The sequence below is a fragment of the Ascidia mentula genome, chromosome 4 (assembly GCF_947561715.1).
Source record: "Ascidia mentula chromosome 4, kaAscMent1.1, whole genome shotgun sequence".
NCBI lineage: Eukaryota > Metazoa > Chordata > Ascidiacea > Phlebobranchia > Ascidiidae > Ascidia > Ascidia mentula.
The window spans coordinates 14,680,626-14,800,849 of record NC_138569.1 but is presented as its reverse complement, the minus strand read 5'-3'; the positions used below and the strand labels follow the sequence as shown (position 1 = coordinate 14,800,849).

Genomic DNA, 120,224 nt, shown 5'->3' with positions numbered 1-120,224 from the left:
TACACCAGTGGAACCGTATTACATCATTTATACGTTACTTCATGTGGCGTAGCCATATTATTGGCTTCAACAAGTTGCATGACACTAGAGATATACATGGTGTATTTTTGCCAAACGATCAATTTACAAACGTTTGCAAAAACAGACATTTACCACTCCTCGGAAATTTAACGGTCAGTGGCTTAGCCAGCTTAAAATGCCATCTTACGACCCTCCCTGGCTACGCCAGTGGTTACAATAGGCTCCTTGTTTCCCATATGTTTAACATCGGCACGAATTCAGGAAGGGTCGTTACATAACGCACTCTCAACATGTTTAGTTTTTCGACTTCCTTTCGTGGTCGAAAAAATATCACTGTTTATGCGTTGTTTCATGCAAACTTTAAAGCAGAAACCAAACGGTAAATAATGCGGACACTACTAGAATCCGCGAATTCCAATTTTCGCCCGGGGTTTGATATAGTTTGACTTGATACCTGTAACCGGCATTTTGTAGCATCATAAATACAATAGATATTTAGGCTTAAAATAAACTTTACCAGGCACGAAGAAGATGCAAAAAAAATAGTTTGTGGTAAATATACAACATTCCTTGGTTTACAGAGACCATGCATTGTGTTGTAATTATCTGTTACCACAATTCCAACCGACTAATTGCATTTTATCTTCGACCATCCAAAACTTGATGTACGAAAAGTGTTGAGAATCACGTCTGCTACCTCGAAGAGGAAAATTTATGAGACAAATTCGTTTTGTGATAAAAACCATAGTAAACTTTTCTCCGCACCAAGAAGAGTCAAGATACCTGCAAACAATATGCAGCACATTTGTAAAGGTCGTGTTACGTATGACTGATGTCATAACTCACATGATTGACAATTGGGCTCTAATTAGGGGTTAAAGGCTGAATACGTCTAATTGAAGCTCCGACTGTAATTTAGGGATTGGCAGTTCAATTTTGGAATGTTTTCATCTCAAATTTTCCGTTAATTTTTAGTGTAATTACGCCTTCGTATCAGACAACGTTTTTCGTTCTCAGACAACGTTAAGTATTAATCGTCCACAGCGTGTCACGCTAATCACGCTGTCTATACAAACTGCCGCTGGCAATGAGACGGCCTGGCAGAAGCAAACTGGCTTAGCAAAGCAGCTGAATCGTTTTGTGACAATTGCTCGTATATGAACTATAGCTCTTTGTCTCGTAAAGCTAATTCCGCATTTATTCTTTATTAATTGATCTCGATTTATAATGTCATTTTAACGTTAAAACTCACGTTTATCGAAGTAACCTTTGAGGCTCTTGTAAATACATTTTGATGGTGTAGCAATACGTTGTAAAAAGAATAGTTTGTTAACAGTTTAAGGTAGTTTAGTTTGTGTAAAAGGCAGTTTTAGAATTATTCTTAGTTGGCCAAAAGTAAGCGAATAACGAACTCACGAAAAGCGTGTTTAAAACGCGTAACAGGTCGCAAGACCCAATAATATAACTTTAAAAATAGTCTATTTGTGACAGACTACGGTTTTCCTTTAAATGTCTTTCTTCTAAAAACAGAAGCAATTTTAGCCATACTAACAAAACTCACACATTACGCAATGATTCCGTCACAATTTCATTACTTCAGTATAGTCATTTTTTCAAGGCGACCGCGTAGAAAAAATGCATTGTTTAGATAGGAGAAGGCGCCTTATGTTGCAGATATCGAATAGTTTTAAACATAGGAGAATCCACAGATTGCGTTACCCCAAAAGTCAGGACAAGGTTTTACATCACACAAAAATATGTCACTGTGACGTCACAAACCAAAGGATTATTTGTCCCTAATTATCGGAAGACCAAAGGGTAGCAGCAACGCCATTGCTCTGTACTTCGATAAGACGGGGATGGTGCGTTTCTTTGCTCAGTGACATTACATGACGTCATTTTGGGTGTGATGTCATAACTTTAACCTTACTTTTGTGTTGACTTTAATTTGTTGATTCCAACATTTTTAGTTACAAACTATATTGCAAAAAATACATTAGTGGTTGATTGTGGCGAATTAAATAAATAATTTATGACGCGAACTGAAAAAGTTGTACTGTGATAGAATAACAGTGTTGTGTTGCATAATCAGCTAATTTGTTCGGCCTTTCTTGGCGGTCTTGTTCAGCCTCAAAATTCAATTAACCTGCTTTTATCTTTTTGCAGCTTAAATTAACATCAAAATCCGTTTGTTGTACTTGTTTACTTGTTGTCCCCTGTTTAATGCAAAACTATACTAAACCAGTTTTACAATGTTTTCCATTCCCACGCATAAGGCTTGCTGCCAGCACTCGCACGACCAAAGCGCCTTCTATGACGTCACGTAACAATAATCTTGCCTTTACATGATTTTGTTCGCAACTGTTAAAATGCGACTTTCATCCGCTTTATCTCAGAAACCAGTCACCACATCCAGCTACTTTTTTCGCAAAAAATGTTTTAAAGTTATGAACATCTCTTAGTTTAATTATTAATATGTTTTATTTTTCCGTGTCACATGCACTTTAACTAAAAACTTGTTAAAAGTGGTAATGTAGTGATTCGTTTTAAAACAATTCGAATTTATTTGCAAGTATCCGAATATATCCACATTGCGAAAGTTGTATTTGATCTCATGGAAATAATGAGTGACTAAGATTCTCCAAGAGAATAAAAACCAAAGAAAAGGGGAGCAGTTGCACTACCATAAGAATAAGAATTTTATCATTATTCCAATTTCGTCGGGAAAAATGCTACACATAAAATGCTGGACACGCTTTTTGAGCTAATATGAGCTTAACATTATAAATTAACTTTTTCCAGAAGGGTTTGGCTGTTGATATATATTGTTCCGCTTTATAAACAGGGTCACTCGTGTGCGCTACAACGAAACGATTTATCTCATACGAGAGGGAATTCCCAGTGACAAACGTGTATGTTTTGATTTTCATCATTTCGAGGGTGTTTCTAAAATGCACAATGCCGCTAATGCCGCTAATGCCCGCTTATGTAGCTAATGTCGCTTATGTCGCTTATGTCGCTTATGCCGCTTATGCCGCTAATGTAGCTAATGTCGCTAATGCCGCTAATGGAGCTAATGTCGCTGATGCCGCTGATGCCCGCTTATGTAGCTAATGTCGCTTATGTCGCTTATGTCGCTTATGCCGCTTATGCCGCTAATGCCCGCTTATGTAGCCAATGGCGCTAATGCCGCTAATGTAGCTAATGTCGCGGGCATTAGCGGGCATTAGCGACATTAGCGGCATTAGCCACATAAGCGGGCATTAGCAGCATCAGTCACAAAATGGGGCATTAGCGGCATTAGCGGCATTAGCGGCATTGTGCATTTTAGAAACACCGTCATTTCGATGGCTGTGCGTTTGTTTTGCAGTAATGTTAATTTCCTTTACCTTCTAGCCGAATTAATGTTGACTTTTGAAGCAATTTACGTGTGCCAAATACTTGAGAATATTGTTTGCAGTGTTAGGGCTGAATGTCTGTTAATCAAAGGCAAACAAACTCTACAAAAAAATGGACAAATTAAAAGTTGATGTAGTTGATATACTGGAGGAGAAGCACTAAGAATTGTCGTGTTTGGTTATCCTGAAATTGTTGGAGAAACTATTTTAAACAAGATGGATTATGTAAAGAAAAATTTTGACCATTTGAGAAAGTATGCTTGCCAGTTGCAACTTAATGTTATTCAAAATTGTTACTCATTTTCACTTTAGATTTTTAATGTATGAACCTCGTGGACATTTTGACATGTTTGGGGTTATTCCTGTAAAACCAGATGTGGATGATGCAGATGTTGGGTATATATTTATGCACAATGAGGGCTATGGCACTATGTGTGGGCATGCTGTGATTTCATTAGGAAGGTTGGTACTTAAACACCCAGCAAGTTTGCTGCAACTAAGTAACATTACTTTTGTCTAGGTACTGTGTTGATAATGGAATTGTTCAATACAAGGAACCAGAGGCCACAGTCAATATTCAATGTCCATGTGGTCTGGTAAAAGTGTTTGTTACTTGCAAAAATGGCTACACAGATAGTGTCAGGTTTCTGAGTGTGCCTTCATTCGTTGTAAAGGTAAAAGATAGTGCTCACATGTTCTATTTTTGAACTCTGCCCAAATAGCAAAGCATTTCATGAAACTAGGTATATCCATGTGAAGTTCCTTTCTGGTGGAAAATTATTACAATGAGATTATGAAAGATTCTCACATTAAAAAGCTGACTTCCTCTTAATGGTAACCTGTGTGGCCATTATTCCCCACAGGGCCAATAATTTTAGGAACACCAATTTTCAGAAGAAATAAACTCTATTTTTATGACACGGATTACTGGCTGTTGAGCATATGACCTATATTACCAAAAAGGAACTTTTTTAAAACTTATATACAATATATACATGTACTTGACAGACTGATGTTAACCTGCACTTGGAAGAATTTGGAAATTTTAAGGTGGATGTAAGTTATGGTGGTGTATTCTATGCATTTGTTGATATTGACAAGTTGGGAATTGATTTTTCTGATATAGGAGTTATCAGAAATGCTTCTGCCAAAATTAAATCTGCTGTCAGTAAAGAGGTATTACAAGAGCAGATATTTTATATGATATGGTTAGTTTTGTTGTTTAGCATGAACATAACATTTTTTTAGGTGAAGTTTTCACATCCAGATGACCCAAGGCTTAGCTATGTTTATGGGGTTATTTTTACAAAGTATCGCAAGGGAACTCCTGAAGAACCAATAGCAGAACTTTGTGCTTTTGCTGACTGTCAGGTAGACTACATCTTCCCGGAGATTTTTTATGAAATGTTTACTTTTGTTGCCTTTTGTAGATTGATAGAAGTCCATGTGGCTCTGGTACTACAGCCCAGATGGTATTAATGTATCACAAAGGACTAGTTTCAACACAAGAAGTCAAAGTTATTGAAAATCCTATTACCCATTCAAAGTGAGTGATAAATTAAACATGAACATGGTTACTATGAAAACTTTCGAAATTTTTATAGATTTGAGGCACAAGTAGTTGAGGCAACAACTTGTGGCGAACATAAGGCTGTTGTGGTTGAGGTAAAGGGCAATGGATACTACACAGGACAATCAACTTTCACTCATGAAGAAAGAGATATGCAGAAATATGGTTTTCTGATAAAATAATGTCTTGTGTACCAAGAAGCTATATTTCGTACAGTATTTCCAAATGGTTTCTTTTATTAATTTTCGGCTTGTTTTTGGTGTTGGTCCATAAACTATCTAAAGTTTGTTCCAAAGATAACAATTTACTGACAATCCGAGTACAAAGTAATGTCTTTTTATTATGATGTATTTCAATAGTTTGTTGTTCCAGCGCTACCAAACCTGTTTGATGAATTGTGTGCAATATTCTATTTGAATAAGTTTTGGTAAATGGAGAAACTGATGATGCCGTTTTAGGCGAAATATATTTTTCTCTAAATAAATCGATCTGAGCTGTCTGAAGATCGCTGTGTTTGGATTTTAATACATTATTATTGATACGGTGTGCGATCGACAGCCTGCCAGGGGCCTTTGGTTTTTTTGATCCAGATTTGATTTACTAATCACAATATTGTTGCTTTAACAAATTTGATATAGCATCCTGCATCCTGTTAATTTTGAAAATTTTGAAAAATGAGGGTTTATTTTATCATGTCCAAGTAGTGTAATTTTCATCAGTGTTTTATACTCACCCATCCTACCTATTCTATTGCTCTAGCCTCAATGTTTTTATGTGTATTAGAAAATACAAAAGCACACACTTTTTTACGACTACCTGGCATCGGTATGGTGCAAAAATGTACATCCTTCAAAATTTCGTTTCTGAAGCTTTGGGATTGTAACATACGTCACAGAAACCAGTGTTTGTATTGCGTAATGTTTTGCGTGTGTAACATACGTCACAGAGGCCAGCGCTTGCACAATCCCATACTGCGGCCCATATGATAAATTCATCGAATGCTCTCGAGTAAAATAATACAAGGAGGATCAACTCCTTCAGCTAGTGTGCAACAGAATGTGTGAACAAGCGACTGCTAGTACAGCACGCGTGAATCATCTATATCCGCTCCCACAGATAATCTTGATGTGTACTGTATTTTATGTTCCTGCAATATATTACTCATGATATCACGTGACATTATTGACCAATCAGCTCTCATAATGGAGAGCGTTAAAGAGCCCAGTTTAAACCGGTAAATTCATTCTATTTGATTCTACTTGATTCTATCGTATTACTGTTACACTGCTAATATTACTGAGACTCTACAAGCTATTCGCCGGCTTGGGATTTATTCCCATAGCCTGATAATAAACTGTTTATTTGGAATCAGCGGTTTGCTGGTGAGAACGAGGCAGAAGCAGATTTAACAATCGAAGAGACTCAATTCGCGCTCAAGCCATCGAGACAGGATCACATAACGCGACTGCGTTACTTACACCTTTGTGTTTAATTCAGTTTACTTGACCGCTCATTGCTATATCTTGGCACTTATTGGAACAGTTCAATTACACGTACTCCTTGCTTCAAAAGTTGTGACAAGACGTAATTTGATTTACGGCAACTGACAGTGCAAATACATAGAGTTTAGGATATTGAATGCCAAGTTAGCAATACCAACTTTGACACAGAAAATAATTTCTTCAAAAACAACGTTATTTTATTCAAATATGTTCAAAAAACGAAAGCTCACATAGGGAGATGTTACGTCACACACGCAAAATGATAAAAATGCACGGAAATTGCACAACATTAATTTGGCGGAAAAAAGTACTTGTTGACTAAATTTCACGCCAACCGTTTGCATTGGAGCTTACTCTGGTCCGCTCGGGCACTTCCAGTAGTGGATTCTACATTCTTTCCTCCCCGTGCTGGCAACGGTTGGCGAGTTTCGCATGCATACACACCAATAGCTCATTTGCAGCTTTCCGTCCATGTTCGGAGTCATGCGATTAAAAAGCGACCCGGTGTATCCTGCGTCGGCCGAACACGTCGCACCAGTAACTGTGTATCCCTGAGGGTACATGATCAAGCAAGTTAAATACAAACATAGGTTCATTGCAACTTTACGTTAGAAAAAGGGTTTTGAAAGTCTGTCAATAAACAGGCATGCATTGTCTTGCTGTTTTTTTGCCAATAGGCGGTGTTCAATCTAACACCCTTCATGTTATACTTTTGAAACAAATCTTGCCTGTTCAACATTGTATTCTCCACTTTCGATGCTTTCTTGCGAAGAAGAGCCTCCAATTCCAAAACTATTGTGTACACAATTGGAAGAGAAGAAACCTGAAACAAATGAAACATTTGAAATAATTATCAGGAAAGAAAATACAGTTTTGGTTTCGCATACTTGCAAGACTGCCGAAAACTTTGTCGAATTGGGACGAATTTAAAGCTTGGATATATCGCCGAACTTCGACTGGGACCGAAGGCTGATCGCTGATGCTCATGTTGATGCGGGTTATTAACTCTGAAACCTGCATACAAAGTAATGGAATGGAAAACCTAAAAAGTGCTTGTGTAGTAATTGGTGTCAGTTTAGGATGACGATTCCTTATACCAAACAAGACTTTAATAGATATGTGGAAAAGTGTATGAATCTTAGTAATCTCAACATTTATCATGGGTCAGGGTAGCGGCAACTTGTGTGGGGATTAGGGATTTTCTACCTTCAGACTTTGTTGCATGAGATTATCGGTTTCCCGCTGATACGTCGTTACTTGCGACTGAAGTTGCTTCAATTCCAACTTCAGAGAGGTGACCTCGTTTCGGAGCTCTGTTGCTCCTGCAACATTCATTGTATTGGAAGGATTAATTTGTTATTAACTGATTTCAAAGTACAAGGTTTAACGTATGGTCTTATGCGAAGTGTTGAATTTTGATCCTAATTAGGGTTGGGCAAACTTTTTGACTCGCGCCAGAAATTTTCAAAAAATCAACATGTGGCCCAATGATATATAGGAATATAAAGTGGACAAAGTGTGTTTACACTACATCGGTGCAGTATGAGCAGCGATTTTAATCGCCTTCAATTTATACCAACTTCTGGTGGGCCAGGTTGGCCTGTAGGTCGGTATTTGCCCTTTCTGATTAAATAAAATATTACTTTTATTCATACAATAAAAGAAAAAAGGAAACATAAGACAGCAAAGATATATATTGGGTTTCACATTCCTGTTTAACAAGTTTAAAGCCTGTTTTTGTGTGCATTTATATATTGCGCGCACAAAAAACGCATAAAAATCTCACCTTGTGACGTCACAGGAGAAATTAAACCAACCAAGACAAGGGCGATAAGAATCAAGGAGAGCAAACTAATGATAATTGCGACCGTGAACCCAATGACAAGAACACACGCACATTTTTCGGAAATGATCGCTCTCTTGTCAATGTCATTGGCACTTGTTTCAACAACGCTCGGGTAAGGACTAACCGCTCGAATTCCGGAATACATCGGGTTTTGACGTTCCCTGTGAAGTAAAACCGACGGTCAAGTTATTGGACGGTGGTTTGAGATGTTAAAATTTGAAAACAGGGGATATAGATACACGAATTCATTTACATGTAGTTACCTGAAGGATTGGTTTTCGCTACATTAAAGAACACTCTGTTTCGGTCAAAACAGGACGTAGTTATTTGACAAACAACTTCAATTAGCATTTCTAAATTTACTTATTTTTACATACAATTCAAAAAATAATGTGGCGCCGTCAAACTTTTAGCAACGAAACGAGTCAACATCATTTAATTGTTTTTATCCTGTTAATTTAATGCAAAACTCTTGCTTTACAGACTTAACGTTAATCTTTATTCCGCAATACGGAGAAGTAATGTGGTAGTTTTGCAAATAATCAATATTTTATGACGTACAAACTTAGCTACTTACTTTGGAAAATCGTTTTGTCCATTTGACGGTTTGTGTCCCTGAGCACAGCTGACTTGATTCCCCGACACCGACATATTTTGGCAATTCAATCGGTTTTCTAACGAAACCTTTCTCTCAAGCTGAATAATAATGTGACAATAAACATTAGGTTTACCCAAGCCACTGACAAAAGATGTGTGATGTATATTGTGAATTGGCTGATGCAGTCAGTTTCTTGCAAGTCAAAGAAAAAAGGGAGTGATTGTAAGACGCCACCAACAGCTTAATCCACTTTCATGTTACTGGCTGTCACGCGCATTTGCTCTGTACTGCCTTTTGGGTTGCATTGATAAGATTTTTCTTTTGAACATTGTACCACCCAGAAACTCTCTTATATTGAGTAAAAAACTTCATGAAATTTTTTCGTTCCTTTACGAAAACTTAATTTGGTCGACTGAAATATGTCACGAACTACTACTGGTTCTCAGTTGGGGAAAAGTTTTGTTAGAGGGTATGTAGAAACTTCTGAATACGTAGGTTAAGTTTAACAAATAACGATTATGAAAGTGTATGTTTCGCACTGTGCAACAAGCACGTAAACATGTTAATTACCACAGCGCGTTGAAGTATTGTTACGCACCAAAAACCCCGTTGTGACGTAATACTCCTAGAGGGTGCAGATTTTATTCAAAATACTTACACGTTATCAAAACAGGTTTCGCCTGGACTAAAAGGTTGAGAATCACTAGTTCAAAGAATGCATTGGCATTCATGTTGTATGATGTAAAATTTAAACATTCTATTCTCAAAATGTATGGAGGTTATTGTTTTGAGCTTGTGATCTCACTTACGGTTTTGTATCGTTCTGGCAACTCTTCATAGTCGTGTAATGGTTGTATCATCGCGCCCTGGCAAAATCTCTGGCTGGCCGCATCTTCAAAATTTGAAAATTGATAAAATGAGTAATATTTCAAACTAAATGAAAGCAACGTTGGTGCGCAAATTGTTTGTTTACCTTGGTTGCTGTTTGGCGGCAACAGAGGTTGTGTCATGAAGCTGGTTTGGTCGAAATGCGTCGAACTAGTCCTGTGCACACTTGGCTCAGACAAACCAATATTTATTCGATCGCTAGTATAACCTTGTAGCAAATCGCCGCACGATGCGCTCTGCTGGTTCTCATTGTTTGGCGTTAGCCTGTTTGCTACGGTTCCTCTCAAAGGTGCTGTCTTGGCTGGTAAGGGAACTGAAGGCAAAGGCGAATTTGTATCTCTTCCGAATGATTGCCTTTCCGTTGCACTTCTGTTTGGTCTTTGCGTTAATTGTGTGCTCATTTTATACACTTCTGTTGACCCAATTGGACAGCACTGATTACAGTCGACAAACCCTTGCACCAACTGGTTATCACAAAAATCGCCAGAAAATGTAGCCCAATTGTTTACATCATGTGTAAATATTACACAGACATCGTTCCAGTTGGCTAATGTACACTCCCAAACACTTATCGGTAGTACTTGACCGTGAAACCACAAGTTAATACAGTTGTAAACAGATTAATCCGTATCAAACGCTATATTTTCCAAGGTATATTGTATGGTAGAGTACATTCGATCCTCGCCTGCTTAGAAACAACACGTGAAGTTAAACTGTTACCAAACGCGGTTTTAAATCGCTTCACCTGCAACCAGTATTAGGCGACAAGCTGCTGAAAAGTTGAGAACACAACATAAGTGCCCAGGGGGTAATACCGCAGTTCACGGTTGAGCGCACACACATTTTTTAGTTTCAGTGAACAGGTGAAGCTCGCGTTGTGACCTCGATTTCGCAACTTGCTACACACGGTGCATCGCAATTGTTAACATATGAGAATACCACAAAACTTGCCGTAAGTGCATGACATTTTCAAAAAAGCAAATCCGTAGTGTTGGCAATAAACTATTACTTTTGTGCAATTACTTTTCACCAGCAGTATTGGTTATTGGTTTTAATGTATTTTGTCCACTGCGTGGACTAAAGTAACAGCATTGTTCTGATTTCAAAATTATGAACTACATGGGAATCAATCCATGAATTTTTTTTCAAAGTTAGTTAAACCTACAACTTGGAATTTTTGTATGACGTTATTCGCCCTTCTACCACATGCAAGACGTGCAAAACTTGTCATTGGGCATTTTTTGACAGCTCAACGTCAGTGCGCACCATCACGCACTATTTTCCTGCAATGGAATATTTCCTGACGTCATGGATAAAACACAAACACGGTAAACCGTTGCTGTCAGACCATACGGCATAAATAAGGTAGCCTGCTATATGTAGTATACATGTAATATAACTTTTTTTGTCGGTACGACATGCGTGTAATACTGTAAAACATAAAGGCCAAATTTTGTATTTAAATAAACAATATACATGCAACAACACTGTTTCAAAATAACCTTCCTGCTAAGGTGATTTTGTTGAGCGCTTTCTTCTCTGTGATTTACATACACACAGTTTCTTAATAAATGCGACCAAAGTAAAACAAACCAACAACAGGTAGGTCTACATTACGCTTGATAGCCCACACAGAAAGGGTAATAGGTGCAATTTTCAACGTAATTGTGATATACTTTAACCAACAGTCGTTACACAAAACATTGAAAGGATGCAATTAAGTGTAGTAAATGAGTAAATGAAGAGATTTTACGACTGAGCTGATCGTCGTCAATGGAGTACGTAAAAATTTTGATTTGAAGATAATATACTGGCGATTAAATCGTTCTTGATGCAGTGATGTGCACTTTGCATAATATTTAACGGGTCTGTGTAGTGGCGTGTGCAAAGTGTTGCCTGCATGGAAAGTTCGTAAGAGCTTTTATCTAAGCATATGATTTATTTTTAGTAAAGCTTAATTTGATCTGCAAAAATATTTGGCTTTCCGGGAGATGTGACTCATGATGTCACCAAAATAACCTCGTAAAATACCCACTTCAAAAACACAAAATTCAATATTTTAGCGTAAAGATCTTCAAGCTGTCAAACTATTTCGTTTTCGCGTTGTCCATTAGTGTTAATGTCAAAAACTGCTGCTGAGTGCATTCGTTCTTCCGGTGAAAAATAGGAAAAATATATATATCTTACCAGTGAAAATAAGGACCTTATTTTTACTCAAATTGTTTCTCTTTCAATGAAAAACAATGAGACAACATATGTTTCGACCTAAAGAACAAGAATACATTAGTAATTTATCATATTTTTCGGTGGTATAGGCTATAAAATAAAATCGTTTCAGCCAAGAAGTTTTGTTCACTTACTTTACTTAGTTATGTGATTAAGTATATGTAAGTACCTTACATATATCCTGCAAAGTAGGCTATTGTTAGTTGCACAAAGGATTAATGGACATGTTTTCTGTTTCGTGTCACTCTTCAAACATAAAATTCTTTCTATAAGCATACGTCCTGTTCTTAAGATTAAATTTTGAGAAATATCTGATTACCTATACGGTCCACGAGAGGGGGTGCAACCGGCGCGGCGCACCAGGGTCATACCGCAGTCCATGGGTGTCGTGAATAGCAAAAGAGGGCCCCCGGTCTCCATTATATGCCTTGAAACTAAGATTTCTATTGTAAAGGTCGGATCCCACGTATAATTTTATGTTATCTCCTGAAATTAGGTCCTCCGTCCTCGCACCGGCAAATGTTTATGTTTTTCTCCACATTGCCCTGTAAATCAAGAATAGTCAAACCACAATCAAGAATAGTCTAACCACAAGTTAATTTAGTAACTTTTGTGCAATAAATTTCACGACCAAAGTTTTCAGGCAAGACGTGTTCAAATTACAATCAGGGACTATCCCTTGCAAAACTACCCGGTCATTGCATCGTCATAAATGGTCAAAGTGTTCAATGACCTCGCGTTGTATTTGCATATATACAAGTTGTAATTTCAAATCGAGGTTAGTCCGCGGAGAGAAATACCTTAATTTAATTTGTAGGGTTGCATTAAAAATTCCAGAATTGAGAAAATTTGGTGTTTTGTTGATGTTTGTCATTCACATTCAGTAGGCTAAATGAGAAGTAATTTACAGAAATAATTGATTGTGCTCAACTGCAGTTTCGTTTATAGCTCTGACAGGTTTATAACATTTTACAAGACGGGATTTCAGATAGTACAATGTTTGATAATGATAGCAACGAGTGTGCAGATGTCGAGAAGGGAGAAAAGATACCTAGAAACACCAGAAGAAGGTCGTCTGTTCATATAAATAAGAGAGCGGTTGTATTGGAATCACAACCAATTCGAAGGTTGGGTAAAAGTTTATTGAGTATATTACAGATAAAGGTCTTAAGTGGAATACATAAAAAAGAAGATTTTGTCAGTTAGTTATTAGTTTTGTCATTGGATTTTTGTACCTAATCATTTTTTGTTACCACAATCCACAATGGTCCAAATGAACAGTGACAACCTTGAATGTATTGTAGTAACATAGTTTGAGTGATTTTAGAAAAAGATCCTGCATCGATAGAAGCATTAAGTGGTACTTAACTTTATTGTATAGCGTAGAGTTTATTCATGAACCTTAGTTTCAAGGTTTATACAAATAGAACGTTCAAGCACCAAACTTGCAAATACAGGCAACCCAGAGCAGAGTAAACAGTTTACGCCATAACAATAGTCATTTAACAGTTCACTTGGTAGAACAGGAATGGTTTAACACAAACATGCATTAAACATATTGCACTCAGCTCAGGTTGCCTTTGTGGTGATGACATACCAATAATTTGGCTTGGTAACTATAACTTCATTGTGATCTTGATTGGTTCAAAACTAAATACTTTAACCTGATGTATTCAAAAAATTTAAGTAGTATAGGAAAGTATTTGAAGCAAAGACTGGCAATTTGGTATATTGGCAATGCCTCATTATTACAAGAAAACTATTCGGAGAACTATCCCGGTTTCTCCTGGGTACTCAACCAATGATAGTAGAACGGGTGGATATGGAAGGTTTAGTAGTGGTGGGGGTGGTGCTCCAACCAGAACAAATGGGTATAAGACAGATAAAAAAAAACCTGCCAATCAATTAAAAAGGTAAGGTTTGAAATTACTGACACAACAAAAATTAACATCAGTTAAATGCTGAATGTAACATTGATTCACATATATGTACATATATATTTCAATATTTTTCAAATTAAAATTTCTTTTTACATGTGTAAATATCATAAATTTTTCATAAAAATACTTTTAATACTTAAACAGCTACTATATTTGTTTCCCACTAAATATTTACGCATACTTAGGTATGAATGCTCCATCAAGAACAGGTCTGCACCCATTGATGTCACCAATAAATCTTTTGAAGAGATTCATGAGGAATGTTTACAAAAGAAGATTTTGTTTGAAGATCCAGAGTTTCCAGCTGATGACAATGCTTTGTTCTTCAGCCAAAGACCACGCATGAACTTTCAGTGGAAACGGCCACATGTAAGACACAATGTTTTTTTGTTTCTAATAAGAATATAGTTGCATGATAGCATTGCACATAAAAATATACTTGTCTTGTTACTTTGTCCATAAGCTTTTAACCACTTACCTGCTTTGGAATTACTATAGACCTGATTTAAGTAAACTGGAGTCATTTATGTGAAGAGTTTTAGAAATACAATATGGACAAATTGTCACTACTTGAGAACTCCAATGATGTACTATTTTAACTTTTTCAACTGAGGTGTGTGGTTATTGTGAGCAATGTTTCATTTCAATTACAGGAGATTGCAGATAATCCCCAACTTTTTGTTGGCGGAGCAAGCAGATTTGACATAATGCAAGGGGAGCTAGGTAATTGCATGTTCTAACATTGAAATTATTTTTTTTTTGACGTATGGTCTTGTGGTTAATAAGGTGACTGTTGGCTTCTTGCTGCCATTGCCTCCCTCTCTCTTAATAAGGATCTCCTCTACCGTATTATTCCACCTGAGCAGAGTTTTGCAAAGGGACAATACAGCGGAGTGTTTCACTTTCAATTTTGGCAGGTACACTTTGGCATTATACTTTTTTTGCTTTTATTCAAACTGACACACTTAACATGTATCGATAAACTAGTAGTAGATCAACAAACAACATGTATTTAATGTGTAGTATGGGGAGTGGATGGATGTTGTGGTTGATGATCTTCTGCCAACATACAATGGAAGATTAATCTATCTCCACTCTGCAGACAAAAATGAGTTCTGGAGTGCCCTACTGGAAAAGGCCTACGCTAAGTATAAACTGTTCTGTTTTGTACATTTATTCTATAGATTTACACCAATATTGATCCGTTAATTTAATTGTTTTGCAGATTAAATGGATCTTATGAGGCACTGAAGGGTGGAAGCACAACTGAAGCTATGGAAGATTTTACTGGTGGTGTGACAGAAACTATATTATTAAATGAAGCACCGAAAAATCTATTTTGTGTAATGGTAAAATCTTTGAAAAGAGGAGCATTGATGGGCTGTGCAGTTGAAGTAAGTGTGTGTTTGGCACAAAAGATGGTGCACAATATCTGTTGTAATCACATAATTGGGCTAGTAGTGGTAAACCAGCACAAATACCTGAAACGCCTCAGGCAACTTGGCTAATACAAGGGTGTTTGTTTTCATGTTCTTAAAGCTGTTGGTCAATGCAGAAATGTGCACAGCAAACTGTATTAGCTGTTGAAGCACTTAATTTTTCCTTCCATTCAAGTCTAAATGTGGCAACACACAAATTCCCCAAGGGCTGAGGGACAACTGTTCCATTAGGCAGGACCTCCATGCGCTCTTGGGATCAATTTCATTAATTTCTGTGTTGTGTTTGTTTATCTTAGTTGTAGGTTAAACTTTGGGCCCCAAGCCAAAATTTGAAAACACCAATGCATCTTTTTAGGCAAGCACTACTGAGTGGTGAAGTAAATATGGTGTGTCATACTGTTTGAATTAAAGGTTGGTTTGGGCAGGTGTCTCAAAGCAATGTATTTGAATATTTATTATTTATGCATTGTAATATCTTCATTCGTTTTTTCTTTTGCAGACAAAAAATGCATCTCAGAGAGAAGCAAAACTTCCAAATGGATTGTTGATGGGTCATGCCTACAGCGTCACCGGGGTTGATACAGTAAGTTGATGTTGTCACGCTACCTCTGTCAAGTGTGCTAGTTTACTTATGATAAATCATTCGACATCTTAAGCTGTCAAAATGTTTACATGCAGATATCTGACCTCATAAAATAACTCTATGCAACACAATAAAGCAATTTACATTTTCTCTCTACCAAAACTTGACACTTATGAATATTAGTTGCGCTTGTAATTTTAGTTGAAAACTGGAGTGAAACTGGTTCGTGTGAGAAACCCATGGGGACAAGTGGAGTGGAATGGCCCATGGAGTGACAGGTGACTTGAACAGTTGTACTGTTATTAAACCATACCTGTTTTGTACTATTTTGTGGAAACTATGTAAACACATCCAAATTTACCTGTCAGTTGTAGAGAGCAGAAAAGCGCACAGTGTATTAAAACTATGTGTAGTAGTTTAACCGAATTTACATTTCAAGGTGTGTGTTTGTTTAGTTCCTCGATGTGGAACACTGTTCCAGATGAGAAGCAAAGGCTTGCCGTTGAATTTGATGAAGATGGTGAATTCTGGTAATGCCAACCTAAACAACTTACACATTGAAATTCTATTTATAGTTTATAAACAAACTGTAATATCATCCTGGGAATTTGTGGACAGGATGCAGCTAAGATTGTATGACCCATTCATAGTTCTGCAATTGTGACTTTCTGACATTTCAACTTAAGCTTTGCTGTTTCTTGTGCAATAATAATATTAAAAATGCCAATTTAAAAAGTCCAATACCTTTTTTAGTAGTTTTGGTCTGAAACACTTTTCAATGCTTAAAAAAGTGTGTTATTTCACTCGTGTATGTTAAAATGCAGCAAATTGATTGAGTTTGCCATTAATTCCAAAATTGTTTGTTTTTGACTGCATTATTTAACAATAGTTACAATACCAGCCAATGTGTGTGGTGTTATAGCTAAAATTCACAGCAAACCAAATGAGAATGTGAAGTTTTCATTGTCAAGTTAATGTAGCACAAGAAATCAGTGAGCAACTATTGCTTGTTTAGGATGTCGTACAATGACTTTTGTAAGAACTTTACAAAGTTGGAAATATGCAACTTGGGTCCAGATGCACTTGAAGATGATGACGTCAGTTCCCAGTGGGTGACATCATTGCACGAGGGGAGATGGGTAAGGGGTTGCACTGCAGGGGGATGCAGAAATTTTCCAGGTAAAATATGGTTGATATAGTTTTGGTGCGACATAAAAAATACACGAAGAAAAAAATTGACTGTGAGAAAAAATATATATAAAGTTCCACTTTTTATAAATGTTTTATGATGCAAACAAGATTTTAAATTTTAAAAAATTAGTGCATTTGAAATGTGACAGATGTATTTTTACCTAAGACACTTTCTGGGTAAACCCTCAGTTCCGCCTGAAGTTGGAAGAAGAAGATGACGATCCAGATGACAATGAAATAGGGTGCAGTTTTATCATCTCACTTATGCAGAAAAACAGAAGGAAACAAAAAGCAAAAGGACAAGGCCTTCTCACCATAGGCTTTGCCTTGTACAAGGTGAGGTTGACGAGTCTGACAATATGCCTTACTTTTTAAAAGCTCACACTTTCTACATAATTCATTTGAAGTGTCTTTCCTCTCGCCAACAAACCTTTCCTTTTGCTGTTGAGAGAAAATAAAGTGTTTTTTTTTGTGAAACTGCTTCACAGTTAAAAGCCAGTGCTGCTAGTGAGAGCACACTTAAGAAAGATTTCTTTCTGTACAACCAATCCACCGCACGCTCAAAAAACTACATCAACCTGAGGGAAAACTCTCAGCGCTTCAAACTGGAAGCTGGTGAATATGTCATTGTTCCTTCCACGTTTCAACCAAATGAAGAAGCAGACTTTGTTTTGCGAATTTACACTGAAAAGAGAGCAATGACAAAGTAAGGAATTTCTCACAGCCAGCATAATATTTAGATGTAAATGAAGTAGACCATTAAGCAAAGCCTTCATAAGGATCCAACATATGCCGACAAATAAGTAAACCTTTCGGTCATAGCTGTGGTCATTTTTGTATGCTGAAATTTACCACGGTATTTAAACTCACGCACACAAAAACTAATGAACAAATTCTCAGTGAATTGGATGAAGAGACCGAGCGCAGTGATACTGTTCCACCAGAACCAGCAGAAGATGTAAGTAACATTCATTTATACAATACACGCACATGCCTCAAATATGCACATGCAATACATAACATACTCTCGCTGCAAAAACAGCTTGGCCACACCACCTCGACCATGGACTATCACTTCATCTAATAACCTTTCATGCATGTAAATCATTTAGATCATCTGTGCTTTAAAACACTTCATAGCTTAGTTTCAGTTTTGGTTCAATTTCCTATGAAGGCAAGCAAAGGGTTTGAAATGCTCAACAATTTATGCAATTAAAAAAATGAAGTATGGGTAAAATTGTAATTTAAAAACCCAGGAACATTAATTATTTGCTCAACTGTAGTTGCTAAAATTTCTTGTTAGTTACATGTTAATAGTTTGTGATTATATCACGGAATGCCAGACTTAAGAAAAGTGGCCCAATAATGTCATAAAAATATTACAAAAAGAGTAATTAATCCCTCTGCACAACCTTTTTTTGTGATTTGACAGTAATTTCACCAAAAACAATTTTGCCCATCGCCTGTGCAGCTTTATAGCAAGTGTAGTTTTAACTTTTGCTTTCAATGTCTTTACATTTGTTGTATTCCATGACTTGCAGAAAAGAAGGGAAAAACCACATGTAAAGGTACCAAGGAATCTTAACAAAACAATTTTGATTTTATTACAACCTTAAATAACTTTGCATGATTGCTGTTGCATGCCATCTGCGTTTGTGCTTTTTCTATATTTTATATCAGTTTGCTGAGTATAAATAGACTGGCCTTATATCAGTTTAATTTTGACTCTTGACATTGGCCGTTAATTACATTTCATTTGTGTGACCATTTATCTGAAAAAGTAAGAGTGTAAATAAAGATCTAGTGTCATTTCACAGAGTAAAGTAATCCACCGCGTTTTAGAGCATTAACTTCCAAGCCAATAATATGTTTCAAAACGGGGTTAGTAGTATAATCCTGTTTGCATAATTATTAACATATCTTGAAATAACGTTTTTCCTATGACAACATCTTTCATAGAGGGCAAATTAAGTCGTCACAAAGTAGTTTGTTTTGTGGTAGAATAAAGGAGTGTTTTTAATTTATCATCCTTCGAAACGCAGTCGTGCGTGGCAGTTAAATAACTGATGGTTTCTTGCTGTTTTGAAGGACGAATCGACCGATAACGACCGAAGATTCAAGAAACTCTTCGATCAACTCACCGGAGAGGTAAGTTCACTGCCTTCCAAGATTGACTCTTTTGCTTAAAACTCTTGGAAATAACTCAATTGTGGAAACAGGATGGCGAGATCGACGCCTTCGAGTTGCAGGATATCATCAACTCGGTTATGGAGAAAAGTAAAGCTGGTGTTATATTTGCATCTCGTGAACGTGGTTAAACATTAAGCTGTTTGTCCACAGACGCAAAGACCAAGAAGTTCAAGGGTTTCGGTCAGGAGGCTTGCAGAAGCATGGTCGCTCTTATGGATGTATCCTTTTCTGTTAAACCACAATGCCTTGGGCATAATCGTTTTCTTTATTTAGCGGCGTAAATTGCCTAATTATGCACCAACAGCCTTGTGATTAAAAGATAGAACCAAAATACACATATGTATTGACAAGGCGTGTTTTAGTATCAAAACCGCATATAACGCTTCAATGGTCCAATATGTGGTTCAATTATCTTTTCTATACCCGCCGTTACACGATTTGAAGGTTACAAACTCAGGCAAATTAGACTACAACGAGTTCAAGGTGCTCTGGGTCCGGGTGCGAAAATGGATCGTAAGTTTTGACATTTCAAATAGTATCAAGCGATAGAAGCAATAACAATAACGACTGCTTCCTCTCTGCAGAACGTTTTCAAGCAATTTGACAAGGACAACAGCGGCACATTCGATTGCTACGAATTGCGTGAAGCCTTGAGCGATGCCGGTTAGTTAGATTCGCGATTGTGGTTTTGGCTTTGACACGAATTGGACAAACCGGTGTTTGCCCATAAACGCTTACGCGGCGCACTCTGTGTGGATGAGCTTGTCGGCAAACGCACATCGGTCACACTCTCCCTACTGGTTGTGGTTGTTACATTCGACAGTCACCTTTGGTGGTCTGTTGTTGTGGAATTTGTCTAACCTTACCTTACATTTCTTTGGTTTCAACATCTGTGTGCTGATTGGATGTCTTTGTGTTGCTTTTTGTCAAATTTGTAAAAAAACGTTGATATTTTTTAATATTCTCGGCCCTCATTGTCATTGATTAGGTTTTAATCGCACACAGTTGATTTGGCTGATCGATGTTATATAAATGGTGAAAATGTCAGTTGGAATTTGAACCTCAAAAAGGGCGTGTGGCGTCACAATTTTTTCCTGTAAACCCGTTTAGCATAAAAGCAACCTTTCACCTGAGCAGTCAGCCTTGAACACAATTACTCATTCGTTCATCTGTTGTTACAGGTTACCGCTTGAGCAGCCGCCTTTACCAAATGCTCTGTTTGCGCTACGCCAGCAAAGATCTCACCATCAACTTGGACGACTTCATTCTACTTTCTGTGAGGGTGGAAGGAATGTTCAGTAAGTAAATTTGCTTTAACCCCGTCTGTGAACAAAGCTTGATACGCGGTGATGGTTTATTCGAAGTTATTCAACTTTGTATGTGTAACTCAATTTCTAAATACCACGAGAACAATTAAATGTATAAATGTTTATTTTTGTGGTTTAGGATCTAAAATGCTGACGACTACAGTTGTAGTCATTTTATGCACAAGCAATATTGACAAAAAAAAACATCTTTTACGCGTTTCCAAAATACGACTGTATCATCTTTTGCAAAAACGGGCGCTTATGGCGCAGTATACATGAATAGAAAACCTGAAGATGTTGACAAAAGTCTAAAATTAGCAGTAAGGGTAAAACACAATATTTTTAGTCAACAGACGTAGTAACCAGTTGTGTACTATAGCCCTACGGCACATGTAGTTGTCGTTCCACTTGTACATGTAACGAAACATTGCCAAGGCTTCAATAAATAATTTATCGGGCAAATGATATGGTTTCATGTCACAGCTTGTTAACAACTTATACAGCGAATCACGCCATGACCGCGTGGGCTGTGGAGGGTGCACCCCATGTTATTGTGCGATGAAAGCATTTTTTCATTTCTCCCAACGTTTACGTCCTTGTCCCGCGAACGTGGCACGGTTCGTTCTCCCAAACGACACAGACAAATATACCACAGTGGTTAAAGTTTTGCAGGATCAGTATGCGTCACAAAAGCATGGCACCAGAACTACACCGGGAGTTACTACAACCTGATCTAAACCGGTTTGATACGCGCTTCGCAAACAGCTTAAAGGTGTTTTCGAGCTCTCATCGGTCACTACAAAGCAGTTAATCCTATTGGGGTGAAAAGGTGACTGTGTCCACTCCTCTCTAACCCACTTGTTTCGCTTTTACAGACGCCTTCCAGAAGTACAAGAGCTCCAGCAAGAGCGCTACTATTTCTCTCGAAGACGTAAGTTTTTTTTCGGATTATTGCTGCCAACGTTGCTATAACAATTTCACACCTAAAATAAGGTTCAAAAAACCTTTAAAATCACGTATGGTATAAATGCGTCGGTATAACCATAGGTAGCAAAGTCGGCATGTCTGCTTGTCTGGTCTCCCTGCTGTGTATTTTTCAGAAAAATAAAGATGCATTTCTGCTATGGTTTTCATCTTTAACCTCATGTTAAACACAATGTTTCTTTACCATTTTCTGAGTGCCTCTGCCTACAGAACAGAAGATACGTCCCCAGTCAAACATTTTCACTCGTTAGAAACACAATATTGCACTTAATTGTTCGCCAGATGACGCCATTGAGTCGATAATTGGTTACATGTAGCTGATCAAGCCATTTTTTCTTGAAGTTTGGTTTTGCACATAAACAGAAGTAAATTAATGTGATTTTATGAAATTTACTGCCTTTCCTTCTGAAAGAATTTAGTATCGAATAAATTCTAATGTCATCAAACAACTATAGTGAAAATTTTGCAATAAATACTCGCGCGGTTCTTAACTTTTACAAACACAATTCTGTATCGTTTACCAAAGTAAAAATCCGTGCATTTTATTGCTACAAACGTTTCGCTTTGGTTCATAACATCTTTTCACTATTTCAGTGGCTCATCACCACGATGTACTCCTAAGTTGATCAATCAACAAAAAACGTCTTTCATTCAATCCGCACAGCGCTCGTCAGAATTTCACGGGATTTCATTAGTGTGTAACTGCACTGTAGCAACTATGATCCTGTTCCACTTACGTAGGCTCACGTCACATTTGTATTTTGTAGGTGATCTGTTCTTTGTCCTAAAAGATGTACATGGCCCATAATGGTAATTTTAGACGTTGCACTTGGTAACTATTTTATAACACACTGAAAACTGTAGTTACTCAGACATAAAACGCATGCTAGCAGTTTAATTCATCGTCAGGCAGTTTTATAATCGATATTCTGTACATGTTTACTTATTCATAACCTCTGTAAAATATTCAAAAAATCCTGTTTCTGATTTGCTACTACGGCTAAAGCCGCCAAAATATAGTATGTTTGGATGTTTTTCTGTTCCTTCTTTGGTGCGTTTTTTTGTGCCTTCGGACATGTTTGTCATATCCTTTAGATAACATCACAGTATGGCTTTTGAGTGCTTATCTTCTAAAAAAAATTGTTTGCTGTGTCTTTCAAAGAGCAATGTATCTATTCGTAACAACGTGTAAAGTGAAAATCGCGAGTACAGTTGCAGCCTCTTGCATTCAAGACGCGTTTATTTTGCAGTAAAATACAGTAATCTTAAAAAATATAGCCATACGGTTGACCTTGGACACTCAAGTCACTGATTTTGTGACGCAAAATTCGAGCCCTGTATTTCGTCGCTTACCTGTTGTGATTTTGTGTTCCTTGCTTTATAGCTTTTATAAATTGTTCCTGTAATCGCACCGAGATGCGAGTGTATCGCATGCTGCTGTGTTTTGCATATTGTTTGGTGTTCGCCCGTTCTTCTGCCCAATTAAATTTTAGAGGTTTTCAAAAAGTCCCAGCGGTCATGGAATTAGTGCTCCATGCTTTTTTCTATGCGCCGTGAGCTGCCGGTAGTCTTAATTGGACAATGTTTGTCGCAGTATGATTGCATGCTTTTTTCTACTAGGGCATGTTGCAAATTATCTCTCCACCTCTTTTAGATGTTTGTATACCCTTATACACTCCCAGCGTGAATTTGTGTTTGGTATGTGGAGTTTATTTGGTTTTACTGCATGTACTTTAAAATACAATTGCATTACAAGCGAATCTGCCGTTGCAAGGTAAAATCCACAATTGATTCAAGTACAAAGTGTTTTGAAATATAAACTAGTGTATGGAGTTTGTTATGGATGCCAATGCAATTCAGTTCAAAACATTGCGAAACCACGTTTTTCGGCTGCTATTATGTTTGCAATGTAATCCGATTTTACGAAAAGGATACGGAGTAAAATTGTTACTGCAAAACGCTTGAAAATCAATTTTAAAGCTTCAGTACTCCAAAATGGTTTTGCTAAAACCGCTACCTACCTTAAACAATGCTACCTATTTCGACTGTACTTTATCATTACGACTTCCTTGTGGACTTAGCCTGTGACCTTTGCGGCAAATGATATATTTTACATCTGCAAACAGTCTGACAGGTAAACTGAACGTTTTGTAGTCTGATGTCAAGAGGCGACGATGCACTTTTTCATGCGCGTCCATGTTTCCGGATTTCATTACTAGACAATTAACTGATTTATTGCACTTTGATGGGATTTTATTAGTCTGTTCGGTATTTTTAAGTAAGTATATGGGATGTGATTAAACCAAGTTATTCGCCAGTGAGGTCGTTTCTTCGGCGTCTTGTTTGTGTAGCAATCGAGAACAGCGACTGTATTGCCGGCGTTTGTAGCAACTGTTAACACCGAGCACAAGGACACTTCGTCAGTTTGTCGGGTGCGTAACTACGACAAACTCCATTTATTCACAGCAATCATTAATCCCCTCTCAGTCGCCTGGCCCCGAGCGCGTTGTGTCGAGGATTCAGGCTTACAGGCGAGGATACGTAATAAATAGCAACCACAGACACAATGGATCCGCCATTGTTTTGCATTCGATTGTGCGATATGCCGAGGCAGTGTATTTAATGAGCTTGCCTTTTTTAGTGAGGGAAGATGTACGTAGGCAAAAGTGGCGTTCTTTTGAGTTTCAAGTGCAACAAATCGGTGAAGATGATTGGGGCTGCCAGCATATACATAACTTTACAGTTGAGGACTGCGGACAATTCAAGTGGCAGTTGTTAAAAATTGTTGTGCTCCTTTCCCATGGAAATGGAACATCGGCGTTGGTCTGTTACTGATTAAGTATCCACTCGAGTTCGTTTGCCCGCGCCAACAGTCACTTATTTAATGACGGCCGAGTGTGTAATGCCCATCGAGGGTCAGTCCGGCTACGCCTTTGGCGTGTACTCGGCATTGTCCACTCTGACAGGCGAACCTCCCAGTCGCCTTCGACTGTGATAACATCACTCCAGTCAGCATATGGAAGGCGACACTGTTGAATCGGTGGCTACGACAAATATGTATCATTATACGTACTGTGGTAATTCGATATGCTCGCGGTCGCGCAATCAGATCAATAATTCTCGAATGAGGTCCTCTGAAACAATAAGGGGCCACCCGGCTTACGGGTCATTAATTCTGCGCAGTTTTGCCACGCAGTCAGGGATAAGCGACAAATCGCATGTTGCCTGGCAAGAGGTATTTTGAAGTGAGGGTCGAAAAATCATCGACAGGCAGGCGCCCTTACGACCATTGTCAAAACGGACAACAATGGCACTTAAATGAAGTGAAAAAGAACTCGCACAACTTGAAAGTTCAAGTCTAACTACATCTAAGCCGACAATTTTTTAGTTATAGTGCAGTGTAAAGTAAGCAGTTGTACGCAAATTGCATGGCTCGCATAAACAATAAACAATTATAAATTTGTTGTAGGCCTATATGTGCAGCCCAGCTTAATGCTATCTAGTACTTAGTGTTACAGTCCTGTAGGGAATTGAATGGCAAGTGCTCCTGAGATCTACAAACAAAGTTTTTGTTGTTCGTTTGCGGTGAACAGATGTGTTTTGATACTCAGACATGAAAGACGGGAGCCCATCGACTGCGGTTGGTCCACCCCAATATCTGCTGTCAACAATTTACCGTCAAAGTTGGCATCCAGTTGCCTCTACACAAAGGCATTCACAAAGGTGAAATGTTTACATGTTTGTCATACTCTGTGTACCGCCGTGACATATCATATGGTTTCTCCATTGATAGTGGTACAATGAAAGAATACCAGACAATTATATACAAAACAAAATAGTCACTTACTAAATTCCAAAATGTTTCGGAATACAGAACAGCGTAGAGATTATTATGGATATAACCCCCGCAATTAAATGTGAATACCAGATGTTTTGGCAATGATTTTTTAGCAATATAATGATCGGGTTTTATCGTTTAAATTGTTGTTACGAAGCGATTGTAAATCAATGTCAAAAGCTATATAAGCACTTAAAAAACAAAATTACTAAAATCACATTCAAATCATTTGAGCGAAATAACTGTTTAAAGAACAAACATGGAATTTCCGATATAAATATTTTTTGACAAACAATGTTTCTGATGTAGTTTGTTTCGCTCAAGAAAGTTCTTGTATCTTTGGGCTTGTATTAAGGAGTTCAAAATAAATCGTGACTTTTACACTTGAAACTTACAAAACGCCGGTTTTAGGAGCAAAGTATCTATATACTGCGGTACAAGGTCGTCGTCATGGCAAACGTCGGTCCTTTACTATTTCCGTAACCTTCGCGCCAGTGCACCTTTTCGGTCAAACACAGCACTCGCTTCGCTTCAGAAGTGGAATAAGCACTTGTGCGACCGCCTCCAAGTGCCGTGGGCCAACGTCATTGTAAATAAAATTGGCTCCTTGAAAGTTCAAGTATTCGCATAATACCTTCTAGTGCGACAGCTGCCGCGGCTAAGTGAAATATACCGAGTGTTGGCGTATCGTGTTAGTGTAGACAATTGTCCGCAATTGACTTTCGCCAGCCGTCGACATTGGCTTGGATAACAAGCTTGAACTTCAAAGAGTTTCAAGTTCGCAAATCCCACACTCATCCCCAGTAGTTGTGCAGACTGTAAACTGACCATTTTTCGTTGTGTTTCAGAAGAAATACGGTTAATCGGATCGGCTCACAGCCAATTGCACCCCCGTTCCAGTCGACCGTTTCTCCGCGAAAGCGCTCCTCGTCCCTGAACGAAAATTACAAATCTCATACAACTAGATCAACAAGCTATGAATTAAAATCAAGGAATGGTGTTCGAGAGTACAAGGCTAGTCAGCGCCATGCACAAGCAGCACCAGTTGCACCAACTGCACCAACTGCACCTACTGCACCAGCAGCACCACCCCAACCGAGTCATCGTGGTGAACAAAAATATTTACAGAGTTCTGATACCAACACAGCGGAAGCTGAATGTTTATCGAATTTGTGTTCTGAGAGCAAAACTGGCCTTGAAAATCTGAAGCTTCAAAACACATTGAGTTTGTCACTTGGAACGAAGCAAGTCCAGACCCCACTTTCAGTTTGGCGTCGTCGTTTAAAAACGTACGTGGCCAACTCACGCGGTCCAAGCCGAGCAGATGACATTTCGGGAACTAGCCTGACTGCGAGCGCCCCCAATATCCCGCTGCACTTTGCTGCTAGGCAACACTCGTGGTCAAACCTTTCAAGCGCTAAAGCTTACCGAATAATTAATTACCCCAACAATACCCTGGCGAGAATATGTTTAGAGGGAAAATCGCCTCCAATGCAGATTCGTCCCGACAGTACAGTACCGACAGAGAGACTTCGAACTTACAGTAATTCCACCTGGAAAGAATTTGAAACGACGGATTCGAATAGCCATGACGAGGAAAGTTTTGAGGTTGCCGACGGCCCCGACAACAATGTGCGTCACGACTGTTTACCCAAAACTAATGAAAACGAAAGTACTGAAGGCGATGACAGCAAGAAAGTTGCTGAACAGCCTGATATGGTTTTGGGAAGTGAAAACTCAACGCCGCAGGATATTCCAATGCATGATTCCAATTCCAACGACTCAAACACGCATTCTAATACGGAAGAGGACGATGATTACTTTTTTGATGCAGACTGCGACCAACAACCAGAGTGCAGCAATCTTTGGAGGTATGACAAGGATGAAAATGGAAATGGTCGTTCTTTGTCGGAAGTCTTGGATGTCTCAGATCTTTCGGAGAACGAGTGTTATTCAGACAGAGATGACGAGGAGAGCGATTTGGAACAGACTGAAAACGACATGGAACGGTTTAAAAAAATGTACGAACACGAAAATCGTTCCACTACCACTAGCGAACGAGGGCTTTCCACGCAGCTTGTATTGATGTCAAACCGGAACGAAGCAAGCGAAAAAATCGCGACAGAAGACTACGAACCCGATGGCAGTGATGTTGGTAAAGATGAAGACTTGCCGGATTACGCGTTCGCAGAGGTGTTACCCGGCGAGTTTAGTGACTTTAACCTTCGCGAATTGTCATTTCTGCCTCCCGATATAAACTGGCGATCCGTGGTCGATGTTTCTCGTTCCAATACCAATGTTAAACTGAGGCTGCAAAATCGCCAACAGCAAGCTTACCCCTGCAGTCAGCGACAGAAGCGGAAGAGCAGGACGTCGGAAAACCAAGGTGCACTCGAATCAATAGTGGATCGCATGTTGGCGCTGGAGAAACTTCAATCGCTCACAGTGCAGCAGGAGGTTCAACGCAGGTACCACAACGCTCATCACCGGCATGGCTTCGTACGTTCAAAATCCGTTTCCGGCAAGGCCACTCCCGCTGCCACAGCTCACGACCCAACACCAGAGGCAACTGAAACTGCGCCGAATGCTCCTGTAGAACCACCAGCAAGCCGTTCCAACGCGCGCAGACGAAACTCGAATCCAAACGTGAGTATGCGAATGGCTTGGGCCACAGAAACGACGCAAGGGGACTCCAGCGTTTTCAAGCGCGCGTGCAAAGACGGCGACTTGACGATTTTGCATAAACATTGGCTCGCCAGCTGCAGAAGTAACTCCCGCCGCAGTAACGCCACCAGGAGGAACAGTGAAAATACAGGCAATGCGGACAACCCACGAAACCGACAATTCCGGCAACGTCCCGGCTTGTCGATGTACGTGTACGAATGGAGCGAAAGATGCAAGGACGACAAAAACCGTAATAGTCCGTTCCCGTTGTCGCATCCACGACCGTGTCCGGCTTGCAGGGAACGAGCCAGAAAACTTCGTAGGGACTCGGTCAATGCTAACAGCCAACCTGCGAGTAGACCACGGTATGTTTGTTGCCACGTATTGGGATTGATAGAAAATATGAATCTTGTGGCTAATTGTTACGTTTCGTTTTGACCAGGGTCCGCAGTGATAATTCACAAATCAGTGAGCTGGAAATTACCTGCGTAGGACCTAATATTTTTGTTTTTTGCCGTACGCGCAATCACATATTGACGGGGTAAAGTCCAATTTACAGAGGCTCATTTGAATTTAATTAGCTGAACCAATTGACTTGCAACAACAAAGTCAATACAGTGCAGAGATATATGAGATTAATCAGTAATAAAGCGGTTTTTGAAACTTTGTTTTGCAGAACACCACGGCCCTGCTCGCGGAGCAATTCGAGGTGTGCAACCAACGAAAAATCGACGACTCCGTTTTTAAAATCTCCGTCGGGATCGTATTCCACAATAAACAGACCTACGGCTCTCAGCACAAACGTTGTGTCTCCGTTACTGTGGAAGCAGTGCAAACCGACCAGCAGCAACTTACATCTCGCTAAAACAACAATCAAAAGTGCAGGAAAAGATTACGAATACTTAACACGGTCGTTTCAGCGCTCTGCACGGAATAAGTCCTTGCGAACGAGCGACACGCAACTTCTGTCTTCTGCAGTTACAATATCTTCGGTTTTGTATAACGGTAGCGTCAATTGATTTATTAATCGAATAAACTTTTTCCAAACGTTGTGTTTTTTGTTAATCTAACTCTGTGTCGCAAGAATTTTAAAACCTCATGATGTAAAACAACACGCTCAGTTATTAAAAAGGAAACGGTTGTTTAAGCGAAAACATTAAATATCGTTTCACTTCAAACAACATTTTTCAACGAGTAACACCAAAGAAACATGAAACACAGGTAACCGGAGAAAAACACACATGCGGTGTAGATTATATACAGACATGTGGCGTAAATTTATTTGAAGTAAATGCATGTCAATTTACTGCAGTAATTACAGATTATGGTTATATGCAATTTCATAATTTATTTCACCCGAGTTGTGATGGCTGGAAAAAATGAGGCAAACACACATACACTGAAATTGCAGAGAACGGACAAGCTCTGAAGCAATAACACGATAAGTTCTCGAGGCGGTGGCCAAAAACATTGCGGTATTATCTTGTTGCAATTTAGGAAACCATGCATAAGGAATATCAGTTGTGGGTACATGAAAAAATAATCAACGAACGCGAAAACATACAACGTGGAAATTATATATTTAACTATATTTTCTTCAACGTATTAATGTGTATTGCAGTATGTATCGAAATTAGCCATATGTATACAAATCATGATTTCTCTGAGAATAAAAACCGTATATGTATGTTTGTTGGCTTAATCATTTCGACCATTGGTATCCTCTACGGCTGAGACAACTTTGTTTTAACAATCTGCAAATTGTTTTTACTGTCCTCAATATCAGCCCTCCTTTTCTCTTCCGTTATGTCTTCAGCAGATATGTAACCTTCCACTGCTTGTTGAAAGAATTGCATACTTTCATTAAATCTATTGGTATCTTTGCAAATAAAAGCAAGGTTGTACGACAGTAGTGCAAATATTTCGTATTTAGTGACATTGGCACCAAACTGTTTCCTCAGCATAGCAAGTCCACGTTTCAAAATTTCTTCACTAGTTGAATAGTCTCCGATTAAACCGTAAGTGTATTGGATGTCACCCAAACATCTGATCTCGCACAAGCAAGCTGTTTCTTTGTCTATGCATGTGAAACTGCTTATTTTCAGCCGTGTTTTTTCCATGAGTGGAATGACGTAATCACGAACAATGGCTTCATTTCTTTGAGTCAAACCTGAGAATCGTCTCCACAGAGAAACTTGCAGCAATCCCTTGCTAGATTCTTTGAACTGCCACAAACAATTTCTGATATTTGTTGCTCCCAGTTTGCTATTTGATTGGCTGACATAGAAATCTAATGCAAGCTCGCAATACAAAAGTGATTCCAGATACTTTCCCTCCTTTCTCGCATAGTTCCCCGCCTCTTCTATCTCTTCTGGCCTTTTATTCAAACGTTGAAATATTTCCAGCAGAAGGATTTTGGCGCCGTTGGCGGCAGAAAAATTGCGCTTTTTAAGAAACTCTACGTAGCTTTGAATCAGCGCATTTGAATCGATTTCGTCACCTGAAAGAATGTTTGCAGATTCAATAGGTTGATTACACAACCAACCGCCTTGTCTAGTGCTACCTTCGACGAAAAAACAGGCGTAAATATACATCATTTAAAATTTGGTTAATTACGACTAGTGGTAAACACGCGCTTGCGTAATTTATGTGTTTATTGTAATGTAGAAGATTATCCGCATCTTTCTTGATAAAAACTACGATGGCACAGTGCACAATTTAAGTTATGTGCTTTTAGGCGAATTGAAAGATTTACACGAGACAAAACAATAAGTCTGCGTATCTAAACGCAAACATCGTTGAGTATTTTTTACCGACCAAAATCACACTGCCATACGGAAAACGGTTTGTGTAAACGATATATATCTATCTATATAGTACCTGTTCCCTTTCCGCGAGTTATTGGTTATGTACTGGTGGTCAAACAGAGCCAGGCCAGTTAAACTACCTAACGACCGTCTCTAAATTGTATGGTACAAGGTGGAAAGATAACGTTTCTTCTTACCACGGCAAAGGTTTCTCATGGTAATAAAATTCACTTATTCAAACAGAATTATCTGTTTGAGGTATACCCGTTTCTAGCCTATGTAAATATTTTGTAGTGCGTGCGGTCGGGAGCCCCTGGTCGTTAAAAAGCAAAATGTCGGTGCCTTCTTGTCTAATCTACTGTGTTGTGAGGCCAGCATGACATGCAGCAATTCACATTTTCCAATAGAGTTTATTGAGTTCGTGGTTACCGGGATTAGTGCCACAATTACCTGCTGTGGCGAAATATATATATTCTGCAAACCGGTATCTTGAAAGATAGTGCAATAATCTAGTCCAGTCCTAATAATCACTTTCTGTTGTGGTAACGCAAAACCCCATTCCATACTTATATATAACACTTTTTGACTTTCCTATTTTAGTTCTTTCCGGTACGGGTTTTACCACAATTCAATGTTAGAATCAACACAAGACAATTTCCAAACCTATTTTAGTTGGTTTAAGTTTGTTGCTATTTTGTGCGAAACCTTTGTCATATTTGACCCAAGAACTTTGTTTTGAGGGTTCCAAAGAAACCACAGCACAGCCAGTATTTTCAGAACAGTTTTCCCTCACGATGCGTGATACACCACTTTCTTATCATGGCATTTGTTACCTTTTTGTTCCGAATTTTCGCTTTCGAGAGTAAGTGCTGCAACGTTGAGGATTTGGAGATGCTTGTGCTTGTTGGGACTCATTGCTTGACCATGATCTGTAAACAGACATCTTGACTGCTTGTGTAAATTTATCACTCGCGTTGTAGAAGGTTTATTTACTGTGTATAAGCTGCAGACAGATGGCCACTGTTTCGACCTAAAAGGTCTCATCAGTGCAGCTGGTGTGACTATCAGACGACTTTGCTGACCAAACGGCCAAGCAAAGACTTCCACTTTGTGGTGACTATACAATCACCGTTATCCGATACACAATTCATATTATTGGCTCCACATTGCTTATCAAATGGTTTATTTACTGTTCTGTACATTTTTCAGTTGTGTCGTATAGTTATAAAGTTGCTACACCTGTTTGGCGGGGATGTTTTTTGAAGACATGTATTGAGATGTTTTTATAAAGAATTATTGGGCCTGTGTTAGATCTGAATATGTATACATTTTGGGAAATGAATCGACAAAAGCAAGAGATTTAAAACTGATCAACATTACAGCAAAACCCCATTAGTATTCCTTTTTGAGAGATATGAAGCAGCTTTAATGTTTTACCTGCACCTTGCTGTTGTACTGTCTCGTGTTGCTGTGCTGACTTTTCAGGGGTTATTTCACTCACATCATTATTAAAGTCTTCATATTTAGTGCTGTTCTCTTTTAAATCTACACGCAAAATACTTGCTCATTATATTGATGTCAAAACAACGAAATCTAGCATTTATGTTCAACTGCATGTGCTTTTGCATTCTGTTCTATTTCAAAAATGGCTTTAACATGATCACGATAAAACTGATTTGGAACATGCTTACCTTTATCAGAACTTTTAATTTTCCAAATATGTCGCATCGAAACGGTCTGGTCAAGATCGGTTGGATATGAGTAGGTCTCCTCCATTTGCCTTACAGCGTCAACTGCTTGCTGCATTACAACTGAGGTCCGCTGCTTATCCAGAATTTTCTGCAAAATGCAGACAACTTCAATCATGGAGGGGCGTGCTGATGGATCTTGTGCCCAACAATCCTTCATCAACTGTTCGAGCTCATTTATGATGGAACGGTTATTTTCATCAAGAGTTTCTTTCCATTTTTCCAACGTTTGGCAGTTCGGTCTCGAGCCCTGTTTAATGGCGTCAAATAGGACTTGTTGGCATCCAGCAGGATAGGGCATTTCACGAGTAAGAACCATGTGCATTATTATAGCAAACGCATAAATGTCGAGAGCTCTATTTGGTTTCATAGTGGGGTCATTGAGCCTTTCAGGTGCTACGTAGTATAAAGCTGTATCCTGTGGGGCTTCCTTGCTTGTTGCAGCTGGTGATCCACTTATTCCAGTCAGCTGGGTGCTTGATAAAACACGCAATTTAAAGTTCAATGTATTTGTCACGAGAATGTTTTCTGGCTTTAAATCTCTTTGAGTAAAATCCGGTAAACTATGCAAACTTGCCATTGCCTTGGAAATGTTGAGCAATAACCGAATGCGTAAAGCAACCTTCAACTGAATTCTACTATCCAAAAGAAGTATTTTGAGGTTCCCACGTTGGCAATATTCCATAACAATACCATACGCAAAATCCAGTTTTAACCAACCAAGAACGTGCACAATATTTTCGCGGTCAGCCTCCCACAATAATTTCATTTCCCTTCGTAATCTTAACAGTAAAGGGGAAAATGTATATTTGTCAACAGATATAACTTCGTAAGTTGTATGCAAAATCTACTCACATATTTTCCAGCAACTGCTTTTCGTTCGAACCCCCGGTTACTTTGTACAGTTTTACCGCAACACTTCTTTTCAGGACTTTGTGATATCCAAACCAAACTTGACTACACCTTCCACATCCAGCCTCAAAATGTCGCTTGTCGAACTCAAGGTCATCAGGATCAAACTCAAATAGCTGTGAGGAAAAACAATCCAAAAGCAATCAGATGTTTTAAATACTAATTACATTGTAAACACAACGGTATGCCTTGATAAGTTTGCATCTAACTCGCAAAGTTTTTACTCACCTTATATTCGGTGTCCATGCTTTTACAAAATTGTAGAGGTGGTTGCAACAACAGACCTTAAGAGTTTGCTATAATACATCAACCATCTGTTCCCAAGCGCTACTGAATGTAACAGGGAAATTTATAGCTGGGCACACAGTTTTTAAACCGCACGAAAAAACCCGCAACTATTTAAGAATTAAACAAACTAATGCGCTGGAGAAACATGTTTTTGCGCAGAAACAAAATACAATGTCACCAACTTTCTAGTTTCGTCTGAACAGGCAGTGATAAAGTTGCTGCGACAGTGTGTGGTCATAAAATCAGGTGATTTTTTAAATATTTTACAGGCCAACCTTTTTCTTTCGTTTCAGAGCACAAGGGACTTTCCCAAATACCAAACAAACATTGTAGCCAGGCTAGCTCATTCCATTCCATCCACACCATGGGAAGCAAAATTCCGCGACTGCTTTTGTTTGATATTGACGGCACTCTTACTTATTCAGCTCATAAGGGGGTGTATGGAGGCAGTTCGCTAATAGACGCCCTATCTTCGTCCTTTGGGCAACCAATTGAAAGAAACAATGTCACATTTTCTGGTAAGAGTTGTGCTTACCATTACAGATTAATCTGGCATTCTGTTTCCCATGCAATAAAAACTTTACATAATCTTTGTTCTATGAAGGGGGAACTGACCCTAGCATTTCTAATGAAGTCTTAAAAGCTAATGGAATAACCTTTGAAAACTGCATTGAATATGATGGGAAAATACAAGAGGCTTTAAAACTATTGCCAAATATTGTAAAAACAGGCATTGAGGAGAAAAGGTGAGCATGTTATGTATCTGCATAAATTTAACAATGATTTGAAATCGCTTTTGGAAATATAGTAAATAGTGGAACCAAAAACATGGTTATCAAATTACTGCATACAGTGTGTATAAGTACATATTTCTAAATTTTTTTCTCCAAATCATTCTGTGATTCAGATATTGTGTAATATAAAATTGACCGAAAGATAATAAAAAGTTTGTTCAACAAACCAGTTTTAAACAAGTATTAATTAAACTGCACCTGATCTGTGTTCAAGCAAATCTTCATATGTCAAAAATTATATCAGGTATGCTTGGAAACAATTACCTAATGTCAATAAACTTTTTGAAACTTTATCAAAACGTGAAGATGTTTGTCTTGCATTGTTAACAGGTTAGTATTTTATGTTATGTTACTTGTTTTAAGGGAGTTATTGAAGATTTGTGTTTTGTCTAGGAAACATTCACGACACAGCAATACTTAAATTGCAAAGTGCTGAAGTTGTGACCAAGCACTTTATAATTGATGGCACTGAAAATCTTTTGTTTGGTGCTTTTGGATCGGACCATGGTAATCGCAACAACCTTGTTAAAATTGCACAACTGCGATATGAAAAAGTCATTGGCAAAACTGTTTCACCAAATGATATGGTCGTCATTGGTGATAGCCCAAAGGATATTGCCTGTGCCCATGCAAATGGTGTCCCATGTGTGGCTGTCACAACCGGTTTAAATAGCAAAGAGGATTTGGAGAAAGCAGATTATATTTTAGAGGGTGGGTTTGTAGACATTGAAAAAAGCATTAAAGTTATATTGGAAACTGTAAGGTAGAATGAGTTAATGCAAAAAAGTTTATTCCCCAAACATTTTATGTTAATTCTGTATTATAATTTATCAACAATTGATTTGTTAAATTCTGTTTTTGTAAGGTTTGCATTAAAAAACAAATTGTAGCTTGGAAACTACTTTTAATTTGTCATAGTTACAAGTGCAAACTGTCACTTTAGCTTTAATGCAATATTACATTTTAATAATTTTTTGTGATTTATTGAAGTGATTTACTAAATTGTGGGAAGTCAATTTTTTGTATACTGTTTTGTATTGGTGCTTTTGTATTTGTTAAGAAACCAAAATAGGTTTACTTGGTTCTGAAAAACATTGCCATGAACACAAATCAAATAGCTTGATTGTGCATGATATAACAACATTGGAAACATAATGCGATGGTCGTTATAATCCATGAAATAGAACCCTTTTAAAAGGGATTAGAAGGTAAAATAACGTCTGTCGTTTGAACCCATTTGAAGGTGATGTGCTGATGTCACACCCCAAGAACAATTTTTAAATATTTGTTTAGCCTTTGTTTAATCGCTGCTAACGGGACAAAACGCTTGCATTTGTAGACCCGGATATATTTTTTGGGTGTTTATTTATCATTTGGACAAAATAAAACCGAAGAAACGGAAAAAATGGCAGATAACGATGTTTTATCAAAAATTCACTATACCATTTTATTTACCAAACACCTACCGCAGACAGACACGAATTTCCAAGTAAATCTTCGAAAGAAAGACGCCTTTGGGCACGTCTAGTTGGCCTAAACGTTGCTCACACCAATACCGAACCGCATATGCGCCTTTTGCATTTTCCTACTTTTTGCATATTTCCAACAGAAACGGCTGATACAAAACGTCCATTATTCTCTCAAGAAATCTGGTCGATCGTACAGGCGAAAAGTAAAAAAAAATAACAGAAAAATACAATCTTTCAAACAAACGGTGTATTTTGTTGTTTTTTTTACCGAAAGAACGAACAGTTTAGTAATTCAAACCTTTCCTGACACTTCGTTACAAATGTGTAATCATATTTGCCCGCCAACACTCGCTCAGTACGACTAAACTTTTTCAGTCGAATCGGTTTTCTTTGTAATTCCCGTTTGATGCTTCTATTCGCAATAAACTATTCTGTTCACGGAGTCGATAGTAGTTTATTATTAGAAACACGCAAAAGCAAACTGGAATTCAGCTATAGCAGGGGTGGTCAACACGTCGATCGCGTAATCTCTACGAAATAGCAACGCGCCAAAACCCATATATTGTATGCACCACACGCATTGTTCTATCTCGTGATAGGAGTTAAATGTCGAGTCAGCATTCTCTTGGGCGATTGATCGCTGTCAAAATCATTTAGTTTCTGTGTGATCAAGTACATAACGGTTCAATCGGTCACATATCAAAGTGCAATGAATTAAAAACGATAAACCTCTAGCACCTACCAACATTATACATTTCATAGCTGACGAAACACGACGAGGCTCGCTTATTATCCATAAAATCTCTTTACAGAATCACGCATTCTGTTTGTTTAAGTTTCTGTGGATAATTATTGCTGTAAGAGAAAAATACGTATCCACGTCCCCACTATGTATAAAAATCTTTCCCGCCAAGCACTACCATCACACTCAGTGACGTAACAAAACCTGCCAATATTTTCTCCGCGTGCCTTATGGTTTTCCTTCTCTTGGATCGTACTGCACACTTTATGGCAAGCCAGTGAAGTATTGTATTGTACGTAGATACTGCGAGACTTTTTTTAGTTGTTGCTGAACCGTACTCAGGATAAAACGATGCCTGTATTTGTGTTTGGAATCGTAACAATTTTCGATTTAAATAAGATGGGGTCCAAGACCTTTAAAATTCACTATTTTAAAACTGCTTTTAATGTCAGTTTGATCGTAATAGTATAAATAAAGTGCATTTTGCAATAGTTTTGACAGAAACAAAACTACACTTACTGAGTGTGAAGTCCGACGTGGTACTCGTGGGATCGTGGTCAGTCAATCTTCATGATTCCGGTTTATGTTTTATGTCTTTTAATTGATTTGTTTCACATGATATAAACTGCATGGTGCCCACATATTTTTAGGATTCAACTTTTGAAAGTGGAACAGAATTAGCTGTCAAGAATAGTTGCTATTTTATGTGTCTGTTTGTCCGGTTCTTCCGTATCGCAGCGTATGCATAGTGTATCGTAGGTATTGATCATTCCCGTAAGCTTTGATGTCAAATGAGTTTGCAAACACGCGTTTTTTGTCTGCCGTAAAAATCATAGCTATTTGTACATCAAAGCTAGACCAGGGTTCCAAACTTGTTTAGAGTGTTTGAGGACAATTGTTGGCTGGTGACCGTACCAATATTCTACATTCCAAGCGGCATGCAAGTCGCTCCATTGCAGCAAAAACACTATTTCGGCATTAACAACACGTTACCAATATAATTGTGAGGTGTATATGTGACTTCACAAATTTGGTATAACCCAACTGTTACGTCACTTCAGAAAGAGACCAATCGTTTGTTACTGACATTTGTTGCACAATGTCTTTAGCGGCCGTCTACCAGCACGGTAGGCCTATTTATATTTATCGCTTTCCAGCATATTGTTTAAAACCCGAATTAAGTAGTTGTGGTTGTTTAGCTTTCAAGTATTATTGACTAGTTAAGTATGCGCAAGTTTTTGTGAGTAACAGAAATAGGGGCGACCCTAAAATTATATATTTTAAGCTATAGACAGCATTTATTAACAAGTATCGCGCTGTTTTATGTGGGGGTATTTAACTGGGTCGAAAAATGTTTACACTCAACAACAAACTGCTTGTAGCTATGCTAACGAGATAGTCAGCCATCCCTGTAAATACCAAATAAGGTTGGGAAACACTGAGCTTGACATAAGACTTAAGAGAGAACGTTTACTGTTAACGGTATATGTTACATGCCGAAATGAATCCTGCTTTAACTTTGTTTAACCATTTTTGTAATCACATAGAAATAACAACTTGTTTTATAACAATGTGGAGAGTGATTGTTTTAACAAGCCGTTCGAAATTATGAATCAAGTTTCTTCAAACAAGCTTTCAACCGCGCACAGCGAATGCGCAGAAACTTTCCCAACAGTAAAAGAATACTATAGTTGGGATCAACAACGCAATGCATGGAGAGTGTACAATCATAGTTGTTTTAGCTCGAAGGCACCGTCTTCCGATCACTTACTTCGTGCACCTGTTGTCAACAACTGTTTTCCAGAGGACGTCGATTTAACTAAAAGCAAATCATCTTGTCAAGTTGTCTACAATCATTTATTTTTTCCATGTGCAGAAATCCGTTGCCAAAACGGTTACTGCAGATATTCAACACAAAGGTTGATCCAGAATATAGGAAAAGAAAAAGGGGTGAACTGTTTTGCTGATAAAACTGTTACTGATCATGGACGCCTTTCAACTAGCTCTTTCACTTCGAGCAAATTGTCGCTAAGAAAACGTAAAAATGAAGCAAGTCGAAAGAGTCGCATGAAGAAGAAAGCCCTGATGATAGAAGTTGAAAGAAAGGCGCAGTTTCTTTCCGAAGAAAATAGTGAATTGCGGAATGAGAATTTGGTGTTAAAAGCAGAGAATCGGGAACTAAGGGAAATTCTTCGATCCAAACTTAAGTAAAGTGTATCCTGAACTAAAAATACAGTGTATATCACTGACTGTTATTCAGCAAACGCCGTGGATACATTTAAACAGAACTGTGCATTGTTCTTCATGAACTATTTCTGCAATTTGTTTCGCACATTGTGAGTGGTTATAAATTATACATTTCAAAAGGTAAACATTACGCATATGACTACGTAACAGTCGTGGCATTTTTTTTACTTGAAACTTATTCGGCAATACTCTATTGCTTGCTTAATAGTGATACAAAATGTTGTAGCCTTCATTTCATTTCAAAACAAGGGTCATAATAAACAAAACCCGATGAATTGTGGGTTCTTTGTAACAAATACCAAATAATCCAAAAATGTATAGCTTAAAATTCTAATTGCTTCAAACTGTCACTCGCAGTGTTCCATTTGTGAAGTTCCACTTGTACTTGGACAGTGATGGGGGGCGGGGGCTTGTCCACGGCGGCTTCGTCATCGGGAACAATCTCCGCCTTTTTCCCATCTTTCTTTTTTCCTGCCGACCCTGGCTTGCCACGGGACTTCCCCCGTTCTGCAGAAGGAGTGCGGCGTTTTCCCGACTTTCCTCGTGAAGGTTTTGTGTCGGGTTTGTTGCTTTCCTGCAAATCGAGCAACACGCATGCGATTGAAGTAAACTCGAAGCATAACTACCAGGCGCAATTAAACTCCGAACAAATTGGACAACTGCACAGGACTTTAAACAATATAACTGGGCTTTAAACACTATATGGCACTACTACTTAAAAATTAATAGTATGGTTAAGCTAACAATGAATTGTCACATTTGTAGCCCATACTCCATACCATGAAACACATTTAAAAAATTTGTAACAACTTCATAAACTGCAAGATTCAAAATCTGATTTGAGGACCTTTGGACCACTTTTCTTTCTTTTCTAATTTCCTTACCTCCAAAACATTTGCTTGCTTCTGTCTTAACTCTTCTGCCTTCAGCATAGGACCACCTCCACAATGACATGTTATTTCAATCCTGCTGTCACCTTCCAGGAATGAAGAGAGGGAAACGACTTGAGAACCAAACTCAGTAAATGTTGGTGGGTCACTTTTCAGCTGGGCATCAGGTTCTTTGGATCCATTCTTTTTCTTGCCTTTATCTCCCTTACCTCCCTGAAACCAGTAAATAAACTGTGCAGAATGGTCATGTACAACATTTGTGGTAAAATCAGGAAATATAAATTAAACATTTAATTTGCAGTTGAAGGAGACTAACAATTATGTTTACATATTTTGAATGTGGGGGTGTTGGATCAGGTACCAATACGTAAAAGTACCTTGTCTTTTCCTTTTGCATCCTTTTTCCCGGGAGTTTCCTTTCCATCCTTGGCTGATTTTTTTGCAACTGGGGTTTCAGATTGTAAATCAGGAGTTTCATCTGTGGGTGTCACAGGCCATGATAGAGTTTTCTTCAACAAAACTTTGAAGCAAATCCCCTTCAGCAGAAAATCTCTGAAGCTAGTCAAGTCATCAACCAGGTGCAGCTTTCTGATTAATTAAAGCAATGTTTCTTGATCATTGTTTTTTTTCAATTTATTATATATTTTTATGAGGACATTAGTAATGAACCTGGCTGATGTAACGGAACTTGAATTTACACTCGAAACGTAAAATAGAGCTTCAATTCAACCTAATGTCATCAGTCACATAACAGCTGTGACAACTAAATATTGAACTGCCCCCGAACGCCCATTTATTCTTCAGCACCCTCTTTGATATTGAAATCGCTCCAAAGGGGCACTGGCACCCACTTTAAGAAACACCAATTTCAAGTATGTTTAAATTCAATTTTGAGAAATCCATCCTACCTGTATGCAACGGAAATTTCTGTCTCATCCCATTCTTTGCCCTCTGTCTCATGCAGAACGATGTCTGTTGTTTTTGTTGTTACATTTTCCATGCTAGCTGGTAGAAGTTGATTTGTACCTTGGGTTGTTAGCCCTAAACATTTTTAACTTATTTTGATGAACCGGTTCTTGAAATTACCAAAATGCAAAATGCTGATCACATGCCCTATGTTGGTAAGTACTCATTGCAAGCAAAGCTTTACCTCTTGTCTCCGCAGTTTTGGACACACAGTCCTCAAGCATTTCATATTGAATGACAAATTGACTTGAAATTACAGGAAATTCTGGGCGTTCCTCATCTTCCTGTTTTCAGAAGTATAAAAAATTTGCCGACAAATTGATAAAACTAACATTACCTTCATTTCCTCCGGCATTGGAATTCCATTCAGATGGTCAATAGTTACAATAAACTGAGCCTCATCTAAAATGAGCTCTTTCTTTTTGCCAAGGCCTTTGAAATGATGTTTTTCATCAGCAGAAACTGTGATATCATCAAAAATTTTCAATCCCCTCAAAGCATCAATGACATGGCCTCTGTACCCAGGCACTAACTACACATATTGGAATTTTTTCATTGTAGAAATAGTTAATCATATTTAAATAAAACTTACAGAGAGTGGATTTCCTTGCAAAAGCAAATTTTTAAGGTTGCTAAGTGATGCAAGGCGATCAACAAGCTCAACCAACCCAGTTAGATCATTGTAGCCAAGATCCAAAGACATTAGTGATGGCCTTGGCAAATTTAAAAATAAAAAGACTTAAATTCTCAATATTGAAAGTCCAATCAGTAAATCACTTATAGAAGTTTTTACCAATATTCAACAGTAAAAAACTTGTATTCATCTGTACTGTAAAGCAGATTGTGTGACAGGCCGAGATGTAGCAATGGTGGTGGGTTCTTGCACAATGAAGAAATACTTTGCAGACAGTTTGTACACATTTCTAGCACCTATTTGGCGAACACATTGTTGTTTTTTCATTTTATGTTTGAAGGTGAATTTTGTTTCAAATACTCACTTTCAAATTTGAAGGAAGGCATTCTGAGGAAACCTCCTTTATTAGGTTGACACTTAACGTTAGGTTTTCCAAGTTAGATAGTTTTAGCATGTTTTTATCAACATTTTCCACCTACAAAGACAAAAAAAGTGTTCACATAAAATCAAGTTAAAATACATTGAACCAACCTGTTGATCAATAATTCTTAATGATTGAAAAAACTCGTGTATGTATTTTGTTCCTTTGACTCCATCCAACTTCCATGGTTCAGATACAGCGATACTTCGAAGGTTTGCAGCTTCTGTGCTCCAGCTAGTATCAGCATCAAAAGTTCCAGAGTTTAAATATTCCTGTAGTACTTCCATTTTTTCATATTGAACCCCATAATCTGTACATACAGTAGTTTTTGCTTTTTTTTGCTGCACCTGATGAAGCGAGATCAATCTCGCGAAAGCTCGTGCCAATAAAGTTGTTTAACAGTCAGTCTCTTATAAAAGCAGTGCACAAGCAAGCATATAGTCAGAGACAGACACGACAAACTGAAGAAATTGAATACAGTAGTTTGTTACTCAAGACATAAAAACTTCAGCATTAAAAACATTGCGAATGTTATTTTGGAACTTTATTTTAAGCAACAACTTACCTTTCATTGTTACGGAATATTGTCCATCAGCAAATTGATTCTTTGGATTTCTCTACATTACAAAACATACAAATTAAAAAGCATACCAGTTCGGGAGATATGAAGATTTTTTTTAATATTTTACCCATGTTCCGAAACCACAAGGAAATTCCCGGAGACAAAGTGTTCGCAGGAGGTCTTGGAAAGCTTCGTAACAAGAAACTGTGTGGGGCATTGCGCTTATTGGGATTTGGGAATAACGTATTGACAGGACAGTGCAAAAACACAAGTTATTTGTTTTTCCGGCTGTCGTGGGAATTTCCCGCTACTTGTTACCAAGCAACATCAGCTAACACAAGAGGCGCTATTGGCAACATTACGCAAGATATAATAGAGGGTGCTATGGTTGGCAACCTTGAATACCTTTTAATACTACAGGTTCGCCTTGGACCCATAGGTTTTTCTAAAACCTTCGGTAAGCATGAAGACCAAGGCTTGTCTAATACTGGGTAGCCTACATAAATACAGGAACTAATAATTCTCATTAGAATGACTACGATTTAGGCTATGTGGGATATTGGATTAGAACTACAATTAGACTTGGTCTTAGAAATAATGGCATTTTGTGTACATCGCAGAACAATTCAATGAGAATAAGTAGTTGTCAAAGTCTACTTGTAGCAACTAAAAAAGGCAGACCTGTAGTAGTAGGTTGAGCCAGTTGTCCTTTTTGCAAACTTAAACAGATATTGAGCCGCAGGAGCTTCGGACAAAATTTGGCGCGATTGTATGCATGACCACCCGACACAGGCTCTGTATGCAGCAATTTTGCACACGGCACAACAGGCACCGTGAAGTATTTAAAATCTAAAATCTTGCATCACGTAAATGGCCGTTTGACCAAAAGTGCGATCATGTTCATTCCACTACTTTCCACACAGACTGCTGTCAATCCCAAACGACAAAAAAAACAGATCTTGAAAAAAGTCGTTTATTTTGGCAATGTAGAAGAGTTGTTGTGAGGAAAACAAGTTATTGGGCTGTAGTGATCTGCATTCTCTGAACTTGTTCGAAGCTTTTCCGTACGAGATATGCGAACGAAGTGTCTTTGCGAAGATCACCTAACTCGTTCCGCTTCAGCAGTTCGTCCACATCGGGCAAAATGTCTACAAGTGTGTCTGCCACCAAAAAGATAAATTAACATAAATTTTGCGAGATCCACAACAGGTTTTGACGACTGGGAATTGACGTATGACAAGCAAGTTCAATGGCTTTTTAAAATTATGGACATATAGCAAGTATTGGTTCACAACAAACTAAATGTTCAAATTAAAACATTTTAATCATTGTCAAACTGAGATCTATTTATATTCCACGGTTCTTACTTGTCGAGTAGGCAAGTTTGAGTAACTTGAACAACACAGTTTCTCCGCACGTTTCAAAGGGGTTTGAAGCCGGATCGACATCCTTCCATCTATCCTTAAGAATCGCTCGGCACCAAATAAACAGTTTCCACTCGTCTGAGTTGCACGGCATATTCTTGATACCAAAAAAATTTTTTTTCTGTTATTTCACTCCAACACGTCAAAACCTAAACTTGTACCTCGTCGTCTTCCGTGTCCATCATATTTCCTGAAAGAAAGGGAATCAACTCAAAGGCTTTCTTGAAATCAACCTCGTTGGAGTCAATGTTGTCTTCGCCGACATAAAGCTGAAAATAGATGATTAACTGCGTTTTCTTCATGTATGGCGCATTTTTCCACGTTTTTTCACATGTAGTTTGTACATAGTTTCTTTGACTCGTTTCACTTGCGTATAATCGAGAAAATGCGTCTACGTATTTTTGACCGTTGACACCAATTTGAAATAAAATGTTGGCCAACAAATCTGTACCTGTATTAATCTGCTGGTTGGGAAAACTGACATTGTATCGAGGTCGGCCTGCATATTTTCAAGCAGCACAGCCGGCAGGGATTCCTGATATCTCAGCAATAGATGTTCCTGGTTTACTTCTGCAAATTTTTGTAAGTTCACAAGAGTTCACAAGCGATTTTCTGTTTTTTTTGTTGTAGGAGACGGTTTAATAAAGCAGGACACAATTTTTTAGAAGTCCAGAATTGAATTGAATGCTACAAGTAGTTTAGTACAATGGAAATCCCCAACTGAAAACAAACTGATATTTATCAATGTAAAAACCTGTACCTTCCACTTTTTCGCTTACGATTTCTTCAGGTTGATCGGAAAAAACGGCTGCAAGTTTACCTAAACTCAGGTAGGATTTTTTCGTGGCGCACGAATCGGTTTCGGATGACGCCAGATATCTCAACGTATTGTGCGCGTCCATGTACTTTCCTACAAACAAAAAAGTCTTCATCACGCATTATTTTCTTGTTTTAAAAATCAATAATAAACTAGTGAAATATTTTTCAGATACAACAAAGAAATTAGAATTGCCAAAATAGCTGAACACTGAACTTGTCGCCATTTCCAACTCACAATAAATATGCCGTAGGTCTCACTTACTTTTGAGAAGATAGAATTATTTTTCACCTGTATTCACTTGGTGCATCCATGCTATTTTTGGATGAGCGGAGAGAAACGATGAGAGTTGATCTTGTTGTTGAACGGAAGGATCGTCACCACAACACGACAACAACTTGCGGTACTCGTGTCTGTCCAGATACCACTTGAAGAGGAACTCAGAAAAACCCTGCAGTTATGAAAAATAACTGTAAACTCATAAACGTGCAAGTACTCATTAGAGCAACGGTTGCCAACGGGGGCAAATTTTGCAAGCAACAAATTTGCAAACTTTTCACTCTGCGCCGTGTAGTTTTTAAACGGTTACTTTATTGGCAAAATCGTTATTTATTTTTACATTATTTCTTTGCTTCGCTGCAGTGTTTTTGAGTTTGATGTAATTTCGTTCGGGTAAATATTTCAAAACTTCTTTTTTGCTTTTACTACTTTGCAAAATTAGTATGTTCAAGCATGGGGGGAAAGAAGGGATTAGCAACCTATGCATTGGAGAAACGGCAATTAAAACAACATAAAAAATACATGTTTCAGTTGATTTATTGAACGCGTCTCAAATTGGTTTACAGAAATGACAACGTTACGGATTGCTTGAAATAAAGCAATGTTTGTTAATAATGTCGACTGTTGTATTTGCAAATTTGGTCGTTATCTTTTTTATTAGGGAACCACTAAGCACCTCTTGTTCAACGGTATATGGAGCAAAACAAACCTCAGCGGCGAATTTGTTCATGTACTCCTGGGCCTTCGAGTTGTCCGTGGATTTGTCACACACGCGGACCAAAGTCGAAAAGTCGCGATATTTTTCTGCCAGCGTTGTGGCTTTTTCCACTTGACCAAGATTTACTGAACACAGAAACAAGTGAGCAAATTTTTGACGATATTGTATGATCGTCAGAAGTATTTACATAACGTGAGTTGGACTTGCCTGTCGCTCCTTGCGTTCTTTACAAGGTGACAAACTGCCCTACTTATAACAAAAACTCACACAATGGTTCAATAAGCTGGAAACGATGTCTCGTGTACGCAGCATTTACTTCAGTCCAACGCTGACTGTCATTTGAAAGTGATTTCAGTTGTTCCTCGTAACCATCCATCACTAAATCAGCAAGTGCGGTAAGAGATTGATGCAAAACCGTCCTCTGTTGGCTGTCCTCCGCCTCGGGTAGACCGTGATCAACCGTTATTTTATGCTGAGAAAACATTAGGACTTAATTTAAGCGACGCGGGGCATATAAAAGTACTACTTTGTATTTGATATCATTGCCTTTGTGAAGTAGAACAAATAAAGCCCACAAAGATAGGTGACCTGCAGTATTGGCTTTATTATTGTACTGTAGACTGCTTACGTACGAAAACAATTTTGTGTTAACCAGCAACATGACTTGAGGTCACCTATATTTTGTGTTAACAAGCAACAAACTAAACATGACTTGAAACATTGTACTTAAACAAGGTGTCTAGTCAGGTGGTGATTTTCACGTTCGTTTATCAACTCATTGGCAATCACAGTGATTATAGGTCTGGCCATTCCGAAACCCTTGTTATATTGTCACCTGTTGTATGACAAGTTTCCTCAAGTTCATTCTACCAGAACCGACCGTCCAGGGCAAACTCTCCACCTTCTCGTCCGTCTGTTCGAACACGAGTGTCTTAGTACGCCGGTAGTTGCGAGCACTTGACAGCATGACCTGTGCGGATATGGACATTTGTTAAATTTTCCTGACACTTTTCCGTCGCTCGGATCAAACCTCGAAGACCGCGTTGACTCCGCACACGATTGTAACGCGTTCTTTCGACATGAGGTTGCTGTTCGTGATGCCTTTTAACTCTTCCTCAATCAAGTGCTCGAAAATTTCTTCTATTCGTGACACCTGCACACAGAAACCAACTTTCACAACGAAGCAGAAATCTTGGATGGTTTTGGATTCCTTATGTCCCATACGACAAAAAACATTTACTCTGCCTATACAGTAAATGGATGTATATACGTTTAGGCCCAATATGAAGTGTAATTAATCAACCAGAAACGCAATCACACCCCAGTTTCTTACAGGCTGCAAGAAGAGTGGTCAAAAGATGAAATACTTTTGAAAAGGGTTGAGCAGTTCATGCGTTATTACCAAAATTGCCCTGGACATACACTACACCCACCATAAATTTGATGGTGTTTTTTTTTAAGCACATGGCGTTATATTTTATTCTGTTCAGTAAACATTGTGTGCCGTTCCTATCAGTTCCTACACCGAACATGGATGTAGCATCACGGTCGGTTGAAGGCGCCTCGCAGTAGAAAAACACCGGGGTCAACATCTTTCACCCATATAGCTATTTCGCGTTAATCTTCCGAAGGCTAAACCCGAACACGCAACTTTCACAACCAGAACGTGACGCTTGCGGGTCCGGACGAATTTAGTTGTCACTCTTCTCACCTCTCTGTAGAAAAAGTCCTTGTGCGTCAAACCCCCGGTGTTTCCTAAGTTTCCTCGCACCTTTAAAGTTCTCCGGATTGCCGCGTCGACGATACCTGCGAATATTCTGCTCTTTTTGCTGCCAGGGAATGATGTAATTCTCAATATGGGTAAAAATTAACGTAGAGTTTATTACACCAACGTTTCGTCCGTCATACGGCAAAAATTAAATAACCCTGATGAAGCAAGGGCATGTGGCAGACGAAACGTTGGTTAAATAAATGTTAATATTTATATGCAGAAATACACCTGCGCATTTTTTAAAAGAGTAGTTTTTTTTCAAAAAATGGAAGTAGGGTGCTGCACACGAGCCACTGACAACATATTTATGTGCAATACACAAAGGTCATGGTAAGGCCGCCTGTGTTCGGTTCCATGTACGTTTGCGGACTCGCTTGAATGGATTTGATTTGATAATGGTCCGCACTGTTGGTTGTGTTTATCAATTACACCTTGCCAAGTCGTGCGTGATTTCTTCACGCTTGGGAAAAGGTAAAGGTCAAATTTTGTACAAGTTTCTGCGGATATTTACGAAGGAAGTGGTAACACGCGAAATTACATCCAATGAGGAAGTGGTTGTAAAAGACAGAAAATCGTATCAATTTAAAGAAACTAACTTGTCAAATTACAAACTGCCAATCACCTTTTTCTGCTGATCAATGTTGTTTTATGATTTTATTATAATAAACAAAGAATGGATGTATTTTACTGTACAAAACGAGTTTACTCAGTTAAAGTACGTTTGCACTAAGTAAGTGTAAGAAAACTCAATACACAGAAGAACCTGTACTTAGCGACAAATGCCAAATTTGTGCGATATTTCGCGGCACTAAAATTTTTTGGGGGGGGAAGCATCTGAATTTGCTAAATAAAGATTAACGTAATGTTAAACATTACTATTGCATTAATGAAGCAATTAATTAATTATAGTTGCCACTGATGATAAACACAGCATTGTTCGAAACGTCTGCTCTCTGTCTAGCATGCTAGCTTTGGCTTTCTTGTTCAAATTAAGTGTTTTGCCACAATATTACTGGAAAATCACTATTCACCCAAACTATAAAATAAAGGAATACAAAACACGGATTTCCTCATAATTCTGAGAATAAAAAGACTGGCCCATATCAAACTGATGATGGTTTAAGTTCTTGCCGAAACGTTTTTTTGTCAAACATGAACATGTTAATAACAATATGGGCCAGTCTTTTTGTTCTCAGAGTTATATAATTAAGTTATTTATAGATTCTGACCTTGGTGAGTCGGGTGTTTTCGGGCGAGGCTGATTGCGGCACAAAGTTTTTCCGAGTGCTCGCACAGCAACCACTTAGTGGCCACCTTCTCCTTCCCGTTCTGTAAGTAGCAAAGCCGATCCCACACGCCCACCTAAAACAAACGTATCGGAAAATGGTTGAGTTCTACTCTGCTCCTATAGCTTACGTCCGACAGGAACTTTAAAAACATCGCATGTGCACTCTGCTTGTCTTCGAGCTGGTGTTGAAGTATAAGAGATCCAGATGAACCACCATGCTCCGATGAAACTTCTGAACATAAATCATTAAACCCATGTAAACATTTAACGTAAGAAGTTCTGATCATATGTCGTGGACAAGGGTCTACTTTTATCGCGATAAACATCTTCCACCTTCTAATAGACACATTTCAGATGTAAATAATAATGCCTATATATAAGTATGCGAAAGATTATAAATCTTTTAAAAAGGAAACTCTGGTCATGACTAACCACTTGGGGGATTTTGCATTAAGAAGTTCATTGTAATCAGGCACTTGTCTGCCACAAAGCTGACCCGAGATTCCGTTTGATTAGACTTTTACTTGTTAACCCCACATAACGTAATTTGGTGCATTTTTCCTAATCGTTAATTGCATTTTTTACCCCACAGCAAAATCATACGCATATACGGCCCTATGCATTGCTACACGACGCAACACCATATACGGTGGTGTAGAATAACACACCCCGGCGCTGCTACAGCTAGGAAGAGTTCAGGGGTGACGTTGTGCACTTGTAACGGTGAAGTGATATTTACACTTACCATGCGGGACGGATTCGGCCCACCGGGGATCTGAGGCTGGGTAATCGTCTAAAAGGTCGCAGCTCACCACAACCACCGCTCCATCCAACGCGCTGTTTTGTTGTCCCGGAGGAAAACATTCGCTCATCAAGGCTTGGGCTTGTTTCTGAGGAAGAGTCAACGATTGTAGAATAAAATGTTTATTGCGGTATTGTAATGTTATTTTGTTTGTCTTATGCTCAAGTTACTTAAATAATAAAATATATTACGTGATAAAAACACGGCGTATCCATTGATTTAAAGATTTAAAGTTTACAGAAGGAATTAACAATGTCGTTCGAAAGTTTGGCATGCGCACAACAAGAACATCACAGGCTTGGATTATATCTGATATAATGAACGTGCATGTACTTTGGTGTGGTAAAACGTATGCACATTTTTCGTCCTTGGAAGGTTGGCTTTTCCAAAGCACTGGAAAAAAGGCTTCCACGCAATTCTTCCAACGTAACTCTCTTGTTTTGCCAAAGTTCGTCGTTTTAAATTATTCACAAATTCACAAACGACGATAAATAGGAAAATACTTGTCAACCCTTATCACTGACACAATAACGTGTTCAAAGTAAAAATAAACGTACAAGGTTATGACGGCAGTAGTGGAGGAAGGCGGCTTGCAGACGCTGTGCACAGTTTTCACTTGTTTCCAATTGGTCCATTTTGGCTTGAGTTAAGACGGGTGTACCTGGAATGCTTTGCAGTAACGACGTGTCAGGCGTCTGAAAAAGATCAAAAATGTTTTAAGTATTCATAATTGGGAAATTGGTAGTGAAAAAAGTGACTTTTTCTTATGTTAGAAGGAAACAAAATTATCGCTGAAAACTTGGCGTGTGAAACAAAATAGGTGTGTTTATGCAATATGTAAATAAATACAAAAACGTTCTGGAATAATTATATGAGTTTAAAGCATTGAGTTGTTATGTTGTGGAAAACCTAACATCAATACAACCACCCTTCAACTGCCACAACAAACATGTATGTGTGTCAGCCACTAGACAAAAATGGCGCTGCTTTTGAAAGAACACGCACACTTGACTTTTATATTATATGCAGGAGTGCTAATGGACGGAAATTTATAAATAGAACAAGCGGCTGTTAGGTGGAACGCGCTATAAATTATTATAAATATCACTTTCCAAATGCATAATCAACAGTAATAAATACCGTACATAAAAATGTTTATTAAATTATGAAAATTAAGGTAAACGTTCTTCTTTGGCATCAACAATGCTATTTGAGACACGTGCGACACAAAGGTCGGGTGCAGAGCATAATGGTTACCGTGCAAATTCCGCATCATAACATCCTCATGTCGGAAGCTCTGAACTTTCGAGGCAAGACAAAGAGTGACGTATACAGCGTTCCGCCGAGGAACAAATCGCCGCTAATTCTGGAAGCAAGCGCGAGACCACCACTTCGCCACTGTTTGCTCTGACGGTAGCTGTGACGTCAAACGCGCAGCTGAGAACATTCCTCCCCTTGTTACAATCCGTTCCGTTGTGGCCTCGAATAACCGATGGGGTTATGTCATTTTGGCACAGCCTGTGTTGTTGCAAGTTCAAATTGATATTCAGTCAATGCCTGGTCGCGTCGGCAACAAGTTGCTAAAAGCACGTCACACATTGCTGTCGTGTCAAGCCTAATCTTTACAATTATCCATACAGATTTGACAGTATGCCTTTTTTTGCTTCAACATATAAACACGCAAGGTCTGGTGTTTTTTAGACAGAGAAATCTATTTGAGGCATTTGGCAAAACATCTACCGCCGCAAACGTGAGAAGTCCCACTGGACGATCACAATAACACGGAGTTGGGAAATTCGTTCCTCGGGTGTGTTTGTAAACACGGGGTCTGGGGTGGCGCCGCACGAACACGTTTAAAGCGCGAACGACGACCCCCCTTCGCTTCCTGCAAAAATAGGTCGGACCAGTTTTGAATCGTCCCGCGGGTCGTTTAAAAATACCATCGAAAAATGCCAACCCGCATCAATGACGTAGAGACGTCGAAAACTGACACAAGGGAGGGTTGGGAAAGTGGCAAGCGCCGAAGGTGACCTTTGGGAGATCCTTTTCGGCGGAATCGAAGCAGTGCGGCGCGCAGAAGAACGCAAAATCCGCGTAACTTAAGTACGATTCGTCGACGCCAGAGATGGATTAGACTTGACGGGTTCGTTGCAAGTCGAGAAGAAATATCTGCAATGGGAAATGACCAGGGTCGGTTCGGCGAGCGATCAGAGGTTGCAAACATGTCTTGGAAGGACAGGACGCCACAAAACAGACAGTTCGAGGTAAGTTTTAAGTTTTTTTTAACTGTTGAGAGCATCTGCCACCGCTCTGCAGAAAGCTTTTATTATTTAGAAGAAAAAAGTATTCGTCACTGACTTAAAACAGCCACAAAATGATTTCTCTCCGTTCATGGCGTGGATTTTCACCAGTAATAATTTTGGACAAGCACAACACCAATTGCTTAAAATCATTTCAAGATAGGCTACTTTATCAGTAATTTGTTCCATATTGAAATGGTTTTGATGACATTTTATCTTAAATGTCACTGGTGTAGTATGTCTAAAATTCGAAAGTTAGTTATCTTTTCATTTCTCTTTGTTTCTTCTTTTTCTTACAAGGATATAACGGATTTTAAAAATAAACAATTCTTGGCAACAAGCGAAATTTATCGCCAAAATAATCTAGTTGGTCTTCATTACGATGGATGTAAAGGAAAAAGAAAATTTTTTTTCGTTTTATGCAATTTTTTTAAAATGTTCAAGTGGACAGTTACTTTATAGAAAATGGACAACGAACAAAATTTATCGCTTGAGTTCGGAGCATTTAACTTGTAGAATTACAATATAAATATTGTAATTCTGCAAACGTGAAGTTTCCACCTGTGTCACGCACAAATGGCGTTAGAAATGGTCGATTTCAGAATGATATTGAATGTTGTCATTTAACTTGTATTCTTTACAGGCTCTGGCCATGGTCCTCCCTCGATCGCCTTCCTATCTTGGTTTGGTTGCATTTAATCTGAGGAAGGACAGAGTGAAGGAAATGTCGAGCATTTGCACCAAACTCATAACCAAAACCAACCAGGAGTGCACGGGTAAGTTGAAACCTCCTGGATTATTGGAGAACGCCACGTTAAAAACCAAACAGGGTGTTTAATATTTTCGTAGCAGTTTGTACGTAGCTCATGTGAGTGTATGGTCTCAAAATAAGCATCCTGGCCACTCAAAAAGAATGAATGTTCCATAAACTTAAACGTGGATTTTTCGAAACCTCTTTGATCTCACACGCTGCCGTTGTGCAACAAAAACCTTGAGATATAATGCTGTGTTCATTGGTTGGAAATATAGCTGTGTCACTCTCTGATCAAAAAACGCCACTATAGCATTCATAAAAAAGTAGTGGAGTTTGTATTGAAGTTCCAGTGTTACCTTTGTTATGATTTTATGCTTATTTGGTACACTGCACCTTTTTTCAGGCGAACAGTTGAAACAGATTCAGGCCCTGACAAAATTCACCCTTCTACTGGAGTGGAGAAAAGAAACTGTTGCGCCCACTTGCGGCAAACTCGAACAGCAACTGTGGCAAGCTGGCTACGACTCACCGGCATACGAGGAAATACTAAAGAAACGGTGGTCACTTCAATCCCTGCCGCATAGTAGCAATCAAACAGGCCCGGTAAAGGGCAAAAGCCTGTTATTCACTTATTTGGAGATTGATTTACAGCAGATAAACCAGCTGTTAGGTAAACTTAAACTGCACACAAAGCCGGCCGAGCCATCAAAGAACAACGAGCCAACGTCGAATATTCAAAAGTCAAATCTGAAACGAACCAAGGCTTCAAAAACGTTTCCTTCGTCATCTGGAGCACAACTTCGGGGAAATTCCCATCCTAAGCTGCGCCAATTTAAGTACGTGGAAGTGGCAGACGTTGCGACACAAACTGTCGAATTCGAGGAGATTGAAAATTGCCAGAACGACATACCTGCAAACCAGGACTTGAACTGTTGAGGATTGATTCCTCCATTGCCGCTGGAAGTCGGCTCTGAACCGATGTTGAACACGTGACCAAGCCATTGGCGGCGCTGAGGAAAACGTACTTGCCACCACACTCTCCGCCACCCAGAAGTCTGTCGCCTGAATTATAAGAAACGACTTGGATTGATGAAATTTGGGAGTGATTCTTCACATTGTATAACACGATTTTACATATTGAAACTGCTGTATTTTAACAATTGTTCTTCAATCTTTGAATTTTAATTTATTTTAAATAAATAAATGTGGAAGCAAAAGTTGTTTACAAATATGCAGTCAAGCTGTTCATTATTTTAAGAAACAGTTTTAAGTGAAACTTATATGGAAAATGTTATTTCCAGTATCTTTTCAACATCTCTATTTTTAAGTTGTGGGTGATTAGATTACCAACGAACAATAAAGGATGCTTTATTTGCAATCATGGTTAAAATGCTTAAGGTTGCCAAAAACATTTTTTTTTTAATTTAAGTTCCCCATTATCCTCAATTTGATAAATAGGAAACAAGTTTTTGTGAAACAAGTCGACTCTTACCAGGTAGTCATCAAGTTTTAAGAAAGCCCAATTTTTACTCCTACAATTTTTACTGAAATATTGGTTGGACTTTAGTTACTTTTAATGTATCGCTTACCTGATGAGTTAAATGGCACATTATCTTCAGACTTGGAACTATCATCACACAATAAAGCTTTCAGGATGACCCTTTCATGAGACCACATCGAAATATGCTGCACAGTGTGATAGTTTGGGTCTTCCAAAACAAGTTTGTATGACAGCAATGAGTTGTCTGCATTCTGGTGAAATAGAGAAGATGGGTGCGTAAAGTAACATGCAAGTTTAATCGAATCAGTATAGATGGCTTAAGGGAAGGTAACAAGGTAAATATGAACATATCCAATCCACTTATGCTTCTTTTAAATCCCATAATAAGTTATTTACACATAAACAAACCTGATGAAACACAGCGGAATGTTCAAAAGTGATGACATCAACATTGGTAATGTTTTGAGGGTCAGATATAATGCAAGCAGCATAATGAAGGAGGGATGCTGTGTCAGAAGGATCCAGTAGGGAAACAAGCAACACACTTTGACCATACCTTGAACCATATTTAATATCCAGAGGCCAAAGTTGTACATTAGATTTTGCACTACCCTGAATAGGAGTATATTAAATTGTAGGGTATAAAACTTGTGTTTATATCCGGCACATTACCCAAATTGCCATCGAGACTTTTTGTGCCAACTGCTGGTAAATATCAATCTCCGTGACCACTTGCACATTTGTGATTTCAGACTTTTGATTGAAACTTATTTTCCATTGTTGTAGTGTATTATTAGTAAGAAGAAGCAAGTCAAACTCCTTATTCGATGGCCCCCTTCCGACAACTTGAATTATCTGCAGCACAGTGACATTGTTGTTTATCTGGCATTTGGACAAACAACAAACAATTCTGGGTGTGCTCGGTAGCCAAAAAGTATTGCCTAATATACATTTTATTTGGTTAGTGAATATATGGCACCTCAACATTTTGTGGAGTAGAAGAGAAAAAAAAAGAAGACACTCTTCTTCCAATTCCAGATAGCATTCCAGTTGCTGAATGCAGTTGATTGCATGATATACCACCCTTGAAAAAACATTTACATGATGTACTAAACTACCATTTTAAGGATAAATTTATTAATTTTCAAATTGGACAATTGTCCACTTACTAAAGATGACTGAGGAGAACATTTCAGAAAGTATAATGTCCCAATTGTGGAGGTGACAATAAAACCATACGGCTGCAGTGCAACTATGTTGAAACATTGTTCGGCATCAGATGTTAGTTCCACTTGTGCCTCCGCATTAGCAGAGGTCGATAGCAGGACGTTGCTCCAAAACACCACACGACCAAACTTTGAAATTGCAACCACTGCCACTGAATTACCAGCCCGATCAGATGGCCCAATCCATACCAACTCTGAAGTGAAATGATCATTTTCTTGCAAAGATGGCAAAGTCAACTCCTTACAAGCTGAAATCTGGGAAATAAAATAGCATGGTTATAGATGTTTTTGCTGCTTCTGTTCTTAGTTGGAAAGTCTACCTTGAACCCAACACTTTGGTGTGACCAAACTAAGAGTTTTTGTTTGAGGATAAGGGATGACCAGCCATTTGATCCAATTTCCACAGACAATTCTTCAAAGTCTGCAACATTACAAATGAATTACTGACAAATCATAGAAAATTATTTAATTTACCATCAGCCAATGTAATAGCTTCAGTTACTAAAACTGGAAGAGTTGAATCATATGATTGTATTGTATGTGATGTGGAACCAAACACAGTTGTAACAGTTGGAGATGCCAAAGCAGAATAATTACTCACAGCTGGGCTTCTGTAAAACGAAAATATGTTTAAGATAATCTGGTCTGAGTCGGGCAGAGTGCCTCTAAAAACCCATTGCGGGCCCGCGCATTGTGGAATCCTATTTCTTTCCAGGGAAGTTTTCAGGGTTAGAGTTTAGATTAGGAATAGTGTTGGATTTTAGAGGCACAATTGCATGTCCACAAAGGTTTGAGACACAAGGTCCATAATGGTATTTATTAGAGGAATCCGTCTCAATTTGGTACCCAACGGATTGACTGTGGCAGTAAAGTAAACTTGTATAAGCCTCGCGACCGGCAAAACATATTACCTAGGTGCAAGAGATCTTCGCAACAAAGATGTTCGTGATCCATCGCGCAAGGGAGTTGCTCTGGGTGTTATGGTCGATCTTCGACTTGAAACGCCTACGTTCCGCTTTCTATTGGGGGTAAACATTTCACGGACAAAGTTGACAGCTCTAAATTCCAAAATACCTTCCGTAAACAAGGAACTGTGTTGCGCTAAGTTTCGTTTTTATCAACAAACAAACATTACACTTGCCCGCCACTTTTGTTTCTGGTTGGTTACTCGTGAGTTGCGGCATGAAAGTATTCAACCGTAACAAGCAATTTTTAGTGAATAAAAAGCATAAGTTTGTCTCATTTCCTCACGCAAATTTGTCTTGGAGTGATAGGGTAAGTGGTGTGATTCAGCCGGTTCGCACCGGTTCTATAGAACAGTCTCACGAAATTTTATTTTATGAGATAACATGGATTTTTGTAACAGAACCGGCTGAAAAATTTGACTTTTGTAATAGAACCGGCTGACAAAAAATTGATCCCACCACTTGACAAAATTTGTTCCAGGTTTAAAGCAATTGGGTAGCTTTGTGTTTTTTATTGCTTTAATTTCTGTGTTTTTGCCAAACCATGTCAAAAACAGTGAGTGAAATATTGATTTGGCAATGTTTTCTGCCTTTACAATTAAGGTTTTATCAGTGCCAATGCCATTTTCTTGTATTTCTTGTATGTACAATGTATACCGTATTTTACGGACCATAAAGCGCACCCGATTATAAGGCGCACTTTCAATAAATTGCTTTGATTAGTTTTTTGTTCATACATAAGGCGCACCGGGCTATAGAACGCAACGTATTTTAAGGAGTATGGGTTACCGTATAAAGCTCATTAAACAAAAACTTGTTACGTAATAAATGTAAGCAAGTCACAATAGTATGAATATCACAGTTGCTAGTTGCTTTTACCGTAGTTTATTGTGTAAGACGGTGGTTTATTAATAATAGTATCGGTACTGGTTTTGAGTGTAGGCAATAAAGCACTACTTGATCCATACATAGGCGCACCGGCTTATAAGGCGCACGATCAATTTATGAGGAAAAAAAAGGATTTAAGTTGCGCCTTATGGTCCGTAAAATACGGTAGTTGTTTTTTGCCCAAAAAACAAGTGATTAAATTTCAATTTATTGTCAATACCAATTTCCGGTTAAATAAGACAAAATTGCCTGGGAGTTGCTTAAAAACTAAACAGGTAGAAAAAAAAGGCAACATAACGAAATTATAAATTGACTTCCAAACGCTTGTGTGTGGAGAGAGTACGACATTTTATAGTTTGACAATTTCTTGGTGTTGCCGGAAATGCATAAACCTGTCCCAAAAGTCCCATAAAAAAAAATCCTCACTGTGGTTTGTTTTTTTATTTTCAGATTTTCACAACGCCATTAAAAAAAACACAAAAAGTAAAAACAGCGCTACAGTGTAAATTTGCATCGTTCGCTTACAAAACGGATTGTTTTAAAACTTGAAGCCTCGCGGTTACGAAATCATAAAGCTCATATTCGAGTTTAAGGCAAGTTTCCGAACGCAAAAAATCTTTTGTTGCTTGTGACGTTTTTAATTTCTTTCTTGTTGAAGTTTCGTGCTTCATTCGGTCGTTTTCCTGTCGATAAAATGCAACGTGTCAAAAAATCACTTAGCTGTGATGCCTTATCCAGTGAACCTTATGATCGAAATACGAGTATAGAACGCCTGCGTTGTGAAAATTTCATGCAAATCATTACAATCAAATTAAAGCGCTGCCCATAGCCGATGAACTGTAGCACCACTAAAATGAGGACCTTTTCTGGAAGATCACATAATGTTAAAGTGGAAACCAGCCTTTACGATGTAAATCCCCAGTTTCAAAACACACATTGGTGTTCTAGGGCCCCCTTTTGCTATTCATTTGCCCTCTTATACACTAGTGTGGGCTCCGGTGCACCGCTCCGGTTGCACACCAGACAATTTAACTTTTTAATGGCATGTTTTACGTTATTATCAAGTAGCTTATTGCAGACCTACTAGAAGTACACTGCCAGATATACATAACAGCTTTGAAATGGAACTGTCCACAAGGTGCTTATGATCACACTGATAAATGTAACTTATTTATCTGACATTTCTGGTAGCTTATGGTTCAAATTTAAAAGCACCATTCGTTGTACTTTTCGAAATGTGCACAGCAAATGATAAAGTCCACACAACATAGATCAGAATTGAGGGACTGTTTTCAAACGAAACAAGAAACTTACTGGATTGTGATACAAGCTACTGGCATGAGTGAAGTATTGAGGCAATGTGTTTTCCAAAATCTTGAGACTAGTTTCCAATTCTTCGATTGTCCCAACGAACGCATAATGTCGCTCTATGTTTTCTTTAGCTTTATCCAACGCCCATTTGGAACGGGACCTAATAATACATGATCAACTGTTACGAGCGTCATATTCTATTTACAGTTACATGCTTACATGCAGCGAGGATGCTGGCCGCAAAAATATGGAACCACTTGCCAGTAAGGTTTCAAACACTCCTGTCGGCGCTTCTGGACACACTCGTCTATTGACTATGAAATACAAATTGTGTATTTGAAATCCATACAACAAAGCGTCTTTTTTCTTCATTTATTTAAGTACCTCCTGCCTGCGCACGTCGCTCATTTTCGCGCTTGCTCCTCCTCCGAGCTCGTTCCCGAAGCGCGAAAAGTAATAAAACGATTCGAATCTTGCGATGGGATCCCGGATCAGGTTAATGTAGAGCGGCTGCTTTTCGCCAAACCTGCAAATAACGACAATTTGGTTGACAGCTAGTTGGTTTACCAATTTAAACCATTTAATCCCAAAACAAGCGCAGCTTTAGCGAGACAATCCAACGGCAATTAAAATCAATTTCTGGTTTGGATGCTGAAATTCTGCAAAGAAATCTCTAGGCTATCTGTATGTCACAAAAACACCTAATATTTTTTCGATTTGGTTTTGATTGCTGATCATCACATATTTTCTCACATACCTCTAGTACTACTTACTCGGTAAAATCAATGAAGTATTGGTGCCTTATATAAACGAAGCCTGGCGGTTGGTTGACAAGAAATTTGATGAATTCCTTCTGTTGCTCTTCCGTTTTCGTCGGGCGTTCACCATCCTCGTATGGACTAGCCACTTTAAAACCGTTCGCTCCTCCGAGCCGATAACACAGTGTGGTCATCGACATGCTTCCACACTTGGGAACTCGGTTGTAAACAATGAACCGCTGATCCTGGAATATTGACAAGTATTTGCATCAAGAGACTTGATATCGCAAGTAATTTAAAAATAATAGCAAGAAAAAACGTATGTATTGTGTTAATAACAACCCAAAAACGATTGTTAGATATAAGTCAACTTATACATGAAACATGATTGAATAACAGATTTCATTTATTGTCAAACGTTTACTCAAATACACAACAAGATTCGTAAAAAAAAAAGTAAAATAGCATTTCTATAAAATTTAATACACCTACTTTGTCGTCAGAAATTTGTATCCGAGCGACACTATTCGCCTGTTTTCCTGTTGTCGCTTGATCATTTTGGTGGAACATGAACTTGAACAAGTACAACGCAGAACAAACCAGTGTACAAGCCAGTAGAAACTTTTTGCGGACTCGAGGCATCACCAACTCTGATCATAAACATCTGACCCCAATGAGCAGCACAACATTTGAACGCCTACATAAGATACGTTCCCTTTGATGTCTCCAAACCTGATACTGCACAAAATATATTCAAAATTGACTTTCTAATCTTAAAAAAGTTACTTATTAGTTCACTCCACAAACTCTCAGTCATCCTATGCTACCTGTTTACATCGTCAGCTCTGCACAATGTACTGAAAGTAGCATAAGATACCTAGTCTCATACCCAAATTCAATTTTCACGGTATGGTGACCATGGGAACTGCTCAGTCGCAGACAATAATTTTTCTATAACACACGTAACCATGCGGCTTAAAAGCTTTTTCGAGTCGATGCTTCCCTCTCTCCCTAGGTTGTTAGAAGACGCGCAGTCGTGACTCAATGGCACAGACGTGGTTTGATTACTAGTTTCGCTCCAGGCAGTGCCGAAGGCAGGTGTGTTTGGCTGGGAAGAATAAGTCGCATGCCAGCACAGCAGTGAAAAGCGTGTTAGTCAGACAGGTTAGGATTTAGAGTTAAGGTTAATGCATTGCTCCGGGGTCAGGTCGTGGCTATATTATTTACGAGTCGCATAAAATTTATTAGCCGACGGTTAAAAGCCATAACAAATAAATAAATTGAGCCGCGATCAGAAAATCTAAAACAGTTTGTTTCAAGAGATTTAATTGCTTTCTCGATACAGCATTGGTGTCGACTGTTTTAAGACAATTAATGCCTAATCGAGGGATTCTGCCAAAATTAGGGATCCAGACTAAACAGAGCCAGTAAATAATCTGTTTGTTGCGTTTAGGCCTTTCTAAGCAGGAGTAACATTTTCGTAGCCAGTATACGAAGTGCAGGCTGTAAATTATGACCAGCGTAATATGACATCAACCATTTTACGAAAACCAACACGATGGCTTTTAAAATTCATTTTGTTTGGATTTGTGTTTTTCGTCATTTGGCAGACTATAAAGTTTTGGGGACATGAACCAAGGTAAGTCACGTGGCACACGCACATTGTGACGTCATCAAAGTAAGATCAAAGCAATTTATTTCATAGATGGAGAAAGAACGTGCAATTTTCCATCAACAGTGCTGGTGTGAGGGGAATTTATGACAACACCCGAACGAATAATAATGACGTCATTCGAATTGTGGTGGTTGCCTGTCCAGGAAAAGGTGACCACGTGACCGAGGAGACTGTAACAATGATTAAAAGCGCCCTCATTTTCACAAAACGACGAATTGAGTTTCATTTATTCACAAAAGATTTGGAAGAAGACATCAAGGAAGAAGTATAATTTGCACTCTGTGATTTAGACAAGAACAGTTTGTTTGGAATTAAACAAGAATTAAGGTTTCCAATCTAAACAGTTATGTGTATTATTACAAGATAAAGTGTTTACAAACTTGACGGTAAAGTACACAATGAACTGACTTTGGAATCTTTTAAATAGGTTCTCACGTGGTCTATTTCTGCGAGAAAAAAACTGGGTCTTTACATTCACAAACTTCATTATCCGCTTAATCCTGACGAGGTGGAAGAGATGAAGGACTGGTGGGGACCTTGCGCTTCGTTCAGATTATTTCTTCCAGTAATAAAGACTAAACCGTTTTTTTTCAACTTTTTTGTCTTTTCACCCTGGGGCTAGAAATTCAATAATAGCGAATAGAATCTTCTGGAAATTTTGTTAGGTTAACCTCATGCAGCGTTCTGATTCCTCTGCAAGATGTAACGTGGTCCCCTGCAAGCGACCTTTACTAAAATACAGTAGTTTTAAAGATCGAAAACCTACTGCTATTAAAACGCAAATCTATAGTGTTTGACTACTCTCATTAATCATTCTCACAAACATTTAAGCCACACTAGTTGCATTATTATATGTTAACAAGCGAGTTTTTGTCATTTCACAGGCTGTGATGAAAAATGTTGATTCCGTCCTTTACGTTGACACCGACGTGACTTTCTTGGGTGGTGTTGACGATTTGTGGGACGAGTTTAAGAACTTTGGCCCAGGTCAAGTTGGGGGTCTGGCGCCCCGCGTCGGGTGGGACTTTCAAGTGCCAAAAACCAACCCTAACTTTATCGAGCTTCCAAATGGCCACGTTACGCAAGTCAATTCAGGGGTAAGTGTCACAGAAGTCCTTGAATTTTCGGAAGAAATACATAGATTTAAAACTGACATGTGGTTATAACTGACACCATAGTGGATTTTTGAATCATTTGTACTTTTGAATAGACAAAATTCCAGATTCGGCGTTAATGATTCCAAAACAAACAAAAATTTACCACTCATCTTAGGTATTTTTGATGAATTTAACGAGGATGCGGACTCCAATATTCAAAACTCATCCAAATCTTGGGCGGAATGCCTTGAGTTGGAGCAAAGAGCTTTTACTTCCGCTTTATCACATGTTCATCTCAGACATGCACGGGGACCAAAACCTCATCAACACAGTGTTTCACTTCAACCCAAGTATGACGTGGCACATATTTGTCAGATACGTAAAATAATAAAGATGGTTTGCATTATTCGATTCACAAAGAATCGTAAAACATTTTGCTAAACGCACCTAAAATAGCGTGGTAGCCTAAATGGGATGTTTAATACATTTTTCTACACTTTGCAAATTCTTGCAACTATTCTTATCGAGAAAGGTCATAATTTGTATATATTGTTTGCAGAGCTCTTGTATTTTATTTCCTGTCGCTTTAACTATCACCACAAGTTCTGCATCGATGCACATTCCGATCGCCAGTGCGGTGATGCGGAACGCTACGGAGCCGCAGTTGTCCATGGCAACGCCAACACCTACCAAAACAACTTTGCTCCTGCATTTCGTGCAGTTCACGATGCAATGAGAGAGGTATACCTTCATGCTTTCCTGTCATTTTTATGTAAGACATATTTTCGGTCACATAAAATTTGTTTACTTTAGTTTCAGTTGGGGGAACAAACTCCAAGAGATTTGTATGAAAATATCAAAACGAGGTTGGAAGACCCAGGCGTGGAGAGGGCGGATCACTGTGGGAATAAAACTCATCTACTTTTAAGAAATTTAGAAACGTTACTTTGAATATGTCCTTCGTTTTTCATTTTTTGCGTTTTTCAAATAAAGAACAAATTTATTCAGCATTGTTTTGTCGATCAACATTGACTGGAAACATAAGACGTTTAAATTTAGTGAGGTCTCAAATTCAAATACTTTCGTATCCAAAGTCGTAAATATGTTTGACTTTTGAAATTATGGGGTTTCGAAGCGACAAGTTCAAAAAATCAAAAACAACAATTAGAAAAGTATAAAATTTCTGCAACATTGGCGACTTTCACCTGTTGGCAAACAACAGATAAACGCTTTGACTTGAAATATTACAACGAACGGCATCTTAAACTTATATTTACATAAAAATAGCACACTAAGTAGAAAGAGCGTATCGCCAGCATAATAAAAAAATGCGATAAAAGTTTGGCAGAAAACCCCCCGAACAATCATTTACATCTTCTGCGTGGTTATCATGATTGGTTGCTGCTGCGGTCTGTGCTGCGATTGCCTGTCTTCTTGTCTGCTTTGCATTGCAGCCATTTGGTAATTGTCACTGCCGTATTCCAAGGGGTACTGACGATAAGTTGTCATAATGGGGTAACCGCTATGTGGGTTCATGGGCACGTCCGGTTCCGTGTCTAGAAAAGTAGGGGTGCTAAATATTGGCGGCTCCGGAACGTAAGGATCGCGGGCCAACGCGACGATGCCAACGAGCGCTGCGATCGCGGAGGATATGATAAAGACGAGGAGAATGAGCGTCCAGTTTGGCTCAAAGTCGTGCTTGGCTGAAAAAATACGAAACAGGTTAACGTGTTGTTATGCCCTAATTAAAAAAGTTGAACTAGCGTTACTTATATTTACACCTATGATGCAGATTAACCTGTATTTGCTGACAACAACTAACAAAATGGCATTTAATTTTCGTTAAACTATTTGCAAAAAGGGCATCAATAATCCTTTATATTATGTGCTTGGTAGCTACAGTGTAAATCAGTGGTTCTCAACCGGGGGCCCTTAAAGCGTTGTCAGAGGGTCTGCGACAAACTCTTAATACTCACGACACTATTTTCGAAATGGGTTTGCACATTCCACAAATACAAGTCTAAAAAACATGCAAAATTACCGAAGTATGTTACAGCTTTGTTATGTCACAAACAAAAACGCATTATGACGTGTGGCTTGGTCTCATCGGAAACAAATATTTTGAGTAACCTAAATAGGTCCGCGACTAGTCTGACGTCAAGAAAAGGGGTCCGCCAGGACAAAAAGTTTGAGAACCAATTGGTGTAAATGCTACCTTTTATACACGAAAATCCGAATTTGCATAAATAACGTGTATACACTGCTATAAGTTTACTTCCCTGGTAAAACTTTTTGAAATAAAAAGAGATTCATATATCAAAAGGTTTACTTACATGTTCCAGTGTTTGCCGTCACAAATGAAACATATGAACACAAAATTGCCAACAATAGATTAGCAGCATTTTGTCCAAAGTTTTTCTTCATGTTGTCTTATATACTTTCACTTATATTGTCTACCACAAACACAACTTTAAAATCAACTTCCTATTGCTGTTGATATATGCCTTGTTAAGAAAGTCTGTCGATTTGATAGCAGACAGATAAATTGCCTGAGGCTACAATAACGCGTGTGCTCCAGCTAGTTGCTCGTCAGGTTACGCACAGCGAAAACTCCACATAGAAATCACAAAATATCAGCCGGCAAGAAACTTTTCAAACTTATGATAAAGCGTTCGGTTAAGTCAATTTAAAGTTACAGGTTTTATGCCATTTTAATTGAATTTGTTAATTGTTGTTTAACATGCAACTCAAGCCAAGGACAATACAACAGATTCTTCTGAATAAGATATTTATTGCTGTTTACAATAATCAATTTCTTCGGGTGGATCACTTGGCGCTTCACTATCATAATCCAGAGGATATTGTTGGTTAGTGTTGTTGACAACTGTTAGAAAGAAATATGGCATGATACCTTACTTGACGTAAATATTAAATTAACTGATTTTACAACCCGACCTCCGGTTGAACAGAGTGGAACTCCACTTTCCGTATCTTTATTTTTGCGCTTATTGGATTTGTGCAAGAACTCACTTTCCTCGACGTCACTTCCGGATGTGCTTGGAGTGGAAAAGTTGAAAAATCCCGCTTCGACATCTACCAGTAAAAACAGAGCGGAGTAAAGAAACAAAGCATTCCAAAAAAGACAGTTGTGGACATTTAAGACGACTCTTATGGGCAAGACTGGAAAGTTGCTTAATTTAAAATACCACCTTTAAATACTTTTATATTTGGTTTTATTTATGAATCATAAAGTTCTTCAGGGATACGTATCTGTGTTACGTGAAACGTCAATGTGCACACCGGGAGTGGAAACAGTACGTCGACTCAAACAAGTCACATCATCCATAATGCTGTCACTTGAATCTCTACAAAAAAATTCTTGGCTGCTTGCCTTGCTCGCATCATGATCCTCCAATTTCCTGTATAGACACGAGTGTATCTATCGTTGCTATAGAAACAACCACAGATCATTCTTACCATTTTCGGTCACAAACCCCGTTGTTAAATTGGAAGAAAATATCTTTCATTTCTGTGTTGACACTGGGAGGGCTGAGGTCTGACCTGGGCGACAAAAGATATGGCATGAAATGTGTATTTGACAACATAATAGAGCACGGATTCCCAAACCTATTTTATGCGTCGCAAACAGTACACGAATGTCACACTCACACATTACACAAACATGACTGTACTATTTTACAAACTACGGACACAATACGCATACTGATGAGCTATTACATCGTGTAGTGCCACTAAACAATAGTCAACAAAATAAGTGAATTGTCGCATGTTCCTGAGTTCGGCCGTTTTATTAAAATTACTGTTTAAATAAAATATCTAAAGATTAGACGAATGACGAACGCGAGGAGATCGCGGAAAAATTTGTCCAAATCAAAGGGTTCACGAGCGAATTTTTCACAGATAAACTGTAAAAAGACGTCTGAAAAGGGTTTGTCCACCAAAACACCTCTACAATTATGTTTCCATCGTACTTGCGTGGAAAGCGTGGAAGGAAATTAGTCACATATCATCATCACAAAAACAAACCAATCTTCCTCGTCTTCGGCAAGATTCCCTTCCAGTGAAATCATATCCTCTGACAGTGGAAGATCACTCTCAACTTCGTTCATTTGGTTCAAACGCATCGCGTCCTGTATTCCATTCCTAATAGCGCTGTTCAGTTCGGAAGTGTCCAACTCAATCCCATTTACGTACTGCCCTGTAATAGCACATTTATGTTTTGTTGTATTTTGTTTCTATCCATACAGGTTCCACAATTTTGAGCAATTATAAAACAATTGTAACATAGATTTAGTTAGATAACATGATCGTCTCAAATAATTTTGTTGTTTGCATAATAAATGAAAAATGCCTATTAGTAGTTGATTGAAAACCAGTTTGTGTTCGTAAATTTACAATCCGATTTAATTCGATCCGAAAACCGCGTTCAAATTAGATAACTAAGTGGAATCGTCAGCAGTACTTGTTTTTCCGGTGTGATTATCTGAGTTCCACCGCCACGACGAAGCTAGTTTCTTCTTTTGAAGTTTGGCAAAATAATGTTGTTAGCTTTAATTATTATTGATTCCGTGCGCAAATAGAAACGTGTTGAGGCAGTGAATTAATTTAGGTTGTGATTTTTAATAACCAATATAAATAGAACAATACCCCTTTCGCGAAGCAGAGTATTCACCCTTCCCATGACAAGCTCCATTCTTCTCCTCGATGCTGAAATCGACTCTGGGACATAGATTTGCTCTCGAGGTTTAACCTTGGTTTCCTCAGGTTCGCCGAAAAGGCGTCTCTTTTTCGGAGGGATGCAAACCATGTCGTCGACTTGGTCGTAATCGGGCGGCAACAAAACTGCGTCGTCAACCTCATCGTAATTCGCCACCTGTTCCTCGTTGGTGTTTTCCTCGGACTTTGGCTCCTGTGGCTCGTCGAGCAACATGTCCGACACGTTTTCAACTTCTTTCTCTGATTCGGAAACAATCTCATCGAGTTCCGGTGCGTTTGCTTCCTCTCCAAACTTCCTTCGCTGCTCTAAGTCGTCCAAGGGCATCGCCAGCGGATCAGTGCCGACATCTGACGTTTCAGGTTCGTATGTGACGTCGTTTTCTTCCTGGTTGTCGTCGGGCGAGTTACTGGTGAGTTCCGTTTCTTCGGGTTTGCTTGTCGTGGCTGTTGGTGTTTCTTCTGTTAGAACTTCTTCGGGCAGATCGACTGTCCCCGGTTTCACTTCGACCGCGATATGTTTGCGTGTGGCATCGTGCAAACATTCTTAGACGTAAAACAAAACCGATAGAAGAACTTCTCCGAAAAACAGACAAAAATTAAACACACAAAAATTAAACACACAAAAATTAAACACACAAAAATTAAACACACAAAAATTAAACACACAAAAATTAAACACACAAAAATTAAACACACAAAAATTAAACACACAAAAATTAAACACACAAAAATTAAACACACAAAAATTAAACACACAAAAATTAAACACACAAAAATTAGCATGGACTAACAAGACATCACTTAACCAAGACCGTACATATTTACCATTTGTGAGCGGTGTAGGGCGATGATAGAGAGCATAGGCGCGTGGAATCATTGTGTCCCGAAAATAGCAACCGAGTTGATAGTCCCTAAGTCAAACATGTTATACTACTTACAGATTATAAACTTTTGTCATCTAGATGGGTATGTTTTAGTTTAGACTGATGATCAAAATCTGTTCACAGAAGACTACACACTATATATTAGGACGATTAGGTTATTTAAATTACCACTGTTTTTTAGATTTAGCCACAGAACAGAAGAATATTTTGCACTGATTTAAACAGTTTAATAAACTTACTGTTGAACAAGGTCATCACACTCATTTGATGCGCGATCCCAACTTCTTTGGAAGTATGAAAATATCGGATTGCAAACGACTTGGTGCGATCCTGAAAATTAAACGAGTGTCCAATTATTACGAAAAAGTCTATAATCAAAGTTAGTTTTACCTTTAAAGAAATCCGAACACCATTCGATAGTAGTGCCTTGGATTGCGATCAAGCGGGGACCTTTATAGTCGAGAATTCCCTCCGATTCTTCTGTGTGTAAAAGTGACAAACGTTATAATATTTGATTTTTTCAGATCTCGCTCCGACTTGTCGGGAAAAGTGGCTGATCCAGCTTGGCTGCAATGCCTTTGCTGCGAAGCCTGTGAACCTTATAATCCCGATTAAATTACGCGCAGACTGTGGAAAGGTTACGAGGTTTTAAGACTACGAAATATACCGAATTTATCTTGCTTTTGTCTGGGACCTTGAGAGAAAAAGATCGTGCCAGTGCTAGGTATTCGGGAAATTCATGCGCCCCCAAAAAACATCGCATGAGCCCTAGTGTGCCCCACAGACTGAAATCCCCATCATGGCTTATTGTACAGAAAAGGGAACGATACCAAAGGAGTCAAACAAACCTTCATCGCTACCTTCGCAAAGCAGCATATTTTTTGACTTCGCTTCCACTGTCAAGTATTCCTCCACCTCCGGTACTATGCTGATGACGTAACATTTTCGAAGAACCTCATTTTCGAAGTAAGGATTCGGACCAAAAACAAACTTTATTTCGAACCCGTGAATTCCATCATCTGCGGAAAAAAACCCATTTAGTCAAGTACTTTTTTCATTGATTTATGCATTTAAACTGTAATTTTAAGCAATCAAAGTGAAAAATGAAACACAGATGTGTGCAACAATTATATGTTCTTATATATTCACTGAGTCATGTATAAACGACCTGTGTGGTTCCTACAAACTGTTCTTACAAACAAGGTTATCGTTTATTACAGACACTGTTACGAAAAAAGTAATTCCAGAATCAGAACCAATACACCTAGCTACCAAACCTTATGTACTAACCAAGGCCGTCGTTGCAACACGCCGAACACACCCTCAAGCTGTTGTTTTCTGGCACATCATTCAACTCAACAGTAATATCGGTTATGTGGGCGAGCACATCGTGGTCCTCGGGTTTGAGCATCAAACTCAACATAGGATGAGAATTACGGATCACCTTCGGCCAAAAATTTTCAACCAGTTTTTCTCTCTCTGTGCAAGTGTCAATATTGAGATGAGTGAATATTTCGGCTCAAACCAAATGACCTGTGCAGGGTTAGCACACACAAATGCGCTTTACTGTTTCACATAGTTTTTGTCCGCTTTGTGTTTAGTAAAATCTTTTAATTTTCAAAGATGAAATAACTGAAGGACAAACAAGCTTTATTTGATGGTTTTGTAACAGCAAAAATTTTGAAACTTGCAAATTGAACAATGAATTCTAAAGCAAATTGAAACAAATACAAATATAATAAAGACTAACCGCCTCTTGCCATCCGCCTAAGAAGTGCTTTCACATTCTTAGCGTTCCTACATCCGGAAGACATGAGCGGGGTGCAGTTTTCCATGAGAGATTTTATTTCTGTTCCATCTCTACAAGTTAATATTGTGTATTCCATTAAAATAATTAGGCAAATGTTTCGAAAGAAGGATGAACTACTACTGCGGGGTGCTTGTGAGTTATGGAAGCCAGCGTCGGGTTGGAATTTTAAATACAATGGTTCATAACCTAATGCCATAGTAAACCTTATGAACAGCAGCCATCAAACAGCTTTGTTTTAGTAATAGAGAAAGTTTAAAATTTTAAATTAAAAAAAAGTATCAACTACTTTAGATGCTCCACAAAATTAAAATATAATAATCAATATGAGTTTTCACTATCCAATGCAGATGAATGTGATAAATTAAAATTTTTTTACCTTGAGTTTGGAGTTTGGTCGAGTAGAGTTCGTCGCACGTTTACGAGCGGGAGGTAACAATTTTGCAGATAATCCTGTTCCAGTTTGTGCAAGTCTTTCTGGAACTTTACCTCGCTTCGAGTTAGCATGTTATGTAGGGTTTCCATTGCTTGCCTTCCGTATTCCGCAAACTGTATTGTTCACACATTAATCGGGTTATAAAATATCGCAAAGTAGCCAAACGTTTATCCATGTAATTCTGGTGTTTTTTCCCAACCTGACATTTCTATGGGGCAACTTTATTTAGTTTTATATATGGCCATATTCTCCAAAAATTTTACGTGTATATTCAAATGCCGTTGCCCGTCTATTACGTTCGGTAAACCTCACCACGTTTGGTGATTTCATTGGGGAAACGACATCCACAAAAGGTGCTAATATCATTAAAGATGCCGTGTCTTACAAGAGATAAAAATAAATAACCAGTTGGGAAGAAATTTCTCATATTTTGTAAAAGTGAGCCGATGTTCTACTCACAGTGAGACCTGGAATTAGAAAATCCGTATCTATATCATTGCATGCTGCACAACTTTGGGAATCCTCCGCAGTGATTTGCTGATCTTCTGGTGGTGTCTGCAAGACAAGAAATGTGCGGCAATTAACAAGACAAGAAAGGGTTGTGTGATTGCATCAGGGCTCGTAAGATTAATGTTTGGATTCGCCTAATTTAAAGTTTATGAAAATTTAATTACTCGACAAATAAAAATTTGTGAAAATGGGTTTGGCCATTTTTGGGCAAGGCCGCCACACTGCGTCCTCTGAAGACTTGATAATAAAAAAATGGTCGAGTTAACGTTTCTTTAAATTAACAAGAGGCAAATGCTTATAAAAAGTATGTGATATAAATACACAGAATTTGTCATCTTTGAAATAACAGAGTTAATTCCCCGCATTTGCCTTCCGTTAACATTCACTAAAATTGGTGCCAATTTCTAGAATGCTTGCTCACAATGAGATCGGGCATCTGAAATTCTGGAGCGATTTCTTCATTTTCACTCCAGTGTACGACTTTTGAACTCTCTGCTGTGTCTTGCTGGTCTTCTGATAATGTCTAACAAACAAAATATAAGTGAGGCGTATCCACGGCCATTGAGGGGGGAAATGTGCCGTTTTATTGGAGGTCACTTAAAATTATAAAAGGAAGACGGGCTTTTGCGGCAGAAATTTTACGATAGTTCAGAACAGTGATGTTCACTGAACAGTTTTTGATATTAATCGCTCCCCTATAGTCTCGTATGGGTGCTCTCGTGGAACTCCGACGTCCCTACTTTCATAATTAACAAGGTTTTAATTGTGCTTGTCTCACAAAACATTCAATTGAATGTAATGAAGTCGGTTGTTGGAGGTCAAGCATTTATCTGAGACTTTGCCGAACCTGAGAAATACACGATTCTTCATCAGACTGTCTGTTTTTTGCCAAAGTGTTGAGCTTCTCCCGGAGTTGGTTTGTATACTTTGGGTTTTTCCATATTGTTTCGACTTTCTTGGGGGAAATAAAATTAAAAAATTCGAACTGCAATCGGAAAGTATTTGCTAGCATTACATCACGTCGGTGCGGGTTATCGGATAAAACGTGTGAAGTAGAAATAGCCTGTGTCAATTAGGTTTCGTCTTTCGCATTCCAATGTGGCCACACGTTTTTTGACACAAAGAACTTCAAGTTATTTGAGTACATTTTACTGTACCATCAGAATTAAATAATATGCTAAATCACAAAAATTCACTGATACAAAAGAATTTCAAATTATGACGATGTTTCCAACGTGTAATTTTTAAAGTTACGCTTAACGTAGACTTACGTTTACACGATGTTTCCAACGTGTAAACGTAAGTATACGTAAAGCGTAGCTTTAATTTGTTTTCCGCATGATCCAAATTCAAAACTTCTTACATTACAATTGTTTTTCATGTACCTGTTTTCGTTTCTTTGGTGTTTGCTTTTTACTTTGCTTCGTGCTTTTCCTCTTTTTTCTAACAGCCATGTTACATAACTGCGTGCCCTACTTCGATGCAACAAAGTTGCAGCATGAAAAATAGGCTGTACAATTCTATTGAAACGTCACAATGGGCTAAATGACTTCACATCCAAATCGTCAAAAGTACAGTACTACAATTACAGTCAAACGTGAACTCTACAAACTGTCACAACGAAAATCTGTTGTTTGGTATTTTCATTAACGGAAACAACTTATTTTATCGAAAAGCAACCAATGTGTTGAAAATCTTCGCAACTGATATATCGCTCCCCAATGTTAGTTGTTCATGAAATTTCTCTCTAAGCGGATTGAAACGCGTACTTTTACTTTCATTTAAGTTTTTATGCAAGAGCTTGCGGAGTAACAACAGATTCCAAAAACATTTTTAGCAGCCGCGAAAAAACGAATTGTGGTATCAGCGCACAACCCGCTAATGCCTGACTTCCCTGTTACTGACTCTATCCGCTCGTGCGAAGCCCAACTTCTTTCTCAACATGCCTAAAATCAATCAACTATCACAGCACAGAGTAATTTGTTTATTTTGAGAAACGTAAAATCAGGTTTGTACATTTTGTGACATTGATCATCATCAATTGCGCGTTGGGACTCCTCGCAACGAAGAACAGCTGAATACCTGACAGGGCTTAATTTTGTATTAAATACTTACCATTGACCTGCAGAGGATTTTCTGTATATTTTAACGTTGCTGTCCTACAGACAAGTCAGAGCCCGACGCTGTAGCTTACCTTTCTTACAAATTAAAACACAATTAATGAATGTGGTCTACGTTAGACGACAGCTTTACATCTGCAAAAGAAAACAAATGGTCAGAAATAAATAACCACATTAGACGTGCGATAATTACATAATAAAGTCCAGGATTGAAATTGAAGTAATCAACGTCTTCGGCTTGAACGTGGAGGAGATCTCCTTGAACGTCGGTCTCTGCTTCTACTGCGACGGTGTCGTCTGCGGTCGCTGTCTCTTCTGCTTCTTTTGGAGGAATGGGTGGGCGAACGACTGCGCGACGAGCTGCTGCTTGACGACGGTGACCTACGTCTACGACCGGAGGTACCTCTGGGCTTGTGTCTGGAGTCCCGGCGTGGGGAACTACGGGATGACCTGCGATGGGATGTTGGCTTTCGTTCTGGTGAAGAGGAAGAAGAGGAGGATGAGGAGCTAGCTTTTCTTGACCTTATTCTGTCACGACCAGCACGTGGAGCTCTTTCTGAGCTTTTTGCTTGCTTTGAAGTATTACGTTCAGGCAATTCTTTTACTTTGTGTGTCTCAACTGATGCCTGTTTTTCTGCAATATTAGGAGGTTTTTCGACTTTGGCAGTTTCATCCTGCTTGGCTTCTACTTGGGCTGATTCAGTTTCTTTTTCTTCAGCTTCTTCCTGGTTATCATCATTACTTGATTCACCATCAGAACCAGATCCGCTTGAACCAGACTCACTGTCGCTTTCATGGCTGGCATCCTCAGCCGCGTCAGCTGTATTTTCTATTTCACCATTAGCATTCTGCTTACTGTCAGCACCATTTGACTGTTGTTCATCAACACCTTCCATTTCTGCATCATTGTCTACGTTTACATTGCTGGCCTCATCAGGTTCATCTTTTTTCATTGGTGACAAGCCAGCCTGTTCTTCTTTTACTGGAGAAATAGGTTTAGAATTAGGCTCTTCCTTGACGGCTTTGCTCTCATTCGAGTCTACAACGTTGGCTTCCTCCATATCATTTTCATTGTTTTCAATGTGTTTTTGCTTTAATGAAGAAATAGTTTTCGCATTTGGACTTTCAGAAATGTGTTTGTTGTCAATAGGTACATCATTGTCTTCTTCCATGACTTCCTCTGACACAAAATTGCCATTTTGCTCAACAGTTTTCGGTGGTTGTGCATCTTCTTTAGTTTCATCATTGTCACTTTGCATGGTTTCATCATTTTCAGTTTCTTTCTGCTCTGTCTCCTCATCCATTCTATCTTCCTCTCCAGATTCAACATCAATATCAACATTTGGCTCTTGGGTAAGATCGTCTGCAGCTTCTTCCATGACAGCAGGTTTATCTTTTTTAACAGTGCTATTATTTCCTGGTGTGGTGTTTTCGCTTGCTTGCTTTTTCATCATATCGAGAGCTTCAATTTCAGCATCAATGTTGTCAATGGTTGTTTGCATAGATGACCGACTTGCAGCAATTTTGTCTGAAATCAACATGATTGAGCATATTTAGAAAGCAATCCAAATGAAAATTTGGGTTAAAATACATCAAAAGTAGCAACTATAATTTTGCACATTTCTCACACCCTTAAACCTCGTGCATGCAGATCAACATTTTCATGAATAATACTGGGCAATAACCAGGGTATATTTCAATAAATTAATGCAATAAAAATGATTTAGTTTAATGACAGAAATACCTTTGATTCTCTTCTTGCTTTCTTGTAATGCCCTTATAGTTCGGCCAGTTGTATCTTTTGGCAAAAAGAAAATGGGTGGTGATGCTTTGGTCATAATAAACTTGGACTTTTTCTCCCATTCTGCTTCCCATTCCTCCAACTGCACAAAAACATACACTTATGTTGACCTATACTCTGCCCTCAAAGCAGGCTGTACAAGAAAATTTAACTTCAATTAATCACTTATTGCAACACACAAAGATTATCACGAACAGATATGTTTTTCTTATTACTGTGACATAAAAGAAAGTTTCAACTGAATTACAATCACCTCTCCAGCTAAGACTACTTTTTGTTCAAGCAACATTATTCTCTTCTGTTGTGATCTTCTTTCATTAAACAGTTCCCTTCGTTCTGCAGCTGCCTTCTTGCGTTCAGCTGCAGTGGATTCCTCCAATCTCTTCTCAATTTCAGTTCTTCGTTGCTCTTGCTTTGTCTACAGGGAGTAATTTTTCATTATATATTTTCACTACAAATCTCAGCAAGGGCAAGATAATATGAGAAATTGTACAAACCGCAAGATCTGCTTTGCTTTCATCTGACTGAAATTTTGCCAAAGTACCAAGCAGCATTCCAAACATTCTCCGATTTCTATAAATTTTTATGATTATTGAGAAACAAAAATGATTTTGTCGCACAAAGTTCTACCTTGCTTTTCCTTTTTCATCCACGTTTTGGGCTTTAATCAATTCTGTTTTTGTGTGACTTTTTGCCGTTGACACAATGGACGACTGGACAGTTGGCTAAACATTAAACAACAAATTAAGCTTAAGCGTGTTACACTATTGTACCTTTTTGAAAACAAAAAACTCACAAGCTGTTTTAAGTGGGATATTTTAGTAAAAATTTATAAATTTTACACTACAAAATTACCCTTAATTCAGGTTCGTCTTCATCATTGTCACTGTCTTGTTGCTGTTGTCTGTGGGAAGGGTGGAGGCTAGAGATGATTACACGGCGATCTCCTCCAATTCCTCTGGACATGAAACCACCCCTTTTTGAAAAAAGACACCGATTTCAAGTCCTGTCTATAAACTACTGAAACAATAAAGTAGTCTACACACCTGCGCGGTACTCCGCCAGCACGTTTGGCAGGTGGCTCCATTTGTTCTTCTGCATGGGCATTACGATCATCTAAACTCCGCCTGAAAAGTATATTGCATTACATGGCACATATTTGTGTTACGTCTTCAAAAGTCATCAAAACACTCACCTTCCCAAGCGTACAGCACCTCCTCGGCCTCTGCCTCGTCCACGATCAGCTGGCAAAAATCTGAATAATGCAACATGTCTTATTGCTATCTTAGTGTAAAACTGTAAACTTTACAAGTAACCACAAGAATTGTAGATCCAATTAATAAATCCCCAACATCCCTTGCTTCTAAAAAGGCAGATGCCTTACCTTATGTCATTGGGATCCCGTCCTGTTACTTTTTTTATGCTGTCATCAACAGTTTTGAGATTCTCCTTTGCTTTTTCTATTTGCTGCTTCAAAGCACTTACCGCAAGTGCCATGATCACTTTTATTCTAATAAAAAACCCTATACAACTATCTAAAAAATAGTGGCAGTTAGGAACATAGCTTTTACTCTGTACAATTACAATTCAATGCAAGCAACATATTTCTAAATAGTTTTAGTTCTTCAAGTGTTTCAATGTCCTTTAAAGATTCAAAAAATGAAAGATAATGGTGCAAGTTATGAATCATTAACAAAACAGGTGCTAACATTTCATTAACATTGATTAAATGATGAATGTAAGCCCTTGTATGATTGGCACATGTATAACAGCAGCATGTTTTAAGAATAGGACTAAATGACTGGGCATGTCCTTCATTGGTCATGTCTTCTTTTTCAATAAAACCATGTGCATCCATAACATTGGCACATTCAGCAATATTAACATTGGACTTCGAAGTACTGTGTGTCTTCGGGATTTTAAAAACAAATGCCCCATTTTGTTTTGTCACTGAAGTGACATAGCTTGTATCAAATATAGAAACTCCACATTCTATTAAATCAATGATTGACAATGGGTGCCCATGCTTATAAACAGCTATGGGTTTGTCATGGGGCAGTGCATCACATATCGCAAAAACAAGAGACTTCAATTCTTCTGATACAACAGGCTCTTTTGGAAGAGAATCTAAGACAAAACCCCACACTTCTGACTCCTCAGTAGATTTTAATGTCAACCTTATACAACGTAACCATTCTTCTTTACTATATCCACCTTGTAATAAACACAACATGTTGGATTTTATCTGTGTTTTGCTGCTTTGTTTCAGTTTAACGCACTCTTGTAAAAAAAGGCTGCTCCTGTCAACAGCTTTTCCCAATCTCTTCTTTGAACTTGACTTTCCGACATCACCATCCGCTAACGATTCATAAAATAGAGGCTCGACAGTCTCCACCACCTTCATATACGACTCTGGTGTCACGTTGATTTTACCTCCATTATCCCACACAGCAACTGAATGTTTTGTGTTATGTCCCATTTTCGGAATGCTTGACGAATCTTGCACACTTAAATAAGTCATGGTTTTTGTTCTTTGAACAAACAATTCTGATAAGGAACCTGAAAATGCTCTGAAAACTTCTTCATGTCTTGCAATCTGTGGCAGGGGTACTACTGACACAGTTGGTAATAAACTTTGGTCAAGGTACCCCAGTGTTTCGTTTGTTAGATGCGGAACAGTTCCAGCAATCGTGTGAAGAAAGCAGCAAGGTGATAAAAATGTAATTTTTTCGCCTCTGCTATCAACAGAAAACTGCTTTGCTAACTCACATTTTTTTAACACACAATCCATCTAACCAAGCAGTTTTTCCCTCACAAAGAAAAAATATTTCGCCGTTCTTTTACGGGGATTGAACTTCTGCTTACGAGTGCGTTCGTGTCTTCTTTCCTTTCTAAGTCCACTTATAACATTGTCAGTTTAGTCTTTAAAAAACAAGACCCTAGTCTTGTCGTAAATACAAAATAATACTGCACTGCACAAATCAACCGAATTCTCAAGATTTTGCGAGTGCTCGCTTTCGTTAACGAAGTTCATAGATACGTTACGCTTTCAGCGGCTTGCTCTCATCCGCCAACCAAAAAATGGCGGCGTGGCTTTTATTTTAACAACGAATCGTGCATCCAAAACTTACTGACACTGAAAGGAGTTTCCATCAATCTTCAATGTAGCACAATTTATCGAACCTTACATATTTGTCGGAAATTGTCTTAATACCGACCAGTTTATTCTAGAAATATTCCAGCGCCCAATACACATATTACAACTTGAAAGTTAACCAGTAAGGGAAAATGTACGGTTGATTGCAATGTTATGTACAAACACACGGCACTTTTGGTACAGACGCTGTTCGGTATTGCACAAATACTCTTCAAGCGCCCAAATAAACTTCCAACTTCAATTGACTGATGAGTATTTATGGACTATAAATAGAAAGTGGCACCAACAAAAATCTGAACGGGAAAATATCCTCACAGCAAAGCTGTTATATCTACATTTTTTGAGCAGGTGTAGAGCATTAAGAAACAAAAGAACTATTCAGACTATTTCATATTTTTCAACAAGAAGTGCAGTTTCTGTAGAGAACTTGACTGGTGAACCATTGTCAGCCATTTCCACATCTACAACCTGAAACAAGTTTGTGATGACATTAATGAAGAGTGTTAGGTATAAACTGGTGTGTTGTAATTGCAGTCAGCATAGTCAGCTTGTTTAGGATTTCAGCTTGTTTAGCTTGTTTACTGTCTCCATTGAAACTACCTGATAAAATACCAGAAAAGCTAAGCTGGGAATGTTGTCTTACCTGCAGGTCTGTGTATGATCGTTTAGTTGCATGGAATGAAACGTTTATGGGGAAAAAGTCATCTGGAGAGCCAGCAATACTGAACTCCATTGAACCAGTGCTGTTGTTGGCATCAATAACGGGCAGGGACCTATTTTGAAACAAAAATCCCTAGCACTGATGATTTTATTTAAAATTTGAAGTGCCCTACCATTCTAAAATGTTCTTTCTGGAGTCATGTTTAAAATCACCATCCAAATCTGCAACATTAGGCGCTCCCACACCAGAAGGTACAGGAATACTAATTGTCACATCAATAAGTTCCAGTTCTTCCAGTTGAAGCTCATATTCAATGTTAACATCACAACCACCATCACCATTCTCATTAGGCCAACAGTTAACTAGAAACAAGAAAGATTTGTTCATTTCGCTGCAAATCAGTGTAGAAATTAATTGCTGTGCAGGTTTGATCTCAACAAAAAAAAGCAATTGTGTTTAATTTTTGTGCAGATACCACTGATTTGGTCCTTGTGGCAATTACATCGGTTATTCATAAACAAATGTCATACTTGTCAGTGGTATGAGACTCTCATCAGTTGTTTGTAACCTCCACTTAAGAACACCCACATCTTGTTTTAGTGGGAATGGTTTGTCAGAACTTTTCAGGCCAACTATACCCTTTGCTTGAAATATCTTCTTGTCCACATTTGGATGAGTCTGTTGGCACCAAATACGTTGTGTATCATATCAATTTAATGTGAAGACAAAGCATGGTCAATGTCAGCAAGATCCATTGTAAAACAATAAAGTTAACTGTTCATCGCACAAGATAATGGAAACACTTCTGATCACTTTTGACATTTAGATTACATACGTGCTTTACTGACCTGAACCTGCACACCCTTGTTGTCATTGTTTTGTACTTTGAGACGAATGCAGCCATACTGTCCATCAGAAATCCGAAGCATACACATTCCACCAATAAGCATGCTTTGTAATCCCCCATCTCGGCCAGCCGATATGCTTAGCTTCTCTTCAACACGAATATGTATACTGCAAGTATATGGTAATATGTTTTAAGTTTTCACTGTAACCTTAAAAACATTGTTTTGTTTTTTTCAGCCATTGATAAAACAATTTTTATGTAGAATAAATATTCACAAAACTTTTGAATTTTTTATTCTTTTAAGTTCGATAATATGGTCTAAATATACAAAAAAGGAAACAAAAGTGTTTGTTGCTGAAGTTGTCCAGCATATTGCTAGCGTGAAGTTATTTCTTTTGAAAAAAACTTTTTATTGTGACTGAGGTTTGGTTGCTATCCAACAGAAGGACAAAAACACATGTCCTGACAAAAAGATATTTTGCACAGTAACCATTTGTGGCATCCTTAAACTTAATTGATAATATACATCCATATATCAGTACAAAACTTTACCTTTCTGTTAGGGCTGTTGGCACAGTCGTTTTGGCAACATCAGATTTTTTTGACTTAACACCACTTGATCGGACTTGTTCTCCCTCGGAGATCAGCTTGTCCACAAACGAGTCAACATCCTTTGATTTTGCACCAAGTTTCATTGCCTTGCCAGTTCTTGAAAGGAAATTTACATATATTATTGATGGGTTAAGTTAATCACCAACGCATTCGACAAGTTAAACCTACCTTGATTGTATAGGTTTGGGTTTTGCTGGTTCTGGCGCGATAGTTTGTGTTGGCAAATCAGATTTCATGCCATCCATACCACCTCCATAACCTCGACTTCCTCCTGGAAAAACAAAAAAAACTTTCATGTTTGGAAAGAAAGCTTTGTAAACAAACTCTGATAAAGTCATACCTCCTATTCTAACATTGCCTCTCATGGCATCACGACGCATCTGCTGAAGTTCTTTAGCTTTGCGGCGCATGGTAGCTTTAGTTTCATCTTCTTGACTCTGTACAGAACAACATTTTTTATTCAGTTAAACATGTAACTAGCCAAGAGAATCACCCTTCATCGCAACTAAGTTGACAGGAAATTGGGTGTGGCAGAACGACCTCTTAAACAGTTGTATATATTTTAATCAGCTTGTTTGGGTGTAAAAAGGCAAAAAACTAACCTTTCTGACAGCTTTGAAGACTTTCTCCTCATGGGAATCCATCTCTGTAAATGTGCGTATCTGTGCAAGGTTGACACTTTCCCGGTAACCCAGAGCCACAACTTCATCAAAGGCGAATATTAGCTCAAATGCATGATCTTGAATGTCTGTTTCATCAATGACTCTACAATACTCTGGAATCTATGAGCAAAATATCAATTTTTTTTTCTATTTCCATATTAACAATTTTTTTACTAACATAATTATGAAGGCAAAATCTAAGTTTGTCATAAAAATTATATTCACCCGTACATTACTGGTTTTTGACTGTATACAAAGCATTTTTGACTATTAACAGCAACTTACAACTCTTGAGAACAATCTCAGTGTTTCAAGATCTTCAAGGATGTTGCTGTTTTTGGTTGTGATCAAAAGCATATACATTTTCTCAAGAGGTTGATAAACATAGCGCACAGATTCAGTCTCCACAAATGTGTGTTGTTTACCTGAAAGAAAGTGTCAAGATTTATTTAGTCTCAATTTAAAAAACAAAGCACTTAAACACCACTCCTCGTATTAGGAACTGGCACACTTGTCCCAATTCTACAATTCACACTAAATTTTTGACAGAAAATCTTCATGTTTATTATGAAATTTTTTTTTATATTATTCACAAAAATATGTGCAACATCAACCTGTGTTCATTAACTTTGGAAAGGCTGCCAACAGCCCTTCAATTCGAGATCGTGTCATCTCCACAAACTGTCGTGAAATGATTGCCCTCCCATTTTTTGAGCACACTGCTGCAGCCAGCAATACCTAAAATAACAGTAATTTATACACTTTTACTGTAACACATATAAATTAAGGTTGTTACATTGTATGATTTAAATCTATGCTCAAAACAAAATTCAGGTTTTCTTGGGTATTAGTGTGGTTTTTAAAACAAAATTTTGAGAGTGCTCACCATTGTGTTCTTTCCGACTTTCAGACGGGACCAACCTTAACAAATCACTTTTTCCTAGGTTATAAATTTCTCTGTTGCAAACAAGTTCAAAGAAAATACATTTAAACAACATAACTTGTCTATGAGAGCTGCAGACAGGGTGTATACACGCACTGTTTCGACCTGTAAGGTCTCATCAGTGCAGCTGTTGATGTGGCACTGTGCTAGCTGGTAGACTAGCAGGCACACAGATTTCCACTTTGTGGTACCTTTCGGTCAATCGTCAATAATCAATGAGAGCTGCAGACAGGGTGTATTATTATGGCTCTTTTGCGCATATAATATGATTTGGGTGAAAGCCGAGCCGATAGCGCTATTGGATCCCAAACAGTTGTTTTGTGCGCTCCACGTGGTTCGTCTGTGTTGATTGGTACCAAGTTTGGTACCCAACATACCGACGATTGACCGAAAGGTACCACTAAGTGGAAATCTGAGTGCCTGCTAGTCTGCCAGCTATCACAGTGCCACATCAACAGCTGCACTGATGAGACCTTACAGGTCGAAACAGTGCGTGTATACACCCTGTCTGCAGCTCTCATTGATTATTATGGCTCTTTTGCGCATATAATAACTTGTCTGTTGTAGCCTTTGTAAAAGTGTCAACAACACTCGGAACATATAACCACTAAAATGGAAATAAAAAAGAACAGCAGAACTTTGGATTGTATTTGTCTTTTTCACACCTGAAGCTGTAAATATCGGCATAATTGAGTAGAGACATCTTTATAACCTGATCAAACGAGCAATTATTATCTGAATTAGCCGAAGATTAACCCGATCTATATTGCGTTATCCTAATGTTTTTGTTGAGAAAAATATTACAAATTATTTGTCCCAACAAATATACAATTCCTGTGAATTAGGCAAAGTTCCGGGTTGCCCGAGAGCAAAACCTTCACTCACACTAATTTTCCATGCTTACGGCAATATTCGGCAACTTGTATAACGTACCCGACTTGGTCCTATAGTTTACTCACCGATATTTAAATACTTTATAACTTTTTTTTGTAGATTAACTATAACTACATCATCACACAATTCTTAAGCAAATAACAAACTAACACAAACAAAATCAGCAAAAACACTAAATTAACAACAGCCCTGTCGATTCTTCGTGCAGTATTATTATTTCCCAATCCCTGGCAAGAGAATGCTTCTCACAATAGAAACGTCACATAAGTAAGCCGCCAAAAAGGAAAGTAATTATAAAAAGAATCGTGTGTTTGATCAAAGAAATACGGAACAATATGTTAGACGTATATTTATGTGCATATATTACTATTTTAATCGTATAAATGCGAAAAAGAATTTAACAACAACCATTACACTCTGGAGATTTGGATAAACGTGGAAATGCAAATTACACAATCGAGCCACGTCAGAACGAACCGGTTGTTTCAGCATGTCACATGTGGAAGTTTTGTGCATGTCAGTTTGAAGAAGACACTTGTGATGGTCTTTCAAAATAAAAACATGCAAGCCCCGACATGTAAAGCGTCATTTTCTTCTTATCATGCCCATGATCCTTTTGCACAATTCAAATTTAAACCCTTTTTTTCGCCATCAAGTACAGAAAATTTGTTTGAGTTGTTCTACATCATAATCCGGATCCGGGTGAATCGTTCTACTTCAAGCGCCCCTTCCCGCGTAGGCCTACACTAAACCACGATTCAGTTACATGCTTAGCGTTTCACGACACACAGTTTTAAGACTAACTGGTCTACAATTTTTGTAGACATCGTGATGATTCAACTGACGAACTGCTACGCTTATGAAGTAATAATCAAATGTCAGGTTTATAGCGTTGGATGTTTCAATTTAAGTTGCAAAGACGTTTTAACCAAGTGAAATTTAGGCAACTTTGCCCATTTCCCACTAACGCTTTGTCAAAATTATAACAATTAAACTTTACGTAAGGTTACGTGGTTTCGTGACATTGCATTTTTTGCGATTTTAAAACGCAATTTTGTAAATGCTGACGCATTCTGTGTACCACCTTGTGTGGGTGAAACTCCTTGGCTAGGAGTTTTTTAGGGTTCGAACGTCAAAAAAGCTCTGTGCAGGGCTGCCCAATCCCCGGCTCTCGGGGCTGCTGTTTTAGGTGGCCCACGGTATAATGAGATTGGGTTAGGAATAGCTGCCATCCAAATATACCAGTTGTTTCTGTTACAGATCATTTATCAAAAACCCGATTTGAAAACATACCAATTTTTCAAATTTTGTACAAACACGTACCAGTTGACATCATGCAGCACGTGACTGATTATAACCTTTTATTATTACGTCAAAATTAAAGCATTGTCACAACACCCAAACATGCTACATCTTGTCTTTCGGTCTTTGTATATGCCGTTAATTGTTGGCGTTACGAGTACGATTATTAGCAGAGTTTGCAGTTAATTTGAAGAAAATAAAAACATAAATACAAATCAAGTGCATTGCTTATCAAAGCTTTTTGGAAAAAAGTACACCGCAAAAACTTTCTTCAAATAAAAGTGACCCGCAACACTAAAATGCTGGTCGGACAGGCCTGCACAAGGGTGTGAGCAATTATAATTTAGTGGATCAACTAGGATTTCGATTGTCGGTATTCCGACTTTTTAGACTGGAATCGACAGACCTTGCAGTTCCAACTTCCAATTGAATAATATCGTTTGCATTCCGTTTCACCTTCGCGTTGTTAAGTTACAGGAGATAAATGCAGGGGAAGTTAACTGGTTATCAACTCCATCTGCGCGCGAAAGGCATCATTTTGAAGGGTTGCTGCTGATAATCAGGATTGTTAAAACATCTTGTTTCGTTTTAGAAGTAAATCTTTGCGTCATGCAGCTTATAACGATAGATACTGCAGTAAGTTGTTTACAGTGGTTTCAGACACTACAGTTCTCTCCATGTTCTGTGTAAAATGTGTTTTGTTGTTGGTTGTTCCAAGAAAATTTTAAGTTTTTGGAAAAAAAATATTTTAATCTGTTGGGAATTGGCATCAAAAGCAGTTGGATGCATCTGTGCCTTATTTCCTAATAGCCCAAAAGCAAAACCCTCCAAATATATTAGCTCCACCTTCCAGACTTAAAGTTTCTGGCACCAGTATAAATGAGACCAATGCTAAAACCACAAAGTTGTTTAATTCCTTTTGTTCCATTTTACCACAACTGAAGATCATACGTTTAAGGTACAGTTAGAAAATAGTAGTAAAACGTTCCTTAAAATTTCTAAATATGTTAATAAAGCATTCAATCTCATTGAATAAAAATGCAGTTGAGAAGTCATAATGCAGGACAAACCAAATGCATAGCGAATTAACTTGTAAAAAATTTAAGGTTTTTGCACAGTTGCCGTAGGGCATTCCGGTCCAAAGAAAATCATGCAAAAGCACAAATAGAAGATTGATATTACACACATAAAATCAGCAATATATAGCATGCATACAACAAAATTGTGCAGTACATCAGCAATTCAACATGCACAAACATCAACACCTGAGCATATTGCAGACAGTTGTACCAACTGCATTTGTTAACAAATTATACATCCTCATGTCTGTGCGTTTTGGAATACGAGACACTCAGAAGTTGGACCTTCAGGAGATACACCGCCCACCAAAAAGAATTTGCCTTGACAAAAAATACCAGCAGCTGTGCTTCGATTTTTCGGCATGTCACATAGGCGCTTCCACTTTTTCGTTTCAGGGTCAAAAAGCTCCACTGAGCTAATGGGTTTGCCTCCATTACCCAGACCACCAACAACCAACACTTGGTTGTCTATTGTGGCACATGAAAAATCACCCCTTTTGTTAGGAATTGAAATCTTTTTGTTGCTTTGCCATTCACCTCTTTCTGCTTGGTCCAATTGGTACATTTCACATATGTCACAAAACCCCTGTTGCGCTGTTTGCTTCAGACCACCTAAAGTGATGATGTGCTTGTCAGTAAGAGCATAGGACAAAAATACCCTTTGGTTGGGAACATTCGGGTATTTTGTCCATGATCTCAAATCAAAATCATACACTTCAAAATGGGTGACTGGAAATTTTCCTTGCCTGCCTCCAATAACATATGCTTTGTTGTTTCTATGGTAGGCTTGAGCGGCATATCTGGCAGTGGGCATCGGAGTAAATGCTTGCCACTTTTCACCAGATGCACCAATTGCAAAGCATTTGTAGTGGTCCCTGGGATTAGTGTCCACACCCATGCCACCAAATATGTGAATTTTATTGTCTTTTAAAAAGTTTGCCATGCCCATAAGTGGCTCTGAAAGGGCTGACAATTTTTTCCATTTGTTTTCAGCTATGTTGTACAGTTCAACATTATCAACTGGAGCCTGGGTTGGGCCAACTCCACCTATTGCAACAATCTTTCCATCAGCAGATGCAACAGCTGGTGCAGCACGCTTGGAGGGCATCGACTTTAGCTTTGTCCAAGTATTATTTGCCAAATCATAGCCTTCAATACTGTTTACTGGTTGGCCCATCTCGTCGCACCCTCCCACAACGTACAAGAATCCATTACAATATGTCAATGACATGTACACTCTTGGGGCATGTAATGGGGGTAAAAACTCCCATGAATATTCTGTCAACGACATTTTCACTGGTCCTTATACCTACATTCAACAAATTTGGAAAATAACTTTGTGCAAAGCAAAACTCAGGCTGAAACAAATTATGCGATACAAGTGTTAAGTGTACAGTGTACAGTCGTTCGTTTGACTTTGCCCTGCCCATCGTTGTGCGAAATGTTCATTGGTAACGCCTCTGTGTTCAATCTTGCGTAACGAACAGCCACAAAGCAAAACTTTTTATAGCGGCTAACCTGAACTCCGATTTCTGTACACCTCACCTCTGCGCTGAGGTCCTCAAGATTATTTTTTGGATTTAACATTTATTGGTCTTCATGGTAAACTGCTTCCCCCTTCTTTAAACCCTGAGGAAGGCTTGTTGGACAACAGGCAAAACGTCGATATATAAAGTTACGTTTTAATTGTGCCAGAAAAACAGACTATTTAAGTACAAGCCGAAGTTGTGGTAAAACTTCAAAATCGTTGCCAAACTTAAAATTTTTGTTACACAACCTTTAGTCCACACAAAAAGCAAAACCAACCGTATTGCAACATAGTAAATTTTTTTGTTTTCAGACCCGTTCCACTCTAGTAGTTACTGTTCCATCTCAATAGGTTTTAACGTTCGACTGAAATATGATTTGTCGCGGCAACGGAATTCTGCTCATTTGCTTACGTTTATTACTGTAAGGTTTTTAGCAACACAAGTTATGTTTCATCGCACGCACACCACCAGAAAAGGTCTTCTTAAGCAAAGGCGCCCAAGAAGAAAACCAGCACCTATTCATCACCCAGAGTGGGATGTACGTATCGTATACAGCAACAGCATGTGTGGCAAAAATGTGACATTCCTAATTTAATTGTTTTTGTTTCGTTGTTTTAGGCCACTGTAAATGACTTGACTGTCCACGCAGCATCTCCGGAAGAAATAGTAAGTTCCAAGGACGATGTGTCCGCAATTCCCCAACCCATTAATTTTTTTTAGATGTGGAATAATGTGCTTAAACAAATAAAATCTATGCTTATTGCCAGGAGAGCACTTATCACAATTAGAAGTGACATGCTGCCAAGCAACCATGCCACCTTATGTATATAATTGCAGTTGCAAAAGAAAGTAAGACACAAGTCAAAAAATGCTGATGCTGCTAAAAGGGAGCTAAAGGCAAGACAGCAGGGAATCCCAGTAGATTTGATGTTAAGCCCAGGCCAAGTTGAACTGGAAATGAGGAAACTTGCTGTACTGAGAGAGGTTTGTTGTTCATAAAATAGATACATGTGGTTTTATTGAACACTTGAAAGGCAAAAGTATATTTTTTAACACAAGGTTTTATATGACCACAATGATCTGAATGAGGTTCTAAGAAGGTCTGATAAAACTATGCATTCTGTGAAAGACATTTTTCACGATTCCGCAACTCGAAAAACAGGTAACAAGATCATGAAATTTGTCTATCAGTAAAATACTTGTATAGTTACAAGAAAACTAAGGAGAAATATTATTTTGTTTCAAGGTCATCCAAATGTAACTTTGGCACCAGGAAAAAGATTGGCTCCTCCTGTGCAAGTTCACCCGGAACAACCTTCAAAGCTTGATGCCTTGTCTGACTCTGTCATGGATAGTCAAGCCTTGAATGATGACGTAAACTTTTTCAGCAATATTTGTTTGGCTGACTCAAGCTGTTTATACATTAGAACAGTGGTTCTCAATGTTTTATATTTGTGTACCACCTACAATTTTTTTACTGTTATTATGTATCATACATCTGGTTAGTAGCCAAAGTATAAAACATACTGATACACCATAACATGTACAACAAATACCATAAAACAGAATTTATGTGAAAACTAGGGGAGTTAAATATGTGCATATTCATTTGTGCAAATTTGTTTTTTCAAATTTATATCCATTTTGTTTTACCACATGTAACTTCAAATAGGATCCAAACTTAAAGCTTGTGTCCCACTAAGTGTGTACGACAGGTTGACAACCACTGAATTTGACATAAATGTTGTAATCATGGCAAAATACTATCACATAACCATACATTTTGGCCTCCAGTATGATTATACAGTGATCATTATGACCTCAGAATTGGGTTTACAATATATTTGTATTCCTTACTTGATAACCAGCTTAAAGTTTTTCTCATGATTTAGGATTATTCTGAAGAAAGTGAGTATGAAGATGATGTTCAATTTGAGTCAAAGATTGATTGCGATAGGTTTCTCAGTCTGTTGAAAGATTCAATGAACAAACATCCAAGCAAACAGCAGCAAGGTAAATGATATTTGAAATTGATATTTTGACCAACAGTTGTGCAAGTTAAAAGGTTCGTACAGTTTAGTTTGCCACTTTATTTTTTTCAATAATTATATGTTAAATTCCCTTTGGTTTTTTTAAATTGATCCAGTTTTTATTCATTAATCATATTTATTTTTTTTATTTATATTTTCAAAAATATTTTGCTTGATAATTTTTCTAAAAGTCAATTTGTTTTGCAATAAAAGTGCAATAAAATCAAAAAAAATGTGTAAAATAACAAAGTTCACAATCACAGGCTTTGCGACCAAAGCAGATCCAGCTTGGCTGCATTGCATTGGCTGCGAAGCCTGTGAACCTTATGATCAGAAGAATATTAGAGCTGTGATCGCCAAATATAAAGGGCCTGCGCAGTGGGGCGATCCTGCCTTGCTATGCAAAAGCATGGCATTACTTCTGCGTTGTAAAATAACAATATTGGAAAAAAGCTAGTATATAACTTAAACACTTTGCAGAGCGGACCCCTGAAAAATCTGAGGCCAAACAAGAACAATTGCGATCAGCTCTTAATTGCACTGAGGAAGTGAAACGAACACTGTCAAGAGTCTCATCAATACATGGGGATGATACAACTGGTGATGAACATCAGGACCCAAAAATGAAACAAATCAGGTTAGAAGTCCTTTATCCTCATTTTGTTAACTATGGTGTTTGACCTAAACTGAACATGATTTTGTTGCAGAAAAATTGACCAAACTATAGTTGGGCTGGCAAAGGACACATCAAAGCTGCAGAAGAAAATCAACAACTCAACGGCGTCCACAATTATTGCAAGTGCTCCACAACCCCGGGCTAATCTGGCAAATTGTAACATGACTTACGATGATTTAAAAGGTATTGTTACAATTACACTGTGTGATAGGTGGAACTCAACCAACATTTGTTGATGCACAAAACAGCAGAACCCACTTTATGTTAGATACTTATCCTAAATCTCCGGTCTTTATTTTCATGTCATTGCAATCAGAGAACAAGTAGCTGGTTTTAAGTTTCCAGTTTGTGTAAAATAAATAAGAAATAATTTTTTTTTTGCTTGGATTTTTGTCATTGTTTTAATTGTCTTTGTGTATTATTTAAAGCCTTTGTTAACAATAGAAAATAATTTCCACAGTTTAGCATTGTTGAAGTAATATTGCAAGTAACAAATCCATGTGCATAAAGGTGCCATGTCAAAAGTGCAAAAAGGCATCATGGATCTTGAGGAAAGAAAAGGTTGCCCAACAATCGATCAAGCTCCTCCATCTGATGGTTTGGCTGGTTTTACTGCTACATTAATTGATGCAGTTACAAGGTTAACTGGATATGTCAATGAGGTATGTATCAGTTTTGTTTGTGACTGCAATGTTATATTAGGGAAAAACATAGTGTGTATGTTCTCATGATCAATGTAATGCAAAAATACTCATCAACAAAACAGTCATGTCATTTTTGTTCTGTATTTTTCAATTCTTTTAAACTACTTGATTAAAAGTTTTGAATAATATTTTATATTGTGTTTGTTTGGATATTTGTGTAACAAAGAGTTTATTTAAACAAATACATGCATTTTGCCATTAAAACAGGGGGAAATAAAACTTCAAAACTTAGAAAAAGTTGTGAGCGACGTGCAACAGAAACTTGACCATCAAACTGCTTTAACCGATGCCTTGACACTGGAATTAATGAATTCTCAAAAACAGGTAATAAGCAACTTTATTGAAACAAATTTAGTTCATTGCAGAGATAAAAATATAGTTGATCGTAAGTTTTAAAATATTTTGCAGTAAATCACAAATTATTTGCATCAAACCAGCCAAAATTGTAAAAATTTGACTGTTGTTAAATTCAAATCCATCTGATTTAGATTAAGCAAAACAAGCAAGAGAAAGAAAATTTGAAAAAAGAATTTGATAAATTAAAATCAGATAACAACATCACCAAGAGCAATGATGAGAGTCAACTTAAAGAAAAAATTCAGCAAGTAGAAAAGGACCTCGGTGAAATAAAAAGCAAACTGGGTAAAGTGTAAATAAACAGTATTTATTCTAAATATTTGATATATACACAACAATATTGTATATCCTGGTTTGGATGTTTTTTCTTTTAGATAATATAATGGAAGAAGGTGAAAAGAAACCTGGGGAAATTGTGGAAGAAGATTTGGTGCTTGTTGCTCAAGAAGTATACTGACTTCATAGTCAAAATTTCTCTTCAAACTTATTCTGTGTTTTTTTCTAGGCACAGCACAACAAGAGCAAGGACGAAGAAGAATTATCCCTGAAAACAGATATGCTTAAACTATTACATGCATTAAAAAGCAAAAATGAACAGGTAAGTTGGTTATTTTTTGTCTTGCTAAAATGCGCTTTAGTGTCGCCGGAATTATTGTAGTTTGCAACAAATCTTTTTAGAAAATTTAGTAGGATTAAATTAAAAAAATTAGCTCTTCCTTCATAATATAGAACCTTTTTAAAAAAGTATCAAAATCACGAAACAGGCTCATGGGCAACAAAGACTCAATATCTCATTTTTTCGACAAATTATACAAATAACAAATGACTTGCGGGTTTTTTTACATAACTTTGTTCCTTTCATAAGAATTTATACTTTGTACTAGTTTATTGTGCAATGCATCTTAGTAAATGCACTTCTTGCAGCAAAGATCTGAACCAATGCCCTCAGCATCACAACCTCTGCCACTCCCACAAGCACTTTTGCCAGGAGCCACACAGGAAGCAGCTGAAACCATTGCATCTGTAGAGAGTCACCTAAGGCACTTGAAACTTCAGCACCAGGAGGCGCACCAGAGAATGCAAGAGTTAACCAGCCAAGCCCAGGTATACATGAGTAAAACCTGCAGTAACACCAGGCATCATATACTGTGTGTTAATTGCAAAAGCTACCCAAAAAGTGACAAATTTATTTTGATAAAAATTAATTCAGGTGTGACCAGAAGGTTAATCCATGTTGAAGGAAAAAGGAAACTACTTTATTTTCTATAATACATAAACTAGCTGTTTATAATACAAGTATCTCCCATATTTTAGTTGCTCTTTATAAACAACTAAATCCATCACACAAATGAATCCACCAAGTTAATACAGTACCTTGTAATATAACCTGTGTTTTTATTGTGCAGGCTTTTTCCAAGAAAGCAACAAGCTTCACAAACCAACCCCAACCTGTAATCATTGATAGCTGCTCGTCGTCCACCGACAGCATGAGTTTGGCATCGCTTCCCGTCAAGTTGCCTGCCTCCAGAACCACCCGCCTTCAGACCAACTTTCCCACTTACGAAGCTCCACAACGCGACACTTTGATACACGAGGTCCAAGTTGACAAGAAGTCACCCGGTTGCGTTTTGCCGTGTGAAGAAAGTGGTCTTGAGAGTGAAGATGGGGGGAGCTTTCATTTCTTGAACGCGTCTGAAAGTGGGAGCACGTTGTCGGTGGATGAAAGCATGTCGAGGTCGCCCCACGTTGCTGTTCAACAGAAAGCTGTGTTTAGCAGCATTCAGAAAACCCAGGTGCGGAAAATATACAATTGCACTGGGTTGACCCCATGCTCCGCCGGAGTGGGTGCAGCCAGTGGAGCGCACTTGGCCCCGGGCCAGTCATGGCTATTAAAAGGGGCGTGGGCATGAACGCCATTATTTGTTTCAAAACTAAGTTATTTCAATCACAAAGGCTGGCTTCCAGTTTCATGCGATCTCAAACCCTGCACCGGCACATTTTTTCCCAAGGGTCCTCGTTTAGTCATATCACACGGGATTTTTGTGAAGTATTTCAGGGGTGCAAACAAACTAAAGAGGCAGCTTAGGTTGCACAGCCATATTGTAGTTTTGACTTTTCACTTTTAAGTAATTTTATCAATAATAATAATAATACGAAGTTTACACTTAAAACATTGCTTTTTTGCGTATATTTGCTTGTCCCACATCAACGTTAGTGTTTGGCCCTGAATACCAAGTTTTGTAACTTGCTGAGATAATGTTGGGGCCAAATATCAAATATATAAACTGCATTTTCATTAGGTCAGCCTCGAAGACAGAATATCAGAGTTGAACAAGCAACACAGCGAAGCTCAACAAAGATTACAAAACCTTGTTGCCAGGCGACGCAATGGTAGGTTGATGGGCCTGTTATAACAAACCCGCTGCTAAACTTGTTTTCTTAACAGAACCAACCAAAAAAGTACAAATCAGCGTTCCAACGGCAGAAATGTTGCAAACACCGCAAATTTCCAAGGTCAGGCCGAATGCTCCTCGGGTAAGTTAAAGGCCGTTGCCATGCCACCATTGATACTGGTGCTTTCTTGCTAAAAGTATGATTTCGGGTTTTATTGATTCGCAGGTTCAAAACTCCGCTGCGTGGTATTCCCTTTCATCACACACCACAAGTGCTTGAGTTGTGTCTCAATTTCGTATCCGTTGCGTTTTACGTATATGTTTTAGCGTGAATAAATCTATCGTACGATATTAACCTTGATCTGCTGTGACATTTGACGATTTTACATGATAAAATTTTCGTGGGCATTGATTTCGTCATTTCATTTTACTGCTTTGATTTTGTGATTTTCTTCAATATTTCTACTCAACCTATTTGTTTTTTCCCTACCAGTTGTTTGTCACTACTGCTCGCCAATTACTCTAGCACATGCCTAAATTGCTTGGTGGTAAATTCCTTCGAGGTAAAATCATATTATACATATACATAGGCGTCGATTTTTTAACATTTTGTAAAATATTAAGGTCGACTTTTCCAGGTTTTAGAAACACGCAAAAACATTTCGTCAGTCGTATCGCCCTAAACATATAGGCAAACGACGCAACTTCCGTTTCGTGTTACTTTGTTTTACACCGAACTATGTTGTTGCAGCACGGGACATTTTTGTTTCACTCGGTCTATTGCAGATTTAGTAATTATGAAGTGACATACAAATATATTACGCAACAATGTCGATTCTTACCATTATGCCACAACAACTACTTCGCCGCATAACAATTCACGAGACACTATTTGTGTTTGCATGATAGTGACCGTGATAATACAGGTCATTTGAAACTATAGCTTAACGCATGTATGTGGTTTTTGTGACAATAAATTTAAATGAAATCCAGGGGTGACAATACACACGTTGTCACCCCTGTTTGTTTGTGAGGGGTGACATGTCACCCTAGTCACCCCTAAATCGACGCCTATGTACATATATGGTACCAATAGATTACTTCAACCAATTAAGTGTTCTTTGCAAAGAGCATACAATGAAATATTTTGCAGTTTATATTCCACTCATCGCAAACCAAAAATATATCCACCAAGTTTTCATTATAGTAATCACACTATGTTCTGTAGAGGTGGTGTCTTTCTTTATGCACCACTAAAGTGTCTTGTATTCCAGAACATCAGTACACAAATGAATCCAAACATTCATTTGAAATTCCAAGACATATTTTGTGCCTCTAGTAGTGCGAGTATTCGAAATCTTGGCTAAAAGCATGATGATTTCCATTCACTTGTTTCGGCCTTTATTGTGGCGAGCTTTTTTCAAAAACTTCTTCATCTTTTTGTTGGCTTTATGCTGCGAGGACTTGTCTTTCTTAGAGTTAACCATCTGTTTCTTTTTTGCCAGCTTTTGGACTGTCTTTGTTGTTTTTCTACAATATTAACAAAAAACAGATTTAAAATTTAATTTTTGGTAAACATACACACATATTAAATACTGTCTTGCCTTATTTCATCTGTTGCATCTGTTGATTTATCTTCCTCCGTTTCATTGCTTCCAACAAAAAATTCAGCTAAAGGATCGAACATCTCAGTCTCCACCACGGTAACTTCATGATTTGGAAGATCAATAATTGTTTCACTTGGTTTCTCAGCAATGCCTTCATCCAGAAGATTGTTATCCTGTGATGTTATGCGGGTTGAATATATTAGATGTTTAGCACATTGTATAAACCAAACAAATGCCATTTAAACATATTAAATCCATCAGCACTACATACACTTACTATGTTGTATTACATGATTAACAACTGAAGACTTCATAGCATACACAACCAAATGTATTTTTTACAGGTCTTTAAAAAAAGTTAAGGTTCATTTTTTTTGTAAAGAAGTTTACCTCTTTAATTTGCCTAATTTCTGATAATCGCTTTGTAATTTCTTTTTGTTTAACTTGTCGAATTTCTTTGCGTTTTTCACGGAGCTGTTTGTCCATTTCTTGTCGTGCACGCTTTTTTCGTGCCTCTTTACGCTTGTGAAACCCTGTTAGGAAGTCTTTTCTCTTCTCCTCGTCAAACTTTAAGCTCACTTTATTATGAGATTTAACCATGTTTGAGCACGATACTACACTTTCCTTTTTCAATGAGTCGAAAATTATCTTAAACAACACTAGAAAATATTGTGTTTAGATCATACCAACAAAGTTAGCTTCGATCTCGCCAACTGAACACTCACTGCTTATTGCCAAAGAAGGGAAATACCCTAAAAAACTACACATTAAAACATGATTTCAGTACGGTATCCCCGAAATAATGTTGGTAATTTTTTTCAATGACAACTTTTATTAGGAGTAACGAGTCGCAAATATTTCATTGGGAAATTGGGAAATGTCCAAGACTTCGGGTACTATGGAACGGGTGTTGCATCACGATGTTTCTTCATCATGTTGCAAGTATACACGCACGGGTATGAATCATTTCTGATTGTTTACAAGCTCGTAGTTCACTATTTTGCCAACCACATGATCAAAAAATAGTTATGTCATTATATGTATTTAACTATTTACTACTGTTGTTGTTGTTGTTGTTGCCATTTCCACACAGACCTATTTCCGATGATATTTTGGTTTGGAGGATAGGCTAACGGTGTGTAATTAAACCAACAGGAACAAGGTCTACTAGTTGTGTTTCAATTCCGTTGCTAGGTTCAATCATTCAAAAATATTTAACCTGTGCGTTGGATGGGTTGACCAATTCCTTTGTAGAAATGCACGAGTGTATCTTCGCACTAATAAAACACACACACCCCTGGGGATTGAGCTTTTTAGCATCATTTAGTGGAATTTGGGTATTCTGATACTCAGTGGTTTACAATTAGATACGTTTAACATAGCGAGATATCTTTTCGATTTGTGTGCAAACAGAAAGCAATGCAGTTCATCTCACCAATGTACCCACAACAGCACAACATTATTCGGAGTCTGGACGGAGAAGTCGCATTTTTGCACGCGCACACACACACTGCCAACCGAATCGTTCGAGGCGCTATAAAGAAACAATAATTCGAGAAACGCGAAAGAAGCGTGCGCCAATGGTGGTCACGTGACAACGCGAAGGCACGTATGCTCTGTCTGTGCGCTGGCCTCTGACGTCATGTCGGGCGTACCAATCACAAGCTTGGACTTCAGTCGTTTTGGTATGCAGCTGCGGAGAGTTGTGTGATCGATTGCAACTTCGTCCTTGATGAAATCGACGCCTTTCTGCGGCAAAATCAAATTTCTATCATACTCACCGACTTCCAAACGAGGTAAATAGGCGTTGGCTATTGTTTGTAAGAGATAAAAATAGTTCCGCATTTTCAATTTTGTTGAATCATTTCAGTTGCGCAAACTTGCGCGCACTTAGCGCAATCAAGCGCATAAAATGGCGTCGCTCTCTACAAGAATGCGAGCCCTTGCAGGCAGTCCAGTTACGATACGAAATGTCTATGTGAATAAGGGCGTTTGTTTTATATTTTCACAGATATTAATTTGATAGGAATGTGAAAGTTGTGTTGTTGATTTATCTGAAAATAAGGCAAGAGTTTAATCATTTTTGGAGACAACAAGTTTAAAAATAAACTCAAAAGCAGATAGATTACTGCAAAATCATTCTATAATCGACAGTGCATTGTAGTGACTAGTTAATGTTTATTTTCTGGTGCAAAGGCAGGGGCATGTTTAATCCATGTCTCAAAAGGGATCATATTTGTGAAATAAATAGATGACATTGTCATGTGCTTGATTGTCAGTAGTGTTTGAGTTAACAAAGTTATTGTTTTCTTAGTTTTATTAAGTGATTCCTATTTCTTGCAGCAAATTGTGCTGTTTTCAAGAGCTGACTCTGCACTAACCCTCTGGTGCAAGCAGTTTAAGGAAGCACGTTTTTGGCTTGAAGCCAACATCCAAAGGTTCCATTTGAATGCTCATTGTGGTATTCAGCCAATCAGTTTCTTCACGTTTTGAACAAATCAGCCAAGGGTTCCTCTTTCCTTAACCCTTTTGGACTGCATAAACACTTGCACTTTTTCTGTCCAAGTGCTCCATTAGGGCGTCTTGGCTTGTCTGCTTCTTGCAGGCCAGTTTAAACATTTAAAAGTGTGTTTTACTCTGGCCAGTTTTCCTTGTTTCTGGTATGTTTGCTTTTCATATTTCTGTATTTTAAGCTACCCTCTTATCTCAAACACTGTGGTCTCCATTGCTGCCAAGTTGTCTCTTTGCTCGCTTACTTTTTGCTTGTCTGGGAAGTGCAGTGTTTAATCTAGTTTATCTTCCCCAGCATATGTCAGTTGGTTGTATTTGCCCATTTTATTTTTATCTTATCATGCTGTCATAAATTTTGTGTACACCTTGTGAAAAATCCATAAAATATCAGAAAAATACTGTTCTCAGGGTATAATATACCATTGCTTTAGTGTAGGTACTAAGTCCCTTTGGCAAGTTTGTGAAAACACTGTTGTTGTAAAAGTAGCACATGCATAATATCCACATTGTTATTTTTTGTACTATATCGCCTTATTCGCTTGAACATGCAATGATCGAACTGTGTTAAAAATTGTGAGTGCATTGACAATTGCTTATCCAGTAGCTAGCTACATTGTGCAGACTCTTCAAAAGAAGGTACAAGCGTGAACATTGAACAAAGACAATTTGTCACGTCAAACCACAGACTTTTGCTCATTTGCTGAAGCTTGCCACACTTTGCACTGTGTTTGTGTTTGGTGCTCAATATCTCAACTTCAGTTAAAAACACTCCGAAATCACCATGTTGAGATCAGAATACCAACCCCGCCCAAGTTTACCTATGCCCGCCGGGTCACAAATGGATTCTTCAAAGGCACTGGCCATCCTTGAATTGCTGAAAGAACCTGGAAATGAAGCTTGTGCTGATTGTGGTGCGTCACTGACCATAGACTGTGCTTGGGCTGTCTTGTCATATGGAATCTTTGTATGTGATGACTGCAAATTGGTCCATATTGAACTTGAAAATCATTACCAGTTGGCTGACAGTGGTGCTGGATCAGAAAGCTCATTAAAAGGTGCAATACCTGAATAACAATATTTACAAATATGCTTTTTATTTTTCTATTTTTTATGATTTTTTTATGAATTCAGGCATTCTTTCAAGCAACATTCCCCAGCTTTGGGAAGAGAAGGACATTGCACAAATTCGTGCAAATGGAAATAACAGGTCCAATAGCAGACTTTTGGTCAATTCACCAGTCTGGCAATACCAGCCATCTGGCAATGATGGCATTAAGCTCAAAGTTAGTTTTGTTTAAACTTTGTAGTAAAAACTGCAAGCAGAGTTTAACATATTTTTATGAAAGGAATACTGGATAAAGTGCAAGTACAGTGGAAACCTCGCTGATGCTTCAGAAAATCCTAAAATGGCAACCAAGAAATCCTTCATTGGAATTCAGTTCACGCGACCAATGCCCAAAGGTTTACTTCTAAATCATATAACAATCGACATCTTGACAGACATGTGTAAAGGCATTTAATATGTGTTGTGTATTGAACAGGAAATTATCCTTGCTGCGCTGTTTTGCAAAATGACACTCTGTATTTGACGTCAGACATCCGCAATGAGGAGGTGCCAGTAGAATGCATTGAAACGCTTGTTGTCAATTCAAAAAGAATTGGACACGAAAATGGCGTTCAACTCACATACAGAGTGAATGGTGTTAATGGTAATATATTGTTTTCGTAGTTTGAACTTCATGTCTATTTAATATTATTATTCTTCAAGCAGATGGCAACACAGTCGCCTTCACTTACTTGCAACATGACAACATGGAAACAGTCATGGACTGGGTCAGTCTTGTGCTTTACACCAAGTACAATCTTCTCAAACGAAAATATCCCACCATGATTGACAAAAATGTTGCAAAAATACTCAACTGTGGTAAGGGTTATCTTTGTACATGTTTGTGCTGTTGACATGGGAGCCAGATGGACAAATTCTAACTATATCAATAAATATTGTAGAAATGGTGAAAGAATCCTACATGCATGTATCTGGACGTGGTCTCATCTATCTTAGCTTGAGTGAGGCACGTCTTTCATGCTTTCAGCACCACCTTGATGACAAGCCATTGTTCCAAATTGCAGTTAGCAATGTAATGAATCTCACAGGTATTAAAAACATTTGTTTTTTATTAATAAATAAATGTAAACACACAGATAAAATTCATGTAAAAATTTATCTTCGGTTATTACATATAGTCGTTATACCAGATGTGTGCATTTTTTTTTACATATGATCAATACTTTCTTATATTTGCAGCAAGTCAATATCTTGATGCAGTTGCTTGTTACTTCGACATCGATGCAAGTAAAATCCTCAGTTACAATGATTGGCTCACAGCTTTGGAACAAGTTTTGAGCACTGATAAAATAGCTGCCATGCCAGGTACTTAAAAGAGTACAAACTGTGTAAAACTGCTGATAAATCTTGCAGCATTTACCATTTAAATTGTTTACAGATGACATTCCCAAACCAACATTTCCATTTTCATTACTGAAGAAGACCGAAAAGCCACCACCGCCACCAGTAGATAAACCGGAGCCACCCCCACCCGTCAATCATACTGCTCCAGTTGTTACCACGGCACCCCCCACTATCGCTGCTCCAAAAATTCAGACTCAACCAAATAAGCCAGGTATTTAAAAGACTAATGCCTTACTTGTTGCAAAATGTAACCAGTTACTATCGGTGTTGTATATTAGTTGCAGCAGAAAATGAAAAAGAAAATGAAAGCAAGCCCAGTAATTACGAGTGCTACCCTCCTATTGGACCAATGGGTGAAATGGGAAAAGTTTTCAGAGGTTAGTTGTCTGCCACAATACAGCATTTGTTAACTTTTAAATAACAAAAAAATATTTTTTTCAGGTGAACTACCCCCAGAGGCAATTAAGCCACCTCCACCCAAAAATGAATTGTCCCGAATTGGGGTGTTCGGTGAATTTGTTCCGCCGCTTGCCACACCAGTGCAACTGCAACAGATTAAAGGTAAAGGTCCAATTACATCAATTATTGGTAAATAAATTAATAATTTTGAGCTAAAAGTATGAAAAAAACAACGTTCTTAGCTGGAAACTTTGGAGACCTAGCTACTGCTGGCATTACTTCCTTTGCCACAACACTTAACACAACTCCTAGTGCCATCCTACCAGCTAATGTTAAGGATCCTGGGTGCTACCCACCCATCGGTGGACCCACCCAAGCGATGAAACTGCGTTATGACACACTTGTGCAGGCACAGTTCCGCAGAGGTACAGCATGATTTTGACTTTTAGTGGTGTTGTTAACTACATTTGAGCTTCACCACATCTCTTTTTTAGAACAAGAATTGGAAGCGCTTCGCAATGGAGCAGCAGCAGACCTCAATCATAGCTCAATGTTGAGAGCTACTATGGCACAAAAGCATGTGAGTGATTTATCGTGCACTTTTGTTTTCTTTATATCATGCCAATTGAGCAAACATGAAATATTATATTCCTCAGCTATATGAACAAAACCGTCTTCCAACAAGCTTGTCTACTGTTGGACGCTTTCCTGAAACAGAAGCTGCTGCTTTCGCTGCACAGACAGCAATGTCACAACATTGTAAGTTCCTGCCCTTGTTCTAGATCAAATTTCTTTAAATGCTAGAGGTTGGTAATGGATAAATGCCTTTGTTTTAGATCCTGGGTGGGGAGACACTGCCACCGACAACATTCTGACAGTACCTTGGAAGCCAACAATTAATGGTTTTGAGCCAACCCGTGGGTATGGTAACTTCAGCACGCAATACCATGACCAACTAGCATGGAATGCTGCCAAACTGCAAGGTTTGTCAAAATTAGCAGAGTGACTTTTTGTAAGAAATTGCACAAACGAACATGTTTACTTAATTGTGCAGCTGCTGCTGCCTTGGAAAGAAAAATCCCCCAGCAGCCAACAAAAAGTCTTGGTTCATTTGGAGCATGGGGAGCTCGCCCACCTACAGAAATTCCCCAACAGACAGCTGCTCTTCCACGATCTGTCAGCTGGGCCAGTTCTGGCACTGGTAATGAAAAGCTTGGTACATACAAGCCCCAAGTTAACATGCTGTAAACAAACCCAATCTAAGGCTGTTACTTGTCCATTACTCATTTTTTCAAAAAATAACAATAGCATTATCATTTTAACCAGTTGGAATGGAGCAGTGGCCTGGGAAGTCCCCCACAAGTCCAGTGGATCCATTCGGTTTACAATCACGTGATCCCAGAACAGCCAGCGACTTCGCTGCAAGTGCCAGCACTCGTGGCTTCGGCACCAATGGCAAAGTGACCCGTTCCGAGTCCACCTCTGCCTCACCATCTGGCATCAACAGGGAGCAGCAAATGATTATTGAAAACCTGCTTTGTCAATGGAAATCAGCAGAACAGAAACTTCTCAGTCTCATCCACAATGGATATGTGCCTGCGTCTGACATGGCCCCTGCAGGTACATTTTCTAACAATTTACTTTTTCTTAGTTTTAAAGTGATGTAACTCTAACAGTTGTGGTCGCTTTTCTCAGGGTTGGACAAGGACAGTGCAGAGCATGCTTACACTTGTGTGTCAGAGTTGTTTGAGTTACTTTGGAAACAGCGTTACGATCTAGCACTATCATTTCTGCGTGGTTTTCGTGAAGTTTTTGCCAAATCTGTTCATCCGGAAATACGCAATCTTTTCATTGGCAAGTGACATTGTTAAAAACTAGGTGACGGGGTAATAAACCTTATGGCTTTAACACAAACACTTTAAAGTATGCATAAGTGCAAACCATTGTAGTGGAAATAGGATTAAAGTCATTTCCTGAAGAATAACACACGAGTGTGTTTTTACACCTGCGTTATCTGATCATGTCCATACATGGCAGGTGTGGGAGAATTGGACACTATGAAGCAAATCTTCATTCAGCAAGGCAAAGAAAAGTTTCTCTCCGGCAACTCTGGTGGGCCAGTAACTTGGAAACAGCCTACACCCCCAACAACACAACCTGAAACTTCCTGGCCAAGTAGGTTTATTTATTGAACATCCTCAAAACCTATGAACAGTGGTAATATTTGTCTGATACTTGTTTAACAAGCATTGTAGCTAAATTGACTTGTCCTTTTAAACTTTTCGTTAAACATTAATTTCATTTGTAAACATTGACAGCAGAATCAGATAAGGGATGTGTTATGTATGTTATTGTGGCACTGAACACTGAACCAGTATGCCCAGCGTTTATGTAACGTGACACAACAGTTGCACAGCCAAGCAACCAGCTTATGTGTTAAGGCTGGAGAGCCGTTTCCGCTCTCCCATCACTACTGGCACCATTTCAAATTCTTGCCTACCACCGGAAGTGATTCAATGTAGTGTTACTGAGCCTATGAAAACAATGCCTCTTTTCTTAACAGGCTCACTACCACAGAGAGAGTCGCCAACTGACTTTTCACCATGGACATTCAATTCAACCAACTACAATGGGACTTCATCTCTCTGGGGCAACAGCTCAATTACCACTGGTGCAAACTCGTCCAGTCGTACACCGTCTTTGAGTTCAGACCCATGGGGCTCCAGTGTGTTTTCAACCACCAGTAAGCTACTTTTAAATCTGGAGAACTTAATGCCACAAAAATGTGTGTTACCAATCCAAGAGCTTAAAATCTATATGGGACAGTTTGGCATTTTTAATGTATTTGTTGCGTTTCCAGGTTCCATAGCTCCGACCTCGTCATTCAATAGAGCCCCATCCCGACCAGTGGCCAGATCAAGCCTAGGCGAAAACTCTCCACCTGAGGGTTCTTTCGGTTCAAAAACCTCTTCAAAGTGAGTTCTGCACCGGGTTGTAACAATCTCGATTGTGGTTTGCTCTTTTAAACCCACTCTGAGTAGCACTTGACATCTTTCAAACGACACTCAAGTGACGCCGTATATATTTGCTTTTAACGTTTTAAAACGACGGTTTTGTAGGAGCCCGTCGCCTCGTGTCATCACTCCACCCAGTGGGTATGAAGCCTCATCGCTCAGCGACATCGAGTCGACACTGAAGAACATATTCCGTAAGTGTTTTGCGCTTCGATTTTAAATCGTATAAAATGGAGATTAAAGACTTACAGTTACCTGCGTTCAACTCCGTCACAATAACCTGCGGTCAAGTACGATTTGCCGTATTGATCGTACCCCTTGCAACGTTTATCCGCAATTGGTTCCGGACATCCTGAATTATCGACCGACTTTTGCCGCGGTCATGCAAGCGACTTTATCACTGTGTCGCGTGCTTGTTTTTGCAAGGTTGTGTGGGCGGAAATTTTTTACCAGCGACTCAAATTGTTGTTTATATAAAGTGCCTTCGGTTTGCCCTCAAACCACAATTTCATGCATTTTCTCAACGCAGTGAACTCTGCTGATTGATGCCCGAGGCCACGCCAACTTCAACCTAAAGCGATGTGAGCGGCCAACTCGGACCGTGAGCAACGCGGTTTCCAACACAGTTCACACAGAACGCAAGTAAATCTGTTTTGTTTCTTCTATGTTCTCTTCAGCCGTTGCCTTTTTTCCGATTTGGTGGCCGCGCAACCGTCGCCCCCATCCCCCCTAAACGCCAAAAACCAAAGTTGCAGTGTTTCCCTACCATGTATCTTTATTATTATACAATGCGTTTCGTTCGTCACCCTATAACAGTAGCACTCCTTAGTACTTCGAAGAGCTGTGCGCGCGCGAGACTTCGCCGCGCGTTCCGTTCTGTGTGTGTATTTTTACGCGTGTGCAGTGTTTTATGTTTTCTGTTCGCGGCACGAATTTGCCACAATCGGCTCGCTGCTAGATGAAACGGACCACTATGAGTTAAGTATTCCGGAAGTAACCAGAGTTCTCAGACAAACTGTTCCATATTTGAGTTAACGTGGCTTGCACTCCTCATGCGTACACTTATTTCTGCATCGCCGTTCATCCTCTTTTAACAGTTTCGCCCCCGACCATAGTTATTCCCTGGGTGCACCCCGTCTTTATCAAATTTACACTAAATGTTTGCACAAGAAGCATTTTTTGCCGCCGCAATGAGTAAAAAAACATACGAAAAATGCGATAAAAATTATGCGTTACCTATGTTAAATGTAAGGAGCGTTCCTATCGTCAGTGAGCGCTGATCGATTATTACACATCCTACTTCCCTACTTCCCAGTAGCTGCTCAAACCGCTGCGGCGGTCTCGTATTTTTGTCGGTCAACGATTTGCTTCCACGGCCGTTCAGCCTATCCAACATTCCTCCGCGCCGTTGTGTGTGGACGTGTGCGCGCGCGAGGTGTGCGTTTCATTGTTTGAAATGAGAGACGGAGTTGTCCCACTCCGCTTGTTTGCGTGGGATGTGTGCGAGTGCGTGTGCAGATATGTAACGGCCGCGCGCACTTGCGTGTGTGTGCTCTAACGTTCATCCTTTTTTATTTTTTCGCCTACCTGCACGATGAGCAATTGTTTCCCTGTGTGCTACCGCGCTGTTCCTTGCCACGTATCCCCGTTGCAAAGCGTTTCCTTATTATTTTTTTGTGTTTTCGTGTCTACAAGGTGACTTTGTTTAGCGACAGACTAGGTCCCACGCCCGCCTACACTGAAAAATGACAAACAAACCGATGGCACATACAACCTGCGACTTGCTATAGCGTACACTGGTATGATGTAACCTTGTCGTTACGTGGTAATGTTCTAGCGAATGCGGAATTGACGTGTCGTTTGTGGACCAACACAGTTAATAGTACTTCAAGATTTTGCAAACCTCGCCTATCGGTAAACTACGCTGACAGACATCCGCTTAACAGTCGTCGTCAATCACAATCTGGTAACTTAATCAGGCTAAATAAATCGCCTAAACCCGCGATCGCGTGCTTAGCATTCTCGCCGTGGTTTCATTTCCCAATCCCCACGCAGTTCGTTTTCTCATGTTACCGATAAAGGGGAAGTGTTAACGATCCGTTGTATGGTTTCGTTCCAGTGCGAGTCCAGGCTTCTGTCATTGATTGTCGTAGCATCCCGTTCTTCCAATGCTAGGCGTAGACACGACCCGCGGCCCTATGAATGCCCTTGCGTACCAGCCCTTTGCTAACAGGAGTGTGTGTCTTACTTTCTGCGCTATGCAAGACCTGCTATAATCCATTTGCAATTGTTCTGTGCAAGTGTTGTCGCCGTGTTTTGGTCAGGTAAAGCAATGCAACAAATTAACGCCCCGGTAATTGATGTTGAAGGTTTTTACACGAACATTGTCCAATAACAATCTATTGCATCGAAAAACATGGTAAAAAAACAACAAAAAAACCTTAATAATCGATCCCTTCAAAGCCCCAGAGTTTAGCAATACACTGTTTTCTTAATTTCAAGAGATTAGTTCTTCCCTGTCGTCATGACAACCCAATGGAATCCGACAAAAAGGCGTTGTACGTTTCGAATATATGCACACCGCTGCCACATAGCGCAAGTCCTAACCCGTGTCGTAACGAACATCATTTAGCTCACAGGCGAAGCAAGTTGGCACAAATAGACTTAAAGCCAATGTTAACTGCGCGTATGTGCGTTATCGTGTAATAATCCCCATGAGACGTGCAATAACGATTCTACACTTTCCGTTTTGCCGCCGCCTAATGTAAAAACACAGAAACAGTAGCTTATACACCCCAGGAATCGCACGCGAACAAATTTTTTGGGAGCAGCGTCGAGCCACCTTTTACGTATGTGTGCTTGCTGGTTCCTTCGAACATTGTGTGGTATTGTGCCTTAAAATCTTCATTTATCCATTAAAGCAAACCCCCACAAACAAAACAACAAAAAAAACATTCGGTTTGTATAACACAAATACTGTGAGCTTTAACCCGCGTGTTAGTCTGTCCCATCTGTCTGTTTATGTGTATGTTTACGTATTAGTCCTGTCCTGTTTTGCCGCAACTGTTGCTGTCTTGTCGTTCTGTCGCCTGTAGGTGGCACGCCATTGGTTTCTGTGGCGATAACGGTGTATTAGTCGTAGGGTAGCAACTAATGTTCTGTGCCTTGCTCTGAAGTGTCCGAGATTTCCTCTTAGTTCTTGTTGTATGGTCGCCATCAGTATGGTATCAACAGTCGGTACTCTTGTCATCGCCCCGCAGTCCCTATACATACATATGGTAAGCAGGACCCGCCCCTTTGGTTAAAACGCCCAATTTGCGTGACGTAATTCCAGGTGCATACAAAACATTCTTGATACGTTAACGTTATTGTTATTATTTTGTATTCCCGCCCGCTTTTTTCACCCAAATCCCTTACCTAATGTCGTTCGAACACTTTGACCATTTCTTACTGATTAGACGTCTGGTGTATGCTTGTTCGATTATCTATTCCACGTGGTGTTAGCACTTTGAACGCAGGGTTCCCTAAAGCGCATTGAGCTTGTCGATATAACCACTCCCAATAGAGGACAATCTGAACGCACATGTTTACCAAAACAAACACTAATTTGCACAATGCTTTCATTACGAAATTTAGGAAAACTGAATGAAAAAGCGGTTAATTTGCGCAATTGGTCTCTGATGTGGTTGTTTGTGATGATAATATCAATTTGAGATGCGTTCAGATCTGGTTCATATTCATTGGCGGAAGCTCCGGCTCCAAGATTTTCTACAGTGTCTACACTTAACCAGGTCGCACTTGAGATTATCCGCATTTCGTCCTATTATGTATCCGCTTATCATCGCTGTTTCAAAACAACTAAAAATCTATATCAACACATCTTGCAAAGAGCCAAATCTCTCGTTCGTTGGTTACCACCAACGCCACTAACTTCGAATAGTATATTGCAAAGAAAACCGCGCGATCACTGTTTCAACTTCACAAAATGGAAAATCCTGACAAGACATATGTTTCCGTTATAAGTTAAGGTTCCAAGAACCAGTTCACAATCTTTCATATTTCTGCACATCCGACCTGAAAATCGCTCGGGATTCGAATTGATCGCGGGCAAAAACCGTTGAGTTTTTCTGTGTTTATTTTTTTTATTTTACGTACTTCACACGGCTGCGGGCTGGACCCCAAAAAACTACAAAAAATACTGACAAAATCCACCCGTGGCCTTCATGTTCGAGTGCAATTGGCGTCGCTGCCGTTGTGTGGTTTCGTCGTCTTTTTTAAGCCAGTGGCGACCGCGTTACAAAGCAATCGTCGCTTCACCCACACGATCTCCCTGTCTCACAATTTTTCAGTGCTTCCAAGTGCGAATATTATTGCAAAATCGACCGGAACTCGAAAGTGCCAAACGAGCTATGCACGCTCCTTTATCTTATCACCCCCCCTTGCCGTGCATTATAGTATTTGTAACTCTCGCGCGCATCATCGCTTCAACAAACCAGTTATAAATCACCGAGGTTACTCTATATATAAAGAGCTAATTATCTTCATTTGACGCGTGATTAAATACAAAAGAAAACAAATCATTGAAGCATTTTCGTCCTGAACGCGAACAGCAGTTTCTGACCCCGACATCCACCAACCGTTTTTGTACTGCGCGCGTTAAATTTCCGTGTAAGTGTGTTACCCCCCTCTTCTGTGCACTGTGCGCCCCAAGCAGTCTTAAATCATATTGTTGAGATACCAGCTGTAACGACACTGTACGAAGCGGCGTGTTTAGGTCGTCGAATCCAGTTCTTGCACATTCGCGCCGCGTCTAAGAAGCCATGCGATAATATTCCATGTTACGTTTCAATATCTCTTCGTGGTATTCGGTTCTTAGTATGAAAAGGCCATCGCGAGTTGTATTTGTGACGAACAGCAATAAGAATTGTCAGTTCATTTTCGCCAGGCTCCCTTAGAAGTAAAAACAGTTTCGTCCATCCTTGCGTATTTTTCACTACTATTACTGACAACCGCATTTTCGCATTATTTTTCCTCCTTCCTGAACCACTTCTCGTCTGTACAGCTGCTGCAGTTTCTGTATCATTGAATGCAACCCTTAGCGAGATTTGTTTTCGGTCAAATGGTATATATTGCATAGCCAGTGGCGGTTTCGTGTTTTCAGTACAAGGTCATAAAACGCGTTAAAGGATATACAGAGCAACCGATCTCTTCATTAATCGCTTCACGTAAACACCCCCGATTTTTGTAAAACTTCTTCAAGTTATGGATATAGCGTCATTGCGTTCAGGTGTTTTGTAGCCTTTTGGTGCACAACAATAAATCTATGGGAATATCTCAAACCTATATCAGCACATTCACCATTTAAATTATCATGAAAGGCATAGACGTGTATTGATTGGTTGCTATCAACGTTCACATTACCCTGAAAGTATAAAGTGTTATTTTTTTAAATTGTGTTCCTGCGCAATTCAAAGTGAACTAACTGAAAGTAGTAACCTAAGGCGACTGTGCTAAACCAACCCCGCCCAATCAACTGTGCACAAGAAACCGCCGTAGTCCCATTTTCTTGTCTATTTACCTATAAATTTTGTCCCCCTGTGGAAACGGCCAAAGGCGCTGCCTGTTGAAATGTTTTGTGTACCATGACATCGGGTGTATAACAAATTTTTGTCGACGCCGGTCTCGTGTAAAAACATATAGTGGCCACGCAAAGGGCGCGCACTCAAAAATCCCGTCAAAGAAAAACCTCTATCTCTTGCCCAGTTGCACTTCCCCGCCTATACACACACATGCGTCAGTAGAAACGGAAAGCCCTTACTATTACACAACTATCTCGACCATATAGCTTGTATGTTCTAGCATATATCCCCGCGCAAGTGGTTGTTGGGTATTCCGTGGAGAAAGTTTCAACATTTTAATATCCCTCCGACTCCCGCAGTATTTTCGCGTCAGGCACTGTCGACTCGTGGCGTCATAACCCGGTTTTACTGACATGCGCCCCCTAGTGGGGTGCTCCACACGCGCTTCGCCTCGCCGTCAGTGCGTGGTTGTGCGGCCTTATGCCCGCTACTCTAACGTTTAATATTACCATTACTACTTTGTACACATTAACACCTTTGAATGCAAATCGCCTTTGTTTAAAAAAATGCTACCTAAAAAAAAAACAAAAAAAGAAAAAATCAACAAAAAAAATATTAGTCGTTTGTTATACAACGCCCATTGTACCCAGTGTTTAATTTTGCTCGCCTGTGTTTTTCCTCCAATTTTTTTCCCCGCTATGCATTTTTGACGCGTACTTGACACGGATTTCGAATCCTAGGTGGCGAACAAACCCGTTTTTGTCGATCCCTGACTCTCGCGCATCTCCAAGTCGTTGTCTAATCGTTACGAAGGTTTTTACTCGCAATGCAGTTTCCACACACAGTAGAGTAAGTCACACACCTAACATTCGACCTGTTCCTATTCACTGCGCTTCGTCGTCAGCAAAAACGACGTTACGTATTCCAGTGCAAGCTCTCGCCCGCAAAACAATTTTATTTGTGCCTTTACGGAGTAGGACAAAATTGATTGGTTGTCCTTAGTGACACAAGACAATACGGATAATTAAAAAATAGAAAATGTTACTGCGACATTCATATCGGCTATGGTACTTGCCTGCATTTTAGCGATTGTTTTTTATCCCAAACCAAAGCTGAAAAACCGGACTGTCTTACAACATTTTCTACAAAACAGAGCCGATTAGCGGCCATTTAAAAAAGTGGCAGTGGTTTTTACTTTTCAATAATGAACGTACGGAATTCCGAATGGTGCTTTTCCTTACCGCTCATATACACGAACGTCACTCACATTCTAATCGTATGATGCGTTGCACAAACCAAGCGAGCCAGTGTTCTCCCAGGCTATGTCTGTGTGTGTATTTGTGTGTGTTTGTGTGATCAATATATACCTTGCGTCTTCTATGAACGGTGCCGCGTCTTCAAACACTTCCAACATTTATACCAAGTCTCTCAAACTTCTTCAAACGAGCATGCTCTTAAAAAAACGTACGCTGCCTACATGCGCTCCGGCGTATGGCCAAAGTATAACCGTTTTCTAATCGATGCAACCACTGTTTTAGTATGATACGTGGTACACACTATATACGGGGGCCTTTTGTTTAGTTTTATACAGCGATCAGTGCTTCTCTTTTGTTAGTTACCCACCGTATGGCATGTTTGTAAGGTAAACAGAACACACACAACTCACCCTAATCCGCCACCAGAAAATATTTTAAACAGCGCAACAACAGTTAATGATAGCTCAACGTTAAATGCGCACTTTTAATCCTTTGTCATTATCCAAATGCGCATAAGAACCTACGAGTGCAATAGGATTTTGTACTACACTTGTCAAGCCCATACTACTAATAATAGTCGTTGCTACTGTAATCAACGCCAACACGTTGTGCGTTGTTCAACCATGCAGAGTTCCACGAAGCGATGCGCGGTGGAATATGTCACCTATGCTTTAAAAAACCAAGCCGCGTGTTGCTATAACTTGCATTACGGTGGCACAGAGCGCCGCGCCCCTGCTTGCCCATACGTGCCACTCTTTGTGGCACACATCGATCATGCAATAAAAAGCGTTTCGAACCCTAAAAAGCCATATAAGGCGCTGTGGAGCGCTTGAGCGTGGCACACTTAGCGGTGCTCCGGCACTGCACTGCCAAAAAACTTTGCAATCGCGAAGAACATTTTTCGTGCCGCGACTCCCGTCCTTTTTGCGTTCGTATCCGAATTTCGCGTTTTCTTTGCAGCGATTTTACGTACGTTTGGTGTCCAGGATGTAAAAAAAAAATTCACACACACCCTTCCAAGCATTTGCGTTTAAAAACATGTTTTGCCCTTCTGTTTCACGTGATGTGTTTTACTACTTTTTCCCTCTCCCTAGCGTTCTTGTTTTTTTCCATGTACTGTGCCCATTTTTTCGCCGACAATGATGCAGTTCCAAGTACAAAACGAAAACTCCGTAGCGAGACCCGTGCGCAAATTTGGCGTTTAGTATTACGAAACGTGCTTTATGTATTTATACCTTGCCGCGCCCGCCCTCTTGTTTTTGATCTACATTGTGTTCCGGTGTGCGCGTGATGGTTTGTTGTGTAGTAGCGGTGACGGTGTGCGCAGAGGAACGTCTCTGATAAGCCCCTCTTTTTGTACATAGCTGGCGGTGAACGCAAATCACACAATCTCTCGCGATTCCCGCATTTACTCATGTGTTAACTCGCTTCAACCGAATGACGTTGTTGGCTGTACTGTACAGAAGTGTTTTGTGAATGTAGTTGTGATTGTTCGGTAGTTGCTTCAACAATAAATTGTACAGCAAAATCCTGTGTGTATACTTGAGTTTTTGTGAGATAGGTGAAGCAAACCCTTCTAATTATGCCTTTAGTTGCATCATTCAAGCAACTTCGTGCAGTGCAGGCAGCAAAGCACGAGTTCAGAAACATTTAACGAAAGGACCTGTACCTGCCAACTGGTTTGAACCGGTTATAGCCAGTATTGAAAAAGTTACCGCAGCGTCGCAGGGATTTCCGCTCGTTCCGCAATTAAATGTGAAAAACAAGGAGTCGTTGAAAAGTTTTTCGTGCGCAGTTGTTACTTTTTTTTATATTCCACCCGCATTCACGCACATATGAACACAAAAAATATGAAAATTTGCAGGTAGTGAGGTATTGCTCCAGCAGCTTGAGCAAGTTACGTTATCATAATATGTAACTACTTCGGATTTTGGTCTCAGAATTTAACACCGATCTACATAAATTATTCGGTGTTTTAATGTCACGTTGCTTACGTATATTTAGCCTGCTGTAAAAATGCATGTGTATTCAATGTAGTAGAATTCTGACATGACAACTAACTATTAGCAGTCGTCCATAAATACAAAATCGTGTTGTAAGTGTTGCATCGTAGTTCCTCCTTCGTCTTGTCACCGCAGTAGTAAACAGCAAAACAGGTTCGTCATAGAGAGGCCATTTGTTCAGTGACGCAAAGCTGGGCGGTACAACGACATTGTCTAAAACGCACCACGTCCACAGCGAGGCGACCAATTTTCACAGTGTAAAAGAGCAGAGAGCTCAGCTAGTGACATGTCATTTTTCACAATCGAAGGAAGTCGACACGCTATTCATAAACCGCTGACGGGCGGTGAGTGGAAATCGTTTTTTTTTTGCAGGACGCTGCGCTTCCACTGCGCATGCCTGTCGTGAGTTACCCGCCCGCAACTCATTTTCACTCACGTTGGTTCCAATGTCATGCAGCGTGTCAAAGGACAAAACGAACTGGTGAAACTTTACAAAACCTCTGGGGATAATGTTATTCCCCCAGTTGGTTCGTATTCGACGACTATACTAAAAAAGTTATGTGATTCCCATTGGGATTATATTTAAACCGCGTTTTCTTGGTGATCGCAGTGCGTCTTGCTGATTCCGTTCGCCACTTCCGTACCTGTTTTTTTGGTTGAACAAGCCTCGCTGGCGCCCACTCGTGGTCGAATTTTTTTGCCGTTAGGCGGAGAAGAAATTTTCGTTTCCCCCAACTCCAAGTCGACCGAATTCTGCTTCGATTTTACTTCCCTTGGTTCTATGTCCGCATGAATGCCATTCGCCTCTGGTTCCACGTCCACTACAACAACGGTGGGCACCATTCTCTCCAACTTTACCACGCCATCGTCGTTCCGGCATGATTCGCTCAAACTTTCTTTAGATCCAATTGAATCCGTCAGCCCTGTAATTTCTGTTTTGCATTCGACTGCGCAGCCCTCCGACGCCGTCTCGAAACTATCTCGCTTTTTCGCGGCCTTGGGCTTTCCTCGTCGTCCCTGGATGTACGTGAAGGGTTTGGTGCGCTGGATTTTACCTCGAAGCGGGCTGCTCCGCTTTGGCCGCAGAACTGGGAAGAGGTGATCAGAGCAGGTCGAGAGACGTTTTCGCGGCGTTGATTTCTCGCCATCACTCCGTGGTTCAGCGATGCAGGTTGAACTTCCCTTGTCAAATGCCTGTATGTGGATACTCATTGTTGATATGATTCGTTTCTTTTCGCCTTTACTTGTCATGCGCCAACCGGTTACGGAATTTACATATTGTTTTTGTTTATTTATTAAACAGAGAACTAGCCTTACTGGCTGTATAATCTGCACAAGTCATCAAGTGTATTTAAACGAAAGCCTACGGGATGAGGACAGCAACAAAGTTTGTATCAATATATGGCATATCATTAAAAATCGATACCTGTCAGACATCAGTTCTAAGGCAATGTTAAGGTGAGTGTGACTTACCTTAAGTAAGAAAGACGCCTTTCGCTGTCTAATGGGTGTGCTTCCGCCTATTACGACGTTGATGTCTGCACCAACAGACTTACTGAAGAGTAAAATCAATGTTTTATTACAGTTTTACCTGAACATTAGTAAAACCTATTGCTACAACTATGCACCTTTTGGTAATATGCGATTCTGTAGATTGTAAGACGTTGAAATGAGGTTTTCCCCGGTAGGGTCCCGCATGTTTTACCTAAAAATAACTTGGGTATAAATTGGGTGTCTACATAATTTGCTATTGATAAGAACGCACCGAGTTGGTCGGCCTCTTGTCGTGTTTAACAATCTCCTCCACCAGATCTTTGGCCTCAGAATTAAGATCGTTCGAATTTTTCACTCGCTCATCGAGAACATTGCTGTGTTGTCCTAAACAGAAGAACGCAAATACCGTAAAAAAGATTCCTACCTTTCTTTAAAAGCGAAATTCACTGAACAGTCTTCAATCTTTTATTAAAGCTATTGGCTAAGTTAGAAAACCTTGGTTCGTTTTTCAGAGGTTAAATAAACATGACCCATTACTTCCATGCCAAAATAGATTATTGGACAGTCGTCGCTCACCCAAACTTGACAATCTCTCCGCTGCAACGCGTTCAAGAGTCTGACGCATAACTGGATGTTCGGAAAGTAGGTAGTTGAAATCATCCACGTGCAGGGAGTAAGTGGAACAAAAACAAACAGCAATCACAGAAGCCACTCTTCTGTCGTTGATCAAAAGGCAAATCTCTGTAATGGAAATCAGTTGGTTATATCAACTAAAGCATTGCGGTGCGAAAGGCAGCCAAAACACTTTGGGTCGAGTATTAAAATGTTGGTAAAACTGATTTTTCTCGGTTTACAGATTTTACAGCAGAACCAACTCAAACTTGCCTCCAAAGTAAGATCCATCCGACAGCTGCTTAATCGGATCTGGAAGTTGACTTTTTCGAATTTCCACAACACCGTGTTGAATGAAATACATCTTTTTTCCAACTGCTCCTTCCCTCACAATAACATCTACCAAGGACGGTTGTGATTAGCTTAGGAAACATGCACATGACATTAACATGTCACGAAATACAGATCAAAACAACTAAAAACAGTACAGAATCGCAGCTCGAATTTCATTACCAAAAAGTATTTAGACAAAGTTATGTGTGGTTCAAAACTTCAAATAGTTTCGTCAATGGCAACAATTTACTATTGTTTTGTTTCGCCAAGCACCTTTCGGCTGGAAAAATTCGTACTTGAGCTTCTGCACCACTTCTGTCACGAAATCATGATCGGCGTTGTTGAAAAACGGCACGGACGCCACCAAGTGGCGGCAGTTGAAGTTTACTATTTCCTGACAGGGAAGAAAAGTAAGGAGTTAGCGTGTTTCTATAGGAAGGGACAAAAACGTATAACACCTCTCTCAAGTTGTTGGAAAGCTCGTCGAGTATCCCTTGTTCGTCAAACATTTTGCCCTGGAATCGATTTTCGTAGTATCCGTATACACGTGAGCGTAGAGCCTTCGGCAACCGGCGGAACCTCATGTATTCCTTTACTTGCATGTACTGCGCGCGCAAATGCGTTTAAGGACTCAATAATTACTATTGGGCATGAAAGATGCATACTTTCCTCAGGACCGAATGGGAATTGGTCGGTAATAGGCCTACGGTACCGCCATATAAAGTCCCAAATTTATAAATTTGTAAAAGATGATCTGTTTATTATCAATGTACTAAAATTATTTTTTTTTTATTGCTAATCATTTATCCTCCAACTTGCGTTTTTTTTATTAGATTTAGTTAAGAATTGGGGGAATGCGTGAGTAGAAACGCAGGCGAAATGCGTAAGTGCTTTATTATGTTCAGTATAATTGATCGGTTGCCACTTTTCTGGTGCCGGATGACTTTCTACGTTTGCTGGTGTGAAGAAAATGCGTGCAAAATCAAAATTTGTTCTACTTTACGTTCGGCTTTTGAATGCATGTATAAATAAAGTTTTTTATAATTATTCTCACAACATCATAGATCGATGGTGTATATACAAAACGACAGTCCTCTTAACAGTATGAAGTTTGGCAAAAATACAAACCAGGCTTGCACAAACTAACCTTTTCCTTGTACTGGCGCTTTGAAGAATCCATGGATTGGATCAAAGCTGTGGCGTGTCCAATAAACATCGCAAAACACACCGCGCCTGCCAGTTCAGGACAGCTGTTGGATCAGTTCTTAATTTACTCATAGTTGATAAGACCTTACCTGACACCATGGAAAGCATTGTCATCCATAAATCCATCAAGTTCTGTGGTGGTTGTTGACCATAGCCAATACACAACATATGTGACATCGCCTTGAACATGCACCAAGAGTACTGCTCAGGCCAAGGTTTATCCTAAAACATTGGTTCGCATTAAACCTCTCATCTACAGTGAAACGTGAACCTTTTCTGTCCAGGTCAATGGTCTTTGGTATTTAAATAGTTTTTCTAGGCACATAAAGAAGTTCTAGGCACATAAGGAAGCACAGAAAAATATGTTCATCCGTTTGCGCAGCATCGTAAAACTCCCAAAATGGAAATGTTAATCCTTGCCACATATTCCTGACATTTGGGATATTCTTTTTTTCCGTAAAACCGTTATTTCACTTTTTTGATGTTCTTTCGATACAAATGTCACACATTTAAACATGATTTTTAACGATTTTTTTTACACTGTTGAAAATAGCTCCAAGTAAATATACACCATACTTTTCTCGCAATTGAGTTTTCGCATGCCAAACAATGCCACATCTAAGGTATATGCGCACCGCAACAGGTGTTTCGTAATAAATTTATCCGTGCGCATTCGAGAGCAACGTTAGACATTAGGTGCCCTTTATGTTTTTCGTTCTCTTGATCCCGTGTTTGATTTGTGCGTGTGAATATTGCCAAAAAGCTTGCATAAAATAAAACAAGTTTCAAGATAACAGGCAATAAAAACTATGGTTAAATGTTGGACACTTTCAACAAACCGGTTGCAACGTTTTATCGATTGCCAAAGTCGTTACATTTAAACTGGATGTGCTCCTTAGTTCTTAACTGTAACTTTTTGTGCTTTTGTAGCATTTTTTCCTTGTCACGCAATTAAGTAGCTTGCTGTCCTTACGATCGATGTACGAAATGTGTTAATGCAGACTAGGTGGATAATCAAGCTGGACACCACAGCGGTATCACTTTGTCTATCGATCGTGCAGTCGGCAAAATGAAACGATCAATTGATTATGGGGTGCGTCAAGGTAGCGACGATTTTGCAATTTATAAGTGCCAAGGAGTTAATTTGCGGTGTGCCCTTTAAATTGGGTGCACGAGTCTTGACATGACCTGCAGAAGAAATTTTCTGCTAGTTTCCATCAGCTCGTTTCAAAATAGGACAAGTTACTGGACATGGTAGAGTCTTCCTCAGTGCTCATTTAAAGTGCCATGGAAGGGTTAGAAACAACATGTAACCGCTAAATGTAATAAAATTCCACGCACAATACGCATCGAGTTAAACAACACACTTTGCATTGTGTATAACAACACAACCTGCAAAGTTTTCTCACCAGCAAATGATCCAACACTATCCACGAACTATTCGGGAAGTCGTAGAGCATAGGAACGAGGAACTGCAGGCAACCGTTCCAGTGCCCGATCAATAACATCAAACACACCAAGTTAAAGATGCGCACGGCAGCCACAGCCAAGTCGTACTGCATACCAACAATCTGCAAATACATGAAATAAACATGTGAAACTTGCAAATTCCAGCCATTTGCGCTCGTCTCAGACTTCTAATCACACAGACTCCTGACCCAATAATCCATAATTTAAGCCGTCGGTCATGGCGTTATGACTGAGTGGTGAAAACACGAACGAGCATATGGTTGAGGTAAACAACTAAGTATTGTGAAGTGAAGGTTTACCTGTTCCCACTGATGGACGTATCTGATTAGGCGACTGATGCGAAGAAGTCGAAGCAAACTAATGAACTTGACGAAGCGGAAGAGTTTCATTGCACGAGAAGCGCTGGCACTCGCTGAACCTCCGCTCGTAACCTGTGGAATACAATGACGTGCTGTATAATAAAAAAATAATAATTGAAATAACTGTCCTTATTATTCAGTTTCTCAATTTATTAAACTTGTGAACACATTTTTGTCGCTGGTATATTATTCATGACTGTTTTCGTGGATTCATTTCCAACTTTGAACCAAAAACTGCGCAGAGGCGACGCGAACAAACAAAATTAAATTGCACTACTATTGCTGCCAGGCACAGTACAATTTAAAATAGACTGATCTGCGGTAATTTTATGCCAGAAGATGAGTCTATTTTTAATCAAAATTAAAACAAATTTTTTCAAGGTACAATTTTTTTAGTTGAATGACCCCGTGGTATGATTTTCCTATGTAACGATAGTTTCTCCACTTATATTTGGTCATATCAATTTTCTGTGCCTCGCGCTCACGACTATTAGAAGCAATACAGAATAAAAAACATTTCTCTTTGAAGTGTAATGACGAATGCAATAGATAAAAATGAATAATTTTTACCTGAAGGATGTAGTCGACGGGCAAGGTTGAAACAAGGTCAATTGCAAACCAAGACCGCAGATAACGTGTTCGTATAGTTGTTAAGTCAAGAATTACTTCGCTGTCACCTGATTCCACTATAATTCCAGTATGAAAGTTCATCACAATATCGGCGAGAAACCTGAAAGGCGTAGTTTCCAAAAAGTGAGATTGGAAATGCGCATTATTTACACAAAAAACAGATTTCGAACGTCGATTTTGTTAAGTTAAGTTATGGATATCACATACTAAATTTTGTTCTATTGTTGAGCGATATTGCTAAAAAATATATCTTAAAACAACAGTTCGATGAATCCAATTAATTTGTTTAGCCAAAAGAGAAAAGCCCACGGCCTAACTTATACTTTGCTTGTTCATATAATGCCACGTTACGTTAACAACAAAGGGTATATTCGAGTTAATGCCCGCTTTACCAGTCTATATACTGACTTAAGTTGGCTATCATATATTGTTGATTCCTTTTGTTATAAGTTCATTTGTCCTTGCTGTTCAGGAACTTACCAAAAATCCATGCACAGATTAAATGTTATCCACCCGGTGTCCGTTGTCATCTTTTCGTTAAAGAACGTGATTGCTATCGGGATTATGAGCATGCTTATAATCAGCAGTATAAGCGTTACGAAGTCCCAATAAAACCTATAGAAAGGTACGAATCGATTCTTAATTAATTCAACGTATCGTGTTGCTTTCAGAACATGAAAAATGAATGGGTTTTCAAAAGTATAAATGCACAAAAAACGACGTCAGCGAACTACTGTTTTCTATTCAGTATAATTTAAAGTATATGAGCACTAAAAATCCATGCTCCATATACTACAGTAACTTACCTGAAATTCGAATATGGGTGTATCACAAAAAATCCAGCTTTTTCTTGTCGTTTTTGCTCTTGCTCAACTGCTTTTTTGCTTCCGTACATTCGCAGAGAGAATTTGGTTATGGGAACGGACATGGAGCCTCCCGAATACCTGATGATATTCAAACTTAATGTTAAAACTTCTACAATTGGTTAATCAAGAGCATGTTTTTATATAAAAAAATGCTTTATCCTGTAAAAACACCGATTGTAGAAATGGTATCTTTACTCGGGAACTTTGATGGTCTTTTGTTAACTAACCACAACCTACCAATTACGAGTTTGAATGTTGACAGCTAATGAGGGAATAAGGCTCTTTGATCCACATTATACATTTTATTTATAGATACATATTTTGAAAAAACATCTACTCAGCAGTTTCAAAAGCTTAGTTGATGGAAATGTTCTAAACAACTTAACCTTTTGGAAAACCTCCTTCTAATTGTTTCGTGTCTCTCCATATCGGGGCTTTGAATTTTTCTATGTCGACCTGGCCGACTGACAGTAATACGAGATAGGCGATATGACACAAGGTACAATTTCAAGGCATTTGCGCGCATAATTAAAATCGATCACTTGACGGGAGACATAGCTGGCTGCTTATTGCGTTGTGTCGCGATGCACGGGGCAGTCATGCCTAATATATTTTCATGTCTACTTTGATGACGTGACGTAGCATTATTGGAGAGGCGCCGCCATTCAACGCGTCCTTTGGACCGTTGAGTAACACACACGCTGTTCCCTTTGGTGTTCGTTTGCGACAAACAATGAAAACGTGGAACCGTGTAGAGTGCACAAAAGTAATGTTGTCCACAAACACTTATTAACTACACGTGTATAAACCTGATTCTTTACCTTTTGAAAAATTCAATAGAAAGATGTTGATTTCACGTTTTCCTGTGACGTCCGAAAATGTCCTCCGACGTCACCAGACGTCACAGTAGTCTTTATTTAAAGCTCTTTTGCTTTCGATTTATTACTGATACGTAATCCACGACTTTCGTTGGCATTTACTGCCCTTGAAACTGTGAGCGAGCATGTCCACAAAAACGCACGGGTTCGTTTTCGCTTTGCATTTAAACAAGCGGTCCTTAATTAATCTTCTTCGTGTACATGGATTTATCGAACAATGATTCAAAATTTTGGACCAAACCGTATTGTTACACTTGTCCCCTTTGTCTTTGGTCCTGGGTCTGAGGAGCCTATTGTTTCTTTTCCTGTCCCTGAACGGTCATTGCTGTGTATGCGACGTCCAAGAGCAAAAAGACTTGGAATGTAACGTGCGCCTGTACTCATCACTGATTATCCGTGTTCTCATGAATTTTTTACGCCAGCTCGGTGGGCGTGCGTCCAGGCGACATTAAATAATTTATTTACGCAAGGGCTAATCGCGAACGCGCACTTTACCGCCCGGCCCTCATCAGAGAAATGCAAATCTGCTATTGTTGTTAAATGAGCTTCGCTACTTTCTAACAAAAAAACTTCACCCAGATACGGCGTTCGGGAAGAACTAGAACGGATTTTCTTTCAACAAATGTGGTTTTAATGAAAAGCACATTTTGTTTTCAACTAAGTTGCCTTTTTCTTAACAAATTTTTTTTTCTGAATATATGAAAGTCTTTAGTCCAAACCATGAAACTCACCACGCCAAGGCCTGCAGAGCAGAGCCACTTTTCTTTTTTCGAAACGGCATTTCGGCGACAGAACCTTTACCAACCGGACAAATAAACCTTATCCTATCACCAAACTATGTCAGTAAATGAGTGTTCGTTTTCCTGCAAAATCAATCCTAACAGCTTTATATTTTTACGTATGCTATACACCGAAGGCCTGAACTGGTTCGAAAAGGCATAGTTTGACTGCGCCCTTGACTCGATCACGTCACTTGGTTGCAATACACCGAAAGCTATTGATTTCGATGTATAGATTGCATCAGTGGGTCAATAAGGCAACGGACAAGAAGTTTGCCCGGTTCAAAGAAACTCTAACCACGTTAACTCAATTGTGGGACATCACGCCAAATCCCACACCGGCTTCTGCAAAGCGTCACATAGAGGCTTTGCACTTAC

The 120,224-nt window shown here is 38.9% G+C and overlaps 18 protein-coding genes and 1 pseudogene across 21 annotated transcripts; 7 read left to right on the top strand and 12 right to left on the bottom strand.

Moving 5' to 3' along the window:
• Nucleotides 1-3,531: 3,531 nt before the first annotated feature.
• LOC145898383 (trans-L-3-hydroxyproline dehydratase-like) lies at nt 3,532-6,357 on the top strand (annotated as a pseudogene). The gene is made up of 7 exons (XR_014402423.1): nt 3,532-3,673; nt 3,732-3,881; nt 3,940-4,093; nt 4,428-4,595; nt 4,668-4,790; nt 4,850-4,965; nt 5,024-6,357. The product of XR_014402423.1 is annotated as a trans-L-3-hydroxyproline dehydratase-like (transcript).
• A 349-nt stretch (nt 6,358-6,706) lies between these two features.
• On the bottom strand, nt 6,707-10,532 carry LOC145898948 (uncharacterized). The gene is made up of 8 exons (XM_082987624.1): nt 9,909-10,532; nt 9,745-9,827; nt 8,915-9,033; nt 8,278-8,498; nt 7,698-7,813; nt 7,379-7,505; nt 7,220-7,314; nt 6,707-7,042 (listed from the first exon to the last, which is right to left on the bottom strand). Exons 1-8 carry the CDS (start codon nt 10,222-10,224, stop codon nt 6,842-6,844), a joined length of 1,278 nt encoding a protein of 425 aa, XP_082843750.1. The 5' UTR covers nt 10,225-10,532; the 3' UTR covers nt 6,707-6,841.
• A 2,671-nt stretch (nt 10,533-13,203) lies between these two features.
• LOC145899508 (calpain-9-like) lies at nt 13,204-23,443 on the top strand. 2 transcript variants are annotated; one of them, XM_082988341.1, is made up of 22 exons: nt 13,204-13,962; nt 14,175-14,358; nt 14,643-14,712; nt 14,776-14,906; nt 15,013-15,137; nt 15,215-15,383; nt 15,928-16,011; nt 16,213-16,289; nt 16,467-16,541; nt 17,027-17,190; nt 17,369-17,538; nt 17,691-17,908; nt 18,103-18,160; nt 18,744-18,770; nt 19,291-19,350; nt 19,422-19,479; nt 19,543-19,610; nt 19,837-19,905; nt 19,977-20,055; nt 20,574-20,690; nt 21,575-21,630; nt 22,278-23,443. In XM_082988341.1, the coding sequence occupies exons 1-22, from the start codon at nt 13,787-13,789 to the stop codon at nt 22,302-22,304; spliced, it is 2,262 nt and encodes a 753-aa protein (XP_082844467.1). In that variant the 5' UTR covers nt 13,204-13,786; the 3' UTR covers nt 22,305-23,443. The 2 variants fall into 2 exon arrangements, with proteins under 2 accessions (XP_082844467.1, XP_082844468.1); XM_082988342.1 differs by lacking the exon at nt 18,744-18,770 and having other exon boundaries at nt 13,205-13,962.
• Nucleotides 23,444-25,200: 1,757 nt separating this feature from the next.
• LOC145898875 (uncharacterized) lies at nt 25,201-29,204 on the top strand. Its single transcript, XM_082987519.1, has 3 exons — nt 25,201-25,406; nt 26,370-28,550; nt 28,862-29,204. The coding sequence occupies exons 1-3, from the start codon at nt 25,297-25,299 to the stop codon at nt 29,202-29,204; spliced, it is 2,634 nt and encodes an 877-aa protein (XP_082843645.1). The 5' UTR covers nt 25,201-25,296.
• Nucleotides 29,205-34,279: 5,075 nt separating this feature from the next.
• Nucleotides 34,280-36,585, top strand: LOC145898674 (phosphoglycolate phosphatase 1-like). The gene is made up of 4 exons (XM_082987221.1): nt 34,280-34,458; nt 34,545-34,686; nt 34,979-35,064; nt 35,128-36,585. Exons 1-4 carry the CDS (start codon nt 34,305-34,307, stop codon nt 35,499-35,501), a joined length of 756 nt encoding a protein of 251 aa, XP_082843347.1. The 5' UTR covers nt 34,280-34,304; the 3' UTR covers nt 35,502-36,585.
• Nucleotides 36,586-39,087: 2,502 nt separating this feature from the next.
• On the bottom strand, nt 39,088-42,947 carry LOC145898562 (leucine-rich repeat-containing protein 43-like). The gene is made up of 12 exons (XM_082987067.1): nt 42,793-42,947; nt 42,669-42,720; nt 42,214-42,413; nt 42,047-42,157; nt 41,842-41,978; nt 41,641-41,761; nt 41,386-41,580; nt 41,233-41,332; nt 40,991-41,123; nt 40,460-40,670; nt 40,077-40,295; nt 39,088-39,766 (listed from the first exon to the last, which is right to left on the bottom strand). Exons 1-12 carry the CDS (start codon nt 42,880-42,882, stop codon nt 39,515-39,517), a joined length of 1,821 nt encoding a protein of 606 aa, XP_082843193.1. The 5' UTR covers nt 42,883-42,947; the 3' UTR covers nt 39,088-39,514.
• Nucleotides 42,948-43,639: 692 nt separating this feature from the next.
• On the bottom strand, nt 43,640-56,681 carry LOC145897355 (nuclear pore complex protein Nup133-like). Its single transcript, XM_082985609.1, has 24 exons — nt 56,457-56,681; nt 56,020-56,156; nt 55,866-55,966; nt 55,489-55,800; nt 55,299-55,403; nt 54,992-55,174; nt 54,728-54,931; nt 54,408-54,570; nt 53,729-53,880; nt 50,322-50,459; nt 49,708-49,852; nt 49,091-49,194; nt 48,904-49,036; nt 47,615-47,709; nt 46,934-47,056; nt 46,739-46,873; nt 46,171-46,375; nt 45,895-46,028; nt 45,198-45,357; nt 44,850-44,999; nt 44,541-44,659; nt 44,251-44,358; nt 44,033-44,186; nt 43,640-43,825 (listed from the first exon to the last, which is right to left on the bottom strand). Exons 1-24 carry the CDS (start codon nt 56,579-56,581, stop codon nt 43,680-43,682), a joined length of 3,531 nt encoding a protein of 1,176 aa, XP_082841735.1. The 5' UTR covers nt 56,582-56,681; the 3' UTR covers nt 43,640-43,679.
• A 1,143-nt stretch (nt 56,682-57,824) lies between these two features.
• On the bottom strand, nt 57,825-60,201 carry LOC145898840 (uronyl 2-sulfotransferase-like). The gene is made up of 6 exons (XM_082987474.1): nt 59,960-60,201; nt 59,483-59,712; nt 59,094-59,235; nt 58,929-59,023; nt 58,713-58,869; nt 57,825-58,081 (listed from the first exon to the last, which is right to left on the bottom strand). The coding sequence occupies exons 1-6, from the start codon at nt 60,107-60,109 to the stop codon at nt 57,920-57,922; spliced, it is 936 nt and encodes a 311-aa protein (XP_082843600.1). The 5' UTR covers nt 60,110-60,201; the 3' UTR covers nt 57,825-57,919.
• A 724-nt stretch (nt 60,202-60,925) lies between these two features.
• Nucleotides 60,926-63,204, top strand: LOC145898794 (glucoside xylosyltransferase 1-like). 2 transcript variants are annotated; one of them, XM_082987410.1, is made up of 7 exons: nt 60,926-61,106; nt 61,173-61,407; nt 61,570-61,707; nt 62,027-62,239; nt 62,415-62,589; nt 62,799-62,980; nt 63,053-63,204. In XM_082987410.1, the coding sequence occupies exons 1-7, from the start codon at nt 60,994-60,996 to the stop codon at nt 63,188-63,190; spliced, it is 1,194 nt and encodes a 397-aa protein (XP_082843536.1). In that variant the 5' UTR covers nt 60,926-60,993; the 3' UTR covers nt 63,191-63,204. The 2 variants fall into 2 exon arrangements, with proteins under 2 accessions (XP_082843536.1, XP_082843538.1); XM_082987412.1 differs by having other exon boundaries at nt 62,799-63,000; nt 63,079-63,204.
• Nucleotides 63,205-63,604: 400 nt separating this feature from the next.
• Nucleotides 63,605-64,734, bottom strand: LOC145898795 (uncharacterized). The gene is made up of 2 exons (XM_082987413.1): nt 64,573-64,734; nt 63,605-63,942 (listed from the first exon to the last, which is right to left on the bottom strand). Exons 1-2 carry the CDS (start codon nt 64,661-64,663, stop codon nt 63,608-63,610), a joined length of 426 nt encoding a protein of 141 aa, XP_082843539.1. The 5' UTR covers nt 64,664-64,734; the 3' UTR covers nt 63,605-63,607.
• Nucleotides 64,735-65,028: 294 nt separating this feature from the next.
• On the bottom strand, nt 65,029-72,085 carry LOC145898138 (uncharacterized). The gene is made up of 17 exons (XM_082986572.1): nt 71,999-72,085; nt 71,461-71,568; nt 71,035-71,136; nt 70,563-70,658; nt 70,047-70,216; nt 69,611-69,720; nt 69,151-69,339; nt 68,709-68,879; nt 68,251-68,340; nt 68,100-68,190; nt 67,802-67,887; nt 66,908-67,519; nt 66,287-66,458; nt 65,717-65,800; nt 65,540-65,658; nt 65,195-65,332; nt 65,029-65,123 (listed from the first exon to the last, which is right to left on the bottom strand). The coding sequence occupies exons 1-17, from the start codon at nt 72,065-72,067 to the stop codon at nt 65,029-65,031; spliced, it is 2,502 nt and encodes an 833-aa protein (XP_082842698.1). The 5' UTR covers nt 72,068-72,085.
• A 496-nt stretch (nt 72,086-72,581) lies between these two features.
• Nucleotides 72,582-76,084, bottom strand: LOC145897506 (uncharacterized). Its single transcript, XM_082985826.1, has 10 exons — nt 75,919-76,084; nt 75,730-75,789; nt 75,581-75,661; nt 75,390-75,510; nt 75,165-75,259; nt 75,032-75,107; nt 74,788-74,952; nt 74,478-74,616; nt 72,927-74,261; nt 72,582-72,868 (listed from the first exon to the last, which is right to left on the bottom strand). The coding sequence occupies exons 1-9, from the start codon at nt 76,029-76,031 to the stop codon at nt 72,958-72,960; spliced, it is 2,154 nt and encodes a 717-aa protein (XP_082841952.1). The 5' UTR covers nt 76,032-76,084; the 3' UTR covers nt 72,582-72,868; nt 72,927-72,957.
• LOC145897507 (queuine tRNA-ribosyltransferase accessory subunit 2-like) lies at nt 76,044-77,586 on the bottom strand. The gene has a single exon (XM_082985827.1). It carries the CDS (start codon nt 77,323-77,325, stop codon nt 76,102-76,104), a length of 1,224 nt encoding a protein of 407 aa, XP_082841953.1. The 5' UTR covers nt 77,326-77,586; the 3' UTR covers nt 76,044-76,101.
• Nucleotides 77,587-77,730: 144 nt separating this feature from the next.
• On the bottom strand, nt 77,731-81,473 carry LOC145899642 (coatomer subunit delta-like). Its single transcript, XM_082988531.1, has 12 exons — nt 81,360-81,473; nt 81,088-81,211; nt 80,759-80,898; nt 80,414-80,593; nt 80,152-80,248; nt 79,980-80,082; nt 79,752-79,907; nt 79,201-79,366; nt 78,883-79,030; nt 78,525-78,714; nt 78,335-78,464; nt 77,731-78,159 (listed from the first exon to the last, which is right to left on the bottom strand). The coding sequence occupies exons 1-12, from the start codon at nt 81,360-81,362 to the stop codon at nt 78,070-78,072; spliced, it is 1,527 nt and encodes a 508-aa protein (XP_082844657.1). The 5' UTR covers nt 81,363-81,473; the 3' UTR covers nt 77,731-78,069.
• A 3,042-nt stretch (nt 81,474-84,515) lies between these two features.
• On the bottom strand, nt 84,516-86,110 carry LOC145898594 (kelch domain-containing protein 8A-like). The gene has a single exon (XM_082987109.1). The coding sequence runs from the start codon at nt 85,980-85,982 to the stop codon at nt 84,933-84,935; it is 1,050 nt and encodes a 349-aa protein (XP_082843235.1). The 5' UTR covers nt 85,983-86,110; the 3' UTR covers nt 84,516-84,932.
• Nucleotides 86,111-86,599: 489 nt separating this feature from the next.
• LOC145898696 (uncharacterized) lies at nt 86,600-93,094 on the top strand. The gene is made up of 18 exons (XM_082987261.1): nt 86,600-86,758; nt 86,839-86,886; nt 87,058-87,204; nt 87,280-87,382; nt 87,467-87,594; nt 88,113-88,233; nt 88,731-88,887; nt 88,958-89,109; nt 89,437-89,588; nt 89,838-89,954; nt 90,119-90,272; nt 90,362-90,435; nt 90,493-90,585; nt 90,912-91,091; nt 91,394-91,780; nt 92,288-92,378; nt 92,434-92,522; nt 92,607-93,094. Exons 1-18 carry the CDS (start codon nt 86,666-86,668, stop codon nt 92,658-92,660), a joined length of 2,340 nt encoding a protein of 779 aa, XP_082843387.1. The 5' UTR covers nt 86,600-86,665; the 3' UTR covers nt 92,661-93,094.
• Nucleotides 93,095-93,523: 429 nt separating this feature from the next.
• Nucleotides 93,524-94,706, bottom strand: LOC145899114 (nucleolar protein 12-like). Its single transcript, XM_082987831.1, has 3 exons — nt 94,378-94,706; nt 93,985-94,160; nt 93,524-93,910 (listed from the first exon to the last, which is right to left on the bottom strand). Exons 1-3 carry the CDS (start codon nt 94,585-94,587, stop codon nt 93,766-93,768), a joined length of 531 nt encoding a protein of 176 aa, XP_082843957.1. The 5' UTR covers nt 94,588-94,706; the 3' UTR covers nt 93,524-93,765.
• Nucleotides 94,707-95,642: 936 nt separating this feature from the next.
• Nucleotides 95,643-110,738, top strand: LOC145899551 (uncharacterized). Its single transcript, XM_082988394.1, has 23 exons — nt 95,643-95,783; nt 96,331-97,553; nt 97,630-97,781; nt 97,845-97,959; nt 98,040-98,207; nt 98,270-98,422; nt 98,506-98,652; nt 98,804-98,929; nt 99,003-99,179; nt 99,247-99,345; nt 99,410-99,535; nt 99,610-99,792; nt 99,862-99,947; nt 100,024-100,126; nt 100,204-100,350; nt 100,422-100,568; nt 100,694-100,987; nt 101,063-101,221; nt 101,405-101,542; nt 101,931-102,110; nt 102,228-102,342; nt 102,487-102,575; nt 102,911-110,738. The coding sequence occupies exons 2-23, from the start codon at nt 97,280-97,282 to the stop codon at nt 102,925-102,927; spliced, it is 3,195 nt and encodes a 1,064-aa protein (XP_082844520.1). The 5' UTR covers nt 95,643-95,783; nt 96,331-97,279; the 3' UTR covers nt 102,928-110,738.
• A 1,063-nt stretch (nt 110,739-111,801) lies between these two features.
• Nucleotides 111,802-119,848, bottom strand: LOC145898137 (potassium/sodium hyperpolarization-activated cyclic nucleotide-gated channel 3-like). The gene is made up of 16 exons (XM_082986571.1): nt 119,799-119,848; nt 118,130-118,267; nt 117,804-117,938; nt 117,264-117,423; nt 116,634-116,765; nt 116,274-116,435; nt 114,954-115,086; nt 114,806-114,891; nt 114,117-114,263; nt 113,932-114,052; nt 113,599-113,724; nt 113,290-113,454; nt 112,985-113,097; nt 112,848-112,924; nt 112,693-112,774; nt 111,802-112,413 (listed from the first exon to the last, which is right to left on the bottom strand). The coding sequence occupies exons 1-16, from the start codon at nt 119,846-119,848 to the stop codon at nt 111,802-111,804; spliced, it is 2,439 nt and encodes an 812-aa protein (XP_082842697.1).
• Between the last annotated feature and the right edge of the window lie 376 nt (nt 119,849-120,224).

What these genes read in the sequence shown, in the direction of transcription:
- LOC145898948 (XM_082987624.1), bottom strand. Translation starts at nt 10,224, where the DNA reads ATGAGCACACAATTAACGCAAAGACCAAACAGAAGTGCAACGGAAAGG. An exon ending in TGCCAGAACGATACAAAACC is followed by an intron (nt 9,034 to 9,744) that starts GTAAGTGAGATC and finishes ATTATTATTCAG; the next exon opens with CTTGAGAGAAAGGTTTCGTT. An exon ending in TCATGCAACAAAGTCTGAAG is followed by an intron (nt 7,506 to 7,697) that starts GTAGAAAATCCC and finishes CTTTGTATGCAG; the next exon opens with GTTTCAGAGTTAATAACCCG.
- LOC145899508 (XM_082988341.1), top strand. Translation starts at nt 13,787, where the DNA reads ATGCCTCATTATTACAAGAAAACTATTCGGAGAACTATCCCGGTTTCT. An exon ending in CCTGCCAATCAATTAAAAAG is followed by an intron (nt 13,963 to 14,174) that starts GTAAGGTTTGAA and finishes ACGCATACTTAG; the next exon opens with GTATGAATGCTCCATCAAGA. An exon ending in CACCAGAACCAGCAGAAGAT is followed by an intron (nt 18,161 to 18,743) that starts GTAAGTAACATT and finishes CATGACTTGCAG; the next exon opens with AAAAGAAGGGAAAAACCACA.
- LOC145898875 (XM_082987519.1), top strand. Translation starts at nt 25,297, where the DNA reads ATGAAAGACGGGAGCCCATCGACTGCGGTTGGTCCACCCCAATATCTG. An exon ending in ACACAAAGGCATTCACAAAG is followed by an intron (nt 25,407 to 26,369) that starts GTGAAATGTTTA and finishes GTTGTGTTTCAG; the next exon opens with AAGAAATACGGTTAATCGGA. An exon ending in CAACCTGCGAGTAGACCACG is followed by an intron (nt 28,551 to 28,861) that starts GTATGTTTGTTG and finishes TTTGTTTTGCAG; the next exon opens with AACACCACGGCCCTGCTCGC.
- LOC145898674 (XM_082987221.1), top strand. Translation starts at nt 34,305, where the DNA reads ATGGGAAGCAAAATTCCGCGACTGCTTTTGTTTGATATTGACGGCACT. An exon ending in AAACAATGTCACATTTTCTG is followed by an intron (nt 34,459 to 34,544) that starts GTAAGAGTTGTG and finishes TGTTCTATGAAG; the next exon opens with GGGGAACTGACCCTAGCATT. An exon ending in TTGTCTTGCATTGTTAACAG is followed by an intron (nt 35,065 to 35,127) that starts GTTAGTATTTTA and finishes TGTTTTGTCTAG; the next exon opens with GAAACATTCACGACACAGCA.
- LOC145898562 (XM_082987067.1), bottom strand. Translation starts at nt 42,882, where the DNA reads ATGCCCCACACAGTTTCTTGTTACGAAGCTTTCCAAGACCTCCTGCGA. An exon ending in TAAGAATTATTGATCAACAG is followed by an intron (nt 42,158 to 42,213) that starts GTTGGTTCAATG and finishes TTGTCTTTGTAG; the next exon opens with GTGGAAAATGTTGATAAAAA. An exon ending in ATGCAAAAGGAAAAGACAAG is followed by an intron (nt 40,296 to 40,459) that starts GTACTTTTACGT and finishes TACTGGTTTCAG; the next exon opens with GGAGGTAAGGGAGATAAAGG.
- LOC145897355 (XM_082985609.1), bottom strand. Translation starts at nt 56,581, where the DNA reads ATGTTTACCCCCAATAGAAAGCGGAACGTAGGCGTTTCAAGTCGAAGA. An exon ending in ACTACTGCCGTCATAACCTT is followed by an intron (nt 49,853 to 50,321) that starts GTACGTTTATTT and finishes ACTCTTCCTCAG; the next exon opens with AAACAAGCCCAAGCCTTGAT. An exon ending in TGAACAAATTCGCCGCTGAG is followed by an intron (nt 45,358 to 45,894) that starts GTTTGTTTTGCT and finishes TCATAACTGCAG; the next exon opens with GGTTTTTCTGAGTTCCTCTT.
- LOC145898840 (XM_082987474.1), bottom strand. Translation starts at nt 60,109, where the DNA reads ATGCCTCGAGTCCGCAAAAAGTTTCTACTGGCTTGTACACTGGTTTGT. An exon ending in TACTTCATTGATTTTACCGA is followed by an intron (nt 59,236 to 59,482) that starts GTAAGTAGTACT and finishes CGTTATTTGCAG; the next exon opens with GTTTGGCGAAAAGCAGCCGC. An exon ending in GGCCAGCATCCTCGCTGCAT is followed by an intron (nt 58,870 to 58,928) that starts GTAAGCATGTAA and finishes ATGTATTATTAG; the next exon opens with GTCCCGTTCCAAATGGGCGT.
- LOC145898794 (XM_082987410.1), top strand. Translation starts at nt 60,994, where the DNA reads ATGACATCAACCATTTTACGAAAACCAACACGATGGCTTTTAAAATTC. An exon ending in CGTTCAGATTATTTCTTCCA is followed by an intron (nt 61,708 to 62,026) that starts GTAATAAAGACT and finishes GTCATTTCACAG; the next exon opens with GCTGTGATGAAAAATGTTGA. An exon ending in TTCACGATGCAATGAGAGAG is followed by an intron (nt 62,981 to 63,052) that starts GTATACCTTCAT and finishes TGTTTACTTTAG; the next exon opens with TTTCAGTTGGGGGAACAAAC.
- LOC145898795 (XM_082987413.1), bottom strand. Translation starts at nt 64,663, where the DNA reads ATGAAGAAAAACTTTGGACAAAATGCTGCTAATCTATTGTTGGCAATT. An exon ending in GACGGCAAACACTGGAACAT is followed by an intron (nt 63,943 to 64,572) that starts GTAAGTAAACCT and finishes GTATTTTTTCAG; the next exon opens with CCAAGCACGACTTTGAGCCA.
- LOC145898138 (XM_082986572.1), bottom strand. Translation starts at nt 72,067, where the DNA reads ATGGCTGTTAGAAAAAAGAGGAAAAGCACGAAGCAAAGTAAAAAGCAA. An exon ending in GCCGAAGACGAGGAAGATTG is followed by an intron (nt 65,801 to 66,286) that starts GTTTGTTTTTGT and finishes TTTGTCGCCCAG; the next exon opens with GTCAGACCTCAGCCCTCCCA. An exon ending in GGGGTTTGTGACCGAAAATG is followed by an intron (nt 65,659 to 65,716) that starts GTAAGAATGATC and finishes GTGTCTATACAG; the next exon opens with GAAATTGGAGGATCATGATG.
- LOC145897506 (XM_082985826.1), bottom strand. Translation starts at nt 76,031, where the DNA reads ATGGCACTTGCGGTAAGTGCTTTGAAGCAGCAAATAGAAAAAGCAAAG. An exon ending in GGTGCTGTACGCTTGGGAAG is followed by an intron (nt 75,662 to 75,729) that starts GTGAGTGTTTTG and finishes TATACTTTTCAG; the next exon opens with GCGGAGTTTAGATGATCGTA. An exon ending in GCTGGCGGAGTACCGCGCAG is followed by an intron (nt 75,511 to 75,580) that starts GTGTGTAGACTA and finishes TTTTTCAAAAAG; the next exon opens with GGGTGGTTTCATGTCCAGAG.
- LOC145897507 (XM_082985827.1), bottom strand. Translation starts at nt 77,325, where the DNA reads ATGGATTGTGTGTTAAAAAAATGTGAGTTAGCAAAGCAGTTTTCTGTT.
- LOC145899642 (XM_082988531.1), bottom strand. An exon ending in TCTTCAAAGCTGTCAGAAAG is followed by an intron (nt 80,249 to 80,413) that starts GTTAGTTTTTTG and finishes TGTTCTGTACAG; the next exon opens with AGTCAAGAAGATGAAACTAA. An exon ending in AGAAAGAACATTTTAGAATG is followed by an intron (nt 78,465 to 78,524) that starts GTAGGGCACTTC and finishes GTTTCAAAATAG; the next exon opens with GTCCCTGCCCGTTATTGATG.
- LOC145898594 (XM_082987109.1), bottom strand. Translation starts at nt 85,982, where the DNA reads ATGTCGTTGACAGAATATTCATGGGAGTTTTTACCCCCATTACATGCC.
- LOC145898696 (XM_082987261.1), top strand. Translation starts at nt 86,666, where the DNA reads ATGTTTCATCGCACGCACACCACCAGAAAAGGTCTTCTTAAGCAAAGG. An exon ending in TCCAAGCAAACAGCAGCAAG is followed by an intron (nt 88,234 to 88,730) that starts GTAAATGATATT and finishes AACACTTTGCAG; the next exon opens with AGCGGACCCCTGAAAAATCT. An exon ending in TAACTGGATATGTCAATGAG is followed by an intron (nt 89,589 to 89,837) that starts GTATGTATCAGT and finishes CCATTAAAACAG; the next exon opens with GGGGAAATAAAACTTCAAAA.
- LOC145899114 (XM_082987831.1), bottom strand. Translation starts at nt 94,587, where the DNA reads ATGGTTAAATCTCATAATAAAGTGAGCTTAAAGTTTGACGAGGAGAAG. An exon ending in AAATTAGGCAAATTAAAGAG is followed by an intron (nt 94,161 to 94,377) that starts GTAAACTTCTTT and finishes ATAACATCACAG; the next exon opens with GATAACAATCTTCTGGATGA. An exon ending in GATGCAACAGATGAAATAAG is followed by an intron (nt 93,911 to 93,984) that starts GCAAGACAGTAT and finishes TTAATATTGTAG; the next exon opens with AAAAACAACAAAGACAGTCC.
- LOC145899551 (XM_082988394.1), top strand. Translation starts at nt 97,280, where the DNA reads ATGTTGAGATCAGAATACCAACCCCGCCCAAGTTTACCTATGCCCGCC. An exon ending in GACTCAACCAAATAAGCCAG is followed by an intron (nt 99,180 to 99,246) that starts GTATTTAAAAGA and finishes GTTGTATATTAG; the next exon opens with TTGCAGCAGAAAATGAAAAA. An exon ending in AATACGCAATCTTTTCATTG is followed by an intron (nt 101,222 to 101,404) that starts GCAAGTGACATT and finishes CATACATGGCAG; the next exon opens with GTGTGGGAGAATTGGACACT.
- LOC145898137 (XM_082986571.1), bottom strand. Translation starts at nt 119,848, where the DNA reads ATGCCGTTTCGAAAAAAGAAAAGTGGCTCTGCTCTGCAGGCCTTGGCG. An exon ending in TTTCCAACAACTTGAGAGAG is followed by an intron (nt 114,053 to 114,116) that starts GTGTTATACGTT and finishes CTTCCCTGTCAG; the next exon opens with GAAATAGTAAACTTCAACTG. An exon ending in ACAAGAGGCCGACCAACTCG is followed by an intron (nt 112,925 to 112,984) that starts GTGCGTTCTTAT and finishes AGTTATTTTTAG; the next exon opens with GTAAAACATGCGGGACCCTA.